The sequence below is a fragment of the Cheilinus undulatus genome, linkage group 14 (assembly GCF_018320785.1).
Source record: "Cheilinus undulatus linkage group 14, ASM1832078v1, whole genome shotgun sequence".
NCBI lineage: Eukaryota > Metazoa > Chordata > Actinopteri > Labriformes > Labridae > Cheilinus > Cheilinus undulatus.
In genome coordinates this window covers 37,632,969-37,777,147 of record NC_054878.1, presented here as the reverse complement: position 1 = coordinate 37,777,147, position 144,179 = coordinate 37,632,969, and the positions used below count along the sequence as shown (strand labels likewise).

Sequence of the window (144,179 nt, the reverse complement as noted above, 5' to 3'; positions counted from 1 at the left end):
CAGGGCACCCAGTATGAGACAAACTGGATAAGGCCCAGGAAAGCACGTCAGGTGCCAACTGTAGCTGCCTTTCCTGTATCAAGCAGATGACCCTTCCTATTCCTGCCCTCTTAAGCACATCAGCATTAGACGCACTGTCTTGCCAACAATACTGAAAAATGTGCCGAGGAGATGTTTTCACAAGGAGTCCAGCTGACACCTCAGGCCTTCAGCCCACCCACACTAGTCTTGCAAGGCAACAACGGCAATTCCAACCCAGTTCCCTTGACATCATAAGTATGCAAGAGTCATCCCAGCACATCCCTGGAAAGACTGCCTCACAATAAGCCAAAACAGTTGAGAAGCAGTTGATGACACCTCAGCACCACCAGCCACGTTCAGCTTACTCGAACGACGCTTGTTCCGCAGGGATCTCCTCCTCATCTGGTAGCGAGGGTTCCAAGGGCTTTTCCCCACCACCTTCATGTTTTGGGCAGCTTGTCTATGAGGCTGAGATCAACGGGGACTTGGACTCGTGCTTGGGACAATGGATTCACTGAACAAGATAGAGTGGCCTTCCTAGTATTTGAGCATGCAGACCAAAGTCAGAGTCTTTAGGTCCTTGGTCCTTCCAGTCTTACTGTACTCTTGTGAGGCCTGGACATTAACTGATGGCCAGAGGTACTGGCTGGAGTCTTCTGCACTTTTCAGTACATTTTGGGGTTCGTGGGTTTTATTGCATTGTGGGTGCTTGGGACCCAGTGGATCTGACCAGACCTTGATGGTGTCTGAGCTTGTTGTGGAGTACCTGGAGAGATGAGGGATGTGCCTGGTACAGGCCTGGAGGATGGCCATCAGGAGGCCAGAGCAATACAGGACCACAGCTGGGGGGGAACAGCACCGAACAGGCCTGACCTGACCTGTTCATCTGTTATAATGGCTAACTTAAGCAGTATTTACCAGATTTAGGGAGTCCTAAGTTTTCTGTGATAACAACAGCATGATGCAAATTTGTAAAAATACAACATCAAGCTTTGTCAGGCCAGTCCTCAAGCGCAGAAGAATACAACATTTAAATTGCTTTTAAATGGAGGTAGGATCAATCATTTTTGAGGCAGTATTCAAGGAATCTAACACTCCATTTAGACTTGCATGTGTATAGATTAGTATAGCATTTTGGACATTCAGATACTAAGTGGTAATCCTCAATGCTTTGTGTGGATTTACCTTAACAAGGTGATATCCAATAGCTCAGACTGCATGAGGAGGTCGTCAGGGATGCCTTGACTGGTATCAGATTGGTTGGTAGACATAACAAATGTTTGCACACATTAAAGACTGACCCATCAACTGACATGATCCATGGTATTCCACTAGTAAAGAAAAGCATGGCTTCATTTATGTCCATCTCACCCTTCTAGTAATGATCGGGATTCCAGCTCTTTTACAGATCCTGATTATTTAGCCAAAGTCTGTAATAAAAATATGTGCAAGGAAGTGTATGTGCACATGCATGTGTTGTTTAATTACAAATTCACGCCACCAGCTATAGGTCCGGCATGTATAGTGCAGCATTTTTAGTCGACTTCGCACATCTGTATTCACCTGCTGAGAACCGAACTTTTTTACACTAAAAATGAAAAATTATTATGTTTTAAGAAGTCTGTTTCTATGTTAATGTGAAGAAAGATGGAGTTTTTTGTGACAGCAGTTAAACTTAGCAACAGTTCTATGCCAACAGTATTCATTAAACAGGCATGTATTTAAAAAAAAATCCTCCCACAGCTTTTACCCAAAAACTTTAGATCAAAAACTATTAATCAAAGAGGTTTGTGTGGCGAACGCAGCCTCACTGTGACACTGACCTGTGTGTCAGCGTGTACCTGATGTCAGCCTCTTCATCACTTTGGGATCTTGACACAGCAGAACTGTTTCCTGTAGGAATCAGCCAGAGGTGATCTCCCCTTTTGTCAGTGAGCATCAGAAAGAAAAACACTCATCCATTTAATACTGTGCATCGCTCAGAGCCCCCCGTCATCAGAGCAGGTAATTCTTAAGAGATAAAGAAAAGAGTGAGAGATGGAGCTAGAATAAAGAGAGGAAATGTGTGTGTGTTGAGAGTACGTGTGCAGAGAGCTTCAGATAGAGACATTGGGCCATTTTTTGTCCCTCCTCAGAGGGGATAATTATCTTTTGCATATTCATATATGCAAACACGACATGAATAATTTCCCTCTCCACCTTCCTCTCGCTCTCTCCAAAGGTTAGCTCATTAATTACAGCCAGACAATTAGCTGGAAATATTTTTATAATTAATTTTTTGCTGTATTTTTTGGCTCCAGTGTTCATGCATAACTCACAGTGGGGTCAGAGCCCAGGACAGCTGTTGACGGTTTCCGTAGGAGATGTGTGCCCATGCTAATGCAGTTTAGACTCTTTTTCACACTATGAAAATTTCTAAAAAATGTAAGGACATGCTGCCCATAAAATATTCCTGAATTGTCTATCACGTATCAACCCTGCAGTTAAAGACAGACATTACAGACCAGAGGGGGGTCTCGCGGTTCAGGACATGATGTTAGAAAAAATGGCGAACGACACAACAGCACCCAGCATTATCGTGAGAGTTTATGCCTTTGTATCAATAGTACATGTGACTTTATTAATTCACAATATCAGTGAGCAAGTGGTGTGCTCAACACTTCTGAGCAGAGCAGGATATGAAGCAACCTCTCAATGTCTATGGCATTGAAGCTATTTTATTGATTCTAATGGTTGACATTTCGCCTTGATTGGTAGGACTTGCCCTTTTTTTCATTAGTTTTCAGCATTTTTCATCTTCCTCTTAATGTCAAGTGTCATGTTCCATATTTTTTGTTATCAGTGTGTCATCTGTCGAGTTAAAAATATGTAGAGGTCAAATGTGATGCACTTTGGTGTAACCTTTCTGGTCTTTACTTTTGGGTCTCAAAATTACCTCATTTTAAGTGCCATTTTGATCATGCTTTTCTATATCAAAATCACTACCCTACATTCTTCACTATAACGTAATGTCATCTGCAAACAACTGATTTGGGGAATTTTTTTGCGTTGACGTACCTCCAGAATGTAATCACTTTTCCGTTAAAGGATTTGAAAAAGTCACTCAAACTGCTCCTGATATATCACTTTCACAAGACAGTGATACACAGAGGCCCAATTACCTTAACATTTGAGATCCAAAATCTCATTCCTTCCTTGAGTCAAAGTGGACATTTATTCAAATTCTGGAAAAATCTCTTACATCATTCATGTGATATTGCATTCAAAAGCAATAACAACAATTTAGGTCCTTGACCAAACAATCCATTTAGTTCATCCTTGAGTCAGAGTGGACATTTGAACAAGGTTTAAAGAAAATCTCTCAAAGTATTCTTGAGATATAATGATCACAAAATAGGAATGAACATGGGGCCCAGTAGCCTTGATCTTGGACTAAGGGGAGCCTTACACCTAATGACTTTTCCTCCAATTTCAAAGTCGCCAAAAAAATTCCAAAGTCAGCGTAAAATCATGGGAGTCTTGCTAAAGTTGCAGCTCGCTCCCATCATCTCAGTCTTTAGGTGTGAGGTGGTCATAAGACTAGATTTTAGTCATTTTAAGGCAGCCTTTCTTCAGTCTTGGTGTTACAATAATATCAAACCTGTTTGATATTGTCTTAAGTCTTAAGTCTGGTTTTATGCAAATTGTGTTTTTCAGTGATGTGACCATCATCCATGACCGATGGCAGCCAGCGTTGTGTGTGAGCACATTAAATCACTTAAGTTTTCAAAACATGAACATGTGCATTAAACAGTCTGCAGTCGCTGAATGACTGCTCAGAACCTGAGATGGGAAAACATTTCTGCTCAAAGCTGCAGTCAGATCTCACTGCACCTTTGCCTGAATCATGTCTGTCAATACATTCCAGGCTGACATGACAGGTAGGGTAAACCTTAATTGGGATTTTCAAAGTAAAAGCTTGATCAGTTTGTTTTGTGGCAAGACTTCTCGCATTTTCATACAGTCCTTTTATTCTGAAGTGTTTCCCGGATAATTATTTGGTTGTTGCAGTAGCATGCAAAGGTGCTTCAGTGTTAAACTAGTTTCTACTCGATGTAAATGATTTTAAAACATCGGATTATCAGAGATAATATCTTACATGTGACCTCCATCTCCTTTTACATCTTGTTCTCTGCCCCAAAATTTTTATGAATTTCCTCCAGATGTATGATGGGAAATAATCTCAAAAGGAGTCATATTCTAGTCTTGAAGTTAGTGACCACCAGTCTTTGCAAAATCTTAGTCTGAGACTAAAGACTCAGCAACTTGCTGACAAATTGTCTTCAGATGTGAGAGGGTCTCAGATGTCAGTCTTTATAGAGTCTTTGAAAAGTTTCAGCAAAGTCCTCTGGTGTAAGGCCAGCCTACATCCCTCTACAATCTCACCAGTTCATCATTGAGTCAATGTTGACATTTTTGCAAGGTTAAGAGAAAATCTCTCTTAGCGTTCTTAAGATATCACATTCACACGACAAGCATGAAAATAAGGCCTGTCAGCCTTGACCTTTGAGAACACAAATTTAGAAAGTTCATCCTCGAGTCAGAGTGGACACTTGTATAAAGTTTGGAGAAAATCTCAAAGTAGACTTGAGATATCACAAGTTTACAAGACGCGGATGAACATGAAGCTGATAAATCTTTGACTCATGCCCTCCAAAATCTATTCAGTTCATCCTTGAGTCAGAGTGAACATGTGTATTCTTGAGGTATTAAATTTAAAGCAAAGGTTGAACATAAGACCTATTGACCTTGTGACAGTGTCACCTAAAAAGTAAATTAAAATGAGTTTATATGTCACCATATGGTAATGAATGTAACGTATGAGGAGGATGTGTTGCAGGGGAAGAGGCGGAGAGCCGGGAAAAAGACAATGGAGCAGGCAGACCTATGGATTAGGGCCTGAAAGTAAAGTAAAAGTACTAAGCTATACAAGTTAACTGAGTAAAAACGACGGAAAGTAAACAAGTAAGCAGTTACGTGTAGAAACAGTCAGTAGTATCCCAGCTGGGCCTCTCTGCGTGGACCCTGGAGTGTGTGTCGGGGAGCAGGAACATGAGCTTTTCTTGTTGGATTTACCTTCTCTTGGATCTGGGTAAGATCTCCTCTTTTTTTTTTTTTTTTGTACATGTTCCTGGTGTACCAGTGTTTAGTGATCGATCGCATATTTTTGTTTTTTTGTGCTTTTTTGCTCATGAGGAAATATCGTGTTTTTCCTTGGTACCCTGTGGATTATTGACTTGATTGCATTTGCGTGCGTCATGGACTTTAAAAAGACTTTAAAGCCACTTAAAAGTGCTTGTACGTGGACAATTTTGCGTTTTTCGTTAGAGTGGGACTCTTAGTTTATTTTGAAGTTTAAAGACTGAGATCAAATCATTATTTTTTGTGACCTACTTTTCATTTAAGTTAACGCACAGCGTGTGCTTATGTTCTGGGGGAGGGTTTAATTAAATGTGAGATGCTTTGAATTTGAGGCATACTGTGGAGAGGTTTATTGATTGCATTCATTAAGAGTTATTTGATTGGCAAATATTCTTTACATATAGAGGTTTTCTATTTTCCTTAAAAAATCCCCCTTGAGTGTGTTTAATGCTAACTTGAAAAAGGTAAAGTGTTATAACCTTGACCTTTGATTTAACTCCTCCAAAATCAGTTCATTTTTGAATCAGAGTGGACATTTGTGCAAAGTTTGGAGAAACTTCCTTAAAGCATTCTTGAGACAGCCCATTCTCAAGATGGTCAGGACAGATATTTGGAAAGACTGACGAGAGATGGATGGACAACCTGGAAACAAAAGGCCTCGAGCCCTCGGCTGTTGTCAGTGTGACGGTATTAGAGGGCTAAGGGTCATGCATAATGAGCTGATCTGTCTGTAGCTGTTACGAGGCCTAAGGCCCGCCTTAGCTCTTTGCTTACCCAATGTTAGTCTGAGACAGCATTTCAAATAAAGCGACTGCTACTGGGCTTTAGAAAAATTTCAAAAACCAACGAGTGACGTCACTGAGGCTATGTTTGTGTATTATACGGTCTACTGAGAAATGTTGGGTATGTGCAATGTAGTTAGTCTTATTTGTGTGCAAAGATATGGAGTTCAAATATTTTATACGCCCCATCAAGGCAAAACCACACACAAGCAAATCAGCGCAGATGTCAAGACAAAAACATGCACACACAGACCAAAAGCTCTTTCACAAACTCCCGCTCAAACACACACATAGACGCACACACAGAAGCAGCGGTCTGAGTGTTGGTTGTTGCCTGTGGGCCTGTGGTCTTTGAACTGCCTCTCAGACTCCAGTCTGTCCAAATTCACTGTGAGAGATCCAGCTCTCTGCCTGCCCGAACCACTGCAACTCAAACACACACAAAGAAAAGAAACACATGCACACACATAAAACCCAAAGACAGACAGACAGACATAAAGACTGGCAAACACGTGCACTGAAACACAAACACGCACACACTAATGGGAACATGCTCCAAATCGCTGCACCTTTTCTTCCTGCAGAACTTCTTAGAAAGTGGGTTTCAGTTTCTACCTGAAGTCAAACATCAAACGAGCTCTCCCAAAACTTCAGTTATGAAATAATTTAGGAGATCACTTATCAGCTGAAATATATCACAGTTGTTGCTTGGAGGACCACTATGGATTCTGCTGAGCTTAAAGTCTAAAGAAGCTGCAACGCTGATGTGAAGAATGCAGACATTCAGTTATATCTGAAAAGTAAAGTGGCTACATAAGAGGTGTCAATCTGTTAGGATCTGAGCCTCCCAGCCTGCTGTCTGTTTACCATCTTTTCAAACGCTTCTGCTCCATTAATGAGCTTAGTTTTCTGCAAAATTTGATGTCCTGATCATATTGAGGTGATAGTTTCATGAAAAACAAAACACAATCATTGCATTCACTTTACATATTGTTTCCTTTTCCAGAATTGTGAAACCTTCAGGTACAGAGCTAAATTTTGTTTTTGGATGTGGTCACATTTTCCGTCCAGTTTGGTTACAGCTTACAGCTGATCTGGTTGCAGGACTCAACAGTCAGGTCAGGTCAGGTATGGGAGCATATGCTGGTTTGGCACTTCACCACATCAACCTTGGCCTTGGTATACTCTCAATTCATATACTCTTTAGAGGTGGGTATTCTCTCAAGTGACAATAAAATAAGTTGGCATACTCTGTATACCTGCATATACCCTGCATTTAAGAGTCTCTAAGACAGGGTGCTCACACAGGCAGTCTGAAAGCCCTGATTTGTTAACATGCACACCAAAATGAAAGCTGTCTTTCACTGATGACCTTACAGTATGTTTTTTTAAATTCCAGGGTAGATGCATCTCAGTGGAAAGTGAGGTTTAATTTCCATTTAATCTGGCCACCTGAATAACTGAGAGGGACCCAACTGCAGTCAAGATGGGCGTCGCTATACATCCAATCCATGCCAGAAGTCCCAAGCGGAAGTTTCTTCTACGTGTTGGACTGAGCTGCCAGTGTTTGTCAGTCTTTTTCACGCCTAAGCCTAACCCTTGGTGCTGGGTCTCAAATATATCACCTTCCCCACTGCCTTACCCTGAACCTAACCACTCGGGTTTTGAGGCCTAACCTAAGACGTACGGACTTCCGGTATGGATTGGATGTATGTTGGCCATTTTGTGTGCAGCAAGGTACTCTTGAAATAACTTCTGGTATCTGGATCGGCTAGATTCCATGTCTGTCATTGGGTGGATCCATCTTGCAGAGCTTCTATATAAAACACTTGTTCCAAGTCAGAGAATAACCAGACCGGTATTTTCTTTAAAATTAAGATGATTATTTTCTGTATAAGTTGCTTGATAATTCCCAGGTAATTGTTTTATTTTTGTCCACTAAACAAAAGTGAGTCCTTCCTGAATATGTCATTTCTAGGGGTAGAATTACAGTAAAATACGATCTAATCACCAGAGAACTGCCACAATATTACAAGGGTTAGGGTCAAGGCATAAAGGGTATAAAGGAGAGAGCTTTCAAACTGGGGGTCCATGGAAGTCAGTAATATTATGGTCCATTGTAAAATTAGGCTGTCTTAACCATGTTTTATTTTCAATCTGAAAAATAGCCACTCTCAAAGCAACCATTTAAAAAATTTCATTTGACGTAGTATGTATATAGTCCTCTTCAGGAGGTAAATCCAATTTCTCAGACCAGAATTAAAATGGGTTCAAAGTGGCAAAAATGATGGAGAGAGGCTAAAAAATACAGGCGAGAAGTAGCAAACATGGGTTAGAAGCGTCAAATACTGGTTAACTGGGGCAAAATAAAAAAAAGGCAACAGGGTAGGGGTTAAAAGTCACAAAAGATGTCTAAAATGGGAAAGAACTGGTTAAAAGTGACAATAATGAGCAGAAAAAGTGGTGGAAAGGGTTTAAAAAGTGGCAAAATGCCTTAGGCCTTGTCCACACAGAAACGAAAAATGATATATTTCTGTTTTGTTTTGAAAAAGTTTTCCAAGCCTTTCCAAAAGTTTCTTCCAAGCCTGTGAGTGGCGCTGTAACGCTGCCATGGAAATGCACCGAAAGACAAGAAGATTACAGAAAACTGCCACAAACGTTCTCCTGGTTGCTCTTCTGGCTGTTCTCAGCAGTGGAGTTAAGAACATCTGGTGTGTGCTGTTCTCAGTGGTGGTAAAAAGAGCATCCGATTTTGCTGTAAAAGCCATAATAAGCTCAGTAGCTTCTGCAGCGCGAACACAACCCTGTAATCCACCATTGTTGTTTGGGTTTGACCTGCACATGCGGCTTAAGTGGGCTATACTATGTATGACATAATTGTTTCAAGAAAGATGCGATTGCCTGTCCACACGGAGACGAAACGGTAAGCATTTACAGATTTGTTCACTCTGGGACCCGGTTTCAAAAAGTAGCGCTTTTTGGCTTCCTTAAATGCTGTTTCCATGTGGATGAAATGCTGATACAACGAAAAAATTTTGTATATACTCCTGAATTTGTCTCCGTGTGGATGGGGCCTTAGAGTGGCAACAGGGGCAAAAAAAAGTGGTGAAACAGGATTATAAAGTGGCAAAAATGTGTTAAATAGTGAAAAAGTGTTTTTAAAGTGGCAGAGAAAGCATTAACAGAAGTGGAAAAAAAAGGCAGAACATGGCAAAAGAGGTAAAAGGGGTTAAATGATTAAATTTGGTCAAAAGCGGCAAAAATTGGCGGAAAGACTGGAAATTTTTTCAAGTATGTTGAATAACAGTGACAAAAATGGCCAGGAAAGCAGTTTAGAGGCTTAAAAAGTGGCAGGGAAAAAAAAGAAGAAAAAAAAACAATTTCAAAACCAGAATCCAAACGTAGCTTGACACCCTTTTTCAGCTTTAGCCAGGATGATTGTTTGCACCAATGCTGCTTATCCAACACAAATGCATTGATGTAATGAATTAATCACAACTGTGAGGGGTCCTGCTTTTTCAAGGGCCCAGCCTGGTCAGGGGGTGGGTAAAATACCACCTAATTACCAGAGAATTGCCACAATATTACAAGGAATTTCTTGATAATACATTATTACTCTGTAAAGACTTCCTTAATATTAACTGAGTTATTACTTGTTAAAATGTCAAATTATTACAAGGTAATTACCACCCTATTCTACAGAAATTACTAGATAATTACACATATACCTATGAAATTACCAGGTAATAGGGCACTAAAATAAAGTGCTACCCTAAACCCTACTAAATTAGGAGGGAGTGCCTACAGAAAGAGAGCTGCTAAGTCAATGAACCCATAAAGGATGTCTTCACAAAATAGACAAAATACAGTAAGATGTTACTAGGGGGTTGCTCTGCATTTAATAATTTATTATCATTTGATGCAGACACCTGGAACAGACCTTAACTGAGGATTTTAATACAAAAAGGTACATATCTTCCACTTTAAACTTGGAGCTCAACAAAGGATTAAAGGAGGCGTGTTTTTCTTTTTCCCGATCATGTAGTCGTCTGAAAATCCAGCATGAAGACTAAAACATAGAGAAAGCATGGAGTTGTTTTTTCCATTGTCATCTTTACAACACTGTTTCAACAGGTGTTTAAGGTGATAAAAGCTTTATTTCCTCACAGCATTTAATGCAAAGTGAACAATACGACACGATGCTAACAGTTTCCTTTGGTCAACAAACCAAAGGCTGAAATCCTCTCCTGTCACTGTGGCGTACGCCAGATAATTTCTCCTCCCTTGCGTGAAGGCCTGGCATCTTCTCACTTTGATCCGCTCTCTCTCCTCACGCTGTGAAATGAGAGGCGGTGTGACTGCGCCGCCGTACGCCGCGTGTGTAGTTTGTCTCTCAGCTTTAAAGGAGAGCGTTTCAGCGCCGAGCAACCTGTCCCGTTCGCTTTCTCCTGAAGACTAATTTACCCGAGCTGCCTCTCATGTTGGCGCCGCTCTTACACCGCTGAAGAGGAGTTGTTGACTTCCACACAGGCGGGAAGGTGTGCGTGTAAAGACCCGTCAGTGTGTGGGTTTGTGTTTTTTTGTGTGTGAGTGTTTGAGGGAGAGAAATAGAGACAGGGATGACGTGTGGGCGTTTGAAGAGTGAAAGGAAACATTCTCCCGCTCTCTCCTCCCATTAAACATATTTGTACATTTCATCGCCAATAAAAACAGCAAATCAATCTCATCCAGCGCTCTTCAGAGGCCGCTTTGAAGTCTTCTTAGTAAATGACCTCCCACTTTCCCCATCAACTGCAAACCCCCCCCAAACACTCCCCTTTAAAAAAAAAAAGACTAGTGCAATATTTATCTCACTTCACAAAATTTAAAGTTTTTCTTTTTTTAAGGAAAATCCTTGAAATTTTCATCAAAAGCATTCTAATCAGGCACTCCTCAGGTCAGCTAATGAGTTGGCAGGAGTGGGGCCCTCGCCGGGCGGTTCTCTTCAAAGGGCTAGCTCATTAGCGTTAGCGGCTCTGATTATGATACTTTCACATGCTCCCCCTCACACGCACACATGCTCACTGATGCCGTCTCTCTGGCTTTCACGCACACACAGAGCTGTCATTAGCACGGTTAGCATCATTAGCATCATTAGCAGCCAAGGTCAGTGTTTGAAGCCAGACAGACAAGCGACCTCCATCTTCTTGCAACCAGCGTTTCAAAATGTCTCCGAGCTACTTTAAAAGCTCAAAAGTTGCAGAGACTGTAAGACCACGGAAAAATGGAGGCGGAATTTGGAAAGGGGAGGAAGGGAACATGGGATAGAAGAGAGGACAGCAAAGAAATTACAACGTTAAGATGAAAGAAATGAAAAGAAGAGAGGTATGGGGAAAGAAAGGGGTAATAAGGTGGGGGAAAGAGGAAAGGGGGACAAAAGCAGAATGGCAAGAAGAAGAAAAATTAAAAAGGGGGAGAAAAGGTTGTAAATTGTAAAAAGCCAAAAAGCAGTTTCAAATAAGCCTTGATAAAGAAAAAGTTGGGACACTGAAGTAAACAGAACCAGAAATGAGGCGATGGGAAAAATAGTTCAGAGTGGTTTGGTGAAGGAAAAATATACACGTGTTGCCCTCTCTGCCCTCAGACTTTTCAGGTTTTTATAATCGCTGTTTCCCACCATCTTTCCTCTCCGGCAGAGAGAGGAAGAGTTCACGTGTGATTCGCCACGACTCCTCTGAGGATTAATTAAGATGAAAAAAAGATGTCAGCCCTTTCGTGGATTATTCAGCCTTCACGGTTACCTCTTAATGACACAGACCTCTATGTGGGGACACTTAGTGGAAGTTTTTTTTCATTCTGTTCAACATTAAATGGACAGTCATGATTTTGAAAAGCTGATAAAGTCATATGCTATAGTTAATATACCGACTAATAGGTTTGGTTATAATCCAATCTCCAAATTTCCCATTAAACAAAGTTTAAGAGAGATTGGAGGGGATAACGTAGTTAACAACAAGACATTTTAGTATCTATTATATATGTAAAGAAATTTATAATATTTTCCTCTAAATGCAGGCTTCTTTTGGACTCATAGGTGGAAGGGCACAAAGTAAAAGAAGATACTTTTTATTTTGTACCTAATGGTCATTTAGTCCCAAAATATGTAAAAATAATGGCCATTAAATTGTCACATTTTAAAATTTTGTTATATATAACTGAAATCCAATAGTTAATAATGATTTCTCATCTTGTACTTGCATGGTTACATTTTTATTTAATTTGCATTTAAATCCATATTTACCATATGATGCATTTCTGAGTTTTGAACAGATAATTACAAAGATGATTTTGACTTTAACATTAATTGCAGTGGCTGACCCAGTTCAACACATTTCTGGTCAATTGGTGGTAGTAGTCTCATGATTAGTGAATGTGTCTCGAGTGACTGTAGTATAAAGACACCTGTATAGTAGTAACTGGCTAATCAGTATTCCTGGCTACCATTACACCATGAAGACAAAAGAACACTCCAAGCAACTCAGAGAAAAGATTATTGAAGAGTATAATTCAGGGGATGGATACAAAAAAAATCCATGGCAATGAACGTCCCTCTGAGTTCAGTTAAATCCATCATCGAAAAATGGAGGGAATACGGTACATGTGTACATCTGCCTAGATAAGGCCACCCTCACAAACTGAGTGACTGTTCAAGAAGATTAGTGATAAAGGCCACCGAGACACCTAGAGTTCATGAAAATGCATGTGGGAGACTCCATGGTCAAGTGGAAGTTCTTTGGTGTACACCAAACACTGCACATCACCACAAACACTAACCCCGCTGTGAAGCATGGTGGTGGCAGCATCATGTTGTGGGGATGCTTCTCAGCAGCTGGCCCTGGATGGCTTGGTTGGTTTCACAGTTGAGTTGAAATATTGATCAAAAACACTTTTTATTATGCTCTGACTTTAAGAGTTGTACTGTTTTAAATAAAGGGTCAAACTTAAATAAAATCAGTGTAAAGGAGTGACTCCTGGACCCAAAAAAGGGTGTCTTTTAAGTTGAAAGAAAGAATTTATTCTGGAAACAAACACAAATATGAATATTAGCCTACTGGCACTGACTTTAAGGTGTTCTTTAGGCCAAAGAAGACACCACAGCTACAGGTCCAAAAACAACATGGCATGGTTCATCAACAGCCTTGTATAGAGAGATTTTTCTTCTGTGGTGGATGGCGTTTTGTTCTCTCACCACTTTAAAATGTTATATCAGAAAAAGAAGATTTCAGTTCTTCTGTGACAAAGTTTAAAAGTAGTACAGTAAAATAAAGCTTTTTTGGAGTGATGTAAGTCAGAAAAGCAGTGGTGAAAAATCCGCTCTGAGCTGCTCTGCTGCACAATTGGTGCTTCATGATATCATAGATCAGACTGAGGGATTACACTTGTTTAAAAGAGCCTTAAACCAAGCTCCAAACTTAATCAATTTGACTTGTCTACTCTCTTGTTATCCATCTGTCCCCCTCCTCTCCTCTCTCTCTGTGGTCTGTGTGTGTGTGACTAAGGCCCCGGGCTGACTAATGGCTGTGGGCGAGATGTCTGGAGGACGGATCGGCCCCTCTAATTCACTGCTGCTGGACACACTGGATTTAACCCGGGCTGACTGTGAGTGTCTGGAGCAGAGTGTGTAAACGTGCTGAAACAGAACGAGATACAGACTTTGTTCTGCTCTGTGCGTGCATGCATGTACATGTGTGCGTGCGTGTTTCCCAGAGAAAGCCTATTGAAAAGCCTCTCTCCAGTCTATCAGATTAGCTCCATTAGCGGATTAGCCGGATTAGCGGGTTAATTGCGCTCTGCTGCTGCGTTGGTGCGCAGAGGCTAATGACGGCTAACGCTGGTTAATCACACACACAGCCGCGTTAGCCAGCTATCCGCTACGTCTGGCAACATGGCACACACATCGGGGGAAGCAGGGTGCAGCAGCTTCCCATGAGGATTAGGAGCAAGACATGTTTGGATTAAACATCTAATTCCAAGAACATACTTTTTTTTGGCAGGATTATCTATTTTTTATCGACTCCTGCTGTCTGTGATTGTCCTTTTTCTGAACCAGAACACATAATCACATTGTTTTACAGTTTTCAGCTGTTGTATTGACATTGTTTGTGCTTGTTGAAGAAATTGTGCCTGTTGAGGACAATTTGAAGTCAAAATCTAACTACAAAGGAGGTCATGTTTGGGTGGGTATGCATGTTGCAAAAGCAGGAAAGATGGAAAGAAGCGAGCAATAACTGCACAAAGACAGGAGAAAAAAGACAGCACACTACAATCAGTGAAGGGATATCTGAAGATAGCTTAACAAGTTATTTTTGTGCTGATATGGCAGTAAATAGCAGAATTTTGAATGCATTTGTTGAGCTATGCAGAACCAGCTGGCCTACCTCGGCTGAAGAGTTTGTATTGTCTCTCTTTTGCAGTCTGTCATTTAGGAGGTGGTGGTAGATTCTGAGACTAGACCCGTTGAGAACCACTGTCTTAGTCTCATCATATACTGTACAGTGTCTCACAAAGTTGTTTTTATTGTGAACATCCTTGAATCTATCAACCTCAATGCCAGAGGAAGATCAGAGCTTAACTCTGCAGCTAGAATGTATTTTTGGTACATTTTGATGGATCTCAGAGCAACATCCTGAATGCCTAACCTTGCAAAGCAGATGGATTGGCCAAACCAGTCTGTCATCAGGAAAGTCTTGCAAAGCTCCAATCTGAAACAGTTGTGCAAGATCTGATAACAGACCCATCAGCATCATTTTAGACAAACAAGGTGGTAGCTACAGGTGGGCAATGCCACCCATGAACGGGGTTAAAAGGGAGAGCTTTCTGGGGCCCATGGAGGTCAGCAAGATCATGGTTCATTGTAAAGTTGATCTGTGATAACCATATTTCATTATTTAACCTGAATAACACCCACTCTTAAAGCAACAAAAATGTTTTTTTTTATTATTTAGCTATTTATGCTGTAGTAAACTATAGCTCTTTTCAAAATGTAAACCTCTTTCCAAAAAAAAAAAAAAAAAACAGAATAAACAGATAAAACAGAATTACCTTCTTTGGTAATATTAACTATGTGGATGGGCACATTGAACTAAACCATTTTGGAAAGTAAAGTCAGACTCCAACTAAGCATAATGTACATGTTGCCCAGTCTACCTTGGTATCTAGAAGGGCAACTGGATTTTTCCTGATCTGTGAACGTGTGATGATGTGCTGTGGCAAGAACAGGAGAGACACACGTTGAGCTGATGTCATCTTCTCAGAAGGAAAGTTTATTCTCCCATCCCCAAACTGTTCCCACAAAGTTAGGAGCATGGAATTGTCCAAAATCTCTTGGTATGCTGAAGCATTCAGAGTTCCTTTCACTGGAACTAAGGGGCCAAGCCCAGCTCCTGAAAAACAACCTCACACCATAATCCCCTCTCCACCAAACTTCACACTTGGCACAATGCAGTCAGACAAGTACCATTCTCCTGGCAACCACCAAACCCAGACTCGTCCATCAAATTGCCAGATGGAGAAAAGCGATTTGTCACGCCAGAGAACGCGTCTCCACTGCTCTAGAGTCCAGTGGCGGTGTGCTTTTCACCACCGCATCCGACGCTTTGCATTGCACTTGGTGATGTATGGCTTGGATGCAGCTGCTCGGCCATGGAAACCCATTCCATGAAGCCCTCTACAGACTGTTCTTGAGCTAATCTGAAGGCCACAAGAAGTTTGGAGGTCTGTAGCGATTGACTCTGGAGAAAGTTGCCGACCTCTGCGCCCTATGCGCCTCAGCATCCGCTGACCCCGCTCTGTCATTTTACGTGACCTACCACTTCGTGGCTGAGTTGCTGTCGTTCCCAATCGCTTCCACTTTGTTATAATACCACTGACAGTTGACTGTGGAATATTTAGGCGAGGAAATTTCACGACTGGACTTGTTGCACAGGTGGCATCCTATCACAGTACCACGCTGAGCTGAGCTCCTGAGAGCGACCCATTCTTTCACAAATGTTTGTAGAAACAGTCTGCATGCCTAGGTGCTTGATTTTATACACCTGTGGCCATGGAAGTGATTGGAACACCTGATTTCAATTATTTGGATAGGTGAGTGAATACTTTTGGCAATATAGTATACTTTGTATTAGAAAAAAAAGAGAGACTTAAAAGTGCAAAGTAATTATTTGATATTGAATTGCTCAATAAAAAAAATTACTTTGGAAAAAAAACGAGAGCTTCCTTTTCAGTGACTTGGCATGACATAAAGAATTACTTCTGCAGATGTACAACACATCCGCCTCCTCAAAAACTGAGTAAAGCTCATTTTCCCATGGAGAATTATCTACTTTCACCGTAGAAAAAGTCTCGAGCATAGACTGACCTTACACATGTGTGTTGTCAGTATAGGTCTTGAATTAAACCTGTGCACATTTTAATTGTTATAATGAACCTGAGTGAGCGTTGACTTTTTCAGCAAAAAGAAACAAAGTTCACTGAAATGTAACCTTTCCAATTGGACTCAAAGTTCCTTCCTGGAGCCATAAGTTCTATGTCTGAAACTTGTGCTGAAAAACTTCACTGAATTTAAGTAATCAAATCAATGAAAATTAATAACTGTGCGTTTTGCTGCCTGTGCACTGCAGGAATGTATTTTCAGCCTTGTATGCTGAACCATACTATCATTATAAAGCCGTTGGCACAGTTTGACTTCATTTTCTTTGCAAGGTGAGCTCTGTCTGCACGCATCCCGCCTCAAACGACCCCCTGCTTATTGTTTACTTTATCACAGACAGCACACAGAGAAATATAAATGTGTGGTTGCATAAACAGTGTTCCAAACAGCATGTGGCTGCAGAAACAAATGCAAATTAATATTAAAAAGATGGGATAATAAAAGTTTCTTTTACAGGAGCTGTTGTTTACCTTTAATTAGGGTTGGTATTAATCTCAATGCAGTTAAGGTCATAAGTTTAAAAAAAATCAAATTAAATGCATACTTTTTGTCTTTTTGAGTTGTATGCCTTAACCCACTGGGTTTATTTTTGAAGTGGCTCACAGAGCAGATGGATCACAAGATCACACAGGAATAAAGAGAAAACCCAAAAAACACATGACTTTGTCTCTTGTGGACTTGTTGCTGAGGTATTATTAGACTATGAAATTTTGATACAGTTACATCCCTACTATTTACTGAATGCACAGAAAGTAGATTCCATCCAGGGCTTGACATTTACACTTGCCATCTAGCCAAAATCAAGTGTATTTCAGCTGTGGTAGGTACCAGATTGACTTCAACTAGCCACTTTGGCTAGTGGAATTTATCAGTGTCACAACCTCAGCATTCTTTGGTGGATATTTGTCTGAGTGAGAATTAGATATGTTTACGAAAACATCTGCATTTATGATTTTTCGAATAAAGTTAATCAAAAGTCAGTGCTTTGATATTAGTATAAACTGAATATCCATTAAAGAGGGAGTATTATGCCTTTTTTTCAAGGCTTTACACCATCTCTCTGATACCCACGTAGTAGCTTTACATGGTTTACAGCTCAATAAAAAAACATGTGTTTCACACTGGCATCCTGAAAAGCCGTTATTTAACCTCCGTCCGATTGGCCGATTTGGAGGCTGTCGGGGTTGGGACTCAAACTTTTGTGCCCGCCCCCTCCAATGTGGCTATGTTTACGTACTTGTAAACTTTGAATGAACCAGTCCGACTGAGTAAAATATGACAAATTTTGATATACGTCCGTACGTTTCAGACCCAGAGTCTGACCCTGATAGTTTGGAGAGAGAGGGGGAAGAAAACCAGCAGCAGCGAAGGATAGAGCAGGATGTATCTTTCTGGTGTTTAATTACTGTGTTACTAAATGGTTTTGATAATGGTGGACTTATCCCTTGCCGCATTTAGCGGTGTATTTATTCCTCTCTGTTCATCTTGGGGGGGGGGGGGGGTCTGTTCCGCTTTGCCGGCAGCACGGACGAACCAGTCAGGAGATCCTATTGCGATGACCTCATCAGTTCGCTCCATCCAAATCTCGTCTCCGGAAGATCTCGGAGAGATTCCCAACGAACTGTTTTCATCAGTTTACACTCTAATTCCAAGATTACTGCCACATACGTTTATCTTGCGGTTTGAAAATTTGCATACATGGAGTATGGACACCAAACATTGTGACTTTATATTTATATTTTTAAAAAAGTACAATACCCCCTCTTTAGAGAAGGAAATGGAGCATGTGTTTCATCTCATACCAGACATACCCAATCTGGCATGTAAAATATAGTTTCCCAACAACACAACTGTGAGCACAATAAAATGAGTATAAAATGAGCCTCCTTCTAAATATTACTTCTCATTTTGAATTGAGGCATCTGCTCATTAAAACAGCACCTTATAAGGCATATTTACTAAACAGAAAACTTGACATTTTGTTTTTATTTATAAATGTCTTAATGAGAGAGAGATGCACTTAAAAGTTCACTTCAGCGTTCTTGTTGGAAGTGGTCCCAAATGCGTATGCTTTTTAGTGTCACTTCCAGCAGGAATGTGGAAGTGAACTTTTAAGTGCATTGCTCCCTGATTATGAGAAATTTATGAATGAAAACTAAACATTAGTTTTCTGATAAGCAAGTGCATTCAGAACACCCCCCCCCAGCATGATGCTGCCATCACCATGCTTCACTGTTAGGATGGTATTGGACAGGTGATGAAAGGTGCTTGGAATCTTATTTCTTTCAGCCTGAGTCCCTCAGGTGCTTTTTAGCCACTCTGCCATAAAACCCAGATCAGTGGAGGGCTGAAGAGATGGTTGTCCATCTGGATCTATGTCCCATCTTCACACAGGATCAGAGTGACCATTGGGCTCTTGGTCACCTCTCTTATTAAGGCCCTTCTCCACTGATTGTTCAGTTTTGGTGACCAGCTCTCGGAAGAGTGCCAGACTTCTTCCACTTGAGAATCATGAAAGCCACTGTAGGGCTGCATGGCGGCGCAGCGGTTAGAGCTGTTGCCTCACTGGTTGGCTTCCTGGTCAGGGCTTTTCTGTGTAGAGTTTACATGTTCTCCCCGTGCATGCGTGGGTTCTCTCCGGGTACTCTGACTCATTAGGGTAATTGGTGACTCTAAAATTGGCCATAGGTGTGATGTGAGTGTGCCTGGTTGTCTGTCTCTATACGTCAGCCCTGCGATTGCCTGGCGACCAGTCCAGGGTATACCCCGCCTCTCGCCCAATGACAGCTGGGATAGGCTCCAGCCCCCCACGACCCCAAATGAGATAAGCAGTATAGAAAATGGATGGATGGATGGAAAGCCACTGTGCTCTCGGGAACCTTCAGTGCAGCAGAACTTTTTTTGTAGCCTTCTCCAGATCTGTGTCTTGCAAAAATCCTGTCTCTAAGCTCTGCAGGCAGTTCCTTTGACCTCATGGCTTGGTTTTTGCTCTGATATGCATTTTTGTCGGCCGTGAGGCCTTCTATAGAGAGGTGTGTGCCTTTCCAGATCATGTCCAGTCAATTTAATTTAGACTCCGATCAAGGTGTGGAAACATCTCTGCAAAGTTGGAGAGAAATGGGAGGAACTTTAGCTAAATTTTTAAGTGTTTTTGCAAAGATTCAGAATACTTGTGTCTTTTTTCACTTTGTTATGCTCGGTACTTAGTGTTGATTAATGAGAATATAAAGACTATTTTTGACTGTAGAATTAAGCTTCAACAAAGCCTTATGTTGCTATTTTGCACGATTCTTTCCTCATTTTTTGTAAATGTTTGTTTTTGTCTTTCTCAAGTGTTATTGGAGAGTCTTTAGTGTTATACTCCCATACAGCTGATTAAAACATATTGATATCTGCACACTGTATTGGCTTATCTAGAAATATTTGTGTCAAATAGAGAAAAAAATGACATTTTCAGCAGTATTTCTTTAATTGATAGTGAAATTGTGATGCTAAAGTCATCCTCATGTGAACTGCAACCCCCCTGGATGATCATTGAGGCCGACGTGTAAACAAAACCTCAGATAAACCCCAATCACCGCCGCCACACAAACGAAACAGAACGAGATAATCGGTCAAAGCGGCGGTCTACGTGATACTCCGCCGATGTGGTATTGGGAGCTGAGCAAGAGCGCTGTTATTGATGCGGTAGCCAATGAGGTCTGACACATGGCTGCAGGACAGGAAACGCCAGGGGTTATGGGTAAAATGGGTGTTAGCGAGAGTGTGCAGGAAACCAGAAACACACCCACACCTATGCACGCAAAGGCACACACTCACAGATACACACTTTCCATATATTCAGTGGGCACCTCGGCCTCATTAAGGGGAAGTGAAGGGCTCCCTGCTCATCTTTTAAAGATAAAACAAAGTGCTGTGATGTCATCCCTCATCAGCGCTCGCCAAGGAGACGAGGAGCACTTTAGCAGAAAGAGGCGAGTGTGTGATCGCCTGAACGCACAGACCTCCCTCTGACACTCGCTCCAGCTCTCGTTCTCACACACACACACACACACTCACTCAGTCACTCACAGTCGTGGCAGCAGAGGATGCTGGATGAGGGATGCATGTTGGTTTGGGGCTAAACATGATATCTGCTCTCCCCAGGGTCGGCCAATCAGAACAAGCTGCCAGGGAAAAACAGCAAAAGCACTCAAGACGGGGCAGAAGAGAGCACACTTAAACTCACACATAAACACAAAGACAGGCACTAAACTTGTACTTTGAAATTCCCTCCAAGCAAACGTCCATACAGACAAAGAAACGCTCACCCAAAGTGGCGTTTGAGTGTTTTATAAGTTTCTGAATCAACTTCACCGTTAGCCCAAATATCAGAGGCTACATGCTAACAGCGCTACAAGCAGCTACAAAGCTGAGCCGGGCTGAGCCGTCGATGTTCTTAGAGTTGCACCAGCGCCCGCAGGGGGTGGGACCTTAGGGTGGGAGCTGGGGGGGAATCGGGGGCACAGGAAGTGAGTACCTGGGAGGCAGCAGCGAGGGGAAGCGCCTAAAGGTGCAGGGCCGAGGGGAGGCAGAGTCACCGCTGTGGGCTCCGTCGAGGGGGGAAGGATCGGGGCTAAGTGTTTCCAGGGGAAGTGTAAGAGCAGAGGGGATGTTGTCAGGAGGGTGAAAGCAAGGAAACTAGACAGCTGGGAAAAAATATTTCAGTTATTCTCATGAGGCATTTTGGGACTCTTTGCTCTCATTTTTCAAAATTTTGTAGCCCTATTTCCCAGATTTGGATCCATAAATTAATCAAACTTTTGCACTGTTGATTTAGGCAGCTATTTTTTAATTCAGTTGTAAGATTTTGCACAATGACTGTTGTTTTCAAGACAGTTGCAGGACATTCATCTCGGACACCTTATATCTCAGAGCGTGAATACACACTAAAACATTGGAAATATAACCGGATCAAACTTCTTAATATATCAATATTAATATTGAATAAAGTCGAGTTAACACTGCTTACAGGAGGAAAGGTTGTCCTCCATGAAAACATAGCCAGCGTAGCTTATGTTGCTCCTTTAGCTGCATAAGTCGCGTAAATAATGGAGCTAAATAGATAAAGATAAGCTCACAAAGTAGTTACATCAATGTTATCTGTGTAGCAAAGCTGGCTTTAGCCATGGATTCTAAGCTAACATTGCTAGAGCTAACTTAGCTAAAGATAACAGACCTACATAGCTTACATAGCTAAAGCTCAGCTCAAGCTATGTATCAACATTATCTTCGTAGCTAATTGAGCTTCGTTAGCTAAAGTCAGATTAGCTAAAGTCAGATTAGCTATAGAAAACTTACCTTCACAGATATGTAGCTTTTTTAGCTAAAGCCAAGTTTGTAAAGTAGTTATGAATGAAACATATCAACGTCATCTGCATAGCTAAGTACGATTTAGCCAGGTTTTCTAAGCTCACATTGCTAAAGTGACATAAAGTGCCCTACATAGTTAAGTTAGCTAACATAGCCAAAGCTCAGTTCATAGAACAGCTATGTAAGCTACGTATCAACGTTATCCACGTAGTTACATTAGCTTTACCTACATTTTCTAAAGTAGCATTGCTAAGGCTGAATTAGCTGTAGATTACAGATCTACACAGCTATGTAGCTATTGTAGCTAAAGCCAAGATTAGAAAGCAGTTACATATGCAACGTATCAACATTATCTGCATTGCTAAGTTAGCTCTAAGTTTGCTATAGCTTACTTAAAACAGCTATGGAAGCTATGTAGTTACGTTGTAGTTAAGGGCCACATTCATTTAATTTTCACTGACAAAAAAAAGTTACTGACTTAAAGAAAACTCAATTAGAAAATTTTAGTTACTTATAATTCAGCAAAAAGAACAAATACATATCTTTCAGCAGAATTTAGTATACTAAGATTTATATTTTAAACTCAACTATACACTTACCTTAGCACAGAACAGAAGTCCATTTTAGCCTCTTTTCATATTAATTGGATACAGTTTTTACACTATCTAAGAATATTTTTTGTGTTTCTACTTTTATCAATGCTTCATAAGATATATTTGGCAAATGAACACTACTGTGAGAATACTTGCATTTTTCTATGATTCCTTTATTTTTGATCATTTTTACATCTGAATTTGACTTGAGGGCCTTGTTTAGTAAAGACGGGGGCCACATGTGACCTCCACCCCTGGCTTACTTGTATGGTGGCTTATGCAGGACATCCATCACATACAACTTGATTAGGTTTACATATTTCCACTTACAATTATTTACAGATATTGAAGCTGTTGAGTGCGTAAAAGATTTATATGCAATCACTGCCTGAATTTCTATATTAAATTGTGATAAATTCAATTGAAATGTCTTTGTCATATGTATTACACAGCATAGTGTACAGTCAAGGATATGATGCATTTTGTCCAAACTTCCCTCTCATGCCTTACACCTAAGAGCAATAATACATAGAAGAATAAATAAATGACATCATAAAAAATAAATGAATAGTACCGTATAATTTTTTAAATAACTCTGATACAAAAAATATTGCACACACAAACATTAAGTATTATTGTTTATTAGTTGAAAACTCATTCAAGCTACTCACTGCGGTTTGATGACAAAACTTCACATGGAGCAGAAATCTGGTGCTGCTTCACACATCTGCTCCACTGCAACAGCACTCCACTTTACCAGAGACTACAGATGGAAATTAGCTAGAGCAGTGAGCTAAATGTGGTACAAAGCATCTTTCTCTTATTTAGACTAGTGATATAATTACACTTAACTCATTTAACATGGGTCTGTGATGTTCACTGTACACAATGATTCCATCTCATGTAGAAACTGAGGTTGTGTTTGTGCTGTTTTGTGAACTGTCCTGTGAGGTATCCTGTTATTGTATATTTGTTTGATCTTTTTTGTAATTATAAGAAGATTTACATTAATGTGAATTGCTGGTATGTTGATTAATGTGCATTGATCTAATATTAAAGTAAGTAAGTAAGTAAATAAATAAAGTACATTTAAGAAGATAATACTATCTTTACAGCCTTTATCTATTCCCTATCAGCTTTCTTTGCATTCTTAGATTTTACATACAAAACTATGATCTGCCTTTGAAATACAAAAAAAGAAAAAGTTTGAAATGACTAATAGTTCCACTTCAACAGCCCAAATAGTAAACTTTAGTTTACAAATGCCAAATGACAGTAAATGTCAGCCTGAATTGTCTGTAAATGTCAGAATATATCAGACTATGACGGCTGAAATATAGGCTATATTGGCTGTTAATATCAGCATATATCAGCCAAAAATATAGACCTATTTATACTACAAATATCAGACTATATCCACTGTAAATGTCAGTCTGTGATGGCAGTAAATGTCAGACTATATTAGACTATATCAGCTGAATGTCAGACCAAATTAGCTGTGAATATGGGCCTATATAGACTGTAAATACCATAATATATCAACTGTATGTATACACCTTTTTATACCATAAATATTAGAATATATCAGCTGTAAAAAAAAAAAAAAAGCCAATATATTGACATGAATATCAGAATATATCAGCCACTGATATAGGCATATATATAAATCATAAATATCAGAATATATCAGCCTTAAATATAGGTCTATAAATACCATAAATATCAAAATATATCAGCCTTAAATATAGGTCTATATATACCATAAATATCAGAATATATCAGCTGCAGTGTAGGCTGTTAAATACCATAAATATCAGAATATATTAGATGCAGTATAGACTGCTAAATACCATGAATATCAGAATATATCAGTCACAAATAAAGGCCTATAAATACAATAAATATCAGATTGTATCAGCTCTAAATGTAGGCTTATACATACCATAAACATCAGAATATATGAGCCTTTAAATATCAGAATGTATTGGCTATAAAAATAGGTCTACATATACTGTAAATATCAAATCATATCAACTGTAAATACAGGCCTATATATTCTTTAAATATTAGAATATATCAGCTGTTAATATAGGCCAATATATATGCCTTAAATATCAGACTAAATTTGCAGTAAATATAGTCATATATATATATATATATATATATATATATATATATATATATATATATATATATATATACCATAAGTTTAAGATTCTATCAGCTATAATATAGGTCTATATATACCATAAATTTTAGAATTTATCAGCTAAAAATGTAGGCCAATATCAGACATAAATACTTTATAAATTTGAGGATCTGGTGGCTCCGGTAGAAAATAATAAAGAAGAAACTCCTTAATTTTTTCCGTTGTTTTTGGACTTGTTTGGTCGTTCACCTCCTTAGAGTTGTGTCTCAATTCTTGATTTGTTATGTTTACTTACAAAGTGCTATCTAGTCTAGAAAATGTCTGGAGAGGTGGCAGACAAATCTTTGATAGACTGGCTCATATTTTTGGTCTTTGTTTCTGACTTTGAGGAAAATTAGTCTCAATTTAAGAAAATGAAGTGAATCAAAAGGCAGAGAGGACAGGGGTGAGAGAGGGGTGTCGGGGTGAGTCTGGGTATTTGGCGGTGGCAGGGTTGTTACAGGGTGCAGAACAGTGAGGAAGAGGGGGCACCGGGCCGAGGACGAAGGAGGTGGGGGCACGATGGGGGTGACAGTTGAGGGGGATTTGGTTGAGGGGGGTGCAGCTTGGAGGCTGTTGTGCGGCGGGGGTGAGGGTTGGCGGGTGGGTGGAGGTGGGGGGGTATCAGTGGGGAATGGTGTCAGCTGCAGAGGCAGCAGGGAAAGCCGACATCTTAATAAAACAGCCTCGGGCTAAATCCCATTAAAGGCCTCAGAGCCTGTTACCACTGCTGGCCAGGTAGCGCACACACGTAACACACACTAACACACACACATTGTATATTTGTGCCTACACACACACACTCAGAGGAATATATTATATATGGATCCATGTGTCCGTCTCTCTGTCTGCTCCTGTCTGTCCATGTGTGGGGGTCTTTCTTTCTTTCTTTCTCTTCTTTGTGTTGGTTTTTTGTGCGGTTTCACCATCTGACCACCACACAATTATACCCTCCACATCATACAAACCAGCACACACACCTTCTCCTATTGCACTATTGTTGTTGAAGGGCCAATGGTTAATTCACAATCCACAGCTCACAATTGTCAGCTTCGATTTCAGGTTTCAATCTGCCTCCGTCTTCAAGAGGTTAAATTCCAAACCTTGAGTGTCGAAGAAAAGATGCCAAGAAGTCTGAAAGCTTGTGATGTCCCTGAACTCACCACCAGATCAGATATTGTTGTTGTTGTTGCACACAAGCATTCTAGGCCTTATCGCTTCTTTGTGGAACAACAGACATGATATCTCTGAATGAAAGGGCCTTTATCCAGTATGATTCTACAGTACACAACTGGACTGATCCGTCACTTACATCCATAACTTTTACACAGACAGTACAGTAAGATCTGATCTCTTACAGATGCTTTTAATGGATTATGCTGCATGGGACTTATCAAAACACATCTCTTAGAATGGAACAGATGTATTTCTATGTGTCTGCAGATATGGCAAATACACCACTGGACTTCCAAGCAGTTGTTTCCAGTGAAAAGAAAGAAGAAACAGTGATTCTATTATTTTCAATAATGCACTGGCTCTGAGGGTCCTTATGTACAGAAGCCCCACATGGACATTAGAATGCATAATATTAAAGATAGATCTTTGTTAACATATATCAGATTAAAAAGTTAATAATAGATATCAGCGCATTGAACATTTCTGCCGATATGTACAACTAGCTTATTGCCTATATCTGCATTTATAGTTGGTAAAAACCACTGGGTAATATCGACCAATATAAGCCTTAAGTATCAGCCTCTATCATCTTTAATATCACCCTATATCAATTAGAAATTTCAGCCCATATCAACAGGAAATATCAGTAGCAAATATCAGCCTATATTGGAAGAAAATTTCGGACTATATTGATTAGACATATATATGCCAATTTTAGCTGCAAATGATGGCACATATCAGCTATAAATATCAGTCTAAATATCGGCCTAAATATCTGTAAATATCTGCCTATATCAGCTGTAAAATATAGGCTTATATTGACTGTAAATATTAGAACACATTGACTTTAAATATTAGACTGTGTAAATACAGGCTTATATCAACTGTAAATATAAGACTATATTGACAGTAAATATTGACTCTAAAGATTTGCCTGTCGGCTGTAAATATTGGCCTTTAGTGGCTCTAAATATCAGACTATTACAACTGTAAATATCCAGCTGTATATGCAGTTAATATCATACTGTATCAGCTGTAAATGTCAGACTTCAGCTGGAAATATCTAGCTATATCAGCTTGAAATACTTGCCTATATTTAAAGGAAATATTAGCCTATATTGGCAGTAAAAATCAGATCTTATCAACTATAACTGTTGGCCACTATTGGCTGGAAATACTTGCCTATATAAGCTGTAATTATTAGCCAATACTGGCTGTAACTACCAGATTATATTGACTGTAAATTTAAGCCTGTATTGACTGCAAATATTGGCCTATTGCAACTGTAAATAAAGTCCTATATTGGCTGTTTATATCTGAATATATTGACTGTTAATTTTGGCTGCAAATATTGCCATATATAAGCTGATAATATAGGCTTAATGCCTGTAAATACTGGCTTATATTAGCTGTAAATAAAGGCCTATGTTAATATTTGACTATATTCATTGTTGATATCAGCTTGTATTGGCTGCAAATATTAGTCTATATTAGCTGTAAATATAGGTAAATGTAGCACTATATTGGCCTCATGTAATGGCCTTTATTAGCTGTAAATGTAGCACTATATTGGCCTAATATATTGGCCTTTATCAGCTGTAAATGTAGCACTATATTGGCATCATATATTGGCCTATATTTACTGTAAATATAGCATTATTTTGGTCACATATGTTGGACTTTTATCAGCTGTATATGTAGCACTATATTGGCCTTCATTAACTGTAAATGTAGCACTATATTGGCCTCATATATTAGCCTTTATCAGCTGTAAATGTAGCACTATATTTGCATCATATATTGGCCTTTATTAGCTGTAAATGTAGCACTATATGGGCCTCATATATTGGCCTTTATAAGCTGTAAATGTAGCTCTATATTGGGCTCATATATTGGCCTTTATTAGCTGTAAATGTAGCATTATATTGGGCTCATATATTGGCCTTTATCAGCTGTATATGTAGCACTATATTGGCCTCATATATTGGCCTATATTTACTGTAAATATAGCATTATTTTGGTCACATATGTTGGCCTTTTATCAGCTGTAAATGTAGCACTATATTGGCCTCATATATTGGCCTTGATCAGCTGTGAATGTAGCACTATATTAGGCTCATATATTGGCCTTTATAAGCTGTAAATGTAGCACTATATGGGCCTCATATATTGGCCTTTATCAGCTGTAAATGTAGCACTATATTAGGCTCATATATTGGCCTTTATAAGCTGTAAATGTAGCACTATATGGGCCTCATATATTGGCCTTTATCAGCTGTAAATGTAGCACTATATTGGGCTCATATATTGGCCTTGATCAGCTGTAAATGTAGCTCTATATTGGGCTCATATATTGGCCTTTATTTACTGTAAATGTAGCACTATATTGGCCTCATATATTGGCCTTGATCAGCTGTAAATGTAGCACTATATTGGCCTCATATATTGGCCTTGATCAGCTGTAAATGTAGCTCTATATTAGGCTCATATATTGGCCTTTATCAGCTGTAAATGTAGCACTATATGGGCCTCATATATTGGCCTTTATCAGCTGTAAATGTAGCACTATATTGGGCTCATATATTGGCCTTTATCAGCTGTAAATGTAGCCCTATATTGGGCTCATATATTGGCCTTTATTTACTGTAAATGTAGCACTATATTGGGCTCATATATTGGCCTATATGTACTGTAAATATAGCATTATTTTGGTCACATATGTTGGCCTTTTATCAGCTGTTTATGTAGCACTATATTGGCCTTCATTAACTGTAAATTTAGCCCTATATTGGCCTCATATATTGGCCTTTATTAGCTGTAAATGTAGCACTATGTTGGCATTATATATATGGCCTTTATCAACTGTAAATGTAGCACTATAATGGCCTCATGTATCGGCCTTTATCCGCTGGAAATGTAGCACTATACTGGCTTCACATTTGGCCTTTAATTGGTATTAATATAGGCCTACATTGGTTGTAAATGTTAGCCTGTATCCACTGTAGATAAAGTTCTATTCTGGCTTCAAAATTGGCCTATATCAGCTTTAAATAGAGGCCTTCATTGATTGTTAATATGCGCCTGTATAAGCTGTAAATGAGGTTCTATGTTGCCAGTACATTTTGTATTTATTGTATTGTGTTCTTGTTTAAGTGTTCTTGTAACTGCTGCTAGGGCTCTGGATGAAATTGAAAAGTGAGAGGGAGGATGTCTCTGTCTGTTATGTCTGCATGCCCCATGTGCAGAGGCTGTCATCCTTGGGGCAGGCAACCTACTTTTGGGCCCAGCCTGTGGCTCTTTTACCATGTGTCTATCTCAGTCTCTCTCTGGTTTCTGACTCTATCTACTGTTCTTCCCAAAAAAAAAAAAAAAGCATAAAAGCCCAAATAGGTAAATCATTAACATGCCAAATGTGTAAGCAACAATTGTGTAAATGTTTTTAATAAGTTAAATCAGATTTCCCCTCTGAAGATGGAGAAACCTGATCAACATCCAGAGGTCATCTCGCAGGTCACACTGTCTCTCTCACTTTCCAGAGGGTGCCTTCAATCTTCTGCACCTCGTTCTTCAGCGCCCCTCAGTGGTTGAGATGAAAACTTGCCCATCCTCATGTAACATGGAGTCAAGAGATGATTCAAAACAAAGTATAGTAGTTTGGTTCTTCTATTTCTAGTTTCTTCAAGTGTGCACAACTTGTTAGTAAGTTTTTCTTTTTCTTTTTCTTTTTTTTTTTTTGTACATTTCTCATCAGTTTTTTATAATAAGATCGCGCGCATCATTTATTTAACCAAGACTATTCTTATCTAGATTTTAAAATGTCTTTTTTTAAGAGAGTCCCGACCAAAACAGCTGCTGAAAAAGTTCCACGGCAATAATAAAATACAGACCATAGCAAATAAAGTTATATCTATCAACAAATCCACAGCATTTAGCAGTAAAACGTTCATTAGCTGGTCAAATGATCCTTAGTCTGGTTTTAAAATCTCTCAATAAATACAGTGCTCAAGTTTCAGACAACCTTGGTGCTCAGACCAAGATGGAGTAAAAACCATAGGAACTTTCACCAAAGACAAAGCAAAGTTGAGGAGTTTCATACATGACAAATCCATGTCAACGAAGGTGACAGAGACAATGAAAGTGCAAAACCCCAGCTCAGATGGCATGGCGGTTTGATACACTAAGTCTAACATTTTCAGTGTGACTGAGGGAGCAAGAATATCACTGTGATCACTTACAGACAAACATATTACTTGACACCAACATCATTAGTATTATTTCAATTAGCACAAATGTATTTGTGAAAAGAAGCAGGGAGAAAACCAGTATGATAGGCAGGCAGGTTTCATGTTATTTATCCAGTCAAGGCCACCCGTAAGGAAGGGAGACCTTTCAGGGGCCCAGCCACATGTAGCGACCATTGATGTCAGCAAAAACATAGTCCTTGTAAGGTGATCTATGACAACCATACTGCATTTTTAACTTAAATAATAACCATTCTTATCAGAGCAAATGAAACATTTTTATTGTTGCCTTGGTAAAATGTAACTCTGCAACTTTTAAACCCTCTTTTCTTAAAACTCAATTTTTTTTCAAAAGTAATATCAACAGTATGGGTGGGCCAATCTGTTATTTGTCCAGGTGGTCTCAAAGTCTGGTTAAATCATCTTACATGTGTATTTGTAGGGTTTGTAGGAGGTCAGCCAAAGCCGTGACCTGTAAGTCACATAACTTTGACATGCTTTACATCTCCAAAAAGAGTTAAGTTAAGTTAAGTTAAGTTAAGTTAAGTTAAGTTAAGTTAAGTTAAGTTAAGGTAAGTTAAGTAAAGGTAAGTTAAGCATGGTTAAGTTAAGTTAAAATAAGTTAAGTTATGCAAAGTTAAGTAAAGTCAAGTTAAGCATGGTTAAATAAAGCTAAGTTAAGGAACGTTAAGTTAAGCAAAGTAAACTAAATTAAAGTTAAGTTAAGCATGGTTAAGTTGAGTTAAGTTAAGTTAAGCAAAATTAAGTTAAGTTAAGTTAAGTTAAGGTAGGTTAAGGTAAGCAAAATTAAGTTAATTTAAGTTAAGTTAAGTCAAGTCAAGTCGAGTTAATTGCCCAAGTAAAGTAAGGATAAGTTAAGTCAGGTCACCTTAAGTCAAGTTTGCTTAGGTAAGTCAAGTTAAGATATTTTAAATCAAGTCTAGTTTAGTTCAGTACATCAAGTCAAGTAAAGTCAAGTCAAGTCCAGTAAAGTAAAAATTGGTTAGGTTAGTCAAATCAAGCAAAGGTAAGTTAAGTCAAGTCAAATTAAGTTGAGTTAAATAAAGTGAAGACAAGTTAAGTCAAGTCTAGTTAATTTAGTCAAGGTAAGTCAAATTAAGATAAGTTAAGCTCAAAAAGTAACTCAAGTTAAGTCAAGCAATTTTTTGTCAAGTAAAATTAAGTTAAGTATAGTCAAGTTAAGAACAGTCGAGTCAAGAATTGTCAAGTCAAGTTATTTTAAGACAAGTCAAGTTACTTCAAGTTAGGTTTAGTAAGGTAAGCCGAGTCAATGTAAGTAAAGTTTAGTTAAGTCCCGTTCAGTTCAGTAAATCAAGTTTAGTCACATCAAGTTGATTTAAGAATAGTCAGGTCAGGTTAATTTAAGTCAAGTTAAGTTTAGTAAGGTATGCCAAGTAAGGTCAATTAATTAAACTTTATGATCTCCAAAGGGACAATTTGTTGTACAGCCAGCAGAGAAGAGTTTACAACACAGCAGTTGACTTAATGTACAACTGACACAATAATATTCACAGGTTATTCAACATGCAGATTAATCTATTACTGTTTATAGGGACTGATCAAATCGAGACCAATAGAAATTAGAATAAATGAACTCTACACGTTGGTATCTTGTACCTGCGACCAGATGGCAGCAGCCTGTATTCACAAGCCAAGTGCTGACCCAGGTCAGAGTTGGCCTTCCTTGTGGCTCTGGTTCTATAAATGAGGAGAACTCTTCAAAATTTTTCCCTTAAATTTTTACCAAACATTTAATAAGGCTGTTAAGTCTGTTGTTGATTTTTAGAAGATAGCCAGGAGGCTAGCACCACTGCTATTGATCCGGCAGACTTATCAATAAGATAAACAACATCTGCAGTGAACTTTTCAGGGGCCCAGCCATTTCTGTGGGTAGGCCTTTGTGCAGTTAATGCAATACTTTTTTCCAAGCGCTAGTAAAGCTGGGGTTTAGTGACGACAAAACTCCCTGAAGGCCTGGACAATGACTGACAGCACGAGTAAGAAAACTACCTTTACTTTTGTAAAGAAAATCTGTTATTCTTGTCACACTTTTCAGCAAATCTTTGTGTTTTCCTGTGAATTTCTGCATCGCCTCACTTATAAGAACTTTTTTTCTCACTTGAAACCATGGAAAAGGGGAGAAAGCAGACTTTGTTTGAAACACTTACACCTCGCAGACATGTTTAACATGTGACAAACGGTCACTTTAAAACTGTTAAAACATAAAAAGGCTGGAAATCACAGCTGTACTCCACACAGCTGCACACAGGCTCCTTCAGCTGCACTTCTGGGTACGACGCGGAGATGGGAAGTCAGAATTTTTTGAAAAGCGAGAAAAGAAGCAGCAGAGAAATGTTCAGCGCCGCAGACGAGCTCTGGAGGAGATTTGTCAACGATGGCAATCCCTCCCCTGAGCTCCACACACGCCTGTATGATGACTACAATCTAAACTGTCCTCTGAGTTTTTACACTCTCACACGGCTGGGACTCAAGCACACTGGCCCAAATCAGACTCACATACACAAAGTGGAGGGGGGGGTTGATATGAAAGAGGAATCTATATGTCCCAAAGTTGAAGTTCAGCCTCTGTCTGACAGAACACTAGAGTTCCTGTTGTAGTAAACTATTGTTTTGACAGGATGTCACTTCAGTTCTGCCGAGTGTGTGTGAGAGCGCCGAGCGCCGCGCGCCTCCTCTTTATCTCAGGCCTAAGGCTACTGTCACTGAGCCGGGGGGAGAGTGGGAGACCGAGGCAGACAGACAGAGAGAGAGAGAGGGAGAGAGAGAGAGAGGGGGAAATAGGGAGGAAAAAGGGCGAGATAATTCACTTGTCAGCTGCCTGATGAAATGCCATTTTAACTGAAGCTGCTAATAGGAGCATTACGGGGGTTCAGGAAGCCGCAGACAACTCGCTGATAGTCAAGTCTGCCTCCGCGCCTCTGTGTGTGTAATACCAATACAGCAGCTCACCCCCCTCCCCCCTTTATATCAAATCTCTCACTGCCAAAAGCAAACATATCATGTCTCTGACTCCTCTCCGACTGGGTCAATGTAGATTTTTGTTTTGCACTTCCACTCTGACACAGAAGCGGCTCCATCCATCAAACGTGCTCATTACTCCACCAGACTTTACCTGTCAGAGCTCCAACACATGAAAAGTACTAAAAGAACTTTTATCTCCGTCTAAATGATGTTTGAAGACGGCACTGAGCTGTGATATAACTTTAGTTTTTAAGTTATGGAGGAGAATAAAGCAGAGTAAACATTAGATAACTTTATGAAATTAAACTACATTGGCTTCAACTTGATCAACACAGATGGAGGCGGTTTGATTTCTTCTTTACATCCTTTTTTTTTAAGTCACAGGAACATGCAAACACATGCATAAGAATTAAACAGATAGTGAAGTGCATAGAGCTGGTTAACACACATTTAAACCACTGTTTATCCCTGCAGTTCTCAACATGATCCTCAGGCCTCTCAACCACCATGTTAATGAGAAACTATGACCCAAAATCCCCCAAATCTCCCACCACTCATAATGTTTTCTGAAATGTCCCAGTTTGGACTCCAGTTAGGACAAAACATGACTGAATACAGGACGGGGTGAATGAAACATGTTAAGAACACACTTCATTACAGATGCTCTGGTTTGACATGCATGCTTACATTGTGTTTTATTCTGTTTTACAGTACCAGATTTAAGAAATAAATATGTCTCATTGAGGAAAACTTGTTTTTTATCTCTAAATGTTGAGATGAATAAGCCAAAACCTTTAGAAAATGTCTAAAGTTTACTTTTTATTACATTTATTAATGCATGCATGAATGTCCACTTAGGGTTTCCATACCTTTATAGACTCTGTCACATTTCCAGCTCACATCTGGATCTTACCTCACAGGTGGAAACCACTACTTCAGACAGCTAAGTACACATTTAGTGCAGAAATACCCTTTTTATTGAGCTAATGCTACATTTTTGATGTGTTTGTTTTCATATTAAGAATAAATTATGTCCTTAAAACAGTGAATCAGACTCTGTTAAGGTAGGACATCATGGTTTTAGCATTAAACTTTAAATTTATCAATAGTATCAAACACACCAAAATACCTACAGTTATTATAAATACACTATATCAATACTACAGGACTACATTATTGTATGTGTACTAATAAATAGGTGGTAAAAAAAAAAATCACTCAGTCGTTGAACTTTTGCCTGATTTTGCCTTATAAAATAAAAATACAATTTCCTACATATTTTTTTACTACAATTTAAACAAAATAGTTCCTCATATTTTTCTAAATAAAATGAGTCTATTATTGCAGTCAAAGGTCATATTAAATTCTAGTATACAAAATGAAACATTCACTGATCCTAAAAATAAAATAGAGCCAAGACAAAAAAATCTATAAAGAAAAAAGATACACAAATATATATCAAAAAAATCATATATATCAAAATAAATAATGTTTTATAATATAAATATATATACATAAATAATATTAGTGGCATATATATTCATAACTTATGCATAAAACAATATATTCAAAAAATATAGACAAAATATAAAGTGTGTAATAATCATGGCACTTGCAAAACAAACAAACAAACAACCAAAAAAATGACATTTGATGCAAAACGGTGAAAATCCAGCTCTGATGTCACAGTCATGTAACTACACCATGTACTGACATAAACAATAGATACACAATGATAAGTTCAAGCATGTTAAATACCATATAAACTGCATTTTATACAGATTTACCCAAACAGTTTGAATAAAAAACTTTTGGAGATGTGTCTCTATAACAGGGAGTCAAACAAATTTAATCCAGGAGACTTTTACTTTAAAAAATACTTATTTAAAACTTATTTAAAAGTATAAAATGCTGACAGGTCCTGTGACTTTTAAATTAAATGATGTATTTAACCAATTAGGTCTTATAGGTTAAAAAAAAACCTGACAAATAAGATAATCATAAATAGAAAATTAACTTTTTAGAATTAGATTATGGTCAGGTGTAATTGAAAAAAATCTTGAAGTCATGTTTACTAAGCAGGTGTAATATAACTGAGTATATAACCAAGAGTAAACTAAGGACAAATAAACAACAAAAACAAAGAGAGCTTCTAGAATATTTGATTTTCCATTATTACTCCTATCGAGAGTCTCAATTTATAATTTAATGTCAATATTTAATACAGGGCAAAGACATTTATATTAGATAAGAGCAAACCTTTGTCATCTGCATACATTTGATGTGGGTTCTTTCTCCTCAACCTCATCGTTCTTAGTTTCATTTTACATAGGATAAATTTAGGCCACTGGTTCTAAACTGGTGGGTCAAGGCCCAAAAGTGGGTCACAGAGCTGTTTCAACATGTCAACAGTTTTGGTGAGGAGGTGGCAGTGGGTCCTGAGGCTTGACCAGTTGAGAAGCCCTGATCTCCCACTAGCGCTGCTTCATCAACGACCAGGGGAGAAATGTACAACTATTTTCTAGATCATTATTATGGCTTATGACAAGGAATACAGCCAATGACCAACCGCAACTAAAATCTGACTACCATATGATGGTGGCTTAGAAGTGCAACACAAAATTACAAACTCTGAAACACTTTAACCTGAAACAAAGTTACAAAGTCTGATATAAAATTTCGAATCTGAAACATTTTTGAAAAACCTGAAACAAATTGACAAAGTCTGAAATAAATTTTAAAAATCTGAAACACTTTTGCAAAACCCAACACAAATTTACAAAGTCTGATATAAAATAACAAAACCTAAAACTTGGGTAACTCAAAGCATTTGGTACATTCCTTCTACACAGGATATTTGTTTCAAATGGTTTGTGTTCTACATCTTATAAATATATCTTAGGTCATGTGAAAAATGATTTATTAATTTGTTTTGTTTAAATTTTTGTTGTCAAATTTTCGTATGAAGTTTTTCAAAAGTTTAAATTGGTTTCATGAGATGTAAAAATGTTCTTGTTAAAAGTTTATCAAGCTTTGTAATTTTTTATCTGACTTTGCTAATTTGTTCCAAGTTTTTTTTTTTTTTAAATGTTTCAGACTTTGTAATTTTGTTTCGGACTTTGTAATTTGTATCGCACTTTAATTTGATTTGGGTTTGTAAAAGTATTTTAGACTTTGTCATTTTGTTTTGGACTTTGTTAATTTGTTTTAAGTCTTGTAATGTGTTCTAATTTTGTATTTGATTTTTTGTAAATTTATTTTGTGACATGTTTATTTGTTTTGTCATTTGTGAGTGTTCTTGCTGATGTAAAATGAAATATATAAAATTAGGGTTTATGTAATTTAGTTTCAAGCTTTGTAAAAGTGTTTCAGACTTTGTAATTTAGTGTTACACTTCCAGGCAGCGTGCCGTATGAGGAAATAACAGGAGTTAAAGAAAATGTCTTACATTTACATTTTACCATTCCTTCCTTTAAAAAAGTGGTATTTTAATTAGCCAATAGACACATGATTACTGCATGAATACATTTATCAACAGAAAACAAATAAATGGGAAAGGTCCCACAGATACAGCTTTTTTCAACAGCTTGTTTTTGTGAACTGTTTTTCCCTTTAATTGTTGAAATCACATCCAAACGACAAAACACAGTGGATTACTAAACTTACCTGTTTTAATCCATAGTTTGATCAACTTTATTAAAATTAATCCCTTAATTAGCAGACTTAAGTCTACTAAGAGGACATTGTTTTACATTTTGGCCTCATGAAAATGGTCCTGATTTATAAAGAATTAAAGTAAATGTACGTCTAAAATGATACGGGTTGTTGTGGTTGGGGGTTAAACTCTCCTCTGATGGTGATTTGTGTGTTTTGGATCTTTGCCCTCATCGTTTTGATGCTGCGTTACATTCATAGAGAAACTCTGAGGGTTTATTCAGCATCATCACACAGCCGCTTCTATACTGTCCACCAGCATTATGTGTTTTCAAAGGGACAGCTAACACACAGACACACACTCATATACACACCAAAACATAAGCACACTCTCTCTCACACAGAAAAAGGGTTAAGAGAGCCCTGAGGCCAAGTGATTTACGCAAGAATGGGCTGAATAGTGACTGTCTCTTTCTGCATGTGTGTGCAAATGTGTGTGCATTGACGTGTCTGTGAGTGTGTGCGCTGTAAAGAACCGTGTTTGAATGAAATACTCTGATACAAAACTGCAATACAGCTTTGTAATGTCAAGTTGAAGACACAGTTTGATATCTTCCTTCCATGCTCTATTTATAGATGCACAGATGCATTAACATATAGTCAATTATTTTATTTAATGTACTGACGGTTACATTTATCTATTTAAAAAGAGGCAAATATGACCAAATATGACTCAGACAACAGCATGAACCCCCATTCATAAACTTTGATCATCTTGAAATTTGATTTTTCTAAGAATGACTCCAACATCAGAAAACATGATCTCAATTAGACTTTTATTATGTAGATGAATTGTAGAGTCAAAATGTAAATGTAGTTCAACTGTCTGGACATTGCCAGTGCTTTTCCAAATTACAAAAGCAAAAAAACTTCACTGTTGGAATAAAAACAGCCTGTCTTAAGGTTAAATGTAGAACGTCTGCACCTTAAAGAGGTCAGAACTAAATATTCACAGAGTTTGTGATTATTCTCATGTTGTTTCTTCATACAAAATAGGTTTTATGTTTCAAAATTCAATAAAACGGCTTTCTTTTAGGATGCTAGTGAAGGCTTTCTCATCTTTAAAAATGGAAAGTATACGGAATATTAAGAATACACAACGGTTAATCTGGTAACTTCTCATTTTTGTAGAAAAAAATGTTTTAACTACAGTCAATTTCTTAATGTTTTGAAAAAAATCTATAATTAATTAATAAATAAAAGCATAATGACAATGATAATCAGGCATTTTTTTAAAGGAATGTCATTTTCAAAGTCTTTTTGCCCTCATAAGGGCAGTAATTTACATCTTATATTTACCTACATTTATGTTTACTACCAATTCAAAGGTATAGAATCAATTTTTACACAAATTAGAGATTTCAGCATCAATGAAGTTAATCAGGATTAATCAAGGTCCACAATAAGTGCACTCATATTTTTAATGTGGATTAATCTCATGCTTTATTGTTCTTTGTAGCACACTTTGGTTTAGCCATGCCGTTGTCTCCCTGCAGCCACAGTGACGTAGAATAAGTCCACCACTGCTTTTAATCCACTTTGTAAAAAACTCACTGGTGGGGGGGGCTAAGTTTCTTCCCATACATTGGGTTTTTCTGTAAAATGAGAAAATTTGTAAATAAAGTCTGAAAAAACCTCAGTGGACGAGTCAGACGTCATCTGATCCCTGTGCGATCGAACATTTAGCTTTCTACTGTTCACTCATTTCCCTTAAGGTCCATAACAAATTCCTTTTTCTGTGCTTATGTTCATGTTAAGATCTTCATTCTACCTACAAAAGCAAATGAGATGTCTCTTTCCCTTAGTTGAACACTGTAGAAAAATCCAAAACAACAAAAACTATTCTTAATGCCAAATGGTGTGATTTTCAAATGTGAAAACAAGAGTGTGATTAACCAGGGTTAAGAATGTTAATCTTTGACAGCCCTAACACAAATACACTGAATCAGTGATGGCAAGACTTCTAGGAGTGGGAAAATGCAACTGAGTTCCTGATTTTGTACTAAAAGGTTTTTTTTAATTGGTTTTACTACATATCATTTGTATTTAGAAACACCAGGTGGCGCTGTTCTGTTACAACACAGGTTCCTTCATTTATTCCTAAAGCTCTTGAATAGTTGAGAATAAGGCAGGAATGGTAATGGACTGGACTGTGAGTTCTCTTTGCGCTTTTGCACTGGTACTCTGACAAACTAACAGCATGGGGAGGGTGGTGGTGTCATGTTAAAGTGTGTTTCACATGTGATGTGTGCATTGTTGAGTGCTGTCTATGGCTGCAGCATGGGTGAAGATCTTCTCTACATAATGATAAATAAAAGTCCTACAATTTCTCATAAATGTGTTCACGTTTGGAAGGAATTCAAAGTTGCTGGACTAAAAATCTACTCAGGTTTGTTAAAACAATGACGGCAGAGCTCTCAGGAGTGTGTAAGTGTGTCTTATTTCTGTATTTATGACACTAATAAGACATCAGTCATAGTTTTTATTGAGTTTTTGGCATTAGTATATCAAAATATCAAATTAAAAACATGCATCATCCCACAGAAATCTCTGGGAATCTTTTATAATTTTGCCCTTATTTGCATCACATATACCTAAATGAACCTTATTTTGGTTGTAATTCTGAGGTGTGGGACTCTAAATGTACACAGATATGTTAAATGATGATGGCAGGCACCTCAGGAGTGTGTGACCGTCACAAAAAAGACCCTTTCTTCTGTATTTAAGTGGCATTTTAGCCACATCAAATAGCATTAGGAAAAAAGTAAATAAAAAGTAAATATCAATTCCTTTTTTGATATTTTTCCCTTATAACACTGATGATGTGCATTTCATATTTACATGCATTTTGATTTATTTACATTAAACCTTAATTCAAACAGAAAACCTCAATGAGATTATAAACTTTTTCAAGAGTGTCCTGGCCGAGACAGGCGGTAGCACCGTAAACAAAGTCTCAGACAGACAACCAGTAGCTGCACATACAAGCACATATGAAATGATCTGTTCGTAAATATTTGTCTAAATTAAACTGGAATCCTGGAAGAACATGTACAATCAGTCAACTTCTTCTTGAAACCATCCAGTGAGAGCCGCTCAGTGAGTTTCAGGTCTTTCTGTAATTCACTTTAAGTGAAGGAAGCAGCAAACTTAAATGCCTTAAACGCCCAAGTTCAGCTCTGACCTTTGGAGCAGACAGTCGAGAAGATCCTGAGACTGAAAATGATGATGTTTAGTAGTGATTCAAAAGTAGAGTACTTAAAATCTACTACAATAATGATGACAGGACTCTCAAAAGTGGGTATGTGTGACATAGTCCCTGATTTTTATCATAATAATAATCCATATCAGACTCACATAAGACAATAAAATGTTTTTTAGAGGTCTTCCAGCATGATACTTGTAGTTCAGAACATTATGAGCACATTAGTGCATCAATATCACACAAAACTCTCAAACTTTATTACTGTTTTGTTTCTATTTAATGCCCAGATAAGACTACTTATTTACGTACAAAAGTTCATCTATCTTTTTTCTATCGTGCTAGTTTCTTCTTTTTGATCAGCATATTATTTCAGTGTAGTTACGTTGGGCCTCTGAATATTCAGCAGCACCAGACTAGTGCATGGGACAGCAGCTTAAATCAGTGTGGGCTTTTATTTGGAGCTTGTTTATTAGCATTTAATTCAGAGAAGTAAAACTGATTATCATTATACTGGAGTATTAGGCGTCTCTCTCTTTGCTCTCTTGTGATATAAAAACAAACCAAGTAGAATAAAACTCAAAATGTAAGAAATAAAGCTTTAAAAACTTTAAACTGGGACACTAAAAGTGACAAAGGTGCTGATATGTTACATAAAACATCTAAGATGTTTCAGAGCAGCGGTCCAGTTGCTCATGTCTGATGCTGCTTCTGTTCGCTACATGCTAAAGTGAAAGATGGGGCTAAATATCAACTTAAAGATGTTAAATCTGTCATAGTGTGGCTGTCAGGGTGTTTAAAAGAGTCTCTAACAACATTCAACAAACCAACAGAATCTCCTGATAGGACTGATCAGCACACACAGAGATAATGAAGCTCAGGCTCTAAGGTTTCAGCCTGAGAAGAGCCTGAACGCCATCTAGTGGCTGCAGCAGGAAGAGCAGCTGAGGCTGCACACAGCAGCAGGATCAAAGGTCAACCATGGAGCAACTTTCATGTCAACAGCGCCCCCTGCAGGACTGAGCTCATGCACAACAGCAGGTTTGATGGTGGCAGTTTGAGTTTGGCTTGGAAAACGGGAGGCATGATGATTTTTAAAGAAAGATTGGTTAGATATTAAAATTTAAGTCATGCACAACTTAGAGAAGAATATGAGTTATGTGGAAAAAGTTTGATATGTGCAAAGATTTTTAAAAACTTTCCCTTTTTTGTGAACAATTATGTTTGTTACATGGAGTTAAAGAGATAATTTGATGTCTTCCTTCCATGATTTCTTTAAACAACACAGATACATTAACACAGCTGAACATGTGATTTAACACAATGGCGCGATAATGTATTTCTATTAAAAAGGGGCCAGATAGCCATTATTACCAATATTTTAAACTGAAAATCCATCATATTTGTCAAAATAACCTTTTTCTCTCTATTTTTTAATTTAAAACAAAATTTCTACATGTTTCATTTTGTGTATTTATATAATTTTAATATCAAAAAGAGTATGCTTGTCCCCTTAAGACAACAAACGAAGTTTTTGTTTGGTTTTTAAGCATGACATTTGAACACAGGGTGTCACAAGCACAACAGCATTGTAGATAATCAATTTTCTTTCTTATTTTTGCCCACCAGTTATTTGCATTGTATATGTTTGTGTGTATATGTGTGCATATTTGATACATACTTTTATGATACCTCTATCTAATCAATATGATCAATAAATTATTTTTAAAAATTCTTGATACAATATGATAAATGATTTTAAAAAATGCCCTCAAGTGGATTATCAGTTAGAGTTCTTTTTGGATTTCAATAGAAAGTGAAACAAACATTTCAGTCCCAAAATAATAATAATAATATTCTGGCTGTAATTTGTGAATTCAGGCTTTAAAGGGTTAAATTGTGTTTTTCAAGCATTACAATAAGGTTTTATTGCCAAGGCGTTTGACTTAAAAGGGTTCAGTGTTTGGTGCAAAACAGATAACACAGAGGAGGAATACAAACATAAGAGGCTAGAAACTTAAATAGATTATAATTAATTAAAAAAAACAAGGTAGCAATTGAAATATAAAATACAAACTCATGATTAATGTATGTCAAAAGGAGCAAAAAGGAGGAAGAGCACAGATGTGCAGGTATTGGTGCAGGGCAGAGCTGTGATAGAGAAGGAAATTAGGGAGGGACAGGTCAGACCAGATCCTGGTCTGGAGGTTTTGAACACCAGCCTCCATATGTGGAGAGCACAACCCACCTTCTAGGCCATCAGCAGCCTCTTTACCTTTGTCTTTTCTAACTAAAAGCATAACCCTGCACACAAAGAGCTGCTTATGAGCATGAATGCACACAAGGCTGCTGTCCTGCACGCAGCCATCACTGCTGCGTGCTCAACTTTGTCATATATTTGCTGATTGCTCTCTTTAGACTGAGTTAAATGTCATTAATGCAAATGCTAGACATTGCAAGTTTGGTTAAAATATTAACTGTTCATTCTGTAAAGGCAGCGGCGTTACTCTGCTTTCAGAGAGCTTTATATATATATATGTCATTAATGATCATATATGATGTAACACATCAACTATACTGATGAGTAAACGTTTTAGAGAAAATGCTAGCTGTTAAAAAGCAGCTTCACTTGTGTGCATTACTATTTGACTTCAGTGTTTGCCGTGCTGTGTGCAGTGTGTTATATGTGTGTTTAGCAAACAGCTGATGGAGAAAACAAACAGGACTGTGGTCTTAACTTCCTCTTTTCAGGAGAGTTCACGCATTCATTCACTGTTTGAATCTAGAAGAATCTCTGAGGTTGTTAAACTCATTTTCAGTGAGTTTGAAAGTAAAACTAAATAGAGTCAATATACACAAACAAACTAAAGACAAAAAAATGTCAACACCTCCCTTCGAAGCAGCAGAGCGGTTTAAAATCTTAGTGTTGGGCTGACCCACAGGTACAAATGTGTCAGATATTCATGTGACTGTAGCAAAGGAGCTAAAAGCCTACTTTTAAATAAAGTCACTTCATCTTTACCTCCTTAGACCTGGACTTTTGTTCTGAATGTATCTTCTCTTATTTGTGATGAGTGGGACATGATCAGTATAAAACCTGAGTTTTGTCTTTGAACAGGAAGTCCTTTTCACCAATAAATGATGTATGGGCATGGGAACAGCAGGCCTTTACTACTGTACACCACAAAACAAGATTATTATTTCTTTACTTACTGTGCTTAACAAATTTATTGGACCACCCTAACCCTAACCAAAGTAAGGTTTATGCCACAGCTGCCCTAAATTAACAGCATTGGTAATTAGCAAAATCATTTTTTATGTTTCTGCAATAGTTAATACACCAATACGTAGAAGCTCTTTAACCCAAATGATATTTTTAATGCTAAACTAGAATTATTGTTGTTATCCATGAATTTTCAAATGTACTGATTTACAAAAAACCTGAAAAAATAGTAAAGCACATTATTATTTCTTGATTAATATGTCAAATTATAGTTATTTACTTGCATTCCTGAACAGAAAAATTACTTTTAGTGGTTGAATGTTATGCTTAATTAATTTCTGACTTCTCAGAGAAGCCCAGTGAGCCGGCTCAAATTTGGGTATAAAAAGGTGAATTCAGTTTGAAATTCCTCATTCCTGTTCAAAATGTGGAGAGCTCACTGAAAATGAAAGAGTCCACATTAAAGCACTTCATGATGCTGGATGGTCTTTGAGACAAAAATGACAGGTGGTCTAATAAATTTGTTAAGCACTGCATATAGGAAGTGCAAAAATTCATTTCAAATTATTAGAGATTTTCAAAACATGAAAAATCTCCCAAAGTTCCTAAAAATGTCCAAGACATTGCCAAACATTTCTGTGAAAAATCTTAAATATTTCTTGAAATCCCCTAAAAGAAGCAGCAAATATTTCCCAAATATTATAGACAAAATTTCAGAAAAAGCCAAAAGTACTAAATACAATTTTCCCCAAAAAACTACGAAAATTCCTCAAAATTATAATACAAATTCCCCAAAATTTCAAAGCAAATTCCACCCATAATTTCCAAACTGTGTTACTACAATCAACATATAAATTCTTCCTTCAATTCCATCAAAAATTTCCAAACAAATTCCCTAAAATTTCCCAGAAAATTTAGGAAATGTCAAAGGATATTTCCCCTGAAATTCAAATCAAAATCCCAAATATTTACAAATTAATATCCCAAATTGCCATGAAAGTGCCTGAAATGCTAGACTTCAAATCAAACACTCTAAAATATGCAAAAATATGCCCAATAATTTTCATGAGAATTCCTGAGATGTTTAAAGCAAATTTCTCTGATATTCAAATGAAATTACTCCAACTCCTGTAGAAATTTGTGACAATTATCTCAAAAAATATAATAGCAAATTTAACAAATAAATTTATTACAATTTTTTAAAATGGAACGTCCTCATATGTTTATGTAGGGTCTCAGGTTATCACGACACGATACAAAAATACGATTAAATACAACAAAAAAATAAAATAGGATACGATGTGATGCAATACAATACAATACAATAGGATATGATGCAATAAGATAAGATACGATACAAAATGATACAATGCAATACAATTGGAAGTTGTTTGAGTTGTTAAGACCACAGTCCTGTTTGTTTTCTCCATCAGCTGTTTGCCAAACACACACACCACACTGCACACAGGACGGCAAACACTGAAGTCAAATAGTGATGCACACAAGTCAAGCTGCTTTTTAACATTCAGTATTTCATTCATATTTCTACAGGTAGACAACCATACAGCGCTGTGAAAAAGTATTTGCCCCCTTTCTGATTCCTAATTTTTTTTTTGCATATTTATCAAACTTAAATGTTTCGGATCATCAAACCAATTTTAATATCTCACAAAGAAACCCAAGTAAATACAAAATGCAGCTTTTTAATGATGATTTTATTTATTAATGGAAAAAAAATCTAAACCTATCTGGCCCTACGTGAAAAAAATAATTGCCCCGCTTGTTAAATCATGAGTTAACTGTGATTAACCACAGTTCTTGGAAAGCTGAGTTCAATTTCACTGGCCCAGCCAAGGTCTGATTACCACCAGATTTGTTGAATCAAGAAATCACTTAAATAGACACTGTCAGACAAAGAGAAGTAAGCGACACGATCTCAGAAAGATAGCATCATTCAACGATCCAAAGACATTTAAGAACAAATGAGAAACCAAGTGATTGAAATCTAACAGCCTGGAAAAAGTTACAAAGACATTTCCAAGGCTTTGGGACTCCAGCGAACCACAATGAGAGCCATTACCCACAAATGGAGAAAACTGGGATCAGTGGTGAACCTTCCCAGGAGAGGTCGGCCAACCAAAATTACTCCAAGAGTGCAACGACAACTCATCCAGGGGGTCCCAAAGGAACCCAGAACCACATCCAAAGAACTGCAGGCCTCCCCGGCCTCAGTTAAGGTCCGAGTTCATGACTCAACCATAAGAAAGACACTGGGCAAAAATGGCATCATGGGAGAGTTCCAAGGACAAAACCACTGCTGACAAAAAAGAAAACAAAGGTTCATTCACATTCATTCACATTCAAGAAACATCTTGATGATCCCCAAGACTTTTGGAGAAATATTCTGTGGACTGATGAGACAAAAGCATCAACATCTGGCGTAAAAATAACACAGCATTCGATAAAAAGAACATCATGCCAACAGTCAAACATGGTGGTGTCAGTGTGATGGTCTGGTGCTGCTTTGCTGCTTCAGGACCTGGACCACTTGCTGTGATTGATGGAACCATGAACTCTGCTGTCTACCAGAAAATCCTGAAGGCCAACGTCCGGCCATCAGTTCATGCCCCCAAGCTCAAGCGCTCTTGCGTTACGCAGCAGGACAACGACCCGAAATACACCTGCAAGTCCACCTCTGAATGGCTCAAGAAAAAAACCAAACAAAAAAAAACAAAGTTATGGTTTTCGAGTGGCCAAGTCAGAGTCTGGGCTTAAATCCAATTAAGATGCTGTGGTGTGACCTTAAATGGGCAGCACCTGCTTGAAAAGCCTCCAATATGGCTGATTTAAAACAATTCTGTGAAGAAGAGTGGGGCAAAATTCCTCCACAGCAATGAGAAAGACTTATCCCTGGTTATCGCAAACGCTTGAGTTCTGAGATTAAAGTCCGAATTCTGAGTTTAAAATCACAATTCTGAGAAAATAAAAGTCAGAATTCTGAGATTAAACACAGAATTATGACTTTTTTAACAAGGAAATAAAAAAATTTGCATCTCAAAATATATATTTTTTCAATGTCCCTAATCCTCTTCTGTAATTTACAACTTTTTAAAGTTGAGAATTTCAAGTTTTTTTCTTGAAAATGAACAGATCCTCTTTATGATTCTTTTTTCTAGAGTGTCTCTAATGTACCGTTGTAATAATAAATACTTTATATGTAGATCTTTCGTCAAGAACACGTGTATGAGGGCCTTTTCTGTTGGGAATTTGCCAATGAAAATGATTAAAATTGATCTGAAGTTGGTCTTGGGGGCTTAGCTGTCTTTAGAAATGAGTCTGGAGGGCCTGATGGAAAAAGGGGGTGGGCTCCACTGCTCCAAAGGCTTATGAAGGTGAAGAGGCTCTGTTTATTCACATATGAAGCTAGAAAATGAGGGTTTTATTCAAAAATAATGACAATAACAGTATTTTTGCTTGAAGCCCCATCTTTAATTGTAATCTGAAGTCTTGTTGTCATTATTCACTGTAATCTAGAGTTGAAGGTTTAGTACAGATTAGGGCTAAGTGCATGTAAAGTGGACTATCTCCCTCCATTAATGCTCCATTGTCCATCAACATTCAACACAGTGACGGCTAACAGGGACACTGCATCGTCCCTCAGCGTGTCTGTGAGGAACCAGGGCCCCTGACTGACACCACACTCCCGCACACACCTGGGTTCATGTGTGTGTGCACCTTCTAAAATGGTGTGTCTCTGAGGTGTCTGTCAGTGTGTGTGTGAGGAGCTGTGGATCTCCTAATTTAGCCTCTAGAGAGCTGAGACGTCGGGGTGTCAATCTCTCTGTGCCGCTTTTTTCCCCACTTAACTTTTTAACCGAGTTTCCTCCTCTTTGCAATCCTCTGTATTTATAGCTGCCAAGCCTGGAGCAGATAGTACGACTCCCTCTCTCTCTCTCTCTCTCTTTCTCTGTGTCTGCGGTATTTACCAAACATTAAACTCTTTGTGCCATGCCCGTCTGAGTTTATGTGTGTACACGGCACAGCTGTTGATATTGTGGGGTTAGGGGTTTGGTATTTCAGTCAATTTCCACAGAGACGGAAGATAAAGCGCAGAGCAAAGGGAGACAGAGGAAGTGTGGAAATCGCTGGAGGAAAAAGAGGGAGCAGAGGAAGAAAGGGAAGGAGGTGAGGAGGGTGGAGGGGGTTTGACGGGGGTGTAGAGGGACGGATGGAGGGATGAGGCAGACTTCTGGCCGGGCGAAGCTGCTCTGAGACTAATTAAGGTGAGGGCAGTGGCAGAGACGAGGTAATGATGAAGAAAAGGATTTACTCCCTCCATCCCTCCGTCTAAGACACACAGCAGCACCTCTCCGCCCGTCACTCACACCCTCACCTCCTCTCTTCCTCCAACCCCCCTTCTCCCCTGTCCATCCACCCCGTTGTCTTCTACAGCTGCTTCACATTCTGAATCCAAGTCTGGGAATATGCATCTTCATTAAGAAGAGAGAATATTTCTGTGACTACAGTGACTCATCTTGGCTTTAAGGAGACATGTGAATATAACACCATCTGTTTACCCACTGTTTTTATGTAAATTGAACTCGAATGCTTCTCAAGTGATCATAGTAAGAAAACACATGCTTCTGGAAGGTCCGATCACTGGTTAATCAGTATTCCTGGCTACCTTTATACCTTGATGACAAAAGAACACTCCAAGCACCTCAGAGAAAAGCTCATTGACAAGTATAAGTCAGGGGATGGATACTCAGAGTTCAGTTAAATCCATCACCAAGAAATGGACAGAATATGTCACATGTGTAAAAAAGGGTACAAGTGAGAGAGGCCACCAAGACACCTATGACAACTCTGAAGGAGGACTGTTGCCTGGGTTTTCACCAGTTATTCAAGAGTAGCAAAGAAAAAGCCACTGCTGAAGAAGACTCATGATAAATCTGGACTAGAGTTCACTAAAAGGCATGCTGGAGACTTCATGGTCAAGTGGAAGAAAGTTCTTTGGTCTGATGAGACCAAAATGGCGCCATCAGACAACGCACTATGTCTGGTGGACACCAAACACACCATCTCCACTGTAAAGCATGGTGGTGGCAGCGTCATGCTGTGGGGATGCTTCTCAGCAGCTGGCCCTGGGAGACTTGTAAAGGTAGAGCACAGGTGTCAAACTCAAGGCCCGGGGGCCAAATCCGGCCCGTGGAACGGTTAAATCCAGCCCACAAGATGATCTCATATTTCTGTTCTAACTGGCCCGTCAGTCTGAGGTCTGCAGATTTACTCAAGTATAAAAGTGTGAACTTATCCTCAAAGACTGAAGATATCCTAGTTAATGAAATCTGAAAAAGTAAGGAGTAAAAATATTTAGATAAGAAGTCAGGAATGTGGGAATAGAAATAAATTTGTGCTTTAATTTCACATTTTAAATTCAGTATCTCACAATTAGGACTCAAACTTAGGAATCTAACTTTTAATTTCATGTTTAAAACATTTCAACTCATAATTTTGACTTCTCAAATAATATTTTGAGATTTAAGATTCATAATTCTAATTTCTAAGTAATATTGTGACCTTTTAGACCAATTATTTTGTATTTTATCTTTTATATTTAACTCCAAACTTTGACTTCGTAATCCCACAGTTTGACCTTTTAGATTCAATATTTAAAATTTTTAAATCATATTTTGACTTTTAATTTCATTATTACAAATTTTATGTCATATTTTGACATTTTAAATTCATGATTTTGACTTCTTTTTAATATATTTCCTGTTTAAAAAACATTATTTTTCAATTTCCATTTCATGTTTTGACCTTTTTGAACTAATAAATTTACTTTTCTCAGATTTTGAGCCTTTAAACTTATCTTTTTAACTTTTAAAATATCAAAATCATTTATCTTCAGTGCTAGGTTTTTTGTTTTTTCATATTTTATTACCAGTTAAACAAGGTTGACAGTTTATGGTTACAAAGGTGACCCTGTTAGGCCCTCAGGTTAGTCCTGAATCCAGAATCCAGCCCCTGCTGTGATTGAGTTTGACACCCCTGAGGTAGAGGTTAAAATGCAGCAAAATACAGGAAAATCCTAGAGGGCGATCTTCTTCAGTCTGCAAGAGAACTACAGCTCTGGAGAAGATATATTTCCCAGTAAGATGATGACTGGATCAGTGTTAATTTCATCAGCTAAAACCATGACTAAAAATGTTTGTTGACGGCAGTTTTTCCTCAAGAAACACCAGACTAAGACTAGCCAAAAATAGATCTTTGATCCAATCCAATCCACTTTATTTATATAGCACATTTTATAAAATATTACATTTACCAGAGTGCTACACGGTGACTAAAATAGGTAAAAAGCATAATAATAATAACTTTATTTGTATAGCACTTTTAAAAACATGGGTTTACAAAGTGCTTTGACATGTGCAGAAGCAAACAGAAAAACAAAGCAACAAACCCAGACAGAAGACAGAAGAACGACATAGAACAACAGTGAACATACAAACGTCATAAAACACATAAAAACTTCACAGGAACTTAAAAAAATTTAAAAATCATGCACAGTAGGGCAAAAAAAAAACAGATAAAAGTAAGTAAGGAAAAAAATAAAAGACACATCGGAGATCACACAACTCTCATGCTGAGTTAAAAGCCAAGGAATAAAAATAAGCTTTAAGACGTGATTTATAAGTAAGGCAGGGGGACATCCTGATTTCAAGAGGTAGCTCACTCCACAATTTAGGGTGGACACCAGAGAAAGCTCGATCACCACGGGTCTTTAATCTAGACTTTGGGACAACAAGACGAAGTTGATCAGCTGATAGCAGAGATCTAGACGGGGTGTAAACCTTTAAAAGGTCAGTGATGTACTGAATGATGACTAGAGCCGACTAAAAGTAAGTTTGCTTTTCTTCAAGATGACTAAAACTACACTAAAATGTATTTAAGTTTTTGTTAGACATTCAAAATCCACGATATTTCTCCACTGAAGTTAAATCCGTCAAAATACAATGTATCTGTATCTGTGTCTCAGCTGTGGAAAGCAGGGACCCCAGGTTTAGCAGGGTAGAGAACACACTTCTATGATTTAGTACCAAAAATAGGCAAGAGAATAAATGCTTGGACTAACAGTAAAGACTAAGGCCCCGTCCACACGCAGACGAATTCAGGAGTATATGGAAAAGTTTTTGTCGTATCGGCGTTTCATCCACACTGAAACAGCGTTTTGGGTGACTGTAAATGATACTTTTTGAAAACAGGTCCCAGAGTGCATAAATCTGTAAACAACTACCGTTTCGTCTCCGTGTGAGCGGCCAGCCGCATCTTTCTTGAAACGATTACGTCACACATAGCGTAGCTCTCTTACGACTCCTGCGCAGGGCCAGCCAAAACAACAATGGTTGATTACAGGGTTGTGTTCGTGCTGCAGAAACTACTGAGCTTGTTATGACTTTTACACCACAATTTTGTGCTCCATTACCACCACCGTGAAACACATACACCATATGTTCTTAAATCCAACGCGGCGAACAACCAGAAGGGCAACTAGAGGAAAGTTTGTGTCAGTTTTCTGTGGTCTTCTTCTCTCTTTTGGTGCATTTCTGTGGCAGCAATACAGAGCCACGTTCAGGCTTGGCATATGCACTACAGCATTTTCACTCGTTTTCAGTGGTTCCGTGCTTACGTGGACATTTCCTGAAATGATCCCATCTTTACGGAAACCTTTTCAAAATGAAACGGCAATATACCTTTTTTGTCTCTGTGTGGACAGGGCCTAAAATGTGAGGATTTTTTATGGACTAAAACTAGGCTAAAACTATAAAGGACAGAAATGACAAAAATGTGGCTAAAACTAAAAGGCATTTAAATCTAAAGACAAAATTAACACTGGATTGGAAGCATGCAGCTAAAGCTCCACAGAAATGGTTTAAAGATGGCGAGGTGAATGTTCTGGAGGGGCAGGGTCAAAGCCCAGACCTCAGACCAATAGAGGATGTGTGGCTGGACTTGAAAAGAGTTGAACCTGACAGAGCTTGAGCAGTTTTGACAAGAATGGAGTAAAATTTTAGCGTCCAACAGTTCAAGCCTGATTGAGACCCATCCACACAGACTCAGAGTTGTGTTTCTAGTTAAAGGTACAGCTACTATACTGACTTGGCAGGGATGAATATTTATGTAATTTATGTAACTTAATTTTGCATTACATATTTTTATGTAATTGACATCACTTTGTAGAATCTGTTTTCACTTTGACAATAAAGAGGGTTTTTTGGGTAACTTTTTTGGTCAAAAAAGCCGATATTGATATATTATATTAACCATTATTGATTTATAAAACCAATAAAAGAGTTAAACACCAAAGGGGGTGAATACTTTTTTATAGCCACTGTATGCATAGTTTAGGCAAGCAGGGCATTAAGGATTCATCACAGGGCTCCATGTGCCACAACCTGGGGATTACTGTATTTGACACTTGTGTTTTACTGTGTTGTCTATGTTGGATCAGATCATTATTACTGCATCATCATTTATTTTAATCATGTATTTTATTTTGTCTTTGCATTTTCTAAATGAATTTCATGTTTCAAAGATTATAATACAATCCAAAAACTCGATTAAAATAAGGATACACCGTAAAGTCAGGATTATGGATATGAATAAGAAAGAAAGATTCTGCCATGTTTTCTTTAAAATGACAGTTTATTGCTAATTGGGCTACATTAAATGAGGAGGGGGCCACTGGCTGCCCAACTCTAGATACTAAAACTTCCAGCTGATGTTTTTCTATCCAACCAAAGTCAGCCAGTTCCCACATTTCCCATGAAAAGAAACATGTGAGTTTAAATGAGAAGGTTCCAGATGTGGGGGCCAGGCCCTTAATCTGCTCTGAAGTTGTCAGAATTAGATTTTCATGTATAAACTAAAATACCATTAACACTCTAACTGGATCCTTTAACCACATGCCTGTAGATTCAGCTGTATATGAAGTTTCCTCACTTTAGTACCAGACTGTCAGCTTCATTTAGGATTTAGATTCTGATTAAATCTGATCTACCTGGAAACACTGAATTAGTTTCACTTACAGTAGTAGAGTTATGAAGATGAAAATGTATCCTTTGCATTGCACTTCTGGTTGAAAGGCAACAAAAAAATTAAAGAGGGAACAATTCTAGGGTGAAGTAGAGGTTTTCTAAGGATTTTCTCTTATTTGGCAGCTCTGTTGTTCCTCTTTAAATCCTTTACTGTAGCGCTGCTGTCTGCTGACAACCTCACATCTCCTAAATGTCAACAGGTACCCTACAAACGGAGACAAAATGAAGAACTGAGGTTAGATTTGGTTTATTTTTATCAAAACAGAAGAAAAATGTACATCACAACAGAAACGTGTGAAGTTCTGTCTGTCTGTGGTTTACAGAAAAGTCTCATAGCAAAATTCTTGTTGTTGGGTGGTTTGAACGGTTTACCACACCGACAGTCAAAGAGTTTATGATCGCGTTGGTGTGTGTAATGTAGGAATATGTGGTTTGTGTTTGTGGTTTTCAGTCAGACGTGACCAACATCTGAGTGGGAACGTGTCGAAATGCAGGAAATATCTGCGAAAGCAAATGTTAAACTGCTGCTACAGAATGTGAGTGTGCATGGTATTTTTTTTTATTGTATAGTGTCCTTTTATTTTATTTTATTTTATTAACAGGAGCATCACTCTACTCAGATTCATCACCATTTCCACTGGGATTTCTTAATTTAATTTAATTCAATTCAATTTAATTTTTACTTTCATTTTTACTTATTTTTATTTAATTTATATCATTTTTAGTTTATTTCATTTTGTTTTATTTTATTTTTTAATAAATCAGCCTCTTCATGCCTTTAACATTGCCCTGCTTTTTTATTCGGATTAAGGAAAGTTCAACATGAGAATAATTATTATTTGAATTTCAAAAAATCCTTTAATTCATAAAACGCCTAGATTAAAATTTTAAAACCACAAACAATTTAGAAACCAAGACATAATATGGACCATATAATACAAAAATACAAGTACAAAGCCATCTAATTTAATGCAATATGGAATAAAATATGCAAAATATCATAAAAATGTATCTTTGTGCGACTTTGTTGATTCAAATGCTGATAATTCATGGAATAGAAAACAATATATCCAAAATATTGTATGTATTTTTTATCCCTTTTCAAAATAAAAGTAAAGAAAATGTTTGTACTTACTTATTGTTAAAATACAGTATTTGTCCCAGTAAATGTCTTTTTTCCTCAAAATAATAAATCCATGTCCTGAAATACTTTTGCAGCATGGTCATTTTACCTTTTTGGATTTTTACTCAGGAGACAAAGGATGTATCCACCAAGAACATCTGGATTATCACATAAACTTGCATGAATTAAATATCCACTGATAGTAAACTGACAGTCGCGCTAAACCTGCAGACTAAAGATTTAAAGAATACACTTAAAAAGGCTTTTGGTGGGGCTGCTACGCCTCCTTTTAGATGGCAAATTTGATAAAGTCAGAAACTGTGAAGAGAGAGAGAGTGGAGGCAGGAAAGGAGCCTCAGGTCAGACCTTAACCAGATCTGTGTGCCTCAAGTAAACATCAGCCTCTACATACACCATGTAGACTGAACCACTGGCCTATCAGTGACCCTTAAAAGGCTTTAAATAAAAGTATAAACTGCAAAATAATCATTTAGCTCTTACAGCCCAAGTATTGCTGTCCACCTCCTGAGTGACCCTTTCACCCTCATTTCCTCATTTCCTCCTCTTTCCCACCTCTCTTGCTCCTCCAGCTTCTCTGTGGGCAAACGGGAATCAGTGCCCCATTGTTACAGGGCCTCCTGTTTTTTATTCAGCCCCGCCAGCCGCTCTCCTGTCAGCCAACAGCATCACCTCCGCTTCCAAAACGTTTACTTCCACCCACATGTAGCCTACATCTGCCTCTCACCTCCTCTTGTTGATCATTTGCATACGGTCTCTTGTCTCATCCCCCTGTACATCCTCTCCTGTTGTCTGTCACTTCATGCTGGAAGAGGAGCGAGGAGGTGAAACGTCTCCTCACTTTAGTCTGATGGTTTCAGTGGAAACGGATCTCTTCTGCCATTAAACATCTGAAATACACTACCACATGAAATCTTAGTCATGGAACAGTGAGAGTTGTGAAGAGTGAGCTGAAACAAAGGAACTGGTTGGTAAATCTCTTCTACTAGTAATGCCATGTTATGATGTACTGCTAATACAGTCAGTAAATATGAGAGCAAGCAGTAAACCTGAAGATATTTTATTCATGTTTGAGGATTTTTTTGGAGCCTGTCACCACAAATTTTCCTCTTTTTTAAGAAATTTTGCTGCTTCATCGACATTTTTCTGGCCTTTTCTTAAACTTTCATGAAAATGTACAGTGTTGTGAGGTGGCCAAAAAATACTTTTCTATTACATTTTATATATATTTTTAAAAACTTTCATGGAAATTAAAGGATTTTTTACCTTGTTGGAAATGTTCAAAAAGTTTTTGTTTGTTTTCTGGTATTTTTATGGATTTATATCAACAGCAATTTGGTGGAATTTCCAGAAAATTTCATGGAACTTGTTTTCTTTTGGCTTTTTCAAAAATTTTTGGGGATAATTTCAGGTTCTTGGCCCCATAGTGAAATCTTACAGTTTTTTTTAAAACTTGGTATAAATGTCAGTAATTCTAAATAAAATATAATGAAAACTTTCAGAAAGATCCATGGGAAAAAATGGCAGTTCTTACTGACATTGATTTAAAATGTGGGGAACTGTTAAGGTTATTGGTTGAAAAAAGAAGCTCAGCGTTAGTCCATGCAGGACAAGTAGTCATGAGCCCAGCTATTGCCACCCTGCTCCCACAGCCAATCACAGCTCTTTCTCTCAGCAGCACTGTATTTAAATATGACGTACCTTTCACTAATCCCAGCTTGACTTAATGCCGATGCACCACACTGCTGCTGGCAAAGCTTAACTTCCTCCACCCCAGCCTCCTCCTTTATAACATAAAGCTTGTTGCACCCTCATATTCACATTCATGATACTAAGTATTAATTGTGTGTGTTCAGTGTGTTCATTACACATCGTCATATATGAGGGTGTCTAGCCATGCCTGGACAGTCAAAGCATGCTGCTTGACTAAGCCAGATAGCATCTTTAGAGCAGAGTCTTCTCTGCCAAGTAAAACTGTACATCCATTTTGCAATAAAATGGTAAAATATATGACAAGAGTGATTCTGACAGACGTACATTTTTGGATCCTGTAATTTAAATTTCTGGATTTTTTTGCCACAACATTAAAGTCCCTGTAAAGTAAGGATGTACGATATTGGATTTTTGCCCTATCCGATATGCCGATATTTTAAAACTCATTTTGGTACCTAGGGGTGTAGCTAGGGAATTCAGGCCCCCAGAAAAGAATATTACTATTACTAATTTTACTGTGGTTACACTGAATTTACTTGCATTATTTCGCATTGCTGGACTACAGAACCTGGACATTTTTAAGGGAGGAGCAGGAGTCCCCGGTATTTATTTTACTCTATTTGATACAAATTTCAGTCTGTTCACTGATTTCTTTTTGTTGCTCGATTCAAAAATGATACTAATTAATAAGAAAAAAATAGATAAAAACACACTTTTCATTGCAGGCTCCTCAAGGGCCTCCCTACTGTGGACCCAGGTAATCAGCACCCTGTTCCCCCCTGTGCTACGCCCCTGCCGATACTGATATTAAATTACATTTTTCCACTGTAAAAAACACAGATTCCATCCTGTACTACATTTGTTTTTTTTTTCAAATATTGGTAGTTTAATTTTTTTTTTTAGAAACAGACAAAAAAAAACATTTGATTTCAAATGAAGAATGTGTTAGGGTTTTTTTGTTTGTTTGTTTTGTTTTTTTTTTTAAATACAGCCATACACTAATGACAACCTTACAGTAATGTATTCAGGTTACATGTGCATTACACGCTACATGTATTAACAGTACAGCCAAAGTAATCTGCATCTTTGAGGGCAATAAACAGCAGCAAAATAACCTGCTAACACTGAGCTCCACAATGCAAAAAAGAAATATCTTATACATTTAGATTGAGTCTCCTTATTACTCAGCCAGTTTGCAGGATGGCTCCCTGAGATACTCCTGACAAAGTGCTTTAAATAACAACAACAACAACAAAAAAACAGATTTTTTAAATGCAAAAAAATCTAGCTATAGTTCAGAGCTTAAATATGATTTTTAATTTTTGAGACTCAATATGAAAAAAAAGAAATAAAACTTTAACTGAAGTAATTCTCCTGATTCTGCTTTAAACAGCACAAACTAACTAAGAAACCAAATTTACTGGGCATTTCACTGTAAACAGCTCCGTAACAACGCAGCGACACCGACATCTCCAATGCTGGAGACAGGACACCTTTGTGCACAGCCAGAGCGCTATCCACGGGAGACTTGGCACACAGAAGTCTGTCATTGCTTCTGCCATGTTTCGCGCACTGTCACGTAGGACGACATGCACGTTCTTTCTCTCTATTTTCCATACCCAAAAATTAGAAGTGGCTGTAAGCATAGGGCAGGCTTTTAAGAGTGAAATCCTCATATCCACTGTGGCAGTGAGGCTCAACATGCTAACAGGACGAACACTTCATGTCCATTTACCCGTGGTGAAGCTAATATGTTTAGCTTTAATGAGGAGCTTCTCTACATGACTGAATATGAAGTTTTGCAGTTCAGGTAAGGCTATAAGCGCCTGCTGGGTTTCCAAACAATGCAAACAACTACTTTGCTGTCTTGTTCCCACACCTCAAACTTCTCCCCCAGTCGACATGTTGAGTTTTGTTCTTGGTGCACGTCCGGCATCATTGCATACGCTTAATTATGATGTCACGTTATCGGCCCTACAGATCGGCGTAAATTTTATTATCAACCAATATCAACCAATATAATTAACTTTTTAAGCTATTATCGGCCAATACTGATATACTGCCGTTAATATCGTGAATCCCTGCTGTAAAGTGAAATCCAAACTTTGTGTCTTGGATTAAGGTTGCTGTAAACATGTGAAACACTGAGATCTATGTGTGAATGTTTGATTAATTTAGACAGAGAGGTGTTCACCTCTTTCCTGGCTTGGTTTAATTTCAGCATTTTAATATCTGAGCCCATGACATCACCAGTCTTGATGGGGAATGACCCCGCCCCCCTACACTTCAACAATATCAAGGCAGTTCATCTCAGTACAGTCTGTTGTTAGCTTGTTTTTGTTGTTTGTGAGGTAAATTTCCTTTTTTATTTATCAGCTACGGTGTCCTACAGGTCATTAAATGCATAAGAATGGAGAAATTTGTGCCAGAAAACAGTAAATTTAATCCCCAACTTCTGTCTCTCTGCTTTGGCACAGAACCAGGCAGTTTCGCTCTGATGAGAGCGAAGCTCTGAGTGGGCGTGGCTTCAGCTCATACAACAGACACGCCCACACCATTAGCTTAATTTGATAAACTTAGAGATGTTTTTCATGGCTTAAATTTGACCTGGTGGTTCATAACATAGTAGCCATTCCTACAACATAGATAAAATAACTAAATTTTAATCACTCTACAAGGACTTAAATGTAAAAATTCAGAAAATGTTAAAGGAAATTTCAGACATTTTTGGAGGCCAAGGAGCTTTTTTTTGGCTTTTGTGAGACTATAATGACAATATTCTAATTTTAGACCCATGTGAAATACTGGAATTTTTCAGCACCAGGAGAATTTTTTAAAGATATTAGTAGAAAATTACAAATAATTTCATGGGACATTTTAGAATTTCTTTGTTCAGAAGCTTTTGTGGACATTCTCAGAATTTTTTAATGGAAAGTTTTCTGACCTTTTCTGAGACTTTAATTGAACTGTTAAGGGGTTTATTTATTAATTAATTAATTAATTTATTTATTTATTTAGAGAAAATACTACACTTTTCACCATTTTTTTGGAAACCTTCGTGAAAAAAAACCCAGATTTTCTTTGAAAAATTAAATGGAAATTTTTGAGAATCTTAAGGGAGATTTAAAGAAATAAATCTGTCCACTTCTAAGCTCATTCAGTCTATGACAGTGATCATCAGTTGGCCCAAAGGCCACATTAGGGCCCCCAAAACTTCCCATCCAGAAAATGTAAGGAAGAAAAGTGATGTTGTGGGTTTTAGGATATCTTTTCTCTTTAAATCAGCCCCAAATATGATCAAAACAATCATCAGCTTTAGCAGACATATATCTGTTATTATTTTATTTTATTTCATTTATTTGAAATTCCAGCCCTGGCAGCTTTGGCTCGGACAAAATCTGGCCCTTGTGCAATGGTAGGTAATGACCCCTGGTCTATGATCATACAGAGTCAGGTCAGTATTTCAAACATAATGGAATTATTTGTGGTATAAGCCTCAAATACCAGCTGAGTAAACCAGAATCAGATCCTATAAAGTGAGATATTTTCTGCTCAGACGAACCTGAGCACAGTGAGGAGTACCTGCTTCACTAATAGACGTCTTTTAAATCCTGCGGTTTCATTGAAAATGTGAATTCTTGCTTCAGCACGCTCACAGATTTCCTAAGGAAGACGGTAAAATAAGTGAAGCTGCTTAACAGAGCGCCGTGTGTACTTTCACATATAATGATGGGAGGGAGCAGCATGAAGATAACATGTTTGATCACTGCGCACATCAGACAAGGAAGAAAAGCACCTCAGAGGAACTTTGGTGTCACTTTTTCTCACAACTGCTTCGCTACATCAACCGAGGCGCTGTAAAAACGTGTAAGACAGCAGAAATAACACAGGACTAGAAGAATACAGTACTAACTTATTCTGGGATACCAGCACTACCTCATGTGTTCAACAAAGAAGAGAGAAATAAATATCAAACATGTCAGCTTTGCATTGACTCTAGTGCAGGAGAAAGGTTGCTTTTGGATGACAAAGGCTTATTCATGAAAACAGAATCCATCTAAACATAACAAGCAAGAACCTGGACCCTTATAGTGGAGAAAGAATCACAGAAACCATAAAGCTGGGGCCACATTTACACACAAAAACAATGTTTTTGTGGCCTTTTTTTTGTCTTGTATGACTTTTTTGGTATTACTGTTGTCGTATTTTTTTGTGAAGCTCTCTGTGACCGTGAAAGCTGCTATGACTCCACGTGTGCCATGAGGTACCACGCATCATTTTGTGCTCTGCTGCAGTTTTGAGTCACATTTTGTGCAAATTTTAATGAAACTTAAAGCTGCCAAAACTCTGGAAAGTTCTCTGGATTCCTGCAGGACCTTGATGATTCATGCATGGTCAGCAATCTGTCGCATCAGCTCCCACCTGCTGCCCGTCCCTACCTGCAGGCTGTCTGTTATAGCCATGATAAGCAACGCATGAACTTTAAGAACGAGCAGAGAGAGATCTAAAGCTTCATTACTGTTTTGAAGGATTTAAAGAGCACAGACTGGTCAGTAAAGTCCAATTTCTACTGCACCCTTTACTTACTGTATGGCTGGTTTATACCACTGTACTGAGCCATCTATGCCACTGTGAGAACCACATACATGTGCACTGTGTCTGTGTCACTCTACAATACCCCACGCAAACACATCTTTAATGCCATTCTCAATCCTTTTTTGCAAAGAGGAAAAGAGAAACATCGGAGGAGATGGACAGTACAGCTGCTTAATCAGCTGAAGCAGAGGAGGATGTTTCACATCTGGCCACTGAGAGTGACATGGACAGGGAAGAACACCTTTATTTTTGGATATCTGCAGTCATTTATCTCATTTTAGAGTACACAGTATGTCTGTAGGCATGACTCAGAAACTGGCAGTCACTGGTGCTACCCAGCAGACCAATCACAGGGCTTGTGGTGTGTATTATTTTCAGGCATTGTTACATTTATGAGGATGAGGTATAATATCACTAAAATCTACCAGACTTTGAATGGGCAAAGAGAAAGTGTAAGGGTCAATGGCACTCAGTCTTGAGATGATGAAGTATGTGACACACAAAGACCTTTTAATTTAAAATAATGTTTCTGGTATTTTCTAGACATCATCAGATACCGTGACTTTCTTAGAAAGTTACTGGGAATTTTTTACAACTGATTTTTATTCCTGGCATTTTTCCAAACATCTGTGGAAATGTTCAGGTAAGAAATAATGATTTCACAAAAAAAAAAAAAATGTAACATTTTAATTTATCATTTTTGAGTGGTTTTTTTTTTTGTCTAGTTTTTTTTTTTTTTTTTTTTTTTTAGTTATTTAGTTTTATGCAAGTTTCATTGACATTTTTCTCTAATTTTCTTAATCTTTCAGGTTTTTAGCCAATTTATTTCAGGAATTTTTGCTGAATGTGAATGTGAATGGAAATTTTCAGAAAGTTTCATAATTGTTATTTCAATTGGAATTTGTAGGATTAACTCCTGCAAGAAATATGGAGAAATCTTCAGAAACACTCATGAGATTTTTTCAGCAATTTTCATGGAATTCCTTCTGTCCTTTCAAGCTAGTCCTGTAGAAATATTTATGTTTTGGGCCCATTCATTTCATGAATTTCAGCTGATTCTAAACAGAAATTTTAAGGAACTTTCATTGGATTTCCTTTTTAATTTTTAAGTGAAATTTTAGGGGATCTGAATTACCGCTCATTGGAAATTTGGGGGAATTATCAGAAATACTTACAAGACTTGTTAGCAATTTCAATGGGATTTTTTCTGGCCTTTTCTGTGAATCTTGTGGAACTCCTCAGGCTTTTGGCCTTTTAAAAATAATGGAAATTTCTTGAAATGTTCTGGAAACTTTATAGAAATTTCAGGTGTTTTGAGTTAAACTTTCACTTTTCAAGTTTTTGAGGATTATAGATTATATGAGAAAATTCATGCAAGTTGTCAAAACTGGCTAGAGTCTAGTTGCTTCATTGAAGTTTATAATCTTAGCTGACTTTTGCAGAAACAATTAGTACATAATCATACAAAATGCAGGCTAACTCTTTTAAATATGATGGGATTATCAGTGGCATAAACATTTTTTAAAATATGATGGGATTACCTGTGGCATAAATGTGGTGGAGGAGTGAAGGTGAACCCAATATGCAGACACGAGTGACGAGGTTTAACAGATTTATTGAAATAGAGATTGAGTCAGGGGAGGGGGATCCAAGGGTCCAGGGTAGTGAGGGCTCCAGGGAGAGAGTGCTGTGGCTGGGCTGTGGTGAAGCGCGGAGTGAGGCACTGGAAAAAAACGAGGAGAGGCAGGATAAGTGGCAGGATCAAACAATGCACTAGAGTTACTCATAAACTTTCACAAAGAGCGAGAGCCTGAGAGCCTGAGAGCCGAGGTTACCACTGGTGAGCAATACTCTGGCGCTGAGGAGAGTCTCTGCAGGCTTCTTGAAGGGAAGCTTGATTGCGGAGTAGAGACAGGTATGATCAATCAGTCTCAGCGCCACCGGGGGAAGGGAACAGCCTCAAGAGAAACACAGTGAAGGCAACCACAGACAACACCAAACAGGAACCGGAAATACCAAAATAATTTGATGGGATTATCTGTGGCATAAACATTAGACAATGGCATTTTACACACTGGATGCTAGTGCTCAATGGATACTCCTGCCCACTAATCCCCTTTGGTTATCTTTGTAGTGCACATTTTGTATACAGAAAGTTTGGAAAGCTTGAAATGTCATTATTAAACTCCTACAAATCATTTCTTTTGCATGGAAATGTCACGTTTGTTTCAGACGTAGTGAATGGGTGAATTCTAACACTAGTAAACATCAGTATAATGGTTCAGAATCTGAGCCTGTTCATAGGGGGCTTTCAGCCAAATGACATGTTCTTAAGAGAAAGAATGGACCTAAATGCAGAGTCACTGACATTTGCGTTGAGACGGAAAATTTTCTTGTGCTACTTTCTCTTACTTTATTGCTCTAAAAAACTCCAAGAATGTAATGCATATATGTTGGCTAGTTACATGCCTTTGGCAGCAGACCACGGCTATGGCTTAGATTCAGTACATAAGTCTAAATCAGACTCTAGAAGTGCCAAAAGAGGAAGAGGCAGCCCACTGCTCAAAATAAATCTGTACTCCAAAGATGAAAAACCGAAACATGACAGAAGCACAGGGACACACTCCTTGAATTTGTGTAGAGGAGGGGTGAAAACAAGCCCCTGACAAATGGAGTTTTTGTCTACAAAATGGCAGTATAACCACCTTTGACCCCATTGGAATCAAACACTATGGAGGCGGGGCTCGCAGCACAGCGGGCTCTCTCATTGGACAAGGTTGTTGGACATTTGAGCCCTGTGGGGGGATGTGATTGGAGCGCGGGCCGTATGCAGAGCGCAGGATGTCGGCGAGAAGAAGTGGCAGCGACACAGCATGAGACAGAGACAGAAGGATGGATGGAAGGAGAGATGGGAGGAAGGTGTATGTGCATGTGAGAGAGAGAGAGAGCGAGAGAGAGAGAGAGAGAGAGAGAGAGAGTTTGTGTGCTGCAGAAAAGCCCGGATAGCAGTGTGTCAAGAGTGCTGTCACTCACTCATCCATCCATCTGGCTAATTGGCTCCTTACCCTCTCTCTCCCTCTTTCCCTCTCCCTCTCTCTGCCTCCCCTTGCTCGCTCTTTCTTCCTCTCCTCCCCTCCCTCCCTTGCTTGCCCTCTCTCTCTCCCTCCATCAGGCGTTGCTCCTAACTGCGCGCCGGAGGCCAAAATGCAGATGAGCTCTGCCTCGCGTCAGGGGGAGCTTCTGCTCTGCTTAATTATCTGAGAGAGAGAGTGAGCGAGCGAGAGAGAGAGTTAGCTTATGAGCTTACAGCCCACACACACACAGAAACACACACATATATATATACTGTTCAAGCTGCTGCTGCTGCTGTTGCTGCTATGCTAAACAGCAAGGCATCCTGGGAATTGCAGTGACAGCTCATTTTGGTTTTTCGCAGTCTGTGTATGAAAGCAGGTGAGAGACAACCCCCCCCCCACACACACACACACATACACATACACACACACAAACACGCACACAAACCCTCCATCTTTCTCCGGTGCTCATGGGAACGGGTCCGGGGCCTGTCACTAACCCTCCCTCCCACACCCACACCCCCTCCCTCCCCTCATCGCGGCAGTGACAGGGCTTGTTGACAAACGCCAGCAGTCATCAGGGCACCATGGGAAATCTTCTGCCACCATTTTGTCAGCAGAATGACAGAAGTTGTTAATGTCTCGCCTCTCGCCCTGACACGAGACGCCGGGGCTGACAGACTCTGACACGCGCCGTACACACACACTTGGAGATACACACCGCTGTGACACAAATGTCACGCTGGATTGTGACACAAACACACATCCGTGCACACAGACGCACACAATCCATGTCCATATTCGTGAACCCCCTACACTCTAAAAAATGACTCATAGGGTCTGTAAAGCACGCTTAAAATGAAAACAGTTTCATGTGAGAGAATTATATTTGTTACTTGCACTTATCTAAGTCAGGTTACAACATGTTTTCAAGAAAATGTCAAACTTAAGAGCATTGATTTGATTTAATAGTTTATCGATGTTTGTGTCCTCTCAACTGTTATGACTCTTTAACACTGGGAAGAGAGGACTGAGGGATTAGCTTTATGTAATTTCTGATTCCTATTATCAGTTTAGAGTTTGTAAGATGGGTGAATTGGCCAGATTCCATGTCTGTCATCAGGCAGATCCATCTTGCAAAGCTGCAATCTGAAACAACAGGTCTGAAAACAAACCTAACCAATCAGCATCATTTAAGGAGAACGAGCAGTGTAGCATCTAGCTTGGATGTAGCTATAGTATAGCAGCAGTTATCAGAGCTGACCCACATTTATTTATGAAATAAAGAGCAAACAGTGACACCAAAAGCCTTCACTGGCGGAGAGGATGTTTTTGCACTTCTCCCAACCAGCCTCAACTTGAGTTTTATCCACCAACAAGCTCCACCGTTGATCAACCACCACAGTGTCTGCCTGCCTATAGCTCAGATTACCACCACAGCTGCTCATGCCCGCTGCTTCATTTTGTCTTTTCACTCTGATTGGCCTCTAGTGAATGTTACAGCCAAACAGCTGACCAGATACACTGAGGCAGAAGAACATGTAGCCGAAGCTTGCATTGCAAAATAGTGCCAAACACAGCAGCTCTCTGGGTCAAAAAAATAAAACCCTTAGAAAATGTTCAATATGACGTACATTTAAGCCAACATTGTTTTTTGGCTCATTTTTACCAAAAACTTGTTCAGTTACACGGAGCAACTGTACCCACCTGTAGCGCTACAAGCGCATTATGCTCATGGCCTGAGGTCGACAAATTCCGGGCTCTGAATTTTTTACTTCCCCATGGCAAACACAAAGATATTATAAAATGCCAAGAGAAAACTTGCTCCTCTGATAATAGTTATGTGAACTGAGGACGAAGTGAATGCTTGTGTCTGCACTTTACAATCTTTGGTAGATGGAGGACCTGGCAGATAAACAAAGTTGAAGGGGAAAAAGGTGTCCAGCATAGAGAAGGGTAAATTCCCTGAATGCAAGTATATTTTTTCAATATGGGCATGTTAATTTAGCTGCCAGGAGCCTATGGTGTTGCCTATCATGACAGAGTCACTGGGTTTGGTTTCTAACTCATCTGAGAACTTAAACAGAAAAAAATATTATGTGGGCTAACTGTTAAACTCTAGAAGAGGGTCTGATTTAGTTTTAGGGTGACGTAGCCTTCCTGATTGATTTCAATCATAAGGAAACTATTAACCTGAGACTTTTGCCTTAAAACTCCAATCAATATACTTCATTTTTTGTAAAGACTGCTGCAAAAGTACACAAAGTACACATTGTTAAAATAACTTCTGAGTTCCGCCTGTATATCTTTCTTTGAAAGTACGTCAGATGCACGTATTTAGAGGGAAATCACAACAATTTTCAGGATTTAGCATGCGTCCAAGCTTGTTTTTTAGTCCTTAGTGTTTCTAAAACCCTACATAAGGCCCTGGTAAAGCTTTAAGGGGGAGCATACACTGAAATCTCAGGAGGCTAATGCCACTACTACTGCCAAATATCTTGTGTGCAAATTTTATTAATATTCATGATTTATTTGGTCAACTCTTCAGAGCGATATATCTAAAATTCCCCATTTTAAGAATAAATATAACACTAATATTACAAGCAGGTCAAAAACACCGCTTCTGAAGACACATTTAACTTTTTGTAATTACTAAAGCTAAAAACAGAGCAACAGGTACGACAACTTAGGCTGTCAGAAACTATAATGTACAGTGCCTTTACAAAGTACTCATCCCCTTGGATGTTTGACCCTTTAATTTATTTTATAAATCAGTCATGGTCAATATAATTTGGGTTTTTGACAAAAAAAGACACAAAAAACCTTCTTTGATGTCAAAGTGAAAACAGATTCCTACAGAGGAATGCCAATCAACCAAAAATATGTAATGTAAAATAACTGACTGCATAAGTATTGACCTCCTTTAAAGTGACTGACCTAATTCAACAGAGGTCCAGCAAACTGGTGCTAGTCGTCTCATTATTAGTGAAATTAGGATCACCTTAGTGCAGTGAATGTGTCTCAAGTGATTGTAGTGTATAGACACCTGTGTCTGGAAGGTCCAGTCACTGGTTAATCAGTATTCCTGGCTACCATTACACCATGAAGACAAAAGAACCCTCCAAGCAACTCAGAGAAAACATTACTGACAAGTATAAGTCAGGGGATGGATAAAAAAAAAATATCCCAAGGCACTGAACATCATCATTAAGGAATGGAAAGAATATGTCACATCTGTAAATCTGCCTAGATCAGGCCGTCCTCTCAAACTGAGTGACTGTGCAAGAAGGAGACTAGTGAGAGTGACTACTCTGAAGGAGTTACAAGCTTCAGCAGCTGAGATTGGAGAGACTCAGCATACAACAACTGTTGCCCACGTTCTTCACCAGTCAAAGCTTTCTGGGAGGGTAGCAACTGTTGAAGAAAACTCATTAAATCTGGACTAGAGTCCACCAAAAGGCATGTGGGAGACTCCATGGTCAAGAGGAAGAAAGTTATTGGGTCTGATGAGACCAAAATAGTGCTTTTTGGCCATCAGAAGACAAGACACCAAACACTGCACATCACCACTAACACACCATCCCCACTGTGAAGCACGGTGTTGGCAGCATCATGCTGTGGGGATGCTTCTTGGCAATCAGCCCTGGAAGGCTTGTCAAAGGAAGAGGGTGAAATGAAAGTGGCAAAATATAGGAAAATTCTGGAGGACGATCTTATTCAGTCCGAAAGAGAAAGCTACACAGAATGGTGAATATTCTGGAGTGGCCCAGTCAAAACCCAGACCTCATCCCATTAGAGAATTTGTGGCTGGACTTGAAAAGGGGCAGGATCCCTGTACAACCTGACCAGATGTGCAAGCCTGACTGAGACCTATCCACACAGACATCTAAGGCATCTAATAAATCCTGACTAAAACGGAGTAAATATTTAAGCAATTTCTTATTTTACCTTGCATATTCTTATTTAATAGACATTAATTTGTAGAAACCTGCTTTCACTTTGACATTGAAGAGGGCTTATTTTGTAATTTTTATGTTGTCAGAAAAGACAGGTTATATTGACCACAATTGATTGATCAAACCTATTCAAGGGTAAAACATCTAAGGGGGTAAATACTTCTTATGTGCACTGTAGAACTTTCAGCTTATGATGGCATTTAGCTGGATGTTTGATTTCAAAAATGAAGCAGTACTTACTAAATTGAGGTTTATTCCATTATTGTTATTTCACTGAAAGTTCCACCTACAATCATATCTTTAGTAGACCCTTCAGGAATAAGGCGGATTTACCTAAATCAGTGCTCTTACATTTTAAGTGTGACATTTTCCTTCAGATATCTTGCAAACTGACTATAAAAATCTACATTATAACCCGTATTTACTTTAAGTGTGTTTTACTAACCCCATGCCTCATTTTTTAGAGTGTATCCTTCACTCTCCCCATCTCACTCAGCTAAATCAGTCAATGTGTGTGTGCTAGTGCGTCTGACAACTAGCTGTGTATGGATGCTTAGTGTGTATGACTGTGGAGTGTTAATGAGGCTTCGTCTATGAGTGTGTACGGCTCCTAATGAGTTGTACCCTCGTGTTTGTGTGTGTGAGAGAGAGAGAAAACAGTGTCTCAGCTCTCGTTATGGATGCGGCGTATGCGTCTGATCAATAACATTTACAATCCCGACAGGAGATGGAGCCTGGCGGACAACCCTAACTGACCGTTATGAGAGCATGATGAACTCCGGACAGAGCACACGCACACACAGATACACATGGGCAGCTTCTCTGGACAGCCAATTACCGTTGCTCATAATCCACACACTCCTCTGCCATCCACCTGTGTACAGTCATTCGCCCTAACACACGTCTGCTTGTATTTCTGTGTGGTTTTCCTGTTTTGCTGAAGTTCCCTCCAGAAAAGATCTACAGCTTAAGCACACAGGCCCCTCATCACATCAACACAACTAGTTTAGCACAATTCGCTGCACTAGCCAGCCCTGTTAGGAGCTGCTCTTTCTGCTCAACATCTCAGGGTTTTATGGAGCAGTATCTGCAGGGAAAAACAGGGCAAATGTGGGAAAGAGACGTGCTTATGTTGGGGTTCAAACTGTGAATTAGAATTAGCCGCTGTGTTTCCAGAGGCAGGATGGAAGTCCAGACAGTCAGATCACTTCTGCTAACCACAGCACCATTTAACATGCCTCAGGTCATTATAATCCACAGCAGAATCATGAAAGAGACATACATTCATGTCAAGTTTTATGATTCAGTTGCTACTTATGTTGTTTTTGATTCTTTACTTTGGCTGAGGATGCTGCAAGGAACTGTCCACAAAACTGTCAGTCATGATGCAACATCTGCCTTTTTGGGATTTTTTAAATACAATTTACCAATTACAAACCAATTCAGAGAGATTTACACGTGGGCATATATCAGCCTTGTAATAACAGTTTAAAAACAGAATCTTGGTTTTAAAAAATTCATTTGGACCCAGGTCCCATCTGCAGACAGAAATTATAACCTTTACTGCCGTCAGTCTGCAGGGGGAGCTCTGAAGACTCTGGCTTCACCCCAAAGTGGCTGTTGCTTCATCCAACTTAGTTTATTGCCTATGGAAAGAGTCAATACTGCATTGGGAGAGGTATGTGAAGAGAAAGAAAGAAGGAGATACAGAAAGAGGAAAGATGGAGATGATGCGAAAAAGAAAGACATACAGAAGGAGAGAAGAGGGAGATGCAGAAGGTGGGAAGAGGAAGATGCAGAAGGTGGGAAGAGGAAGATGCAGAGAGAGGGAAGAGGGAGATGCAGAAATGGGGAAGAGGGAGATGCAGAAAGAGGGAGATACAGACAGAGAGAAGAGGGAGATGCAGCCAGAGAGAAGAGGGAGATGCAGAAAGAGGGAAGAGGGAGATGCAGCCAGAGGGAAGAGGGAGATGCAGAAATGGGGAAGAGGGAGATGCAGAAAGAGGGAAGAGGGAGATGTAGAAATGAGGAAGTGGGAGAATTGCAGAAAGATAGAAGAGGGGAGGCAGAAATGGGGAAGAGGGAGATGCAGAAAGAGAGAAGAGGGAGAACCAGAAATAGGGAAGAGGGAGATGCAGAAAGAAAGAAGAGGGGGATGCAAAAATGGGGAAGAGGGAAATGCAGACAGAGAAAGAGGGAGATACAGAAGGAGGGAAGAGGGATGTGTTGAAGAATAAAAGATGCAAAAAGCAGAGAGTGGAAGGAGATGCATAAAGAGAGAGGATGGATGTGCAAGAAGAAAGAAGATGGAGACGCAGATAGCATGGCACGGCTGATATTACTCAGTTATTGTAGACCCAAAGGATTGTTAATGTGTTCCCACTTCATGATTTATGATATATATATATATTCTTCTGCTGTATGCAGAACATACTTGTCTAAAAAGGGGTGAGACTGTTAGAAAACTGTAAGTTCAAGGCAGAAGTAAAACATGATTAACCTTCAGTTGGTGTTAAAGAAAGTGTGTGATCAGAAATGATCAAACAGCGATTAATTTTTGGGAATTTAACCCTTTAAATACCAATTTAACAGCAAAAACTTATTTTCTAATGTAAAATATATAAAAGAATGAACATTTGGGGCACAGATGGCCTAGAACAGTGTTTCTTGAATTGTGTGGTGAGGCACACTTGTGTGTCATGAGGCAGGTTTAGGTGTGCCAAAGGAAATCTTACAACCATATGTTAATACCACAACTATCCACAACTAAGGATAAGGTGATACTTGTTAAATAGGCTATTTTGCATGACTATGAATATGGAGTGTCTTGAGATTTTAGCTTGATCTTAGGTGTGCCTTGGGGTAAAAGTTTGAAAACTACTGGCCTAGTGGATGAGGAGCGCCCCGTGTCCACTGGTGGCCCGGGATCAGGTCCGGCCTCTGGCTATCTCATCGTATGTCTCTCCCCTACTCTCTCGCTGTCCTCCTCTATTATAAAAGGCATAAAAAGGACAAAAAAAGATGTTTTTTTTATATACAACATGAAGACTACATGGATTCCCTTGAAGGGGATTATCACAGCCTTGAATATGTTAATAATGAGCAACAACTTTTCATGCATTGTTTTTTTAAATTTCAAGATTTTCATAACTGTTACACTCAGAGTGAGTGACCAAAAATGGACACCATACTTCAATAGCAATAAGGTACTATACATTAAAAAATCTATTTTTTTTTGCATTAATATTTAAATCATGATTAGGCCTAAATATACATAGCAAATATTGATTAACTTTTAGGAATTTAACCCTCTAAATGGCAGTGTAAGTTTAGGACTGTCCCTAGAAAACTTCCTTCCCTTATGGGCAGCCCTGGGTGCTGGGAGCCTAATATCTGTGTGGCCCATTCACAGTGAGTTTTTCTCAAAGTGGGCATCCCAGGTTCAAATCCAGTCTCACAAATCATTCCCCTTTCTCTCCCCCAACTCTATCCACTGTACTATCCTATCTGAATAGGAGTGTAAAAGCACAAAATAATGTGGAAAAAAAACAAAAGCAAAGCATGAGTATGGCATGCAGTAATTGCAAAGATTTTCTGATACATCTGAGCGCGCTACTACCTAAATGTGGTCAACTAGATCCCAAAATACCTGGGCAAATTGTTTGAGTGACTGGTTTTCTTCGAAGTGGTTCACTTAAGAACAGAAATATCAAATTGTAATGGACATGAGTTTCTAGTTGTAATTAAACATGGTTTTTGTGCTTTGTTAGGCACAAGGAGTAAAATGCAATCTAACCAAATAGAGATGACATGGCACACATGCATGCACAAACTCTCTTTGCAATATTTAAAGTTACATTTTTTTTTCTCTTTAACCAATCGACACAGGCTTTTAACATCCCACTCAACCATCTGCACTAACGACCCCCTTCACTTTGCTCAGTTTTGTAATGTTGCATCCTGATGCTACAGTCTCTCCCACTGTACATCTAGAGGCCTTTACTCTGGATGGGTGTAGACCTACCAGGTATCATTTAAATTAACTAGACCTGCCGCTCTGGTGGAAGAGGGGTGAGTTTTTTTTCCACAAAGTTAAGTTTCTTGCAGCTCCTCTCTTTCTTTAAATGTATTTTGAGCACCAAGTAACAAGCAGCATGCACTGTCCCACGTGTGGCGTCTTATTACAATCATTAATGGAAGGAGAATCACACAAGTGGTGCTTTAAACAAGATAAGGTCTTCAGCTTTGGCTATAGATTTTTTTTTTTCATAGATTAATTTAGTTATATTGGCCATCGTTTTAAACTGAAGGGTTAGGTTTTTGTTTTTTCAAACTCTGTGAAGCCTCTGACTATGAGCTTGTTAAACACACTTGTGTCCACAGAAGAATTTTTAAACATCAGCTACAAAGCTTTGCTTTCAGTAGTTGATTAGAAGATAGCCTTTTAGTTATCACTTCTAGAGTTTATCTGGTCATTACATGCATAAAAGTTTCCTATCAGGGAAACCTTTAGTCCTGCTGGTACCTGTGTGGAAAACATGAAAATGTAAAATGAGTAACCCTTTGTGACTGGATCTAGTAGGCCTCCATTACAGGAATCTCAGTGGTTCAAAAACCACAAGTCTTTAAATCTATTAAATCTTTTTGGTGTTTTTGTTTATTTCAACTACACTTGGAAAAAAAGAGACAGCGGGAGTGCTTTTGGTAGCCATGAACAGCCTATGCTCATGAAAACGTCTAAAAAGGGGTTAAAAACGGATGACTTATACCCTGAAGCAGTGTTAATTTCGTCAACTCAAACTATGACTAAAAATGTTTGTCGACAGCCTTTATTTCCATGACAAAAACTAGATTAAAACTAACAAAACAGATATGTGATGACTGAAATTGACAAAAACTAAGTTTAGTTTTCGTAAAGGTGACTAAAACTAGACTAAAATGTAATACTGTGATAATAAAACTGTGATAATTCTCTGCTGTGGGTAAATCTGTCAAAAAAAAATGTAGCTGTATCTCTTCTTCTTCTCAGCTGTAGAAAGCAGGGAACCCAGGTTTGGCAGAGAGTACATAGAACACACTACCATGACTTGGTACCAAATTTAGGCAAAAGAATAAATGCTTGGACTAAAAGTAAAGACTAAAATATGAGGACTTTTTATCGACTAAAACTAGACTAAAGGCGCTTTTTCACTACACAGTTCCAGCCCTACTCGACTCGGCGCTACTCTACTCGCCTCCACTCAGTTTGGGTACCTTTTCCACCAGCCCTAGTACCTGTACAATGTGAATAGGCACACTGACTTTACCATTTGAAAAGTAATGTCAGACTCCATAGATAAGCCATTAAGAACACAAACAGATGCCAGAGAATAAAGTAGAAGGAACTGAAATAACTCTGAGGGAAGCAGAATTACATAACCACAACAGAGAGAATAAAGGTGAAAATAGGCACAAAAAATCAGAAAAGTGGCAGTAAGTGGTTTAAGAGTGGAAAAATTGGTTTAAAGAAACAAAATGGGTTAAAGGGCAGTAAAAAAAATGGTGAAAAGCAGCTAAAATGTGGCAAAAATGAGCAAAAATGGGTGAAAAGTGTCAACAATGGGTTACAGAGGGAAACATTGTAAAATCGGCGGTTAAAGTAGTTAAAGGTTTTTTTTTAAAGTAGCCAAAACGTGTTAAAAGTGGCAAAAAAAAATGGTTAAAAGATGCAAAAATTGGTCAATTACTGCAAAAATGGGTGGATCAGTGATTAAAAATGGGTTAAAAAGTGGCACTAATAAATAATTTGAATATCAGAACCCAATAATGGTGTGAAACATTTTTCAGCTCCAAAAGAGAGGTAACTGTTAGCCAGGGCCTTAGCACCAATACTGCTGATCCAACATACTGTACACACATTGATATTATCAATAAATCACAACTAGGGAGGGCCCTTTCTTTGGGTTCCTCAGAGCCAATTCTGTACGAAGGAAAAGGAAATAAATTGTTTGGAAATGATTTGGAAAGACTCACACCTCTCTAGAAGGCCTCACATCTGACAATGCTTATCAGAGCAAAAACATGAGGTCAGAGGAACTATCTGCAGAGCTCAGAGACAGGATTTCTGCAAGGCACAGATCTGGAGAAGGCTACAAAAAACCTACGGCACTGAAGGTTCCCTAGAGAACAGTGGCCTTCATAATTCTCAAATGGAAGACGTTTGGCACAACCAGGATATTTCCAAGAGCTGGTTGACTGGCAAAACTGGGCAATCAGGGGAGAAGGGTCTTAGTAAGAGTGGTGAGCAAGAACCTGATGGTGACTATGACTGAGCTCCAGAGATCCTGTGTGGAGCTTGAAAGGTCCAGAAGGACAACCATCACTGCAGTCCTACACTGATCTAGGCTTTATGACCGAGTGGCTAGACAGAAGAATCTCCTAAGCTGAAAACACATGAAAGCCCTTTTGGTTTACATGGGGAGGTTTTTTGCAAACTCCAAGCGGACTTTCATATGTTTCGCACTGAGGAGAAGCTTCTGTCTAGCCACTCTGCCATAAAGCCCAGATTACAAATTTGCAAAAATTTCTAAAATTCTGTTTTTACTTTGTCATGGAAGAGGGGAGGGGAAAAAATTACCAGCACTAGCGTTAACGTAACAGAATTGACCTATGGCTAAGTCCCGCCCTGAAACGCGATGAGCCAATCACAGTGCGTATAGCAATTCCCGTACACTCGGACATACTCTGCCCTGACGTCCATTGAAATGCATTGCAGAAAGTTAGTTTTATTTCGGGTTTATGAGGGCTTTTTTTTTTAGATTTTAAGTTTAAAAATGGTCAAACTGTGTTCATGGGGTACATGCAACTCCAATTCTGGAGTGTACTTTTTACCCTTTCCTAAGCCACATCTAAACCGTGAAAAGTGTCTTCTTTGGATAAAGTTATGTGGTAGACCACATCAACTCAACATGAATAAAATTAACAAGGATGTCTACATCTGTTCTAAGGTAAGTCAACATTGTATTTGAGGCAGCATATTCTCACTTTGCTGGAAGGAAATATAAAGTTATCTTTAACATCTCTAATGTTAGCTAAAGTTAGCCTAACGTTAGCTCCTAGCTGGGTTGCTCATTACTCACTTTGTTGGGAGTTCATTGGCCTATTTTGTTCAAGTTTTTGTATTTTGGTGATCGTACATCATTATTAGCTATTGTCCAAAGGGCTCTAGTTAAACGTTAACTTCTGGAGCTTAGCTTCATTAACTTACCTGTAATAGCAGAGATAACAAAGGTTGGCAAACGTTATGCCGAATGATTCAATGTAAACTCTGTAGCACCGAACTAACAGAGAGACACTCTTAGTAAAGATGGGAAAAAGGCTGTTATATGTTTCTCATATTCTGAGCCAGAAACCTGAACTTCAGTGGCACTTTGATGCTGATCCTCTATCTTGTTGTCTGAGATGGTGATGGCAACGAGATGCGGTTTATCACGTTTGCAATGGGATCTGTAAATTTTGGCTTGTAACTGAAGCTTTTTATCGACCTTCTCAACAATAAAATGGTTTATATATCCCTCCACTACGTAGTTTAGACCCTTTTGGTTACTTCTAGATGATATGTGATCTTTCTGTCTCCAAAAATCATCGCTGACCTCCTGCGAAATGTCTCCTACTGCGACACCTGCCATAGCGCCTGTCACTGAATGTTCATTGTTTGTCCGAGTGAGCGGAGGGGGCGTGGCTTAGTTATAGGTCAGTTGAAAAAAATTGAAAACTTTCGAAATGCACTGTAGTTTTTACCAACCAAAGACACTGAGGCTTTTGAGAAAACACTCCCATTTCCCAGCATAACCCTGTCACATTTGAATGTTTTTTGCTTTCTTTGCTAATTAGAAGCTGGTAACAGGAGGTGAGTGTGATGTGGTCAAAATTATTAATTGTTTTGTGAGAATATGACTTTTGTTGTTCTGAAAACTTGTAAAACCAACCCCTGACCCTGAAATCACCTATAGTATATTCATAACGATAGTTTATAGTAGGCTACAGTGAGCACAAACTTGTTTAACATCACTCAAACAGAGAGAGAGACACGCGCACGTACGCACACTAAGCGCGCGGAGCAGGTGGAAGCAGCGCGAGTCAAGTGCAGCTTTCAGCAGGTGCGCCCCGCGTGAGCCCCGGCTAGGACGAGATGAAAGACACCGACTCTCTCTCCCAGAACTCCCTCCTTACCTCCCTGCCTCCCCCTCCTCCGCGTGAACACCCCGAACCCCCCCGCCTCCCCGCGCGCTCGGTGAGGTAGATTTGTAGTGACAGCAGCGGGTGCATTCACCAGTCATTCCCCATAAAAGGTTCCGTGTGATCAAAGCCCCGCAGAGGCAGCGAGAGGCGGGGAGGCAGCCCGCTATGTCGGCGTGTGTCGGTGCGTGTCTGCGTGTCTCCGGTGTCTCGCAGGGTTGAGGCGGTTTTGAAGCTTTAAAAACACAAAAACCCTCTCTGTCTCTCTCCCTGCTATTTACATTCGAGCTCCGTTTTGCCTCGGCAGTAAAACATTGGTTTTATTCCCTCCGCCTGTAGCCTTCGTGTGTCTGTCTGTGTGACAGTCTCGGCTGCATTAATCAACTCTTCCCGCTCCTTAAACTGGAAGAATTAAATCTTTAAATACATTTTAAACGGAAGTGTCTGACTGAAGTTATGTTAACAAGCCCCCAACCTGAGGTGTGCGCAAGTGATGAGCAGAGCAGACTCCCCGGTGAGCGCTGAGGGGATCGCACACACCAAAGAAGAAGAAGAGGCAAGGTGTTGATATAAATTTACCCATCCGCTGTCAATTACACAAACACTTTGGCGGGTGTAAAAGTTCGCTTTCCTCCACAATGAGAACACTTAATATCAGCGCTACGCTGCCTGAACTTTTAAGTAGCAGCCATATCCCAAATTCTCCATATTCATGTTGCTTTAAATCACCAGGAAGCGCGTGCATCCCTCTTTAAACCCCCTCATTAACATCAGTCGTCCCGTCACAAGCAGACAGCATTATTCACCATCAATTAAGCGCACAGGAATCCAAAGCCATCCAATGCTGACACATCCTGGTGCACACAGAGGCCGCCATGCAAATGCACAAATATTTTGGCAATGCAAATTTGGAAATCAGTTAAAGACTAGACTACACAACTCCCCCCTTTTCCCCAAAAATTCACTGTTATTGTTGTTCTCATCTGCAGCACAAAGCTGTCTATACATTGATCTTTTCCCCAGCAATAGTTCAGTCCCTGCTGAATTAAACATAACCCATCAGAAGTGCTTGAAGTTTTTGTCCCTGCATCAAGGGCATTCAATCAGTGCAAAAAAAAGTGTAGAAAATGAAAAGGAAATGCAAAATACAAGTCACAAGCTATGTTTTGTGTGCTTAGAATAGGGGTTAGTGGATTTTTGATGATATGTGGATATTTCCAAACTCCTTTTAGCTGATACCAATACAAATTTCTTATTTTTATGCATATTTGTCACAGTTAAATGTTAAATCATGAACTAACCTTAATCGTTGGAAAGCTTAGTTCAGTTTCAGGAGCCACATCCAGGCCTGCTAAATCCAGAAATCCCTTTAATACAGGGGTGTCCAAACTATGGCCTGGGGGCTAAATGTGGCCCTTTGCTTATTTTCAATCGGCCCACAGCAAGTTCTAAGACATACATGAAAAATGGCCCACATTAGAACATGAAACTTGTGCTTTACTGTAGTATAGATTTTCTGTTTTCTTCGTGATAGATGAGTACAGTTTTGTGTTACTTTGGGGGCTCGTCCGGGAAGGTAACACAAAACTACACTAGTCTGGCAATTGGAAAACAGAAGAAATTAGTTTGCGAAGACAGCATGAATTTAGTGGATTAGCGTATGTTTTACTTTCAGCACTAGCCCAGGCTACTGTGATGATTCTGTAAACAAACATTTTGACACAACTCCCCTTTGTCAGACCCCTGAACCGGTCTGACAAAGTGAAGTAGGCTAAAAGATCTCAAAAAGCAACACAACATGCCGTGCACTAAAAAGAACAGATGAGATACAAAGTAATTGATATCTATCAGTCTTGAAAGGGTTACAAAGCTGTTTCTAAGGCTGGACTCCAGCGAACCATGGTTAGAGCCATTATTCACAAGCGGGGAAAACTAGGAACTGTGGTAAACCTTCCCAGGATCAGTCGTGAATTAAAAGAGCGCATTGACAACTCAAGCAGGAGGTCACAAAAGAAGCCAGAAGACCTTCAGTCCCCACTTAACTCAGCTGTGGTCAATGTTCATGATTCAACAATAAGAAAGAGACTGGACTAAAAACAGCATCCATGGGAGAGGTCCAAGGTCAAAACCACTGCTGACCCAAAGAGCACAAAGGCTCCTACCACTTCTGCCAAAAACATCTTGATGATCCCCAAGATTTTTAGGGAAATATTCTGTGGACTGATGAGACAAAAGATGAAGTTTTTGGAAGGCATGCCCCGTTATATCTATCATAAAACGAACACAGTATTTCATAAAAAGAGCATTATACCACCAGTCAAACACGGTGGTATGGTAAGCTATGAAATCTGCTCTCCCAGAAAATCCTGAAGGAGAGTGTTTGACCATCAGTTCATGACCTCAAACTCAGGCACACCTGGGTTATGAAGCTGGACAGTGATCAGCAAGCAAGTCCACCTCTGAATGACTTAAAAAGATAAAGGTTTTCCGATTGAGATACTGTGGCATGACCTTTAACAGACCCTTCATGCTGGAAAAACCTCCAATGTCTCTGAATTAAAACCAATCTGCAAAGAGGAGTGGGCCAAAATTCCTCCACAGCAATGTAAAGACTCATGGCCAGTTATTGCAGAAAGTGCTTGAAGTTGCACAAAAACACTCTTCTCTAGTGTAAAAACTAGTTTTAATTAGCTTTTACTGTTGATTTGTTACTTTAATTGTGTTTTTTTTTTTAACATTTTGTTTTAGTTAAGTTTTTATTAGTTTTAGTTGTTTCTGTGATATGGGATACCTGTCAGGGGTGAGACTGAAAAGGGCATTCCACTTTTCATTTTATTTATTCAATTTCGATGTTTGTATGCGGCTCAAGATTTAAAATTACCACTGTGGGAAGTCTTTGTCAATCCAATCATGTGATTTTCCTCTCCAGGCTTGGTTGTACTTGTCAATTAATATGCTGCTGTCAAAGACTAAAACTAAAGGGATTCTGTCTCTAATTTTATTTTATTTTGGTTAGTTTTGTGAGAACAGAAGTAAGTTTTCATTTTTAATGTAAAGCTTAGTTTTTATTTAGTTAGTATTCCATATTACTGAAAAACTCCTAAAACTAATGCTAAAACAAACAAAACAACAACAAACTAAACTAAAGCATTTTTCTAGGGCTGGGAAATAAATTGATTATATATCTGGTTTTTGGAAAATCAAGATTTTCTGTTAAACTTTACTGCTGTTATACCAAAGTAAAAGCTACTGTAAGAAGCTTTAATTTTATGTTACTTCTGGCGACACTGTAAACAAAATGATCCATTTTTCCTTACATATTGCTCATGTGTAACCACAGTGTTCTCAAACAAAGGAAAACATCCTACTCAGTTTTAATAATCATATTCATTCTGAATACTTTCAGTAGAAATTAAAATTAAAAGTAGTTTTGGTCTGCTTGCCAACATTTTTATCTGACACTGGTTCTGTAGCAGAGATGACAAGAAATCAAATACAGAAATAATCAATATTCCTCTGATGCTCTTGTTTACTTCATACATCACTGAGAGACTTTAGCATTACTTTGTCTGCTTCTCAAGCAGATAAAAACTTTCAGAGTCTGAATGTTCATGTAAATAAACCTCTATAGTTCACTTTTAAAGACAAGTTTACAGCTCACACTTTGACCTTTAAAAGAACATTCAGTTCAATTTTGTTAAAAAATAAACATAATAAAAACATTATTGTTGTTGCTGATAAAAATGTAGGAAACCCATTCAAGTATTTTTTCTTTTTCATTTGAAAACAACAACAAAAAAAAGTCACTTAAAATAGAAAATTGAGTTTGGTGTAAGAAAATCAGAGATTCAATTTTTTAAACCAAATCGCCCAGCCCTACATTTTTCTAAAAATAATCTAGACTAAAAACAACAGTAAAACAAATTAAAAGGAAACTAAATTAAAATCTAAAAATTCAAATGGAACAAAAAATATTAAAACCTGGCTTAAAACACACTTGAAATGATGATAAAAACAAACAATAATGGCTGGTTTCACTTAAAGGTCCAAAAGTCAATCATCCTTTATTCACATATTCTGCTGATATAAAAGCTCTAAATATCAGCAGAAATGTTCATAGCTGTCAGTAACAATAATGAACCTTATAAGCTGTAATCTGCAGATCCTGATACTTTGTATTACTATCACACATCCCTACATGCACTTTAAATGTGTCATAACAAGTGGAAACAGAAGTATTTGTATTTAAATTCCTTTTATTGGCTGAACATTGAAAATAATTTCTGCAAATATTTTCATTCCAGATATTAAAAGACACTATTCTCAGTCTGATTCACACTAAACAACGGAGTCATACATGAAGTCAGACTGTTTTATGACAAAGCTGCAACAGTTTAACATCAGAACTATTTAGTACTGTAAAAGAGAGATCTGAAATGTGTGAAGCTGTGGCAATGTTTGCTACTGCTGTGTCAAATTCAGAAAATCCTACTAAAAAGAAAGTTTTACAAAATGTCTAAGTGTAGAAATTTTAACAGCATTATTTTGATGAAACTTTATTCTTTTATTGCCTCAAATATTTTTTGTGGGTACCTTTAACAAACACATACTCCATTTGATTTTACAACACAAAAACTCACTAGTACCGAGTTTATTTCCGTTGACTGCAAGAAGAAAAAGAATAGCTCACTTCCAAAACAATTAAATGACCACTATAAAAGACATGCTGCATTCCTGTACAAACGCAGGGGGTTTCATCATAAGGCAAAGGAAGGCAATCGCCTGGGGCCTTGTGCTCCAAGGGGCCTCATGATATAGTCATTATAGGTGCGCATCAAATCTGAAGTTTACGTCTAACATTATTTTCAGTGATTAAGACGTGGCTCTGAATATAGAGAAGGGGCCAAGAGGGAATTAACTAACATCAAAATAGCTCCTTGGAGAGGACCGCTGGTTCCAACAGAAAGGTTCAAGTCCCTTTAGAGCCCAAAAACTCTTCATATCAAGCCAATTATAGTCAGATAGATTCCTATAGCCATGCTGAAACAATGAACTGGGGATTACCGTGTGGTAAAATGGTATATAATAAATAAAACACCAGGAAGTGTGGCAGAGGAATGAATTTCCCCCCCAATAATGAGCATGTGTGCAAGTTTGAGTGTGTTATGCTGGGTTATAAATATAGCAGGTGCTGCTAAGTATTAAAGCATTCATAATTCAGATTTGGTTATATCCTCTAGTTTTGTAGCTCTATAACTGAAAGGAGATGCTTCAAAATATTTTGTTATGATTGCTTTTTGCTGTGCAGGAAGAGCCTCACATTGATCTCTGGGATATTAAAAGGAATTTTTAACTGAGCAAAAATCACTGTATGGATACTGTTGCAATTTCTGTACTTTTTGAGGAAAACTACCTTTGGAAAATAATTTATGCCAAATGTAAGGCTTGGACTGTAAAGTTGAGATGAATGTTGGGAAAAGGGCTTAATTCAGGTGGAAAATAAAAAAGAGCAAACTCTGACAGCAGTTCTAATGTGATTACCATCACACCATTTAATTCCAACAGCTGGTTAGAAAAACATATTACACCATATAAACAGTAGGCTCTTCTGAGTGCTCGATTTGGCTATGTTACATTCGACTCAGTGACGACGCTGACACGGCTGCACCTCAGAGACCGGCAAAAACAAAGGCAACTTTCCTGGACGACATTCTGCGATAATTTAAGAGCTGAATTTACACAAGATTCCTAAACCGTACTGCATGGGACTCTTCTCTAATCAAGGCAAAGTGGTGCTAGTATGTACATCTCATGTCAGGATATTAGCGTGCATGTAGTCGTCATGATAATTCCAGGGATTTATGGTACAGAAAGTTGTTGTTTGTTTAGTTGGGGTAGGCCTCGATGACCATGGCATGACCCTAAAAAGTAAAGAAAAACAGGCTGGTCAGGAGAAATAGCACGGTTAAATTAAAGATTATATTGTCAGGTTAAATGGTTTACAATATAATCTTTAAACTGATTTCCAAAGAAAACTAGGGATTTCAGAAGTTATGGTTTGCTCTGATATCATGAAGTACCTGTCCTCCTGCAGCACAAGCAGCCACCAGTCCGTACTGTCCTCCCTCTTTCTTCAGTCGATGTGCCACTGTAGTCACCAGCCTGCAGCCTGTGGCACCAAATGGGTGACCTAGAGACAGAGAGCCCCCCCACAGGTTGAACTTCTCCATGGGAGGAGTCCCCACCTGCATGAAGAAAAGACATTTCAGTTTATTTTTGAGTGAATCAGAAGTTAAAAAACATGAGGAGAGTCAATCACTGCAGAATTGTAACACACACCAGGCAAAAATATTTTTGTGTCAGTTTAAGTATATAAATGCTCATTTTTCCTACAACCAAACAATTAAATTGTGTTTTAACAAAAAATTTCTTTTGAGGCTGAAATATACTCTCTGCAAAAAGTTGCAGTGTGACACAGGCATCATCATTGCGTGGAGAAAAAGGCACCAGTTGGTCAGCTCAGATGTTCTCGTTACCTTTGATTTCCTGCCCAAGTACGACTGTCCGAACCAATCTGAGTCCATGGCTTTCAGATTCGCCATGATCTGACCCTGGAAAAAATAACCCAGAAATGTTACCATAAAATCCCAAAGTAGGCACTGATTTTTCTTCTGATTTAAAAGTGCTGGATTTGAAGTAGAACTGTCAAAGCCTTAGCTTTAACACTAAAGTAGGGGTATTTTTCTAGCTTAAACATGCCAGCAATCATGTGCATAAATATAAAGAGCAATTATGGTATTTTAAAATATGATATTGATGATATTATTGGCATGATATCCGCATTCGCAAACATCAGCTTCAATAGTTCACTGTCTGTGCTGGCAGATTTGTCAATTTCTGCCAATATTTAAACCAAAATACTGGCTGTAAATATCTGATATCAGCAGTAATCATTAGCAGTAAACATCACCCAAACATCAGCCTATATTGGCTGTAAATATTGGCTTATATCAGATGTAAATTTTAAACTGGTATTAGCCTATAATGGCTGTAAAATATTGGCCTATATCAGCTGTAATTTTTGGCCTTGATCAGCTGTAAATATCAAACAGGTATAAGCCTTTAATGGCAGAAAATATTGGCCTTCATCAGCTGTAAATATAAGCCTATATCTGCTGTAGATATCAACCAATTGATGGTTGGTAAATATTGACTTATAGCTGTATATAACAGCTGTAAATATCAGTCTATATTGGCTGTAAATATTGGCCCACATCACCTGTATCAGCTGTAAATATCAATATTTATCTACCAAATATGAGCCTATATTGGTTGTAAATATCAGCCTCTATCAGCTGTAAATATTGATTCAAGCTGTAAATATCAGCCGTAAATATTAGTCTATATTGGCTGTAAGTATTAATCAAATATTGTTTTTATATTTGCTGTTAATATTGACCTGTATCAGCTCTAAATAGATCAAGTATCCACAAATACTGGGTGTTAATATTTATCAGCTGTAAATACCGACTGAATATCAGCCAATATTGGGTGAAAATATTGGCTTGGTTTACAAATAAGTTTGTGGAGTTTTAGGCAGGACAAAAAAAAACCTACTGTATGTCAGTTGAAATATTTTTCTTTGTTCATGCCTATTCCTTAAAATTACAGTGTTCTTAGGAATGTTTCTTTGTTCATCCTTAAACTTTAAAGTGTGTTTTATGGAAAAAATAAAAATGTCTGCAGTGACCACATGGATGATGTCAGTCAGACTCCGTCCAATATTCTCTACAGTCTCTGTTAGGTCCCTGCTGTGTTGTATTGTATTGTATTGAATCAAAAATGCCTGTTTCTGTGAAAACTTACAGCAAATGCCTCGTGAAACTCAAAGACATCAATATCCTCCATAGTCAGGCCAGCACGCTCAAGGACTTTTGGTGTACCATATGTTGGCCTAAAAGAGTCAAAAATAGCAGAGTGAGAAACAGAAAACTGAAGAACTTCTACAAAGGCAATCAAATGAAGTAGAGGCACTCACCCCAGAAGCAGCTGATCTTTGGGGTCCTGGGACACGTAGACAAAGTCTCTGCCAGGATAAAAATATGATATAATCAGCACTTAGCCTGACATTATTGTTTGGGGAAACTGATGCTGCTCTGACAAACACAGAAGGTGCAGATACCTGAGGTAGGCTTTAGGCTTGTAACCCATAGCCAAAGCTTTCTCCTCAGACATGATGAGAACGGCAGAAGCTCCGTCAGTCTGAGAACAAACAAACAAACAGTTTACTTACAATCAAAACTTGAAGGTGAAAGCAGTTCAAAGACATTCAGGGGAGATATTTTGAGCAGGGCAACACAATTTGTTTGATAACAGAATCCGAAAAGTTACCAGAAAAGTTCATTATAAAGTGCAAAGAAGATGAATTCCAAAAAATGAAGCTAAAAGTTGCTGTCTGAACAGAAAAGACATCCTCAATCAAATCCTAACAGTGTTTCGCTCGGGGTAAATTGCAGGTTTTATTTTTGTTGCTTGAAGTGTGTGGAGCTTTGTGCGTTTGTTTTACACTCAGAGACAGATGCTCGTGTCAGTGCTGAAGGTGTTTTTGAACCAGAGAGGAGGAATTAAGAACACTGAGACTGCTGCAGGGCCTGTGTGTTCGTGTGTGTATGTGCTTGGAGTATGTGTTTACCAGGAAGGAGGAGTTGGCGGCGGTGACGGTGCCGTGAGGTTTGATGAAGGCGGGCTTCAGTTTGGCCATTTGTTCCAGGGAAGAGGGCCGGATGCCATTGTCCTTGGAGACAATGTCACGACCTGGAAAGAAAAAAAAAAATCCATACAAATAAAAGACAGGGCTTATAGAGAAGCACATAGCATTTTCTATTTGATCAAAAAGAAACTGAGGGGAAAAAAATAGATATTTATCAAATTCTAAGATACAGTAAATACGACTTATTTTCTCCTCTGTAGTTTTAGAGATAAAAAAGCTGCTCCTGACAACATATATTTGGCAAACTGTGCTGTGCTATTCACGTTATTGGCAAGGGGTAACTCGACAACATCCTGTTCACCAAATATGTCTGAGTCTATTATTGTAGAGATCAAATACATGTAAAACATGGCAGCAGTAAACATGCTGCAACTTCATGCAATCTCATGCATCTCTCGTGTAATCACTCCTCAAGCAAATCAGTTATAATATATTCTGTATTGATGAATCTGATTTCATTAACTCTGGTCAAATGGAGAGGGTTTACCTTTTCATTATGTGTTTAACTGCCAGAATTTGATTCTAATCTGGCATAGAGTTTAAAGATTCATCTTTAAAATTAAGTCAAAATGTATTCATTTCTTCGGTTTTAATTCATGTAATACAATTTTAAACTTGCAGTAAAAAGCACTGAAAATGTCTGTGAATATTATGGTTTTATTGTGTGATTAAAAAAGGACACTTTTGTTAAAATTGTGCATATAAGCAGGCTTATCTCTTTGGCTTTTCTTCTTCTTTATTGTTATCACAGGTTTAAGCCTGGAGTCAAAAAAAAAAATCTGGTCGACTGAAATTACACCTACACAATGACCAATCAGTTTGTAGTTAGAAAAAAACACCCAGCCCCTCTAGATCAAGATAACAAATGTCAGTATCCATTCTATTTTTATGTTATTTAACCTTATTTAGCCAGGTCAGTCCCATTAAAATCAGAGATCCTTCTTCTAAGGTAGACCTGGCCAAGAACGGCAGTAATGCATTGTTTCAAAAACACTCACAGTCCACAATAAACAATAAATACAGTGATACTAAAACACCAGCCAAAACAGAAATGTGGCATACAGAAAGTTTGGTTTCAAGAGTTTTCACTACAGATCTAAAAACATCCTAACCTGACACACCAGATGGATTTGTTTCACACAGCCATCTGGAAAACCTCCCTTAGACAGCGTTTGGGAAAGGGCAAAGCCTTTGAAAAAAAAAAAAAGGTCTGTGATTGGATGAACGTTCTGTCTGTCACGTCTTTCCGGGCCAATCAGAGCAACAAAACAGGTGGCGTAGCTGCTACCGAGGAGTAAACTCCATAGAGAACTGCATAATGTGAACCATGGCAACTGTAGACAAGTCAGTACATGACTTTTTGTCTTTTTTGCAAAGAAAGGAAGTCAGCGCTGTTCTTTGTTCTTCTTTTAATGAAGAAATGTCGTCAAGTTCTGATAAAAAAAAGGACGCTTTAGCAGCATCCATGCTAATCTGTTCCGCCAAAATTGCACCAGCTTCTTGTCACTACTTGCTTACGTCATGACTCCACCGCGCCTAAAGTACTCCCTCTTACTCCTCAAACCACTCTGATTGGTCCTGTCACTTTCTTACAGGGCCCAATCTGTTGGGATGAATCGAATCTGCTTTGCAAGGTTAAAAACATCCAGAGTCACCAAGTGTTGCAGATTGTTGAAAGCAAAAGTTGCAGAAAACCTAAAAGCCTTCTTTTGCCCAACTCAGTTTGGATTTGGGGAACAACAAACTGCACAACATCAAATAAAAATAAAATAAACACAGGTTGTGTAGTCCATCCTTCAAGATCAGAAGAAAGGAAAGGTAGTAGACCAGAACAGAATGATTAAAAAAATAACTAATTCTAATTATTTTTGCTCAAATTGTAAATTTGTTATCAATTGCTTTATTGATATTGTCCTTTGTTTTGAAAATATACATAAAGCAAAAAAAGGATGATTTTTTTAAAACAATTCTAAGTAAAGAAAAACTTGACAACTGAATGAATGCATTAAACTGGTATTTTGACACATCTTCAGTTAAAGAAATTTTGCAATTTGTAAATTGCAGCAGGCCATATTGGGATTTAATCTAATTTGCAATTAACTGCCCAGCCCTAAAAGGTAGTATGACATCTTGCCTAGAAGGGCTTTACAAATGAAGACATACCAGTGTCTAAGATGACATGTAATTAAAGTCAAATTGATGTTGGAATATAAAGTGCAATGGTGAGTAAGAAATCCACAGTCTGTGATAAATCTCAGAGCTACATGATATACACTGTCCAACATATGAAGACTGAGCAGAGGCATTCATGTACAAAACATTACCATAATCAAGGAAGTAGACTCAACCAGTCTCTTTTAGACCATATAGGAGAAACATGACTTGTTTCTGTAGCATAAACCAAGTAAAACCTTCTGCTTCTTAGCAACATACTGAATGTGCTCCTTTAAAGACAAGTTTTCATCAAGCAAAAGCCCTAAATATTAAAAAGTAGACGCCAACTCAGATTCTTGACTGTATTTTGTAAGAACTTTACCAGACAATGTTCTTGATGCTATTCTCGAACATGTAAACAACATGAGTTTAGTTTTATTGTGTTTAGAGCAAGTTGCAGCTGACGGAGTTGATCTTGGACTAAATCAAAAGCATGCTGAAGAACTGTAAAAGCTTGTGCAGACGTAGATCCACAGCAGTAAACAACTGTATCATCAGCATAAAAATTAAAGGAGGAATTTGGAATATTCAGTCCAAAGCAATTTATAAAGATGGTAAATTACAGCAACTTGCTGCACCCCCCCACCCCTTTCAATTTTTAGTATCTTAGAGGTAACACCCTCTAGTTGAGTGATTATCAACTGGCAGCCTGGATATGGCCCTCTGAAGATGATTAAATTCAGAAAATCTGAGAAGGATAACATATAGCATGAATTTTTTATACATATAATTTTGGGCTTGTTCTGCGTTTACTGATAGAGGACTGTAGACTTCAACAAGGGCCACCTGCATACATGGGGCACAACCTAACCACTAGGCCATTTGCACCCCAGCATGCCACTATTTAACTTTTTTCTTACATTTTAAATAAAAACCTTTAGTCCAGCAACTTATCAAAAAAGAAGCACGGAAGTATAGTATTTTTTTTTAAGTTGGCATGGTTAATGCATACTTCATCTTGACTAAAGCTGTGGTTTTTCACACATTTTTTTATGCAAGGCGCTTTGAGGGTGCACATTCCCTTCCTGAGAGTCTACATTAAAGATCTGTGTATTCCATGTGTTTTTTAGCCAATCACAACATAGCATATTAGTATCAATCTCAGTAACGAACATAAGGGCTCCAGAAATATATAGCCAAAATATTTCCATTGCCCCCTTGTGGCTGGCTGCAGTATAGCTGATAGAGGCTCATCTAAAAAGGCTAAAAGTTACATTAATTTTTGAACTGATAGCGAGAAATACATTTCTGTTAAACCAATTTAAATTGTTGATTTTTCAAAAAACTATCATACAATAGATAATATTAGACTGAAAGATATTGTTACTTCTTTGATTACAACCTCCTTTTTTCTGAAATTGACACTACACATCCATCCATCCTTAACTCTTCACTGTGTAATAACTGAAATAAGTCTTGTATTTAAAAATAAAGAGTAGAGCTGTTCCTACCTGGCACTTTGAAGGAGACAACATCCTCCAGCAGACCGCTCTCCTGAGCCTTTTTGGCCAGAGAGTGTGATCGAAGGGCGAACTCGTCCTGCTCCACTCTGGAGACCCCAAACGCAGCAGCCAGACGATCAGCGCTGTGACCCATTGTCTCAGCTGTGGAGAACTCGGCTACAGCAGGAAGCTACAAAAACGTACCACAGAGTTACAGGAAGAAGAAGGGCACAGCAGTAGAAACCCATGAGATCTGACTAGCTCTGGATGATATGGGATAAATGTTTACCTCGGGGGTGAGGTGAGCCATTCTAATACTGCCGATCAAACTGAGCCTCTGTCCAAGAGTCTTTGCCCTGTTGAGGGCCAGCATGGTCTTCCTCATTTTACGGCTGTGACGGATGGGAACATCGGACATGAACTCTACGCCACCAGCCACAACAGCGTCACACTGGCCTGCAGCGATCAGACCAACAGCTGGAAAGAAGAAGAAAAATACAACATAAAAATAATAACAAACTGTATGAAAACCATTTTTTTTCTTTAGGATTGTCAATAGAAAACCCTTCCTGTGAAGGCCAATCATGTTTTGCCTGTCTTCTCTACACTTTAACTGGTCCAATGTACTTAAGTTTAAAGTTTTGGGGGATACATGGGATACATCTTGTCAAGTGATTTTTTTTCCAGGTTCAATTTTATTTAGTCTACAAAAGTGGGGACAGCTTCTGTATCTTAGCTGGGTCAATAATGCTGCAGTTTAGGAAGACTAGGGAGAGAGATTCATCATTTAAGAATAAAGAGTGCTCCTTAGCTATTCCTTGATGATGCACCGATGCATCGCTCTAAAATCTGCATCAGCTCATTGCTGCCCTGTTAACAGTCATTTGCTCACTAGCAAAAAAAAAAAAGCGTCATGCACCGATGAAGTTTGCTGATGTGTCAAACATGGAAACAGACAAATCTAAAGTACATGCTGTTGTGAGAGACAAGTCTAAAATATGACAAAAGCAATGATAGACAGCTGTCTGACAGGTTTTTGCTGCACGCACTCTCCAGCTGTCCATCCAGATCAGCCAAGTTTTCAGCATCTTGAATGTGATTGCAACTGGCCAAAAAATAAAGATTCTTTGAAGCTGGCTGGAAGAGGAGTAACTATGTAATTTCCACGAAGAAACTTTTCAGTGCAGTTCTTTCCTCTTTTTAAATGAATTTCTGATTTTCATAGAACTGTTGCTATCGCTCTTTGCATTTCAAACCTTTCTTCCAATTGCACACCTAAGATAAAACCGAAAGGATCAAGGATCACCTGGATCAAGGTGGGTTTGTGGTCTCACCACAAACAAACTGCTCCAATGGAAGTGGACTAATACCTACTTTTTCAAGTGGCCTTAGTCTAGTTGTCTGGTCTGCACCACAGTTGGGTGGTCAGCTTTTGCAAACAAGCTGAACTAACGCTGCAAACTAACTTGAGTTCATTTCATTTGAACCAAATAGGTTAGGTGTGAAAGCAAACTACAACAAAGTGTTGGTCTCAGGTGGTACCTGAAACCTGATAACTACAGCAGGAGGAAGATTTTTTTTTTCCCATCAGGTGGGCGGCTCAACCTATATGTCATGCTTACCGAAAGCTACGACTAACATACCTGAGGTCATTGCCTGGTTGGAGGAGATGCAGGCCATGGTGACGGTGTGAGCAGGGATCTTGTCAGAGAAGCCAGCTCCCAAAGCTGCCTGGAAATCACAAGAAAAAATAAAGACAGTGTACAACAAAAACAGAGCTCAAAACACTTTACATTCCTTTGGTTAAAATTATGTCTGTATCCAGTTTCAATGCTAGGACAGGTCTATAGGACAGGTCATTAGCTTGGCATGTGAAGCTCCATATGCTTGCTGTGCGGTATGAGATAATACCTCTCGTGCTACGTTGCTGGTTTTGACCTCCTGAATGACTGTTCCATAAATGATGTAGTCGACGGCATCTTTGGGTATTGCCGTTTTGTTCAGCAGACCTCTATGGAAACACAAAAGGAACATTTTAATCAGAAAAGGATTCTGAGAACATGAGAAATACAATAAGACAGAGTAGAAACAGCAAAAAATGGCACACTCTTCTGACTGTGGGTCATTTTTAAATGATAAAATCACTTCATTGTGTTAGTTTGAGGGGCGGCCACAACTGTGTAACAAATTCTTTACGTTTCTTTGCCTTGCTTCAGGTAAAAAATAAATATCAGTTTCATATGACTTCAATCATTCACCTTTTTGTTAAACAACAGCTGTCTTTCAGTCATCTATTCCTGCTCTCTTGCTTTTCAAACTAACCAAAGCGTGCACCTTGGCTCCCTCTGCTCCTCCCTTTAGTTTAAGGAAGAGCTGTTTTGGTATGGAGGGGCAGAACACATGCTGTGCGGTGAAGGAAGAGAGGGTGCGCTCCATTTACCACACATGACCTAAGGACAAAATGAACCCAACACAGCATGCGGCGCAGTAATCGTTGAATCTTGATTGTCTTCTTTTCCAGATCATGGGAAGCCAATATGTAACTGACACTGATTGTGAACTGATCACACATTCATTGAGGTTTCAACATAAATGTAATCAAAGTTAGTTTTTGAAGTGTGCTTCTATGCAACCCCTGCAAATATTTAAAAAACACATTGTATTGCAGTGCTTTGGAGCAACTTTTGCCAATGTAAACAAACTTGAACTGAAATCTGACATTAATAAACTGTGACGGTCAAACTTACTGCAGAGCTGCTCTGGCTAAGTCGTGGGGCATGAGGTCAGCATATCTGTGGACACAAACAAAAAAGTTATCCAGCATTCAAGCACAGATTACATCTTTGTTCAAACATTTGACCACAGACTTAATGACTTTTCAACATTTTAAAGCCAACAGTTTAGTTTCCTATCAACAAGAGCAAAGACATACGTGGTTCCAGACATCAAGAAAGGGGTTCGAACTCCTTCCACCAGGACTATGTTCTTCACTCCGGGCCGGGCCAGCGTCTTTTTGCTCTTCGTCTGAACTGTAACGTGAGAAAGAGAGGAGGTTGAAATGCTTACATGTTGAGATGACTTTGTGAGTCTACAATAAAACCATACCAGCCTGTTCTTGTCAGGTATGCATCGGCAGATATGTAGGCAAGTTTCATATCCAAAAGACGAAGTCTGGATTTTCATAATAATCTAAGCAGGATTTTAAAGCTTGAGGACTTACCCTGGGCCTGAAGCTGGACTGTGGTACTGAGAGAGCGCGCTCCTGAGACACAAAAGAATTCAACCTCAATTAAACTGTTCAAAACATTTAACCAAACCGTTCTATAAAAAAAACACCTGAAACTTTAATCAGTTTATAATTTAAAGTAGATGAATAGCAGTCATGTAAGGTAAATATTGAGGCTAATTTGAAAAAATAAAAAAGACAATGATCAAAGTTCACATTTTTAGATCTCCATGATGCTGTTTGTATTAAAAATAGCATGTTTTACAGACTGTAATTTATCCTTTAAGTTAAAGATCCTTTTCTACAGTAGTTAAAATCAACAAAAAACAAAAAACAAAATGAGAGAAAGACAAAATCTCACCAAATCGCATTGCCAAGGAGGGGCTGATGGAGCAGCTCCGCATCGTTGTTAGCAACATGGAAGCCATTTTGTTCTTTAGGGAAAAAAAAATCATGTTAACAGAAATTTATAGACTGGACCGTCAGAATTACAGTTAAACTGAACTGTACACTACATGCCTAGGCAAGAAATGCAATATGTAGAATGCACAGTATAATCAAGGAAAAAAGGGAACATTACTAAACTATTTTCCAGTATGATTGCTGAGATCAACACCTACAAATAAAAAAAAACTGTTCACTGTAATCTGAAGTTGGCATTTGCTGAAAGATTGTTGTAATCAGGAATTTTTTATTCACTTTGGTACACCTAATAAACAAGCAAATGATCATTCACATATGCTCTTTTTGAAATGTAGTATCCGATAAGGCAGGGCGATGGATAAAGATTCATATTTCAATATTTTTCAGGTGAATGGCGATACATGATGCATATCTCAATTCTTTCCTGTAAAGAAATAACAAATATAAATGCACTTTATTTGTATAGCCCTTTACAACACTAAACAGGTGACCAGGATGCTTAACAAAAATCAAATAACATAGAAATCCCACAGGACTAGACAAATACACAAGAATAAAAAAATTAAAATTTATAAACACAGACAAAATAGATAAGAGTCACAACTCTACTAGGTATTAAAAGCCATCCTGAATAAACAAGTTTTGATTTGAAGAGGCCCAAGTCAGAGACAACATGTATCACAGAGGAGAGATTATTCCAGAGCCTGGGTGCAGAAACTGAAAAGGCTCAGTCACCCCAAACGTTTATATTTTGATCTGGGCACTTCCAACAAAAGTTGGTTGGATGACCTCAAAGCTCTGCCATGTTCACGGACAATTAAAATCTCAGATAAATCTCAGAGCAAGGCCATTCAGAGCCTTAAAAACAAACATTAAAATCAATTCTAAAAAAGGACTGGAAGCAAATGAAGGGCAGAAAGAATGGGAGTAATGTGCTCTCTCTTAAAAGACGTGCAGCAGCATTTTGCACAAGTTGAAGGCGTCCGATTGAGGATTGTGAGATGCCAACACAAAGTGCACTGCAGTAATCCAGCCTGGATCCACGTCTGGAAATGAAGACACACAAACTAAAACATAGTAAGTTCTAAATCAAATCCGCACAAGCCAGTTTCCAAACATTAAATGGGGACTTTTGTAAACAGCCAGCTGTGCAATGTTTATATGGACATGAAAAATTACATCAAAATAAATTTAAAATTTTTGGAAAATTTAAAAAAGGAGTATGCAACTTAATAAAATAAAAAGACAGTTCCCTCTTTAAGATGACTTTGTGGTCAATAAGCATTTTTCTGTAAGTAGATTCTAACCACAAACAATCTTTGTTGCGAAGCTTTAGGCCTTGCATTTCTTTTTCTCAGAACATCCCATCATACCCAGTGTGTTTTAAAAGTATGTTGCCATATCTCTAAAACTACATAAGTTGCCCAACACTGGTATCCAGCAGGTAGTGCTGCACGATTGGTAACATTTTGCTATTGCTATTAGACTGGATAATATTGCAATTTGCAGTTGCGCTATGAAATATGATATGACACTTACATGATATCACAGGTCTACTTGCTGGGTTATCAAGGAAAACACAGAGAATAATGATACTTTTGTAGCTTAACTCAAAAAATACAGAAATATATATATTAAAAGGGTTGAAAAATATACTAAACATGAAATCTTCAAAGTATTGCTTTCAAAATAACAAAGAATAATTTTCCCTGTTTTGAAAATAAAGGTATTTCTACAAAGTGTAAATGCAGTGGCACTGTTGTAAACTTAAAGGCCTTTCTGCAGGCATTTTCATAAACCATTCAAGTACAACTTAATACAAAAACAACAGCAGGATTTTAAGTGATTATGTAATTGCACAGCCTGAGATCGCAATTGTGATTAGAATAATTGTGCAACAGTACCACTAGGGCTGTTAGATTATGGTAGAAATTATAATGTCAATTATTTCTGTTGCTACTACAATAAATTATCACCAAGCTCAGTGACTCTCTGACTTCACAAGATCTGCGTCTGTGTGTGATTTTCAGATGATAAAATACGTTTATTTTGTAGCCTCTAAGGGCAGCTACGACTGTTTAAAAATTTGCAAGTTACTTTGGGTTGTTCCAGGACCAACTCCTCAAAATCATACGACTGAGGTAATTATAACTTTTTTAAGCAGTCGTCCTTTCAGTCATCTTTTTCAGCTCTCTGTGCAGCACTGTTTAATCGGGATGGCAGCCAAAACTAAAGATCTGAAGCAGTCTGATGTGATCAATAATCTGTTATTGAACAGGAATGTCTACAAGTTTTGACTCTGAAGGGTCTTTAGTCAAAATGTGTTTTTTAATCACACTGAGTGCCTCAGATCTTCAGTTTGGACTGCCATCTCTACCACAAACTCTATATGCAAATAATCTGGCAAGCCATTTGTTCATTTTTTTTGTTTGTTTGTTTTTATCCTTGTTTTCTCATCTTAAAGAGCATCTGATCCTGCTTCCTTTCCTTTTTTTTCACTTTTGACCCCATGTAGCACTCACCCTCCTCCCTTCACATTTATCCAAAACTAAAATTATACTTTAAACTGAAACTCATCTAACTGCCCAGAATCGAGTCAGTCATTTTTCATTTCAGTGGAAAGGGCTTCACTGACATAAATGTTTCAGGCACAACCCGACAAAAGCAGCTCCTGTTTTGTCAAAGTCTTGGCCTGTGTCATTGAAATTCACTTTGTCATTCCTGTTAGTTATATTAACCTGCACGATAACGACATACAATTAATTTAGTCAATTTCAAGCACAATTTTGGCATCCTATGATCATGAAAACAAGACCATCGAAATTAAATGAATACGACGATAAATGCTTTCTTAGGCATTCAATTTATTTTTATCCTATTAGGTTAAGATATTTAAAGAATGTCACTAAATTATTTTAATTTCTTGTTTGTTCTTTAAAATATTCAGAGTGTTAAAGTGTCAGTGTTTGAGTACCTATAAATACTTAAATTTGATCTCAATATAACTCAAAATAATCATGATTATGATTTTTTTACATAACAAAGCACCCATACCACAAACCATAAGCAGCGCTACTGTACAGTATGTGCTATCATCAGTATCACAAATTTATACTGCCTGGAGGCTGATCTAACATAACAGGCCCTGCAGGTAATACTATGTCCTACTTATATAAGCAAAAGGTCAGCAGTAGTAGACACCTGAGTCATGCAGACATGATACCAAATCATTCATGATTAACACAGACTAAGAAGGGGACAGTAAAGTATTTGATTGGATTCAATAAGCTTAAAGGACTTTACAACGTGCATGAAAATGCAGTGTGCCCACAGTGGACGTCATTTCAATGTGTAAATGTAATATCATTAAGAATGATAGAAGGAGAAAGATAAGACATTGGACCCTATCAGAATAAACACAAAGACCTCAAATGACCCTTTCCATTCCGTCCTATTACATATCTATGTTTTTAATTTTGTACTCTGACAACCAGAAGCTAAGGTTTAATCACCGTTACTACAATAAACATAGCTTACAGGACATGCCAAAGTGTAGCTTTCATTATTTTTTACTGTGACTTTTTCACTGACGGTCACCCAGCCCAGCCCCCCTCCCTCCTGCGTCTCTGACCCTTCACCTAGATTCCTATTCTGGAGAATGACAGAGACAGAACTACTGCATCACGGGACTCTATCAGGGTCGGAACAGGTTGCTCAAACACTAAAAACTTTTTCACTTGGAGTTGCATTCACAAAATTGTGATAACAACGATTTAACAGAAAAACAACCATGCTGGGAGCTAGCTACATAAGCTAAGTGGCTATTAGTTAGCTTAAGTTCCCATTCAGATGTGACCTATTGTTCTGTTACTGACTCCCTCCCTGAACAGAGTTTATGCTCTATGTTCTCTCTTTTAGTTATATTGTCTGTAGTGTCAGGCATGCCGAAGCTTACCTGTACGTGTGTTATGTCTTTGCCGACACTGCTTCCCTGTCAAACGATCGGCCAGCCTCTACGGCGCTCAGAACTACGCTTTCAAGGACCCTAGAATGTGATAGTTGACTAGTTCGGTGCCTGAAGAAAATACATTCCCGACAATAAATAATTAAATACTCCCTTGTCTAATTTAACTACAGTGATAAAGTGTTAACGTAGTTGTCATTCAATGTGGAAACTGTCAAGTAATATAAGATTAAAAATACATCCACTGTACTGGTTTACATTAAGGCATGAAGTTATCTCCTCTTCGGTCCTGATCCCTTTTTGTGAATCGACACTCTAGCGCCACTAACGGTCAGAGCATTTTTTTTCGTGTATGGTCTGTATCGCTTTCTCAAACAAGATTCTCAGGTGAACATGGCAGGTGTACGTGCTGTTGGAGTTTTATCAAAGTTTGCGACCAGCAAATATCCCCTTCTATCAGGTATGTAACAAATATAAGAAAATACATGCATGTTTATGGAGATATTTTTAATGGTAGAGGGATTTTTGAAAATAATTTTCTAATTTGCTTTTGTTTAAAATGGTTGTTGTCAGAGGCTGGCCTCAATCTTTTATTTATTTTCTATTTGATGAGAGATTTATCTTTCATTTCCTCCAAATATAAAAGCGTTTCTCCAACATTTATTTGTTCAAATGACTTCAGAGTTCTTTTTTTTTTTATATTTTAAATATTTATGCGAGTCATGATAATATCGTCTTCTCTTGTTTCAGTTAGGACAAAGTGAGCATATGTTGGTTTATATTCTTGTTAGTATAGGATATAGACAATTAAATAGACATACATAACATTTTGAAGACGTTGTCCTGAAAGGGTTAAAACTGTTTTGTGATTTTCTAGCATTTTTCCTGGCAAAACTTACTCAGTGGTTTAACAATAAAGAATTATATAATAATTTATTGTCTTCTCTTTTGGTATTTCAGGTCATGCCAGTCGTAGCCTTTCCATGTCTTCATCGCTGGCAGGTAAATAGATGCTGTATTATTATTTGTCTACTAATTATCATGTTATTAATGCAGAATTCTGGTTTACACCAGGGGTGTCCAAACTTTTTCCACTGAGGGCCTTATACAGAAACACATAAGGATGGTGGGGCCATTTTATATACTGCAACTTGAGGATAATAATGTTATTAAAAAACAATCTAATGCGTATTAAGATAGTGATTGAGGATGCTCAAATGGCTAGTTAATGGCTGATAAGCCATTAACTATTATCATTGTTATTATTATTATTAGTCGTAGTAGTAGTAGTGGTAGTAAGTCAACAGAGGTGGGAAAAGTACAAGAGCATGTACTCAAGTAAGACTACAGATAATCCAGCTAAAACTTACTTAGAAGTAGAAGTACTGATTTCAAAATGCACTCAAAAAATACAAGTAGCCTCAATTATAGTACTTTATGTACAGTAAATGTAATTAGTTACTTTCCACCCCTGCAATAAATGCTTGTCAAAATGTTTGCTTACAGAATACAACCTTTATTGCAGCACTGCCTTGTGCTGAAATAAAGAAGTACAACAGTCAAATAAAAGCTTCATGTTCTACTGTGGGCCATATTTCCTTTTTATAATCTGCTGTGGGCCAATCAGAAGTGCACTGAAGCCCCTGGTTTACACAAATGTGAGGTCAATTAAGCTCAGTACAGCAGGTGAATGGAGCGGTTCTGAACCTGTCACATCTTTTGTAAAATGTCAGCCCAAAGTAACAGTTGTTTGCATTGCAAATGATCTTAAGCAACTGCCTTAAATAGCCTTATAGAGGTTTTCTGCCTGACAAACACGTTAGTTTTACCCGAAGTGTTGACTTAAAACAACACCACTTATGCATATGTATGACAGAGTGGAGAGAGTTAGTGAAGGGATGGGGGATCAACAATGATCAAAAGCTCATGCAACTTTATTAGAAGGTTGCAGATGTTAGACCTTTACATGTCTGTTAAAGATGCTTACTAATATAACTATGTGCTGATAACACTATAAAACTACAACAATATTATCACTGTGACACATTCATTCACAATAAGCTCTATTAAGAAACTTGTGTGCATTTTAGACTTTGTGTTAACCCTAATGTTAGCTTTATGAGCTTCCTATAATGGCATTAAAAATAATCACTTTCCCTTTGTGCTTATTTACACCAAACTATTCCCTTGTCACTGCAAGGTCTTAAGCAATGATGAAATGTAAATATAAAGTTAGTCTTAATTGAACTTTGGCATTAAGCTGTGGTTTAAGTAACTTTTAAAAACATCCCAGTTGGCTCCAGGCTTGTTAGTTTGTGGGCCCTCCTCATTCAAACAGTTCCCTCTGTGCCCACATGCCCTTCAGCTAGGACAGTTTTCAAGTGTTCTTTCAGTTTCAGTATCCTCCAGGGAAAGAGTTAAAATGGCAGAAATTAGCATTAAACAATAGTGTTGGCCCTCACTCTAACTGTCTATCATAATTTTTACTGTTTTCTCCATCAAGCTCGAACACACGTCAGCTATGAGCTCAAGGATGATGTGGCAGTCGTACGACTCAATGATCCAACAGCCAAGGTGTGTATGTGTTTCTGTGTGTTGTATGTAAGAGCATAAGACAGTACATGCATGTCAGAGAAACAGAGATTATGTTTGTGACAGTCCTGACTTCCTGTCTCAGTCTCTCGCTGACACATGACATGATTAATCAGAGAGTGTGTTTTTGTGTGTTTTTGTACCCGTACAGGTGAACACACTATCCGTGCAGATGCAGTCTGATCTGTCGGAGGTGATGGGGGAGATCTGGTCGAACAAATCTGTGACAAGCGCCGTTTTCATTTCCAGCAAGCCTGGCTGCTTCATTGCAGGAGCAGATATCAAGTGAGTTAAATTAGATTTAAAGATACAATACGTCAAATTTTTCCACAGACACATACATCGATTTTAATTCAAAAATGACTCTTGTTTTGAATTGAGGACTTTGTAATTAAAAACGGCACTCCATACATTGTATTTACCAAACAGTAAACCGACGTTTGTGCTGCAAGCAATCCTAGAATGCTTTGCAAGTAGCTCCAATAGTCCTCAGTTCAGAACAAAAAGTAAACAGTGGAAGTGAGTGGAGCTGAGCAGCACCTCTCTACTTGTCATACTTTCATTATTGTTTCAATTGAGACTGAGAGCCTCCTGGTGGTGGAGTTTTACATACTGTAGTGCAGTGATCATCAACTGGCACACACCAGGCCCCCTACATCTTTCCATCCGGCCCCCAGGACATTATTTAATTCAGAAAATGTGCCGAGGAAAGGTTGTTTTTTAATGAACTCCCTACAGCTATTAAAACAACTCCAAAAACTGGGATTAAAAGCCGTTAGTAGAAAATAGGATGCCTGTTGAACACAAACATATAAGTCCTTTCTTTATTAAAGCTGCTGTCAACTGTGTCGACTTTTGGCTTCAGTTTTGGGAGTGCAATTTTCCTGCTTGGGTTTTTCACTAATCAATACACAGCATTTAAGTGTCAAATGCAATAATGGACGACATGACAGCTCCAGAAATGTTCAGCTAAAATATCTCAATCACCCCCTTAAATAAGATTTACTTGCATTATTTTGCAGCCCTGGACTATACCATTTGGGCATTTTAAGGGAGGCGCCCCCCCCCCCCCCCCCCCCCCCAAGTATTGTATTTTACCTTATTTGATACAAACCTAGGTCTGTTGATCGATTCATTTAGTGGCTTTTGATTCAATAATTAAAATAGTTACTAAGATAAAATAAACACACTTTTCATTGTAGGCTTCTCAAGGGCCCCTACCTACTGTGGGCCAGGGTAATCAGTACCCTTTCCCCCCAGTGCTACGCCCATGGTTATTCTGTTTTAAAATATAAAGTACTGTGTAGAACTTTTGAGCATATTTGGGTAAGTAAGACGTTGATGTGGCAAGTAATCAACCAGAGTGCACCATTGGGCATGAAGAAGGATTGACAAAACCCAGCCCACACCTTTAGGGCGATGAAGGGATGGATGTAGCAAGTAAGCATAGTCGAGGGTACCGTCCGGGTGGGTAGCAGGGTTGCTACAAGCCACCTGGTCATGCTGTGGATATTACAAGGACCCAAAAACCACTATTGATTTCCAGGCATGTCATCAGGGGTGAAAAGGCCTGGAAAAGAGATGCCAATGAGCTTGACCTTGGCTGTGTTGGCTGTGCATGTGTCCAGCTTGACTACAGCCACCCTCCATCCAGCCCCAGGTTGTGGCACATTGGGCACTGTGATGACTCCCTAGTGCCGTACGTGTCTAAAACTTCTACACATGATTTAATACATACTATTTTGGGGCTTTGGAAGGAGGAGAGTAGATAGAATCAGAAACAGAGGTGACAGAGTAGGGGAGAGACATGGGGAAGGAGCCGCAGTCCAGGCCGTCCACTCATATGGGGCGTGAACTGACCATTCAGCAATCAGGACGCCCCTGAGTTAATATTTTTATTTATCAGGAGTTCATACAAAGTTATCCAAGAATAATTCAGGTATTTCTCCTTCTTTAAGTATGATCCAGTCCTGTCAGAGCAGCGAAGAGGCCGCCAATCTCTCCCAGGAGGGTCAGAAGATGCTTGAGAAGATCGAGAAGTCACCCATCCCTATTGTGGCAGCCATCAATGGCTCCTGCCTCGGTGGAGGCCTGGAGGTATGTGTGTGTTTGAATAGATGTTCATAAAGCAGCTTGTTTGAATTTTTGACTGATAAGCTCTGATTTTATCTTTTTTTGTGTAGTTCGCCATAGCCTGCCAGTATAGAATCGCCACAAAAAGCAAAAAAACAGTCCTAGGGACTCCAGAGGTCATGCTGGGTCTGCTTCCTGGAGCAGGCGGCACTCAGAGACTTCCCAAAGTGGTAAACACACATGAAAACTCTCTTATTGTTGTCTTAAAATAACTGTTGTGCTCTAACATTGGAGGTCATTTGAATGTAAATGTGCTTGTATGTTTATGTTTGTATTTGTGTGTAGGTGGGTCTCCCTGATGCGTTTGACATGATGCTGACAGGGAGGAGAATCAGGGCAGATAAAGCCAAGAAAATGGGGCTTGTACACCAGCTTGTGGACCCTCTGGGTATGTTCTAACTGTAGTGTTTGACTTTGCTGTGCTTCGTAGGAAAGATAGACTGATCCTGTTTTCATGCAAAAAGTTCTACTGTTTGTTCCTCAAGGTGAGTTGGGAGCAGTTTAAATTTTGTGTTTGTTCACTTCAGGTCCCGGTTTAAAGCCTGCAGAGGAGAGGACGATTGAATACCTGGAGGAGGTTGCAGTGGGTGTGGCTAAGGGGATCGTCAACAAGACGGTGCCCCTCACAAAGGAGAAGAGCCTCAAGGAGAGTGAGTGAAGCTTTGTTTACCCCTTATCAAACTCAATGAACGGTCGTTGAGACCTACAGTCATAGGAATCTGATCAGTAAATCATGTGATTGGAGATGTTTATTATCTGCAACTGTTTCAGCCATACTAGTCAGGTTCTTGAAACACCTTAACCATGTTAACTTTTATCATGTTTCTGTTTGTGCAGAGCTGCAGGACAAAGTGATGGATCTGGCTCCCGTAAGGAAAAAGATCTGCAAGACTGTGCGTGAGAAAACCCAAAAACAGACTCAAGGCCTCTACCCTGCTCCACCCAAAATCATTGAGGTAAGAAGCTCATGAACAGTACATAACAAATACACCTACATGCAATTTACACCGTACATATATCTTGTGTTTGATTACGCAGTGTGTCCAGACTGGCCTTGAGAAAGGCACAAAAGCAGGTTATCTGGCTGAATCTGAGGTGAGACTTATACTGAGCTATATGAAAATCCATTCTCTTAGACATAAATGCGTCAGCTGACTTGTAATCTGTTTTTGCACCTTTTTAAGAACTTTGGTAAGCTGGCAATGTCTCAAGAGTCCAAGTCTCTGATTGGCATTTATCATGGCCAGATGGCTTGTAGGAAGAACCACTTTGGGACCCCAGAGAAGGAAGTAAAGTAAGAGCTGTGAGAGAGGGTTGGATTATTTTTAACATTACATAAATCCTCTGTTGCATTTCTTCAGTGTGTTAATTTTTTTGTGTGTCAGAAAGCTGGGAATCTTGGGTGCAGGGCTGATGGGAACTGGTGTGGCACAGGTATCGGTAGATAAAGGCTTGACTACGATCCTAAAGGACACTAACGTGGAGAGCATCAGCAGGGGACATGAACAGATCTACAAAAGGTTTGATTAATATTTTAATTTTCTGTAGTTCCTTTCTTAGATATTGAGCAAGCACCATGTGTGCATCATCTGCCACCAAGTGGTAGATGGTGCTTTAGATGGTGCCAATCATTTAATTGCTTTAGTGGCCAAATGCTAACATCACATTTTAGAGTTATTTCTCAGTAGGAAAGCAAATTCAAGAAGGGCAAAGGGAAAAAGGATCAGAAGCTAATGGTTGCATTTTGGCGGTATAATTTGAAGCAACGGGAAAGAAATTGCCAAGTTAGCAGGCATTACAGCGAAAAAGTGCCCAAAAGATCATCACAGTTTGGTGGTTTTATTTGACGCAGCAAATTTATCACTTATGCACATCACCATGTAAGCCAAATAAACTAATGAAATGTTATTGATTTGTCTTCCATATGGGGTTGTAGCTAGGGATTTTGGGCCCCAAGAAAGAAAATAACACAGGGCCCCCTTTAGCCAGCTGTCCTTTTCTTCACTTCAGACCTCTAAAACAAACTCCCATACTTTCTTCACCGTCATCATTCTCATTTTCTTGCTCTCTGTCCCTTCTTTCTTCTCCATCATCCTGATATTTATATTTTCCCCTGCTTTCTTCTTCTCCATCATCATCCTCTTGCTCTCTGTCCCTGCTTCTCCTCTATCATCCTCATCTTGCTCTTTAGCCCTGCGTGTTTCTCCTCCTTAATCCTCACCATGCTCTCTCTCCCCGCACACACACAAACACACACACTCACACAAGTAATGATAGCAACTGATAGATTCCCTACCTTTTCTGGGTTTATGAGCAACTGTTGAAGGACATTCAGCATTTGACACCAAGCATGATAAACTGGGGAAATGGTTGGTTTTACAAAATGGTGAATACGATACTCGTTATAGGTCTTTCCTGTTGGGTTTTTTTTTTTCAGTCTGGACAAAAAGGTGAAGAGGAAATTCATGACCTCATTTGAGCGGGACGCCATAATGTCCAACCTGTCATCCCAGATTGACTACTCTGGGTTTCAGTCTGCTGATATGGTGATAGAGGCCGTGTTCGAGGACATGGACATGAAACACAAAGTCCTCAAAGAAGTGGAGGAAGTGAGTGCAGTCTTCTCTGGAATTTAGTTTTTAATTGTGTTAGTTCAAAAAATGTTACACTGTTCCCATTTTCATACAAGAAAGAAAAGGCACTCCCAAAAGATCTACAAAATACCAACAGCTTATACTCTTTGTTATGAAGATACAGTGTCTTTATTGACCTAGGTGAACCTTGCATCTGGTATTTTTAGAGATTAAGTGGAATTAAACATGTACTTTCATATCTTTGGTATTTTTAGGATCTCTTTACACATGAAATGCTAAACATTTCACGCCATTTGCTCTTTTTTCTAGCCAGAAAGCAACACTGAGTGTGAGCGCCATCAGTGCTGCATGTAACACAGTTCTGAACAGGACCACCCCCTGCTCTTCTTGCCTAATAACAAAAGTTAATGGAAATCATGCTTTATGATTAAATATGATTTATAATATCATCTTTTCTTTCTTTCTGCAGGTAATTCCTCCCCACTGCATTTTTGCCTCCAACACCTCAGCTCTACCCATCAAAGACATCGCTGCTGTTAGCAAGCGCCCTGATAAGGTATGATGTGCTGACCCTGCTATGATCACAGAGATTTAGATTATCTTCTGTGGAAGCATCCATGGACACTTTCACTGATAAGCACAACACTTTTAAAGCTTTCATTTGAGCATTTTGTGGAGAGAGTGCATGGATTTAGGTAGCAAGGTAAAAGGTCTTTTTGTTTTTATGTGGTGCTAGGTGATTGGCATGCACTACTTCTCCCCAGTGGATAAAATGCAACTGCTGGAGATTGTAATCACTGATGAGACATCAAGAGACACCATAGCCTCTGCTGTCAGTGTGGGACTCAAACAGGGCAAGACAATTATCATTGTCAAGGTAGGAGTTATTTTACTTTGAGCACCATTTAAAATCAATATTCATTCATTTGTTAGATGCACATTTCACTTTCTTCAAGCTTATTATTGCATTGATTTTTTTTTTCTGCCTGCTTAACCCCTGAACATCAGGATAGTCCAGGGTTTTACACCACTCGTGTCGGCACTCAATTCATATTTGAGACTATACTACAATTACAGGTAAGCTCCAATCAGAAGTTTCCTCAGATGGAGATATAGACTATGTTTTCTATTAGCGGTTCCTGTTCTCAATTGTATTGGCAATTCAAATTTTTGCCAAGTTAGCAAAGTAATGCACAACCTTGCAGTTACTTTTAATAATATTAGCAAGGAATTAACACTTTTCTTTGGCTGTTGCTGGATGATAATGTCAACTAGTAAATGATGAGATCCTAACATTAGCTGTTGTCTCAGTCGGTTTTAAAATATCTTGTCTTATCTTGAATTATTGCCCATTTTCTGTCCTGATCCTCAGAATCCACCATTTCTCAGTTGCTGATCACTTAAAAAGCTAAGAAAGATTGTTATTGGTCACATACCATACTTTGTATTGCTTCCAATCCAAAAATCAGCAGTCTGGCATTAAAACACAGTACGCACTCTCACCCAACATGAGAGGAAAATGGCTACAGTGATAATATGGTTAATATGATGTTGGTGTAACTCTGGGGACAATTTCTGCACATATGTACAACTTATTGTTAATAACCTGAGCTTTGTTTTGTTTTCCAGGAAGGTGTCAGGCTGGAGAAACAACTGGAATTGGCAAATAAGTTTGGCTTTGCCATGGGCCCTCCAATGACGATGGATGAAGTCGGTCATGATGTTTGTCTCCACACATCAGAGGTAATCCTGTCCTGCTAACTCTTAACTTTTATTCTTTATTTTGACATGACAAACTTCCAAATTAACCCACCACACTTATGCTGGTGTGTGTTTGCATGCAGGATATGCTTAATGCCTATGGTGTGCGATATGAAGGAGCAGACTTAGGTGTTTTAGAGACCATGGTGGAGAGAGGCTTCAAAGGTACAGATCTGATTAAAACATAAGCTTTTACTAGTCATGTCAATAGTATGTAATGTAGAGTCAAATGTGGATGGATTCTTTGCTGATTCACTGCGTATAACACAACAAAATAAAAACATTGCTTTTAATTCTCAGCTTATACATGAGTGATTGGTTTTATAGTAATGTGAAACAGTATTCAGGCTTATAATAAAGCTCTTAGCTTGTTCTTTATAACCTTTCCATCATCTATTCAGGGCTCAATAACTCTTGCATGTCTCAACTGTCACTTGTAGGCCGTAAATCTGGAAAAGGCCTCTTTCTCTATGAGCAAGGAAGAAAATACAAAACTGTGAATCCTGAGGCTATTGAAATCATCAAGAAGTTTCCGCTCACAGCTCATCCTTCAGTGTAAGATAATTTTCTACGGCTGACTCTAATCATCACATCACTCTCCCTGACTTCTGTCTGAAAATAAAAATGCTCCTGTTGATTTCCTGCAGCTCTTCAGACTGGGACATCATGCACCGGATGATAAGCCGCAGTGTGAATGAGGCGCTCCTGTGCCTCCAGGAGGGAGTCCTGAAAAACCCAGTAGAGGGAGACATTGGAGCTGTATTTGGGATTGGTTTCCCCCCATCTTTAGGCGGTAGGTCTCATTTTAAACAAACACAGACATCCTGAACCAGAGAGTAATGTTTGAGTTACAGTTTAATTACTGTTGGTAAAAGTTTCCCTCTTTATTGAACCCATATTAAGTAAAATAGATGTCTATCATCAATAGCTGCACAAAGACTGCCAGTTCAGGGTGTGATATTCAAGTCCATGTGACATTTTACCTTCACCATGAATGCCAGTGTAGAGTATGACATTTATCCTTTAATAGGCTAGTTGCGACTTTGAAAACGATCTTTATTTTAAGAGGGAAAAGTATTTGGTCACCTGCTCCTCTAATGATGGCTTCTGATGGTTGTATGTACAAACCGAACTCTTATGTCTTACAGTTGATTGAACAAACTCAAATCAGCTGATATGAAACTGAAAACTCAATTTATCACCTGAGAGTAGATCAACTCAAGCTTGGGGTTAGACTCACAGTTTGTGGGCCCTGTTTCTTGAAACAGACCCCTGTATTTCAGAGTAGTGTTGCACCGTATGCCAACATTTTCTCTATTTTTTAGTACTTCAAGACAGTATGGTACCAGAACTTTCTGCTGTTATGTACCACTTGTTCATGAAATATGGCTCTGGTGAAAGTGACTGGTAAAGAATAACAGGCTGGAAGAAGTAAAAAGTCTACCTATCGGCCCACAAGATGGCAGTGTGAGTAAGGCAGGCAGACACAGTGTCAACAGTGGAGGAGATGACTCCAAGTCATTCATTCAGTTTGATACAGTGTGAGCCTCTTCCATGAGGTGCAACAGTCAACTGTAAGTTATATTATTAGAAAGTGGAAGCATTTAGGAACAACAGCAACTCAGTCACAAAGGAGAAGATCAAATAGAATTAAAGAGCGGTGTCGACAACTGCTAAGGTGCATGGTAAAAGTTGCCAATGCTCTGTTGATTCCGTAGCTTAAGGGTTCTAACTTCTACTGGCATTAATGTAAGGTTCCGATTCAGACAACTTTATTTATCCCAAAGGTCAATTAAATAGACAAGCCAGGTAGCACTGCTTTGGGTGGCATGCTGTGAAGTGCCCCAGCAGCCAAAAAACTGTGGAAGGAGCTTCATGGAATGGGTTTCCATGGCCAAGCAGCTGCATGCAAGCCTCACATCACCAAGTCCAATGCCAAGCACTGGATGGAGTGGTGCACCTACACTGGACTGTGGACACACTTCTCTGTTTGGCAGTCAAATGGCCGAGTCTGGGTTTGGTGGATGCTGGGAGAACATTACCTGCCTGATTGTGTTGAGCCAACTGTGAAGTTTTGTGAAGGAGGGATAATGGTGTGGGGCTATTTAGGCCCCTTATCTCCAGTGAAGGCCAGTCTTAATTCTCCAGGATACCATGACATTTTGGACATTGCCATGCCTCCAACTTTGTGGCAACAGTTTAGGGAAGGCCTTTTTTCTATCCCAACATGACTGTGCCCCAGTGCACAAAGCAAGGGCTATAAAGATATGGTTTGATGAGTTCAGTGTGTAAGAACTTGACTGGCCCACAGAGAGCCCTGACCTCTACCCCATGGAGCACCTTTGGGATGATCTTGGACAGAGATTGCAAGCCAGGCCTTCTCGTTGAGCATCAGTGCCTGAACTCATAAATGCTCTACAGAATGAATGGGCACAAGTCCCCCCAGAAACACTCCAAAATCTTGTGGAAAGCCTTCCAAGAAGAGTGGAGGCTGTTAAATCTCCAAAGGGAGGCCAACTCCATATTGAAGTACATGCATTTGAAAACAATGTCATTACAGTCCCTGATAATATTAAAGTGACACACATTTTGACACGCTTTTTGTCTACTTTGATGGTGGCATTCATGCAGGTCCATTCAGGTTCGTGGACACGTTCGGAGCAGAGCGTCTTGTGAGCACCATGACACGGTATGAGGAGGTTTATGGAAGTCCGTTCACACCTTGTCAGCTCCTACTGGACCATGCCAAAGACCCCAGCAAGAAGTTTCACAAATGATCAAACAAGGGGGACTGTGAAACTTGTAAAACAAGCCTCCTCTCTAGTGGGACCCCATGGTGCCTTTTTCAGGATAGGTGATGGTGAGAAACAAAAATGTTTTATCTTGTTTTAATCATGCCATTACTTATATGCATATGCACACCATTTGTCATTTTATATCACCTCTTAATGTTTTAACACAAATATACACAAAAGTGGCCTTAAAATTTCAGTGTATTTCATCTTCTGTTTTCCCAAAGGCAGCTGTTCTTATGAAATTATTTATTATTTAATGACAGTTGTTGAAATATCTGATGCTTCATTATTGGGAAATAAAACCATGGATTTTTTTAAAAATTATGATGACTTTCTGATGTGTCTTTTTTCACTTTTAAGCAGTCATTGGAGCAAATGGCAATACACACATATGTGACTTGTAATTTCATTTATTATTATGCATGGCTAAATCAGGCAAAAATCAACAAGTGATCTGAGGTACACTTTAAAAAAACTATTTACGAGGCAGTCGAGAAATTCTATCATAGTATGGCAACAGGTCTGTAAGTTAATACAGACAAGAGGACACTGTTACCCTTTAAAGGAATGTTAATAACAATTTTACCATATCAAAGCACAAGATAGTATTGATACAGACAGCTTTAAGTCCAGCGATTGTTCTGTGAATCCAAGATCTATGGAGCCCCTTAAGTCCAAAAAGGTAGTAATAATATTAACTTCGGTGCAAAACTTACTATCTTGCATTTTTGGGAGGTTTGTCTCTACTGCAACGATAGCTGTGAGGACCTTTTATGCTTTTGATGTTAGCAGAATTAATGGTGTGTTCAAAGAAGAAGTGAATGTTTAATGCAAGTCAGAGCAGTATTATGTAATGGACCCCTTATGGACTTCAGGGGCTACATATCAATCAGTACCAGAATCTTAGCAAATTCTTCACTTCTTGCTTATGAATTACAACATTTTTCAGCTTTAAATATCTTTGTTATCTTAAGATAAACTCACTTTTGTATTTTTTGTCAACAATACTCAGGTATACAAATTAAGATTCAGGGATCAGGTTCAGTAATGTACAGGTACTGATCAGCAGTAGAGGATTTAAATCCCTTCATTGCCTTTATTTTATATAATCAACCTTTAACCTCTAAAACTGGCGATGCAACACTTTTTTACATCAAACCATATTTTTGCAGAAGCTGCGAGATGACATGCATCCATCCATTTTATTTTATCATTTTATTATTTTATGTAAACCCTTTTTCCCATGATGAGTTTTCTCTGGTGATGGGCATGGTTGCATGTGTGTTGTTTTTTGATGGTGAGAAGATTTTACATGATCACAGGAATTACAGCCTTGTTTTCCTGATACAACCAGAAAATTAGGTTAAGATCTTGAGAAAGCACTCTAATTCCAAAAAACTTGGGATGCATTGTAAAATGTGAGTTAAAACAGAAATAGTAATTTGAAAATCCCTTTCAAGCTTTATTCAGTTGAATACAGCCCAAAGGGTTCAAACTGATAAACTTTTTATTTATTTACTTTAGAAACATATACAATCTCCTGATTTCATGACTGCAACATGTTCCAAAAAAGTTGGGACATAAGCATGTTTACCACTGTGTGATCACTTTTTCTTCTAACAGCTTTATAAACATCTGGGACTGATGACAAGTAACTTCAAGTAGAATTAGTTCCCTTTCTTACGTAATGCAAATCTTAATTTGTTCAACAGTGCTGGTTTTCATTATCAGTGTATGTGCTTCATAGACTGCCATATATTTTCAACAGGCCAGTCCAGTGCATGCAGAATGTTTGCCATGATTTGCCATTTTAAGGCTGAAACAAGGAGGGACAGCCGTCTTAAATTTAGTCTTAGCCTTAAGACTGAGATGCCTTTTAGTTTTAGCCACATTTTGGTAATTTCTGCCCTTTATAGTTTTAGTCTAGTTTCTGTTGACAAAACTAAAAAACATTTTAGTCCAGTTTCAGTCCATGAAAAGTCCTTACATTGTAGTCAAAACTTTTTTTTTTTGCCTAAATCTGGTTCAGATCATACTCGTGTGTTCTATGCACCCTGCAAAACCTGGTATCCCTGCTTCCTACAGCTGAAGGGAATTAAAACTTATTTAGCTTGTGCTCTTTACATCATGGATTCTGAATTCTCAACAGAAACTAAATTACATTTTGGTCTCTTTAGTCTCTTTGATGAAAACTTTCGTCAGAGTTTTTGTCATCAAAGATCTATTTTTAGCTAGTCTTAGTCTAGTCTTCCTCAAGAAGAAAAGGTAATCGACAGACATTTAGAGTCATAGCTTTGGTCAACAAAATTAACACTTGAAAGACGTCCCTGAAAAAGACGTCCTGATGGAGGCGGATGTTGCTCCAACGCCTGTATGTACTACTCGTTATTAATGGTGCTTTCACAGATGTGTAAGTTACCCATGCACTAAAACACCCCAACACCATCACGGATGCTGTTTTTTTTATGCTCTGCATTAATAACAATCTGGATGTTCCTTTTCTAATTAACCAAGAGTAACCCTTATTTCTAAAAACAACTTTACAGGTGGTTTAAATGCAGACACATGTTGAGGAATTTTAAGATGTTTTGTAACTACAAATGGATTTTTAATGAAAGGTAAAGGGAAAGTATAACAACTCTGAGGACTCATGCTCTCAGAGCAAAGTTGTTAAATATTTTATGGATACTTGTACTATAAAAATGGAACTAATGTTTGATGATCAATCTATCAAATGACAGGCCCTTTCAGAAGTGTTCCTTTATACTTTCACAACTTTCCCCTGTTACAGATTTTTTTGCTTACTTGTGGAATGTTACAGGTCTTTTTTAGCATTTCACAACTTTTTCAGTCTTTTCTTACCCTTGTCCCAACTTTTTGGAACAGGCTGCAGAAATACAAGTCACAATGTGTGCATACTTTCAGGAAACAATAAAGTTGATTGGCTTGGACATCAATTATCTGGTCTCTGTGCTGTATTTAGTTGAATATAGGTTGATAAGGATTTGCATTCCCTGTATACTGCTTATATTTACATTTTACACAGCATCCCATCTTTTTGGAATAAAGGTTTGCACTTATCAGGGAGGATTGTATAAATAAATTGTTTGGTTGCATGTCTGCTAAGGGCTTCTGTAATTTTTTTAATAAAAAATAAAAGACAGTTTTCCCTCATAGCAGGCTTGATGAATGTAAAACTTAAAACTAGAGAGATGATGGACATTTTGAAGTGTTTTGCCCCCAAAACAAACTCTAATAGAACATTTTCAACATGTACCCCTCTGTTGTAGCCATTTGTTAGTAACTAGTCCCAGTCTGTCATTCAGGCAGTCTGTCCTAGATTTGAGGCAAGAAGCCATTCAAGTGTCAGATCTAATTTTTGACCACAGGGTGGCGTTGTTTCCTTCAGCAAAGAGTCAGATTGAATCAGAGGGGCTCAGCAGTGGCTTGGTCACAATGGAAGGCACATTCAGGATGGCTCAGGAGCCAACAGGCACATTATCAGGGCAGCATTTATGAGTGAGTGTTAGATCTTCGGCCTCCAGCCCTGTATGAACTGTGTGATCTTGGTGACATGGAGTCGGCTCAGGTGGAAGTCATGTGACAGGATGTCTTCTGTCAGCTGCACCAGGAGGCTGCCGTCTATTCGCTCCCTCTGGAACACACCAACTGCTGCCTCTGATAGGCCTATAAAGCGCAGACAGGCTGATACTTCCTCCAATGAAAGCACGGAGAGGTCAGCAGGGGGACGCCAGGTGGGGTCAGGGGTTGTGGACAGGCTTTCAGTGGCTCCAGTGGATGTTCCGCCACCCTCTGCACCTCTGGAGGAATCTGTGGTGGGGTTGGTGGTTGGCTCAGGTGAGGGGCAGGGGGACTGACGATTAAAGGGGTTCAACGCCCCGAAGGGAGCAAAACGGCTTTGCGGAGGTGGTCTCAATCGAGGTCCAGAGGAGGTGAAGGAGTCAACCCATGGCTCTGCCCATGTGGCCTGTGCTGGCTGGGGATTGGCTGTGTTATCTGCAGGAATGGCAGAGACAGGCTCAGGACTGGTGGGGTTTGGTGCGGGGCAGTCGGCCCAGGAGCAGGGGTAACAGTAGAGAGAGGCATCCGGAGAGGGCGAGCAGCTGGAACAGAGTGATAGAAGGGGAAATACGTTTTGAAAGTTTATATGAAAAACATCGGTAGAATTACTAATTATTTTCTTATCACAAAAATATTGACATATTAACATATTGAGTCATATATTGTACTTCATTATGCAATTTTGCATCTTCCTGTATGTAACATATCCAAATACACTGTATTATTTTATATCTCATAAACTGTGCATCATGTTGTGTTGTATCTAATCTAGACCTGCCGTCTTTGTAAAGTGTCTTGAGATAATATTAGCTATGAAATGGTGGTATATTAAAAAAAAGAAACTGGATTGATTTATACTGTATCATAATGTATTGTTTCATATCTCATTGTACTATATCTTATCATTTCATATCATTGTATCAGAGCATGTAAAAAAATTAATCAAATCATACCATATCATATTGTTTTCTTTTCTATCCTTAGCGAATGTATTGTGTCACAGTCTATTCTTTTGTACTGTATCATATTGTATCATATCATATTGTATCGTTTGGTGTGGTATAGTATGGTATGGTATGGAAAAGGATCCTATCCATATTCTTTTGTATCTTAGCCTACATAATGTTTTGTTTGTTTGTTTCATAGCCCATCTTTTTGTATCATATTGTATCGTATCGTACTGCTCCATACCTTACCTTGCTGTACGGCATGGGATCATATCCTATTCTATTACATCTTAGCGTATCATTTTGTTTCATATCCCATCCTTTCATTTTGTTTAGTATTGTATCTATTCCATTCTGCTGTATCTTACAATATCATTAAGTATTATATCCCATACTTTTGCACAATGCCTTTCGTATGGAATTGTCCTCTATCACCTCGTATCGCAGCCTATCCTATCCTATTGTATCTTATTATATATCATCATACCACAATGTGTCCCATGGTAGTGTAGTAATCAGATCCGGAATCATCCCGTGATTCTCGTCCCTGACACATCCTTCCAGTTTGACATGGCAGAACTTGCTACTGTTTGTGAGGTAAAACCTTTAGGTACAATAGAGTCAAGGCTGAAAGAGGCTGTCAATCCTGTCAATAGCTTTAATTAATTTGAAAATAATCTATTGAATGCTTAACTAAAAAAAAATCTTTAACATTGTACCTGTCCTGAAGTCCTGAGGAGTAGAAGGAGAGGTTGGGTCTGGGGGAGGTGGAAGTTTTGGGGAATCGAGGTGGGACAGGGGGGCTGGGGGCCGGGCTAGAGATGGAGCCTCCTTTAGAGCAGCGTGGGGGCACTGGAGGGGCGATCAAGTAGCGACACTCCTCTCTCACCTACGCACAAACACACACAGAGAAATTAGACCCCCAACAGCGAGAAGTGAACTCTGAAAACTCGACTTCTCAGGAGGTTTTGTGAGAGTGCTTGTCTCAGTGTTCTGCTTGGTAAATGTCAGACTTTGTGACCTTTACACCTCAAACAAACTGACACACACAACAGCAAGCGCTTTACGCACACACACAAACACTGAGCTCTGGCAGGCTAAATATCAGGGAATGAAGAACGTTGTGTGTGACAGCGTATAATCCAGCAGCATAGCACACATCAACACCCACAACACCCTCACTGCACCTCTGCTATCTGCTGTCATGAAACAAGAGAAAGTTAATTAAGGCAAACAAGCATGATAATTTTCTCTTTACAGACACGAAAACTAGTGAAAGGAAATAAGCTTGTGACAACTCAGCAATCGAAACAATGTTGCTGGAAACACCATTTGGTAGTTAAATGAACCATTTCTTTTTCAGATACTGTACAAGACACAACTACTGTTATTAACAACATGAGGCTTTTGTTAAACATGAGAACAGCTGCACAGTTTCTGTGCTCACAATAATGCCAGTGGAAGTTCAGAACTCTTCAGCAATGGAATCAACAAAGCATCGCCGACTTTTACACACCATGTGCCTTAGCAGTTGTTGATCTGCCTCTACAATTTTATGTGGTCTTCTGTTTCGTGGCTGAGTCGCTGTTGTTCCTAAACGCTTCCACTTTCTATTAACATCACTTACAATTGACTGTGGAATATCCAACAGGGATGAAGTTTCACAGACTGTCAGACAAAACTCATATACACATGCATAGTGTTAATGACAATAAAGTAAATGTGTCAGTCAAAGTGACTGTCTTCAGTAGCAGAATACAGGCAGAGCAGAGACACTGCTCTGGACAGTGAATCGAATACACAACATTCATCCTCTGCTTAAATAAAATAATTGCACATAAATCATAACATATTTTTAGCCTTTCATTTAGACTTGTTTGGGTCGATTTGGGGTGGGGTAGTACAGAAATGAAGCAGGGGTGTAACCCAGTCTGGTAGGTATCAAACTAACTGGTACCATGTACCAGATATTGGTGCTCATCCCTGATTACACTCCAGCAACTTCATTTCACCTGCCACCAAGGAAATGCTTGATCAGTGTGTTGTATCCATGAAGTGTATGATGCTAACAACATTAAAAACACGAGCAAAAAAAGGAGTGACAGCTTGGGCTGCTTTGCTCTTACAGTGCAGCTCAATGAGGTTCCATTGTGATGAGGGTAAGTGATGCTATTACAACTGGTGCACAGGTTGTGAGGCAGGTTAAGATAACTTATAATTATCAATTTAAAGATGTTTTACAAGGTTGGAGAAATCTAAGGCTGCTTTACACTTAAATGATTCCCAGTCTCATTGTCACAGTGCAGAGTAGAGGTTATTAATTTAACACTGATTTGATTGAATGGGTATCAAACACCTAAAGTCCAGGTATGAGATCGATGTTTTAGCACTGTATGTTTAGTTCTGGTCAGCTTAATTAGACATTGGTGAAATGAGACTGCTCAGCATCTTACATTTATGTAATCTCAATAAATGAAGTTTTCCAACTCAAAATGATCCTACTGAAACTGTGGTCAAAAGTAAATACCTTATCTAAAAGTTAACCAAAAAATAAATACCTTAATAAAAGGCAATATATGACTTAGAGACACAGAGCAGTGGTTACTGCTGTCACCTCACAATTTTAACATACCTGGTTCAAACTCCAGTTTATTCATAAAAATGAAAAGATATACTACACTGTGCTGACTAAAAAGCTATAATGTGATTCATATTCAACTTAAATTTGCAGTGCATCATAAATCCTTAAATGCTTTAGTTCAAACAACTACATTCCTTTTTTATATTGTCTCTGCTGATCCTTGACTGTTTATGTAAGAGTGTAATATTCCCTTACGACAAAATCCCCGTCTCTGAACAGTAAACAAAGAGCCGTTTCTCTTCATCTGACGACAACCTTGTGGTAGCAGCAGCAGTCATTAGAATGACAACAAAGAATAATCCGCCTAGTGGCTGATGGTCTGACGTGTTTCTGTAGCTTATATTAGAGCATAACTAATCACTTTAACAGGTAGATTTAATCTGTTCAATAAAAAGCTGAACACATTTCACAGTAACTTATAACAAATTTGAAAGACTTTCTGCTTCTTCTTCCTTCCCATGCTGCTGTTGTTTGATGTGACATATCTTTATTTGTAGTATGTTGGAAATTAAATAAAATTCAATAGTGGAACATTAAAGCATATGTTAAGCGGACTTGAGCTTGCATAGCTCTTTTCTAGTTGTCTGACTACTCAAAGCGCTTTTACACCACAGGTCACACGTACCCATTCACTCCACACTCGCACACTGATGCTATGGAGAACTGGCCATCAGTATTAACTACTTCCATTCAAACAAATCAATACCTGTTTACAAGCCACTGACGCAGCAGTGGGAGCAAATTGGGGTTGTGACTGCAGGAACTGGGGAGCAAACCAAAGACCTTCTGAGACAACATCTCTACCCACTGAGCCACAGTTGCCCCATCTTATCCATCTTTTTTTTTTTTAACAAATTATAGAAAAAATCGAACTTAACTAAATAATTTTGGGCTTAAATTTGATTTAAAAATAGTTTTTAAGATGTCTCAACAGAAATAAGGGTTTCTGTATTTAACTTAATGTTGTGAAGAAGAGCCCACAAAGTAGGTTAAAATGGAGAAAACCCTTGCACTTAAACACATGAGCTGAAGACACAATTAAAGAATGTTCAGCGCTGCTCAAGGTATTCAATACTTGAATATCTGGCAAAACTAGTAACAACCAACATGTCTGAGCAGACAAAAACGGTTCCAGCATTATAGCAGCATTTTTTAAAGAAGATTTAAAGAAAATAGAACTATTGTGAGAAAAAAATCTGTTTAAAGACAACTTCAGTGTTAAACTACCCTAGTGTTAACACTTCATCATCAAGCCAATCAAAGTACTACAACTGATTTTTTGGTTTTCCTCTGTACAGTGCCTTTAAAACGTATTCACCCCCTTGGATGTTTTACTCTTTTATTGATCTTATAAATCTATCAGGGTTTATATAATGTGGCTTGTTGACCACAAAAACTCTTTATTGTCAAAGTGAAACAGATTTCTACAAAATAATGCCAATTAAACAAAAGAAGTATGATAACATTAGTGACAGCATAAATATTCACCCCCTTTAAAGTGACTGACCTAATTTAACAGAGGTCCAGCCAGCTAGTCGGTGCTAGTAGTCTCACAATTAGTGAAAAGGGATCATCTGTATACAGTGAATGTGTCTCAAGTGATTGTAGTTTAAAGACAGCTGTGTCTGGAAGGCCCAGTCCCTGGTTTATCAGCATTCCTGGCTACCATTACCCCATGAGGACATAAGAACACTCCAAGAAACTCAGAAATATCTTTTTTTTTTTCGAAAGTATAAGTCAGGGGATAGATACAAAAATATTTCCAAGGCACTCAGCATCCCTCAGAATTCAGTTAAATCCACCATCAAGAAATGGAAGGAACATAGCACCTGTGTAAATTTGCCTAGATCAGGCCATCCCCAAAAAACTGAGTGACCGTGCAGGAAGGAGATTAGTGAGAGAGGCCAACCAAGACACCTATGACTACTCTAGAGGAGATACAAGCTTCAGCAGTTGAGATGAGAGACTCTGCATACAACAACTGTTGCCTGGGCTCTTCATCAGTAAAAGTTTTATGGGAGAGGGGCAAAGAGAAGGCCACTGTTTAAGAAAACTCGACTCAAGTTCGCCAAAATGCATGTGGGAGACTCCATGGTCAAGTGGAAGTAAGTTATTTTGTCTGATGAAAGCAAAATGCTGCTTTTTGGCCATCAGAAAAGATGCTTTGTTTGGCAGACACCAAACACTGCACATTACCACAAACACACCATCACCACTGTGAAGCATTGTAGTGGCAGCATCATCCTTTGGGGATGCTTCTCAGCAGCCGGATCTGGAAGGCTCGTAAAGTTAGAGGATAAAATGATCATGCAAAACATAGGAAAATCCTGGAGGACAATGTTATTCAGGATGCAAGTGAACTAGGTCTTGGGAGAAGATTTATTTTCTAACAAGACAATGACCCAAAGCATACAGCGAAGCTACACAGAAATGGTTATGTTGATTGTAGAAATCTTTTTTTCCTTTTGTTTTTTTCAGTTTGACATTAAAGGCTTTTTTTTGTAAAATGTTTGTTTAAAAAAAGGCCAGACTATATTGAGCATGATTAATTTAGAAAATCAATAAAAGGATTAAACATCCAAGAGAGTGAATGTCTTTTATAGGCACTGTATGAACATCTTTCATGATGCAAATAAAAGTAATTTATTTTATAAGTGTTATACTCCCCCATTGGACTGAAATAGCTTTGTAATGTTTATTGAGCTGTTGTATTTCACTAAAACAGCACCCATGTTTCTGCAGCCTTGGAAATCACATACGTATTCATGGGCTGTGAGTGTGCAGCAGCCTTTCCAGGAAGTCTCTGTGTGTTTCTTTGTGTGTGTCTGTGAGTGTAAATGTGGTCAGTGAGGTTTAAAAGCTGTAATGTATGAATAATTCAAAGCAGGCATCCTGACTTTTAACAGCCGGATGCTGCTCTGGACAGATAAGGAGGAAGAGAGACTGAAGGACAAAAAACAAGGACAGGAGGGTGAAGATCAAGACTCACAGCATCAGATTTTGGAGGTACAGGTGGTGGCGTGGACACTCTTGTTAACACAGTGCCAAGAGAGCCGTCTAATGAAGAAGACGAGTGGAAGGAGATGAGGTTTGGCTCCTTCCCCAAACTCTCTGGGTTCTGATTGGTCCAGAGCTCCTCATAAGGGATTTCCTCACTGGTCCTCATTTCTGCCTCAGTCCACTCAGGAGTCACATACTCCCGCTCTTCACCTGGCCCCTCCCCGAGCCGCTCTCCAAGAGAGTCCCTGCAGCGTTGTGACAGGCTGTCCGAAACCCCGCCCCCATATCCGCACATGGAAAGCCGCTGCAGTGCTGGTGCTAACGAGTCCTGACCCGACACACACATCCGAGAGCGCCTTGGGCTCACACACTCCTCAGTCATACACTCTAGCTCTGGTCTAGTTTCTCTCACAGCCCGAGAGTAAGCATCTGGGTCAAAGGAATGTCGCAAGAGGAGGCTCTCTAGTGCCGCCGTGTGGACAGAGGCCTCTGCTACGTTAAACCGGGGCATGCAGCGCAGCAGCAGGAAGTGAGAGGGGGAGACTTCCTGGCGACGCAGCACCATGCAGAGCACCACCGTCTTACTGACGATGTTGAGCAGCTTGTAGCGGTGGCCCTCTCGTACGGCATGGCGGTCATAAGGGTTCCTTGGTGGTCGTGAAGGCACCGAAACGTTGACAGGGAGGCGAACCCTCTCGATGATGCTGCGTACCGTGTGCTCTCCACCCAGCATGCCTTGCTCAAGAGGAGAACGTGTGCAAAATCGTCCGCGACAGCCAAATGGTAGGCTGACGCTTTGGTTGGTGCGATGATTCATGCAGACCAGGCAGGGAGTTTTACCTGAGGACACAGAGAGAAAAGGTTCAGTCACAAATTGAAGATCCTGTGGGGAACCTTATATTTGGATCAGTTTTGGCACCCTCATGTCCTGCACATGTCACAGTCTCAACAATGTTTTTTTCCTACAACATATCTCATCTTACTTATTAATGGTCAAGTGCATTTCTCGTCAAGAATCTTTATGAAGAAAAATATAAAATAGCTATTTCTTTAGCATGAAGAAAATCATGTATTCCTCCACCTACCCTGCAGCAGCTGTTTAGGCACTAATAATACCAAGGAAATAATCAGTCTTGTCACTGGTGGGTTTACTTTGCTTTTGTAGAACATAAAGACAAATTATCATTTATTTTAGTCTGTTTAATAACAAGCCTAAAGTCCCTCATAAGGGCTTAAAGTCTTTATTTTGTTTAAATTGAACTACATTAAGTCTACAAAGGACATAATCTCAAAGGCTGGTTGCACACTAGACAGTTTGAGGCTAAATTTGGGCCTGATTTGCCCTCTCCACAAACAATGGCGTGACTCAAGACTTGTCACCACCAAATATTTGTGTAAATAATTCTCAAGTATGTGGTTCCAATGCCAATATCGTACTGCTCCTGACTGAGTTGGAGCCTCACTGATCTGGAATCATACAGAGCATTCAGAAAGTATTCAGACCTTCACTTTTTTTGTTTTTCTTATTTTGCAGCCTGAAGCTACAGTTGAAAAAAAAAATTTTTATTCTCATTAATCTACATTCAGTTCTCCATCATAACAAAGCAAATTTTTGCAAATTTATAAAAAATAAATAATAGAAATATCGCATTAATATAAGTATTCAGACCCACACCAAAAAAACTTGAAATTTACATCAGGTTCCTTCCATTTCTCTCAATCTTTACTGAGATGTTTTTATATCTTGATTGGAGTCCACTTGTGATAAATTAAACCAAGTGAACATGATTTGGAAAGTCACACATGTCTCTATAGAAGGTCTTGAAGCAAAAAATGCATATCATAGAAAACAAAAGTCAAGGAGTCAAAGGAACTGCCTGCAGAGCTCAGAGACAGGATTGTACAAGGCACAGATCTAGGAAAGGCTACAAGAAAAGTTCTGCACTGAAGGTTCGCAAAAACATAATTCTCAATTTTAAGATGGAAGAAGTCTGGCACAACCAGGACTATTTCAAGAGTTGGTTGCCTGGGCAAACAAGGAGAAGGGCCTTAGTAAGAGAGCTGGCCAAGAAGCTGATGGTCACTCTGACTGAGCTCCAGGGATCCCGTGTGGAGATGGGACAAAGTTCCAGAATAGTAACCGCTACTGCAGCCCTCCACTGATCCGGGCTTATGGTAGAGTGGCTAGATAGAAGCCACTCTTCAGTGTAAAACACATAAAAAGCCTGCTTGGAGATTGCAAAAACATCTATGCAAAAGCAAAGTGGGAAAATGGACAGGACAGCCAGCTGATGCTGATCATCCTCCATGTTTGATTTTCTTATGAAATCACATTTGATCATGCACATTTCTGTGAGATCTTGTTTCAGTAGAATCGCCTTTGAAATATTGTTACAACAACAGGTAGAAGTGTGGTTGAGCAGTCTATTCGAATCATTGCATGTACATTTGGAAGATTAAGATGTTAAATATTGTTAGAAACTGTCCTTAGGGCTTCAGACAATTTGAAAAAAGTCTAGTGTGTAGCCAGCCATATGTTTGAGAAGAAAAAAAATCAAGCAATGGTTCTAGTTTAACATGCTGTGTAATCAGGATAATGTAGATTAACAAAAAAAATCTGTTTGATTTCCTTTACATTTTACTGAACAAACTTCAGGCCTGCTTCATTTAAACAAGGAATGAAGTGTGACCACTAAAACAAAAAGAACCTATTTTTCTGAAAAGGAATGGAAGGATTTAAGGCCAAAAAAAAGATGACAGTTTCCCATTTTTTAAATGCAGATTGAAATATCTTAAAACTTTTGTGTGGTAGGCTGCCAGTAAAGACTGGCAGTTACTCTCACATCCAGCACTTATGGCTTTAAGTTTAATGTAATTCAAAAACATTGGGTGTGAGAAGAATTTTTATGAAAACATCACTGTTTATATATAATGTGAGCTTCAGTCCAGTTGATTTCATGCTGTGGTTGTGGATTTCAATTCAGACTGTTTCCATTCCACAAAGCTCTACAACCTGTGTCACCATGCACAACATTTTCAATTGGCCTAACTTGACTCACACTGGATGGAAAATGATCTGATCTGAAGAGGGACTAGAAACATCTGCAAGGGTAAATTAAACATAAGCTCAAAGGTTTGTCTATTTCCCTGGCCAGAAACGTTCTTATCACTTTAAAATATACAAATATATCGATTTTCAGGGGAGTGAACTTTTATTCCCATAGATTTTTGCCAAACATTACACGGGTTTCCTTTTCTCATACTTGTGTGCATGTATAACTGCTGAACAGGGACTACATAGCAGCCTGATCTTACTTACTTCTAGGGGTCTTTCCGAGGCGTCTCAAGAGCGCGCTCAGTCCTGTCTTTTCCTTGGAGGGCGTGGCACAGAGAAGCTCCGCCTTCCCCATGAGTGACAGCTCATCTCCAGCCTGCAGAGTGAAGCTATAGGGCTCACTGTCCTCGCTGAATTCGCCTGACACCACCTGCAGAATACAAATGAATGGAGGTATGGATGAGATAGTGCATGGCAAGACTTTAAGGATAATCAACAGAAAGAAAGTCACACTGCAGTCTAGCAATAAGAGGAAAGCAATTGTTTTAAAGAATGACATATGTGTGTCAGAAAAACAAACCTTGACACTGAAAGTGATGGTCTCCATGACAAAGACTCGGTCAGGGAAGACTCCAGCAACTTCCTCCACACTGGCAAAATACTGGACGGGATCCCTGACGTCTCGGTCTTCATCCAACAGCTTGAACTTCCCTATGAATGAAAAGAAAAGAAAGGGAAAAAAAGAGCAAAGAAAGATTAAGACGGCCAGTTAAAAAGATGGCAAAAAAGAGGTAAAGTAGATAAGTGAATGGAAGGAGAAAGAAAAAGATGAAGGGGGCCAAGTGGAAGTAGTAAGTTGAAGTGAAGAAGGAGCAGGGATTAAGGAGAAAGAAAAAAAAACAGGATACAAAAAGCCCTTTCACACAAATTTCCCAAAAAATTCAGGAGAAATGGCCTATCTTTCATCCTTAACTTTATTTGGACTTTTTCATACCACGCCCTCCTAAAATTTCTAGAGAGATCAGGATGAGATGATTTATGAACAAAGCAGGGGATATAAGGGAAAAATCTTGACCAAGCGGGTCGGGGTGATGACATTTACATCATGCGACCTGGGAAACAACTCTGTGCAATGGTTCTGTTTTATACTCTTCTCTGCTTCCCGGTGTTTCTTTTCCACACTTTTCATTTGCTCTGTGAACACAGAAACATGCCCTGCCTTCTCTTCGTTTGGCTGAGGATGAGCATTGTTCATTTTTAAAATATTCACAACAATGTCGAGATTCCTTAACAATCCAAGTCTGACTGATGTCACTAAGAACTCTTTTCTATCATTTGTTAGAAAGGGGTGGCAGGTAGGAAGTTTAACAGGTCATAATTCCATCAACATCTACTTTGTATTGCTTGGTAACAACTGTATGCATCCAAGTTTGAAGCTAAAATCTTCTTCTTAACATTACAGCATAATGACCTTTTATTTATATTTGCTTAATAGCTGTTTAATTGATTCTAACATTACGTTAGGACTGACGAACACCAAGAGCAATAGCGGGAGTTGGCTGTTTCCAAAGACAGGATGTGAAAATAGTGAATGAAACAAAAGTTCAGTATACGATGCTATGCATAGTTTTTGGTCACGTGACTGGTGCAGGGGCCCATGAAGAATATGGGCCCAGGACAGTAGCAGCTACTACTGAGCACTACACAGGTATGTGTAAAAGTACAGCAGACAGGAAAAATCTTGGTAGAGGGTTTGTGGAAATTCTGGCGGTTTGCAGGCACAGCTGCAGCTCAAACCAAAAACTTTAGGACGTTTTCATAGTGAGTTTTGTGCTGTATGATTGGGTCATGTGTAAAAGTGCCCATGAAGTTAGGAAGTAAAAGTTACATTTGCTCTCTCTCTAAAATTTGACTCTTTATTATTACAGCCAAGCCAAACACCCATCCACAGCAGTCACAGTTTGCCTGGGAAGAACACAAAGACACCTCCGTGACCTATATGACCTGGCACCAGCTCTTGACCAATCAACAGCCGACAGGGTTGGCATGGCAACCAATAAAGGACCCCCATTCTCACGCAGAGCAGAGACACATCACCATGGAGACACTCACACACACAACTCTCTCTCTCCTTCTGTTTTACCCTTTCTTCCCCTCCTCCGTCTGTAAATCGTTCACACTCTCTGGTGTTGCGCTCCACTGACTCTGTTTGTGTTCTTTAAACTGTAAATGTTTCTTCTTTGCTCCACTTTCTGATGTTGCAAAGCCACATCCTGTCTACGCAATAGGCTCAAAATCAAATCACATGTTCCTTTATTCTCATTTACCAGTTTACCGGATTACATTAACTGCTATAACCCTCCTTTTTTTCTCACAGAGGCAGAGTGTTTGTGTGTGAGGGAGAGAGAGATGAGAAAGTTTCTTTGTCTGAGAGGCCGAGCAGAATACCAAACTCCACCGTCCTCCTTGCCAACACCTCCCTCCTTTTCTCCTCCACCCCCCCACCACCCAATTCAACCAGAGCCCCAGGGATAAGGAGCTTCCACCCCAGCGAACAATACCAGCAAGTGCTACTTCTCCACACAACTCCACAACCCCCTTTCAAAATAAGAGTGACGGACTCAGAGGGTGTAAACAGCGCTAGCAGTAAACCAAAACAGAAAACAAGTTCTATCCTGAAACTCTTACAAGAAAGAGGATTATTTAGACACTGACAGACCTTAGAAGTAATGACATCTTAAAAAGCTGTAATTGCTATCTAGAAGTGTTTGCATAAATAAAAGTTTATCACGCTGAGGCTTTTAAATCCTTACACACACAGTTTTGGCAGCTGTAAGAATCGATGTGGCGCCACTAGCCTCCCAGAAACCCATTCATTCATCTTTTCTGTCCTACATCCTTCCCTCTGATGGACAGAGGAGGAGACACAGAGAGAGAGGATGAGCAGGAGGGAGCATCCTGTTGTCCGTCCCCATGGGGAAACCTATATTGCTCTCCTGCAGAGTTTATTTAGACTTCCTGTATGAAGTCATCACGCAGACATTAGCTCATCACTAGTGATAGCCTCTGATTCAACAACAACTCACCTGTTGTTTGGTGCTATAAGTGTATGCATCTAAATGGGCTGTGCTGGTTTGTGTCTACCGGAATGTGTCATTAAAATGGATCACAGCTGAGAAGGTCATCCGGTTGATGTAATGCTATGGGGTCAAGCAAGAGCAATGCAAAGTCATGCACTACTTCTCCAGGAAATCCCAACATGAATTTATGCTCCTGTTGTATTAAGACTTTCTAGGTTCTTTGTCCACAGCTACTTCTCCGTTAAAAGTCCTTGCAATTGCATTACTGATTGGCTGAACATGAAGTCAAAGAGCCTTTTCAACCATGGCAACCAGCTGGTTGATACAAGGAAAGCAAGAGACAGGAAATAAACTGAGCACAAAATGTAAGGAAATTTGTGTTTGGGAGATTATTTCTTTGTCGTAACAATGCTTCTTGGCAATAAATCCTATACCATCGGAAAGCCTGTTTATGTCCCTTTTAAATGGTGCCACATTTGTAAAGAACATGCATTTGTGGGATGAGCAGCAGAGCTGAGTATGTGGGATGCACCCATTAAAGGTTTGGCAACTCTTCTCTGCCAGTGTAAAACATTGTCGTAATCAGCTTTTGCCATCAAAGGCTGTAAACTTGCAAGCACTCCTGCTGTTTTCATGATGATTTAAGATGCTGCAAGTTGAGGATTCTGCTTGTGGTTCTTCTATCACTGTGGGAGTGTGTGTAGTCGTACGACCAAAACATCAAACATGTCAGACATCTAGCCGACCAGGCGGGAGGAGCTGGTCAGGTTCTAGTTTGGCTGTTGTGTCCCCATGCATCAAATAATTTATGATCAGGCGGCCTGACTTCCAAATGAGCCCACAAATTTGTGTCTGAATCAGCTGAAAATTGCACAATGTATGCCTGACTTTAACTGATAAAAAATGTTAAAGGGATATTTGGGGATTTTTGAAGTTTGGTCGTATGAGGTACTTGGCTATAGTAGTAAAGAAGAAAACACTGGCATTAGCCTCAAGTGATTTCTGTTTTATAAGCTCAGAGAGATCCGCAGCATTTTGGCTCTAGATGGGAACGTTTTTTTCCGCATATTTGAATGCATTTTGCACAAAAATGGGCCAAGAAAATATGTTGGCTTGCCTATACACTGTGTCAAAAAAGTGCAAAGCACTTCATTTCTCCCCAAAAACCCCTCTGTGTCAGGCATTTACAATACAGCTTTTGGCATTTTGCCTCCTTCCGCTGCACACTGATATCCTCTGATCAGCTGTCTGGGTCTGTGGGCTTCTACAGGGATAATAACACCACACAAAGACAAAAATAATATGAAATCCCAAGTTACCTGTTGGTGTAGGTATGGAAAATGGGAACCCATGCTCAGAATCTCAAAACAATTTTGGGGTTACTTTGCTCATTGACATGTAACTGCAGGAGCTGGCAATTGAACCCCGAGCCCTCAGATTGAGAGACAACTGACCTGTCCACTGATCCACAATTGCCCCCAACCATGTCCTGTGTGTGATGGATTATAGCAGCTGTGACAAGACACATCCTGTATAAAAACACGTACTAAGGATTTCTCTAGCTTTGAAAACTATTTGAAATATTTCTGATAATGTCAGCACTCAAGAAAAACTCTACATACTGTATCATCAAGGAGTAAAAGGATTAAATGCATTCTGGGTAAATGGTTGGCTTACCAGTGATCATTACAATGCTTGTCCAGTTCTGAGATGAGGCAATTAAAGTTTAAAGACAAACAGAGGCTTCATTTACTCTCTTCTTTCACTGTGACTTTATTGTAAGAAACTATAGTCAGGGATTCCTGCACATCCCATTTATTTCTCATGATGTTCTTAATCTTCCATCTTGTAGAGTGCTTGAGAGTAAGGAGCATTTTTGAAAATGTTGTGGTTCATTCCTGAACTTTTTATTGCTACTGGTCTGTGCATGTCGAATAGGGAATAGCCTTGAAGGAAACTCCAACAATTACAAACAGAGTCAACTTTCTTACTTACAAAGAGAACTGGTCATCCTGAAATGTCTTTGGTTGTTTTAGAGATTTTTCCAAAATTGTTTAAAAAAAGAGAAGTTTCCCAGCTGTTCATGAATGACTATTAAGTTGCCTTGTTGTCCAAGTGCTTGACTTTGAGCTGTTTACTTCTCTCTCTTCCCCGTTATTACCCCCATTATTAGTGGTCGCATGCTTCCGGTGCTCATGCATCTAAAATGGCAATGATCTCACCAAACCCCCTCTCATTCAAATATTCTTTCGCTCCACAGAAAAAGGAGTCTGAGAGGCGTCAGCAGTGTGAGGTGACATCAGCGCTCCATCAGTAGAGGAAACAATGAGGAAGACGCATTAGGATCCAGTTACACAGTCAGTGATGAGGCTGGTCAGACAGTCTCAACAATGAGATGGTGCTGATGGAGCTCCGGTGAGGTCATAGTGATCAGACTCATTCAGAAGGAGCAGGACCAGTCAATGAACAGGAGGAGTCAGAAAAGGTTGCAGTTATAACATGCTTGTGTGTTGATGGAGCCTGTAGGGAAGTATCAAGGTCTGAAGTGTAGGGCTGATCTGATCTCTGGGATTTTCTCAGGCTTTGTCTGTTGTTGTGGCCTAATATGCTTGATTTAACTAGTTTTGACACAAGTTGAGATATTTGGGGAATTTTTTGTGTGGGTGTGTGTAAAAAATTACACATTAACTCAGAGTGACTGGAACAGGGTGTGTTGTTGGTCTTCTTTAATCAAATGGTCAAAATGCCAAAAAAAAAAGCATAAAAAATTGAATGGAACTTCAGCTAATTCTCATGACATTGCAATTTAGCACTGTACATGCCTGATACCATGCTGTCTATTTCTGAAAAGAATAATCTACACATTATTGGTTTGATTTTTGGTGCTGTACTTGGCATTTCGACTGCTGTGCTGCTATGAAATTACTGATAAAAGACATAAGGTTTACTGACTTAATGTTCAAACACTCTGGTGCAAACCCTCACTAGATTGGCACTGGAATGCTAAAGTTTGTGGAAAGTTAGGGACAGTCTCTAAATGGTCACTAGACTAAAATCAAGGCATCAGACGCAGTTTGTTAACAGTTTTTGGTATGACAACAAGGTTATATTATCACAAGAGGATACTGAGTATTGGGTTTATCATTTACTGTGTTTAGTCTCTTTAACAGTGCTTAAGCTTGAGGCTGAATTATGTAGCTCCTGGCAGAGTAGCAATCACACCAGATCTTTTACGGCAAAGCTGACGATTATGCTTTGACATACAGTGCTGTGAAAAAGTATTCGCCCCCTCACTGATTTCTTATTCTTTGCATATTTGTCACACTTAAATGTTTCAGATCATCAAAAAAATTTAACGGGGGGAGCGCAGATAGCCTAGTAGTCTAATGTGCTACCCATGTACGCGGGTGGCCCAGGTTTGAATCTGGCCTGTGGTCCTTTGCCGCATGTCTCTCCCCACTCTAATCCCATTTCCGACTCTATCGACTGTCCTCCTCTGTCCAGTAAAGGAAATAAAAAGCCCCCCCAAAAATGTACATTACACAAAGATAACCCGAGTAAAGACAAAATGCAGTTTTTAAATGATCATTTCATTTATTAAGGGGAAAAAGCCATTCAAACCTACAAACCTGGCCCTATGTGAAGAAGTAACTGTCCCCTAAACCAATAACTGGTTGTGCCACCCTTGGCAGTAACTACTGCAAGCAAGCCTTTGTGATAACAGGAAATTGCAATTGATGTTTTTTTATCAAATGCTTTGTTATTTTTACAAAAGATGCAACAGGATACACACCTTTCAAAAAGTTCAGCTTTGTCTCATCAGTCCACAGGATATTGTTCCAAAAGTCTTGCGGATCATCAAGATGTTTTTATCAAATGTGAGACAAGTCTTTGTGTTCTTTTTGGTCAGCAGTGGTTTTGGCCTTAGAACTCTACCATGGATGCCATTTTTGCCCAGTGTCTTTCTTATAGTTGAGTCATGAACACTGACCTTAAAAGGAACCCTGTGTGATCAGACAAGTTCATCTTGTTGGAGAGATATTTGTACCTCTCAAATTCATATTGAACTAAAAAACTCACTAGATATTTGCATTTTCAGTAATTTGAGTTCATAAACTCACCAGGAGGCTGCCATGTTTTGGTCCGTGCTGACGCTGTGATGTCACATTTCTGCAGCGCTCCTCACTGTTTCTATGCAGCAACCGTTTTTCAGATGTTTTTTTCTGCTTGCAGCTGTTGCTGCCTTAACAGCTTTCACACCAGGCACAAGCTGCACCTGCTGTCAAAGCTCTGTCATTCCTCTTAAGTTTTACCTCAGTAAACCTCCCTATAAGTGGCTGGATTCAGTGTATAGTGGAAGTGTGCTGGGAGCTTTTCAAAATAAAAGCAGTACGTACATATGAAGGGACTTTCTCCAAAGAAAGGCTAAAGCAGACTTTTACTTTGAAAAGCGTAAACCAGAAGTGCTTTCATTCTGTGTTTATCTTCACCTGAACCGTGTGTAAACCGAAAGCTTCATAAAGAGAAGACATTCAGGGAACAACTTTATTAAAGAGACACATTTTAGCTCGTGGTCTTCATCTGGTTCATAAAGAAAGAGATTTCAAACATATTCTACCGATGTGAATTTAAATATTTGATACAAGGTAAACATGGCTCTGTATTTATCATTTTCCTGTCTAGATGGACAGATAACCGCTCGTGGTACTACTAGTAATAAAAAATATTCTAAACTTCTCTGTGCGTGAGACATGCTTCGTTTCTGAGAAGCAGCCCTAACACTGGCTCCCAGTCTGAAACAGCGATTACTGCATCAGAACGGTGAGGAGCGCTGCAGAACTGTGACATAAAAGCGCCAGCACAGACCAAAACATGGCGACCTCCTGGTGAGTTTATAAACTCAAATTGCTCAAAAATGCAGATATCTAGTGAGTTTTTTAGTTCAATATACATACAAGATATACAAATATCTATCCAACAAGATGAACTTGTCTGACCATGCAGGGTTCCTTTTAAAGGAGTGAAGCGAGGCCTGCAGGTCTTTAGATGTTGTCCTGGTTTCCTTTGTGACCTCCTCAATGAGTTGTGTATGCGCTCTTGGAGTAATTTTGATAGGCCGGCCACTTCTGGGAAGGTTCACCACTCCTCCAAGTTTTCTCCATTTGTGGGTAATGGCTCTCACCGTGGTTTACTGGAGTCCTAAAGCCTTAGAAATGGCTTTGTAACCCTTTCCAGACTGATAGATGTCAGTGATTTTGTTTCTCAACTGATCTTGGATTTCTTCAGCTCTCAGCGTCTTTTAGCCTACTTCACTTTGTCAGAAAGGTTCTAAGAGAATTTTTGGTTCAACCAGTCTGGCAGTAATCAGGCTTGGGCATGGCTAGTGAAACTGAATTATGCTTTCCAAAAAAGGGGTTAACCACAGTTAATTAGGGGGCAATTACTTTTTCACATAGGGCCAGGTAGGTTTAGATGGCTTGTCCCATTAATGAATGAAATCATCATTTTAAAACTACATTATGTATTTACTCAGGTTTTCTTTGTCTAATATTAAAATTTCTTTGATGTTCTGAAACATTTAAATGTGACAAATGTGAAAAAAATATTTTACCCCTTTTAGACAAGTTTATATTGCTCTCAAAGGTCACCAAAACAGGCCTGTGATGTTCGTTGCTGAAAAAACACTCTACTCCAGTACAGGATATTTGCATTTCTAAAAAGCCCTCTGTATCAGCCCTGCTCAGAACGAGCTGTTTCTGTGTCTGTTGCTTTAAACTTTAATGAGCTGTCTGACTCTGCCCCGCTCCGAAAAATGGATGTGGCTTAATGGATGTCGCTCTCCTGATCAGGATCAAGAGAGGAAGGCGGAACTTTCTTCCAAACTGGAAGGGCCAACCGAACCTGGGGGCAGGGCTAACCCCCCACATGACATCATGAGGGGAAAATCCAATAAAGTCTTGTTGCAGCACAAATTTTCTGAAAGGTGGAGAAAGAGAGGGGGCAGTTTGTGGACAGGCCAGGGGCACATATTTTTGTTAGAAAAGCCTGAAAAAGTGTATTTTTCATAATATGGGCCCATTAAATTAGCTTGTTTATTTGAATCTCCACTTTTCAAGGGAAGTGACCTAGAGCTGTTCTCATGCCACTCATAACATCCAATCACAGGAGAGGATTAAATCACTGTATAGCCAATCATATGCATAAATCAGGGATACAACATGACTGTGCCACTAACTGATTGCCATAAAAGGATATGTTTTTTGAGAGAACAACTGCAAGTGAGCATGATGAAAAACAATGCATGTGTTACTATTTGCTCGTGTATAAAGTACAGCACAATTTTCTCTTCTCAGGAAACAAAGATACACACTCAAAAAGAGAAATGTTGCATTCAAGTGGTGGGACAGTGTTCGGAAAGATATCTTGTCTGTGGCTGTTGAAAATATGCAGCTCTTCTAAATCTTTAATCATTTGTCTTGGTCTAAATCAATCACTTTGTATTTTGGTTCTCTGATATGTTAAACTTGATAGGCGTAGGCTTTTGAATACCATATGACATGTTTAGGATTAATTCACACATCTGGAAAAGAGGATAGTTCCTCTTCTATTGCAAACAAGCGATCTTATTTCATCAGAGAAAAACCTTTTCAATTTTATTTGGAACGGCTTGAACTTGAACTTTGTTTAATCTTCACTTCAGAACAAATGCAATTACTTCATTATTGAATTTGAATCATTTTTCCACACATTAGACTTGACTTGCCACAATCAGTTTATCAGCTAAATCCCTAATGTCTGTTTAATATGTTTGTTTTCCTTTAAGAGACATTTTTCCCCCAACAAAAATAGAGTGAGTGGAAAATGTTGAACTTTTGCTTTTCCCCAAGAGGAAACAAACATTTAGAGACAAATTATTTTTTAGAGTGAGGATGAACTCTTCACTGGTTGTTGAGACAGTTTTGTGCAAGACAGTGTAAGTGGGAGGACAGTGTGCTCACCCTGGTACTGAAGAGGGATGTCAATCTTGGGTCCGATGACGTAGTGCCCCTCCTCCAAACTGTGGGCGGTCACTGTGGTCCACTGACGACAGGAGTGTAAGAGCACCACATCCTCCTCCGACAGACCCTCCACACATTCACCTGTAACACACCCATGCATTAAAACATACAAATGGACAAGGACTGAACAAGCTGTGCATTAAAACAGCAGCTTTGCATTCTTAAGCTCATACTAAGTTTTATAATACTGGAAAACACAAAACTTTCCCCACACACAAGAAAGCACAACCAAATAAACATTTAGGACTCAGTGTACATAATTACAACTCTTACTGACAGTTAATCAACCCCAACCTACTCATCAGAACTGCAATGCAACTGGCAACCTACTATTACACTGCCCCACACACACTTAAACACAGCTCTCCAGCTTAAACCAGGGCCATCATGTCATACAACAGCATTGATTTCTGCTGAAAGCACAGCAGTACAGCTCAATCGCAACACAAACCTACAGTTCTAGCCCTCTGTCTCACTAACAGAGTCACACACAGATCACAGAAACACTCTATGTTCCGGCTGCAGATGAAACACTGAGACTAAAAAACCTTTTAAGTGATTGGTGCCTGAGGCTTGATACTAAACTCTCATATCTGTGTGTCTCACATGACTCCAGCTGCAGGTCAGTTGACCCAAATCACAAAAAAATCCCTTCTATTAATTGCCACTTAAATCAAGAGCACAATGGCGATGCAATTTCATTTTCAATAAATATCATGGTTATTCTGGAAGGTTGCACTGTCAACAGAAATTGGTGGTGGGTACTGCAAGGTACATAACATGCCATGCAATAAGTTATGAGACAATGTCATGATGCCTCATGTATTCATGAAGCTCAAAGACAGTTTCATAATCATTCACCGAGTCATGGCTCATTCATGTCCTCCTCTCCTCTGCTCTCTCTATTCCTGCTCTGGTGATAAGCTGATAGTGGGAATTTAGTCTTAGGCACTAAATCTATCAGATTCTACCACATGTAGTTCAGCAGCTCTGCCTGCAGCTGTCGTATTTCCTATTCTGCTCTCTTCCACAGTCAAGCTGTCATTTCACTGTGAATTCTGCGACCACACCAGTCTCCATCAGAGGGTATCCGATCCTGCTTGTCAGCCTTACTTACCATAAAAGTCCATACAATAACATTCCATACCATGCAAGCAATACCTTACCATATAATACGTTACAATATAACAGACTACAGTGCGATAGGATACCTTACAATAGGATGGGATATGAACGAGGATGATTCGATACAATACGATGCAATGTGATACGGTACAGGATGAAACAATACAATAAGATATAACACAATATGATGCATTACAATGCAATGTTAAGGGGATCACTTGCATGCAGTGAATGTGTCTCAAGTGATAGTAGTATAAAGACACATGTGTCTGAAAGGTGCAGTCACTGGATAATCAGTACTCCTGGCGACCATTACACCATGACGACAAAAGAACACTAGAAGCAACTTGGAAAAAAGGTTATTGAAAGGTATAAGTCAGGGGATGGATACAAAAAATCTGCCTATCAGGCATCACAAACTGAGTGACAGCACAAGAAGGAGACTAGTGAGGGTGAGCATGTGTAGGAGACACTGCTTGAAGAATCCATATAGATAAACAAGTAATACACCGCTTTCCACATTATTAAGCAAATGACATTTTTCTCTTATTTTCCGAAATTTTAATGCAAATGACAGAGTATTTTTTCAAGTCATCAGCCGTTAGAGCATAATTCAAATATTTTTGAACAAACTTCATAATGATAACCATTATTTTTCAAAAATAAAAACCTCAAAATGCACTGTTCCACATATTGCACATTATTAAGCAGGCCACAGGTTTCAAGCAATATAAGAAAGAAAAAGGATCTCTCTGCTGCCGAAAAGTGTCAAATAGTGTAATGCCTTGGACAAGGAATGAAAACATTAGATATTACATGAAAAATTAAGTGATCATCATACTGTGAAGGAATTTGTGGCTGATTCAGAGCACAGACGAGTTCATGCAGATAAAGACATAATGATGAAGGTTTCTGACAGACAAATTCAGCAGATTAAGAGAGCAGCTGCTAAAATACCATTACAAAGCAGCAAACAGGTATTTGAAGCTGCTGGTGCCTCTGGAGTCCCACCAACCTCAAGGTGTAGGATCCTCCAGAGGCTTACAGTCGTGCATAAACCTACTATTCAGCCACCCCTAACCAATGCTCACAAGCAGAAACGGTTGCAGTGGGCCCAGAAATACATGAAGACCCATTTTCAAACAGTCTTGTTGACTGGTGAGTGCCGTGCAACCCTGGATGGCCCAGATGGAGAAGTAGTGGATGGTTGGTGGATGGCCACCATGTCCCAACAAGGCTGTGACATCAGCAAGGAGGGGGCGGAGTCCTGTTTTGGGCCGGATTCATGAGGAGAGAGCTGGTAGGCCCCTTTAGGGTCGCTGAAGGTGTGAAAATGACCTCTGCAAAGTATATAGAGTTTCTGACTGACCACTTTCTTCCATGGTAAAAAAAAAAAGAAGAGCAGTTCCTTCTGTAGCAAAATTATCTTCATGCATGACAATGCACCATCTCATGCTGCAAAGAATCCCTCTGTGTCATTGGCTGCTATGGGCATAAAAGGAGAGAAACTCATGATGTGGCCCCCATCCTCCCCTGACCTCAACCCTATTGAGAACCTTTGGAGCATCCTCAAGCTAAAGATCTATGAGGGTGGGAGGCAGTTCACATCAGAACAGCAGCTCTGTGAGGATATTCTGACATCCTGCAAAGAAATTCAAGCAGAAACTCTCCAAAATATCACAAGTTCAACGGATGCAAGAATTGTGAAGGTGATATCAAAGAAGGGCTCCTATGTTAACATGGAACTTGGCCTGTTAAGATGTTTATGATTGAAATACCTTTTGATTTCAGTAAATATGACCTCCTAATGCCATAAATTCAAAAAATGACCATTTTCAGTTCTTTACAACCCATAAAATGTTTTAAAACTCTGTCATGCTTAATAATGTGGAACAGTGCATTTTGAGGTTTTTATTTTTTTTAAATAATGGGAAGTTTGTTCAAAAACATTTTTGCTCTAATGGCTGATGACTTGAAAAATACTGACTGTCATTTGCATTTATATTTAGGAAAATAAGAGGAAAAATATCATTTGCTTAATAATGTGGAAAGCGGAGTAAAATGGGAAAGTAGTCCTGAATTTTATCAGCTAAATACACAGAAACTATCAAAGGGAACGTAATCCTTGTGCATGATTGCTTTTTCAAAATTTTTGGTATGATGCCCTGAAAATACATAAGCGCAATAATGTTATAAATCATTTTAAGAGAACTAAGCATTTGAAAAAAAAAAATTTGTATTTTTAAAAGCATTGAAATTTAGTGTGTCGAATCTTTTTTTCCAGAATAGAGACTTTGGCTACCCAATAAATTTCATATTTACACAGAAAAGACCAGCTTAAACGTAAAGGTACCTTCAAGTGTCCCTCAAAGCTGCTAGGCCTCGTACATTCATTCATAGTGCCTCCAAAAAACAATGAAATAGACGATTAACTTGAAAGAAAAAAAGCTGTTTTTGAAACCCAATCAATGTGATAGCTGTGGAAAATGTTTTAAAAAGCCAGGTTATGGTAACATTTACAGGCATTAATAATAAAGCTTGTTCCTAATGAGCCTGTTTGCTTTTATAGAGAGGCACCCATTACTAGATTTTCAAATAACCTGCTGAAACTCTTAACAGGAGCTTTAGGCCAAGTGTTTCCACAAAATTGCACCGGTTACTTTGTGCTGTTCACAACCACATCTAATTCTCCTTAGGTTAAATGGATAAATTGTTGTATCCATGTGATTTTAGTTAGCATCCACTTAATGAAGGCTACTGACAATAAAATGACTAATTGCTTGGTACACTCTATCTGTAAGCATTTAATTTGATAGCATTAAGCTTGGAACATTTATTTTTTATCAGGAAAGCCCCCATCACAGTGAATTACACCCCCACCCTTACATACCAGTGACACAGGCTTTCTAAGAAGATAAAACACTGCTGCTGTCTGTTGTTGTTAATATGAAATTATGGGGGGAATCTTCTACAAAATGCTGACATCATAGCCTGCTGTAAATAACCAGCCTGGTTATGCAGACAAACAGACTTACGTAGGCTAACCAAGTTCTGTTAATAAACACCTAATGTTAGCTCTACTTACAAAGCAAACGCGCGTTCTGGAGTTAAGGTACGTGTTTTTTGGAGACCGTGACAAGGCTTGGTTCTGCTCGGGGGCGCGCTTCTATTCCTCTGTGTATAAAAGTTGAAGGTTTTCCTCCTAGTCGCTGCTCGTTGGTATTCACCACATTCACCGACAGATTACAGCATTTACATATGAAAAGAATTGAGCAGCACTTCAGCAGTACAACAGACACTTTGTGGCTTTCCGGGCCTCGCTGGACTGGAACAGTTTTGGCCATGACACCCATCAGTGGTTCCCAAAGTAGAGACACCAAATGTGGTGAAGCAGCGGTTCATGTTGGCGGTAAAACATGAAACAAATACATAAAAGACTGACCATAATTTTCTCTATAGTGACTCACTTGTGCCTTTCTGTGAGTTAGGGTAAAATGAGAAAGTCGGTGTCTGAGTTTTCATGCTGCAGCGGCATCAAGCTAGCAGGAGTTAAACAAAGGGGTACCGGAATTTAGGCAGTGTTGGTTGAAAAATAAGAGCACAAAATACACCCTGTCATACAAAACTCATTGGCTTTTCCTATGCATGTCAGCCAAAGTTGAACAGTGGTGGCAGAACAGCCTACCGCTGAGGTTGAGACCCCATATCCTCTGCCCTCTGTACCTTGTTTTTAGGAAACAGGAACTAATCCTTTAATGGTGCACGTTAAAGCAAACAAGCATAATGAGAAAATATTTTCTCCCTCCCATTTTGCAAAAAACCCAACAAGAAGCTAATGTTTTGGTTGACAAAGCGGCGTGTTCTGACTGACATTAACACTGAAAAAATTGGGTCGCTTAAAAACAAACATAATTTGATAATGGAACGAACGACAGCTCCAATGTTTTAACGTCACTGCCAGCCATTGGCCTTAAGAATCCGCCTAACTCTACTCCTCCATACAGTGCACCTGGCAAAGAAGATCCAATTTATTATCCTATTACGTGCAATAATGCTGTTTTCCTCGTCAAAGTTGTGTTATGCTCTAGTTTCTAAGACACCACAATGAATAAGGGAGTTCCCTGGCATTGTGTACTTCCAACTTTTCTCATAAGAAAGTTTATAAATGCACTTTTGCACTGAGTCAAACTCTTGGTTTAAAGGCTAAATTAGATAATCTCTATCCAATTACGGTTAATCTATCATATTATAGAAAATAGCAATTCCCGTGTTGCTATCGGGGATAAATTCTTATTATATAATTATGTCAATCGGGTCTATTCTTTTAAATATACATAATTTCGCTGAATAAATACCCATTTTGGAAAACTGAAAAGACTTATTTTGAAAGTTGTAACCGGAAGTAAAACGTTTCTTCCTAATCTTGACCGTTAAAATCCTACACAGATTCTTAGAAAATTACCACACTTGTCCTTACATGCCAGCGTTGTTACAGTCACAAAAACCCTTAAAAAACACAATTCCTTGAAAAATGCTTAAGTTTCACTCGTTTCCTAGCTGGAGAAACACATTAACTTTAATTTAACACCACTAGTGTCACGGTAATATTGACTGTGGTGACATGGAACTACAGCGGAGTGCTAGAGTAAGATAGCATTCGTCAGACATACCACGGTGCAAAAAAGTTTCTAACGGTCGGACTGGAGCTTCAGGCACCTGCTGGAGGATGTCTCTTACCGTGGGCGAGGCGGACCAGAGTGGGCAGACGGAACTTGCTGACCACCGCGTCCAACGGCAGCGCCAACGGGCTCCAAGTGATCTCCGACAGGCTCGCCGACAACTTCTCCATCATCCCGGGTCATCACGGTACCGGAGATAATGGTGTCGATAGTAGTGAAGATAATGATGATGATGTTAGCGGTGATGATAACGTGAAAGCGGAGGTTGAAGGTGATGGTGGGGGTATAATGGCAAAGAGTTTCGCCATGTTTGACTGTGGGAAAAGAGGGAGCGCATTCACAGTCCGTGCGCACGAGCGGTGGGAGGGAGCGCGAGCCCTCTCTTGCTGCCTCTCTGTCATTCAGTTTTCCACCCCCACACATACACATAATGCTAACTAGCTAAGTCATTCAAACTTTTCTTCTAAGTTTTTCGCATTTAAATGTAAACATGCACGTCAAAAAGCTTGGTATATCTTTAGCCTACTAGTTGATAACTTGCATTGTAAATGAACAATTTCCTTTTCTGCATTTACTCAGGTTAACCCTCCACACATCTGCCTGAAAAGAATTAGTTCAACATAAAAACAGCATGACATTGGTATCAGCCTAATGTACTAATGTTTATTAAGTACGCGGAGTTTAAGCAGAGCCAACAGACCCGTCTAAGCTAGGACTGAAGATTTTGGTCTAAAATGCAGCTTTTTTTAATTTTTACACTTGAGAAGAATGTGTTATCTCAAAATCTTTCTCGATATTATTTCGGGAAATCGCCATGAAAACCTATTTGTTGATTAGGACAATTACTGTATTTGAAGGGACAAGCTCCAGATAGAAATCTGTCATTTGTAGTGCTCTCCAGAGCCAGCTGTATGCCAGCTGGTTGTCACAGTGCCGTTTGCAGCCGTCAAAAAGGCAAGGGTTTAATTTTATCTCCTGTTAAAAATACACTTTACATACAGTATAACACTACATTTTTATCACTAAATGTCTGCAATCGATAAAGAATACATCAACTGTAGTGTGTATCTATCGGTATCAAAAATGAGTTTGGAAATATGGGAATATTGGCAAACATCCAGTGACATGCATCTCTGCATTCAAATTACAGCATAACTCCAGGTCAGTTCAGGTATGGGAGCATACACTTGTTTGACACTTTGCCTTGTCAGCCTTGGTCCTGTGCAGCTCTGGCTTCCTAATGGCCATCATCCAGGCCTGCACCAGGCCCATATACCCCATCTTTCCAGGTATCCTCCCAGCTGATCCCTCCACGACGCACACAGTTGACCTCGCAATCTGGACCAGCCCACTGGTTCCTTGGCACCCAGTATGCGATGAGCTGGATCAGACCCTGGAAAGTGCGCCAGATGCCCGTAAAAGTGCAGCTGCCATTCGTGTATCAAGCAGCTGACCCTTCCCATCCCCGCTCTCCTGAGCACACCAGTATTAGACCCACAGTCTTGCCAACGATACCCCAAAAATGAGCTTAAGAGAAGTTGCCACAAAGGAGTCCAGCCGCAACTCTGGCCATCAGTCAACATCCAGGCCTCATAAGAGTACAGTAAGACCAGGACCAAGGACTGAAAAACTATGACTTTCATCCACATGCTCAGATACCAGGAATGCCACACTGTCTTGCTCAGCAAACCCATCGCCCCATACTCTATTCCAAGTCTGCGAGCTCAGCCTTGCAGTCAGCGGTGGTCGCTCAATGATTCATATAAAGGCAAAGAAGTTATATCTGTAAACTGACACTTTTTCTGACCTTTCTCCAGTCTTTTGTATTTTTTGGTCTTTCATTCTTATTTTGCTGGAGCTTGGTCTTCAATATAGTATGCAACATGTGAATACTTCTTTTGTTAAGGGTCAAAAGACCAGAAAGCATGACTTTAAACAGTCTCCAGTATGTTTTCAAGAGTAGCTTCAGCCTGGTAATACAACTTATAAGTCAATTTATCATCAAATTTACCCCTGTGTTATATATAATGCTATAAAAACACAGGAACAGGTCATTAAAAGTAAAGTTAAGCCCATTATACCAATTTACCTTGTGGCAAAATACTTTATTTTGGACATGATCTTACTTTGTATACTTAGTCATCTGTGCTTTAACAATCTTGGCACTCTGGCAGCAGGAAGCAACCATGTAAGCTCATTTAGACACTGAGACAAGGCATTGATTTTATGATGTAGAACTAAAGGCCAAAAAAAAATCTTGAGCACCAAACACACCAGACCGGTGTTCATCACTTCTGCAAAAGAAAGTTCTCATTCCCAGCATCAACTCAGATCTGAAGACATTATATCCAATTATGTACGTTTTGGAAGGTCATAGAAAAAGTCATATTTTAGAAATCATTTAATCCTGGTTTATTTTTAACTGATTTTACTGATGCTGTATATGGTTATACACTTAAAGGAATTAATTTTTTTCACTGCTCTTAACATCGTGATACATACAAGTATTGACATTGTCCAAATTAGTCCAATCACCACAATACATACAGTATTGATGTTGTGGAAGTGGAATCAGTTTATACAACTCTTCCCCAAGCATTAGACTTCTGGCCCTAGGCAGGGCTGTGGTCAACCCACTCTCAGTTCAATGAACCCGACTGTAAATGGAGCACATTCATTTGACATTGATTTATGACAACATGACAGTTTTGATGCGAGACTTGTTTTGTGTCATAAGTAAGTCAAAAGTTTAAAGAGTTTTGTGTAAAACAGTAGAGATCCACAACTTAAATCTCCATTCAGAACAAATGTATAAGAGGAGATTGTGCAAATACTAGTTATAATTTTTACGACTTAGTCTTGTTGCATGAAAAATATTTGGTAATGTTTCTGGCAGCTAAAAAAAATGACCAATGTATACCCACACAACACCAAATAAAGCAGTGCTGGGATTTATTTTGTCCATTCACTTAGTTAAAATGTAAGCTCAGACTGTGATTCACTGGCTATTAATACCTCACCAGTGCTACTAGAAGACCACAACATCTGGATCAAGTAAAACTAAGTTATTCATGGCAAAAAATAGAAGAAGGTTGATGAGTACTTGCCTTAGACATTTAAAGCAACACTGGACAAAACTTTGAAGTGGAATAAAGCTTGTCCCTCTGTTTTGCTTTATTTTATTGACAGAACCTTGTTATCAGTGCTCAATAATCCAAAATTTCTACCAGTGTCACTTAAGGGCATTAGGTTTTTGTATTGTAAGTATACACTAAATACCATTCATGTGTTAGCAGTGGCAAAAGATGCATTGATGAGTTTTGGAGACAGGCCAAATGACAATGTTAATGCACAACGGTGATCCTCATATCTTCCTCTGTAAAATCCTTTTTCAAAAAAAAAAAAAAACAAAAAAAAAAAACACTAAATTGAAGCACACAGATAGCCTAAGACGCTACCCATGTACGTGGGCAGCCCAGGTTTGAATCCCGCCTGTGGCCTTTTGAACCCACACATCTCTACCCACTCTCTCTCCCATTTCCAACTCTATCCACTGTCCTCAATAGAATAACGGTACAAAAAGCCCAAAAATACATCTTAAAAAACAAAGACAAAAATTGGAAAGGTTAAGTTTTAGATATTTAGATAACTTTATTTGTTCCATATTAACAAAAAAATCAAATATGAAGCTGGACTTCTGGACAACATCTGGGGTGTTATTACACAGCAGGTGGAAGGTTGTTCAGCATGGTGGGAAACTTAATGTGCAGGCTCTGTAAAAAGAAAAAAAAAAAAAGAAGAAAAAATTTAATAACCTAAACAAATTAAATTTTAAAAAAAAATCACTGTTCTGAATTTATTCAATTACAAAGAATCCCCCAAGTCTGAACCAGAAACGATTGGATTAGCCATTTTCCAGTGACATCTAGTGGGTATTATACATCATTGCACCACATCCTACACTTGGCTGACTTTACTTTTAAAATGAAGTCCTTTATTTTCAGTTCAGTTAACAAAACAGAGGGCATTCAATTAATAGTGGGGAAACATAAGACTAGAAAAATGCACAATATTGTTTTGACACCACTACACCACTCAGTGTTATGCTGCTCTCAATGTCATTTCTCATGCTGATGGAGCAACGGCTAAATTGTTCATTTTCCTTCATTTTTTGATAATGCAATTTGACTTTTACCAAATTACATACATGTTGTACATCATAATAAATCTATACTGGTTCTAAATATTGGTTATCGGTCTCATTAACTACTTATAATCAGTATCTGCCCTGACAAACCGACATCAGTCACCCCCTTATTGACAGTCTAAAATTATATTGCAGTATATTTCATCATAACCCCAGTGTCTTGGTACACATTGTATGCTTTATAATCTTTCAGACTATCTGCTGCTTATTGATATGTTTGATAACTTACTGTCCTTCACCGCTTTCTTGCCTGTAACAGAGAAAACAGACCTTATGTTAGCTGCATTCAGCCACCAACTGATAAAAAAAAATTCAGACAATCATTTCTGCTTGCATTCACATTTGTTAAATACTAGGGGTAGTGCATTTTATGATGTTTTTACTACATTGTTTTTATTTGAGACAGTTTGTTAGTTAAGACTGGTACTACTCCAGTCCTAATTTCAATGTTGAACTCACCTCCATAGGAAACTTTGTAGTACAGGTAGGTCATGATCCCAAGACCCACCCATATCTCCTGGTAGGCCTTGGTATAGTATGGGCCCATCACGCGCCACCACTTGGTAAACATCTGTCCAGCCATCTGTGGAATAGAGAAAAGCAAAGTCTCAGGTCCAAGCAGTATCAAAACTTCAGACAATTTAAATTAGCATATGCATTGGTCAAACCTCAGAAATTCTTGAGTTTTATGCAATTTCTGAACACAGAAAGTTCAGAAACTGCATACAGAGTGGCTAGACTGTAGTCCCGTCTGCCAATCCTCTGAGGTTCAAAACCCGGGCATTATCCTGGGCTCCACCCTATCCTGCAATCCCAAATCTGTTATCAAACCTGTCTTTTTCCATCTCAAGATTCAGACCATCACAGACTCGTGGCAGGAACCCATGTCCACACATTCATCATCTCCCTTCTGAATTACTTTAACAGAATCCTTTCTGGGGTACCAGTCAAAACCCTGGACAGGCTCCAGTACGCCCACAACTCCACTGCCAGGACTCTCATCTGCACTAGACTCTGGCAGCACATCACCCCCTCCCTCATCCACCTACACTTGTGCCCAATTAAGTTACAAATCAAATACAAACTCATACTCCTCACGTACAAATCTCTTAATGCCCTTTATCTGGCCTTCTTCACCCCTGCACACCGACCCGGAGCCTCCCGTCTACAAACAATGGCCTCCTCACAATTCCCTCCCTAAAAACATCTGCAACTGCCCATGTTTGGACATGTTTAAAAAGCCCCCCTGTTCACCATAGCCGACCTTCTCTCCTAAATCTGCCCCCCTCCAAACTATCAACTTGTGTTTGTTTTTGTGTTGTTGTGTCTTTGTGTTCTTCTATAAAGCGACCTTGGGTCCAATGAAAGGCGCTGTAAAAATTCAAGCAACTATTATATTATTGTTGTTATCAATAGCAGACTTCTTTAAAAAGAAGTTTACCCACATTTCTGGTTACCTAACATTTTGAATGTAGGAGTTCAAGATATTTTACACCCTCATATTTCACTGAATGCACCTGAATGCTGACTGAAAGCTAAAGAAAAGTTATAATTCAACATAACTCGTGTACCCAGAATGCAACTGTGACCCTCAGATGTGTGAGGCCTAGCTGGTAATTTCGTACACCTGTGCAGTGGTGGCCAAAAGAAGAGGTAAAATGACGGCATTTTACGGTTCATATGCTATATTTTAAAAAGAATGCGAGGCAGTTTTGTCAACGACATTTTCAATGATTCCTCTTGCATAAAGATAACGTAGCGTTAGCTTTCGCTAGTGCTACTGCTGACACTAAGCCCAACATTCATATACGTCGACGTTAGTATTTACTACAATACATAAGATATGCTTCAGCAGGAAAACTAAAGACTTGTGAAGCACATGCGTTACTTAGAAAGATTTTGCGTTCTTGTACTTTAACAAACAGGCCAGAAAGTTCGATCAATGAAGGTCTCCTGACTAGCATTCTCTCACTAGAACATGTAGAGAACGCTAACTAGCCTTAGCTAGGAGCTAGCTAGATAGCTAGCGATGTACGCCTGCTAAAGTAGAACTCTGCAACATTAAGTGAATATGCTGACCTCTTTTTAAGCCGCTATCGTATCTTATCAATTATATTACGGTTAACATCAGGCGCAACTAATAAGAGATTGTTTTTACCTTTCAGTTTGTCACGGAGCTGTGGGAAGGTCAGAACAGTCTGTACTGCTAAACACCAAAGTCGTGGGGAAGTCTTCTTCTGCCCTCCACTGAGTAGTATTTGTTTCAACTTTTGGGAAGTAGCGCCACCCCATGGAGGTTCACAATCTACCTGGATATCTATCTCCTTGCGCCTTTGAGGATGAATGCCAAAAATAAATTATTACGTCCGCCAAGGAGGTTATGTGATCGGCAGGCTTTGTTTGTTTGTTTGTTCGTTTGTTAGCAACATAACTCAAGAAGTTATGGATGGATTTTGATGAAATTTTCAGGAAATGTCAGAAATGACATAAAGAAGAACTAATTAGATTTTGGTCTGATCTGGATCACTGTCTGGATCCAGGAATTTTTTGAAGGATTCTGTACTGTTGGCAGATAGGGCTAATGGCCAACTATTGGCAGAGGTCTGCGCTGTTACCACTTCACACCAGGAGATGGCGGACATGAATAACGTCAATCCCAGCAGCATTTGTGGGCGTGTTTCTATTCAAAGTTTTGGAGTTTATAGAGTTTGAAAGATACACGCCCGGTCAAGGAGACGAGTCGGAGCATTACAGAGAGAAAGACAGCAAATTGTAGTGAGAATACTCACAATGCTGGGAGGAATAGAGGAATATTCAGCCTCTGCCCTGACTTCCAGTTGTCCAGTTAGACCACGGGTGAGACTGTCAGTGCATCTGTTGGCACCGGCAGGCAATGCTTCCTCCATGACAGTCCACCTGTAGCCAAGCCAGTACTTTGTCTCACCATGTTTCCACCCCACGGGGCGGGGAGTAATCGTCGAATGCTGAGGGAACAGATCCAGGAATTTCTTAAAGGATTCTTCACTACTGGGATATAGGGCTAATGGCAGAAGTCTGTGCTCTCCAAGTGCTTTTCTGGTTTCTCCTTTGATCTAGGCAAGTCGAAGTTTATTTGCAGATGGCAAATTTATGCCAGCATACAAAGAAAAACAAAAGTCTAGCCTTAAAGTCCCAAATAAATGGATTGCTTTCTTAAAATCAGTTTTAGAGATGAAAGATTTCACAGTTGATTTCGCACCTGCTAAAAGTCTGAACTAGGAAAAGCTAGCTGTAACTGTACTTTGATGATATATGAAGTTGTGCCCTATTGCCAGATAAACAAATTAAGAATAAACAATTTATGTGGTATCAAACCCAATATAGTGGTAGATAGGGATATTTTGCTACTGCATATGAAGGAAGTTGCATCCCTTCAAAAGAAAACATATTGATCATAATTACTTTAGTGAAAGGTTTATGTCTGTTAAGCTTCCTTTATAATACAAAAAATATCGTCAAAAGATAAAGGGTGTGATATGATCAACAGAAGTGGTACCTTTTTTTTCTTGGACCCTCAGGTTGTTAACCAATGGTCTACAACGAAAAAGGCTGAGTTGATTTATAATATGGTAAATTAAATGATATGTTTCTGATGAAATCTTTGGAAGAGTTCAAATTTGGTCAGCCATCTGGAAACAGTCATGGGAATTATCTTAGTGCCAAGGCTTCCAACCATTTTTCTGAAAGCACATCTCAATACTCTATTTGCAAGCTACAGCCATTTTATGATAAAGCAAGATACATAATTTCATGCACTTAGTCATGTGACTATTGTCTTGATATCTAGGTTTTTATTAACTGCTTTCTCATGGACTTACACAACAGTAATCATCTACCCATTTGGTGTCATTTTTTAATCATCAAAAGTTACCAACTTGTAATTTAGAGTTTCCCCAAGGAAGAATATACC

At 39.0% G+C, this 144,179-nt stretch overlaps 4 protein-coding genes across 5 annotated transcripts; 1 reads left to right on the top strand and 3 right to left on the bottom strand.

The window, feature by feature from the left end:
• Positions 1-80,464: 80,464 nt before the first annotated feature.
• Positions 80,465-95,111, bottom strand: hadhb (hydroxyacyl-CoA dehydrogenase trifunctional multienzyme complex subunit beta). The gene is made up of 16 exons (XM_041804828.1): positions 94,973-95,111; positions 90,956-91,028; positions 90,589-90,630; positions 90,301-90,397; positions 90,116-90,160; positions 89,280-89,379; positions 89,012-89,099; positions 87,658-87,845; positions 87,378-87,558; positions 83,635-83,756; positions 83,125-83,204; positions 82,981-83,028; positions 82,809-82,896; positions 81,479-81,553; positions 81,023-81,187; positions 80,465-80,863 (listed from the first exon to the last, which is right to left on the bottom strand). Exons 2-16 carry the CDS (start codon positions 91,020-91,022, stop codon positions 80,828-80,830), a joined length of 1,422 nt encoding a protein of 473 aa, XP_041660762.1. The 5' UTR covers positions 91,023-91,028; positions 94,973-95,111; the 3' UTR covers positions 80,465-80,827.
• hadhaa (hydroxyacyl-CoA dehydrogenase trifunctional multienzyme complex subunit alpha a) lies at positions 91,036-107,115 on the top strand. Its single transcript, XM_041804825.1, has 22 exons — positions 91,036-94,726; positions 95,361-95,441; positions 95,942-95,983; positions 97,485-97,555; positions 97,725-97,858; positions 99,532-99,670; positions 99,757-99,876; positions 99,992-100,094; positions 100,234-100,356; positions 100,544-100,662; positions 100,745-100,801; positions 100,891-101,000; positions 101,092-101,226; positions 102,144-102,315; positions 102,770-102,856; positions 103,037-103,177; positions 103,309-103,377; positions 103,930-104,043; positions 104,145-104,226; positions 104,502-104,616; positions 104,709-104,854; positions 106,693-107,115. Exons 2-22 carry the CDS (start codon positions 95,375-95,377, stop codon positions 106,836-106,838), a joined length of 2,292 nt encoding a protein of 763 aa, XP_041660759.1. The 5' UTR covers positions 91,036-94,726; positions 95,361-95,374; the 3' UTR covers positions 106,839-107,115.
• Positions 107,116-107,245: 130 nt separating this feature from the next.
• On the bottom strand, positions 107,246-136,357 carry gareml (GRB2 associated, regulator of MAPK1-like). Of its 2 annotated transcripts, none has more exons than XM_041804826.1 (7): positions 136,082-136,357; positions 130,160-130,300; positions 120,662-120,792; positions 120,346-120,511; positions 117,016-117,866; positions 112,105-112,274; positions 107,246-110,980 (listed from the first exon to the last, which is right to left on the bottom strand). In XM_041804826.1, exons 1-7 carry the CDS (start codon positions 136,194-136,196, stop codon positions 110,383-110,385), a joined length of 2,172 nt encoding a protein of 723 aa, XP_041660760.1. In that variant the 5' UTR covers positions 136,197-136,357; the 3' UTR covers positions 107,246-110,382. The 2 variants fall into 2 exon arrangements, with proteins under 2 accessions (XP_041660760.1, XP_041660761.1); XM_041804827.1 differs by lacking the exon at positions 136,082-136,357 and adding an exon at positions 134,430-134,564 and having other exon boundaries at positions 107,247-110,980.
• A 3,292-nt stretch (positions 136,358-139,649) lies between these two features.
• Positions 139,650-142,532, bottom strand: atp5mj (ATP synthase membrane subunit j). The gene is made up of 4 exons (XM_041805707.1): positions 142,389-142,532; positions 140,690-140,813; positions 140,460-140,480; positions 139,650-139,796 (listed from the first exon to the last, which is right to left on the bottom strand). Exons 2-4 carry the CDS (start codon positions 140,811-140,813, stop codon positions 139,783-139,785), a joined length of 159 nt encoding a protein of 52 aa, XP_041661641.1. The 5' UTR covers positions 142,389-142,532; the 3' UTR covers positions 139,650-139,782.
• Between the last annotated feature and the right edge of the window lie 1,647 nt (positions 142,533-144,179).

What these genes read in the sequence shown, in the direction of transcription:
- hadhb (XM_041804828.1), bottom strand. Translation starts at nt 91,022, where the DNA reads ATGGCTTCCATGTTGCTAACAACGATGCGGAGCTGCTCCATCAGCCCC. An exon ending in TGGCTCACCTCACCCCCGAG is followed by an intron (nt 87,559 to 87,657) that starts GTAAACATTTAT and finishes ACGTTTTTGTAG; the next exon opens with CTTCCTGCTGTAGCCGAGTT. An exon ending in AGTTTCACGAGGCATTTGCT is followed by an intron (nt 81,554 to 82,808) that starts GTAAGTTTTCAC and finishes TATTTTTTCCAG; the next exon opens with GGTCAGATCATGGCGAATCT.
- hadhaa (XM_041804825.1), top strand. Translation starts at nt 95,375, where the DNA reads ATGGCAGGTGTACGTGCTGTTGGAGTTTTATCAAAGTTTGCGACCAGC. An exon ending in GTTATCTGGCTGAATCTGAG is followed by an intron (nt 100,802 to 100,890) that starts GTGAGACTTATA and finishes CACCTTTTTAAG; the next exon opens with AACTTTGGTAAGCTGGCAAT. An exon ending in TCCTCAAAGAAGTGGAGGAA is followed by an intron (nt 102,316 to 102,769) that starts GTGAGTGCAGTC and finishes TTCTTTCTGCAG; the next exon opens with GTAATTCCTCCCCACTGCAT.
- gareml (XM_041804826.1), bottom strand. Translation starts at nt 136,196, where the DNA reads ATGATGGAGAAGTTGTCGGCGAGCCTGTCGGAGATCACTTGGAGCCCG. An exon ending in CCATCACTTTCAGTGTCAAG is followed by an intron (nt 120,512 to 120,661) that starts GTTTGTTTTTCT and finishes TGTATTCTGCAG; the next exon opens with GTGGTGTCAGGCGAATTCAG. An exon ending in TCCTCAGGACTTCAGGACAG is followed by an intron (nt 110,981 to 112,104) that starts GTACAATGTTAA and finishes ACTCTGTTCCAG; the next exon opens with CTGCTCGCCCTCTCCGGATG.
- atp5mj (XM_041805707.1), bottom strand. Translation starts at nt 140,813, where the DNA reads ATGGCTGGACAGATGTTTACCAAGTGGTGGCGCGTGATGGGCCCATAC. An exon ending in CTACAAAGTTTCCTATGGAG is followed by an intron (nt 140,481 to 140,689) that starts GTGAGTTCAACA and finishes TCTCTGTTACAG; the next exon opens with GCAAGAAAGCGGTGAAGGAC.